Genomic DNA, 144,179 nt, shown 5'->3' on the forward strand with positions numbered 1-144,179 from the left:
CTCAGGGCCTGCTGTTCCGGCGTCGGCCACTAGGAGGCGCCGGACGTCACTGCCAGACTCAGGGCCTGCAGTTCCGGTCTCGGCCACTCGGGGGCGCCGGACCGTCACGTCGCCGTCGGACTCAGGGACGGCTGTTCCTGCCTCAGCCACTGGGAGGCGCCGTGGTTTGCTCCAGGGTGAGGGTGGTGGCAGAGAGGGGGCTCCTGCGCAGGCATCTGGTGGGCGCAGGCTCCGCCCCTCTGTCAGTCATGTAGGGCTTAATTGCATGTCCATCTGGCCTGGTCTGGGGGCGGTCCTGGTTACATCATCGGGCCGGGAACCTGTGAGGGAGGACCTGATCCCTCAAATACCTGGGGACTGGTCTTGTAAGCCGCCAGATATATTCTTGGTTCCCCTGCTTGTTACTGTGTGAATTGCTATAGTGTATACTCTGACCTCAGCCTGGATTCTTGACCATTCTATTGCCTGCCGTTTTTGTACCTCTGCCTCTCTTCCGACTTTTTGACGCTGATCTTTGCTTGGATTCCTGACTCTCCTTCTGCCTGCTGATTCTGTACCTCGCTGTCCTCCTTTTACTGACCCTGGCCTGGACTTTTGACTCTCCTTCTGTCTGCTGATTTCGTGCCTCTGCTGCGCCCTGGTCTCAGACTCCTGCATCCTGACCTTGATTACGAGTTTTAGTTTTGACCCCTTGGTGGCCGTCCTGCTCTGGTCCACTGCTAATCTAGACAGCTACCTCCTGGGCCTTGCTACAATTCCAGATCCCTGTATAGGGGTTAAGGGTCTCGGGGTTACTCGGGGTGCTGTCCCCACTGCAGCCCAGATTCGCAGACGGTCGTCACATTATATCCGGCCAAAAAAGAACTGCTTTTTGTGTATATTTCCATCATATATAAAAGCAGTCTCCTGATTTTTTTTTCCGTGAGCTGATTACCTGGCCTACACCTGCTCCAGTGCACAGCCTGAAGGAACACTTCCATCTTCCTATACCATCATGCTGCAGCCTGGAGGCTTCAAGGGAAATGCTGAGCGTCAGAAATCCACATTCCTGGGACGTCGGCCTCTGGGCAGCTCTGGTCGTGCTGTCCCAGAGGCTCAGGTATTGCCCGCAAATGCGGCTAAACTTTTGTTACCCGTTTCTCTCTTATTTTCAAAGAAATCTTTGTGTGTGAAGGCCTATGTGGATTGTGGTTCCGCAGGCAACTTCATAGATTTTTTGCTTGCAAGGAAACTTGGTGTGCCTCTTTTAAGGCTTAATGCCCCTATTCAAACCACTGCGATTAATGGTACATCCATTATCCAGGGTGGAGTGGAATTTGTTACTACAGAGATTGTTATGTCAGTGGGGGCATTACACACAGAACATATGTCATTTTTTGTTATTTCCAATTTATCACATGCAGTTGTTTTAGGTATGCCATGGTTGCGCCAGCATAATCCTATTATTGACTGGCACCAAGGGGATATCGTGCGCTGGAGTCCACAGTGTCAGAATCACTGTATGTCGCTGTCAGTGAACCAAATTAAAATTAAAATACCTTTTATACCATACGCATTCAGGGACTATGAGGACGTCTTTTCCATAGTGGAGTCTGAGAAATTACCGCCTCATAGAGAGTATGACTGTCCTATAGACTTGGTCCCAAGTGCTCGTCTCCCTAAGGGGAGAATATTTAACCTCTCTGGTCCTGAGCGTGTAGCCATGAAGGACTACATAGCGGACAGCTTGCAAAAAGGTTTTATTAGACCCTCCACTTCACCTGTAGGGGCTGGGTTTTTCTTTGTAGAAAAAAAAGATGGTGGACTCAGACCTTGTATTGATTATCGTGAGCTGAACGCGATTACTGTGAAAAATCAGTATCCGCTTCCACTCATCCCTGATCTGTTTAATCAGCTACTAGGAGCCCGCTGGTTCACTAAGCTTGATCTCCGGGGGGCTTACAATCTGGTTCGCATAAGAAATGGGGATGAGTGGAAAACAGCCTTTAACACACCTCTTGGTCATTTTGAGTACCTTGTGATGCTGTTTGGGTTGAGTAACGCGCCCGCCGTGTTCCAACACTTTGTGAATGATATATTCAGGGATATTTGTGGGGTATACTGTATGTAGTGGTTTATTTGGATGACATCCTGATTTACTCCGCTGATGTTCTTACACACGTGCAACATGTCCGTTCTGTACTCCAGAGACTTAGAGAACATTCTCTATACACCAAGTTGGAGAAATGTGTTTTTATGGCTGAGGAGGTACAATTTTTGGGGTACATGATTTCTGCTAAGGGGTTTCGCATGGATCCTGCCAAGATCCGACCCATTAGAGAATGGGTACAACCTAAAACTCTAAAAGCGCTGCAGCGATTCTTGGGATTTACTAATTACTACCGTAAATTCATCAAAGGCTTCTCTGAGATCGCCAAACCGCTCACAGATCTGACCCGAAGGGGGCTGACGTGGTTAATTGGAAGCCAGAGGCACTTCAGGCATTTTCTGTTTTAAAGGAGTGTTTTTCTGCCAACCCAATATTAATTCAGCCTGATCTAGATCGCCCCTTTGTGGTAGAGGTTGATGCCTCTGAGGTTGGGGTAGGTGCAGTGCTTTCCCAAGGCACTGCCTCTCTCACTCAACTCCGTCCATGTGCCTTCTTTTCCCGAAAATTCTCCCCTACTGAGAAAAATTATGATATAGGGAATCGGGAATTGTTGGCCATAAAGTGGGCCTTCGAAGAATGGCGCCACTTTCTCGAAGGTGCTAAACACAAGGTTACCGTGATTACAGATCACAAGAACCTGATCTACTTGGAGTCAGCTAAAAGACTGAATCCTAGGCAGGCCAGGTGGGCCTTATTCTTCTCAAGGTTTAACTTTGTGATCACGTTTCGTCCAGGGATGAAAAATGTAAGGGCTGATGCCCTCTCTCGAAGTTTCTGCCCCTCACAGGCTGAGGACTCGGAACCAGTCCCAATACTGGCCAATGGGATCGTTGTGTCGGCCGTGTCTCTGGACCTTCTGGAGGAGATCCGTAGATCCTCAGAACCAGTCCCGGACACGACGCCCCCCCAGAAATTGTTCGTTCCTGTCCCGTTGCGTCTACAAGTTATGAAAGAGTCGCATGACTCTGTCCTGGCACGCCATCCTGGTGTTAATAATACCGTCAGACTAGTGACCAGGAACTTTTGGTGGCCGACGGTGGTTAAGGACTGCAAGGATTACGTACTGGCTTGCGAAACTTGTGCTCGTGCTAAGTCCCCCCATAATCGGCCTGCCGGCTGGCTCCAGTCCTTGCCTGCCCCAGAGAGTCCATGGACCCACATCTCCATGGACTTCATTACTGACCTGCCAGCCTCAGAAGGGAAGACATGTATCTGGGTGGTGGTAGACAGGTTCAGTAAGCAGTGACAACTTTTTCTTCCAAAAGGTAAGGGAGAAAACAAGGGGAACTGCTACCTTGGATCTAATCCTTATAAACGGAGGAAATGGTTGAGGAGGTAAAAGTGGCTGGGACCCTAGGAGGTAGTGACCATGCTATTTTAGAATTTTGGATAACTAGAGGCGTAAGACCTGTGAAGACTCAGACGTCAAGGTTAGATTTCAGAAAGGCAGATTTTAAGGGATTCAGAAAGAGAATTGGAGGGATCCAATGGCTGGATATCCTAAAAGACAAAAATGTCCAGGAGGGATGGGAAATCTTGAAAAATGAAATTCTCAAAGCACAGTTGTTAACAATTCCGAAAAGAGCGAAGAATAGGAAGCATTTAAGGAAACCAGGATGGATGAACACAGAACTTAAGCACATGCTAAAAAGGAAGAAAAAAATGTTTATAAAATGGAAAGAGGGAGGCATATCTAAAGAAGAATATAATGCTGTCTGCAGAACCTGCAGGGCACAAATCAGATTAGCTAAAGCTGAAAATGAATTGAGGCTTGCAAGAGATGTCAAAAACAATAATAAAGGATTTTGGGGATATGTCAAAAGTAAAAGAAAAGTCAAAGATGCTATAGGATTTTTACCGGATGAAAATGATGAAATGGTAAGACAGGATGTTGAGAAGGCTGAACTTTTAAATTCCTATATTGCATCTGTTTTCTCTCAGAAAGGAAATGTAACATCAACTGTTATTCACTGTCCTATTAAGGGAATAGAAGAATCCAGGATATCTATAAACAGAAAGATAGTGAGGAAACACTTAGCTAACCTAAATGAATTCAAGTCTCCAGGTCCAGATGAATTACACCCCAGAGTACTGAAGGAGATAGCAGAAGAAATTTTTGAACCCCTCTCCATAATCTTTGAAAATTCTTGGAGAACAGGAGAAGTGCCAGAAGACTGGAGAAGAGCAAATGTTGTTCCTATCTTCAAAAAGGGGAAGAAGGTGGACCCAGGGAACTATAGGTCGGTGAGTCTGACTTCTATAACAGGAAAGATCTTTGAACAAATTATTAAACAACATGTATGTCAATACCTGGATAAGAATGAAGTGATTAAACAGAGTCAGCATGGGTTTGTAACTAATAAGTCATGTCAGACTAACTTAATTTCCTTCTATGACGGTATCACTGAATGGGTGGATCAAGGAAATGCTGTAGATATAGTATATCTTGACTTCAGCAAAGCATTTGACAAAGTCTCTCATACAATCCTTATTGAAAAAATGACTAAGTATGGAATGGACAAGGCAAATGTTAGGTGGATTCATAACTGGCTTAGTGATCGGACCCAAAGAGTGGTCGTAAATGGCTGCACATCCAGTTGGAAGAATGTCTCAAGTGGGGTACCACAGGGCTCTGTCCTGGGCCCTGTATTGTTCAACATCTTTATCAACTATTTAGATGAAGGAATTGAGGGTAAACTGATTAAATTTGCTGATGACACAAAGCTAGGAGGGATAGCTAATACTAGAGAAGAGAGAGAGAGGATTCAAAAAGATTTAAATAAACTGGAGAAGTGGGCAGCAACTAACAGAATGGTTTTTAACAGGGAGAAATGCAAAGTACTACATCTGGGCAATAAAAATGAAAAAAGCATATATAGAATGGGAGGAATAAGGCTAAGTGACAGCACATGTGAAAAAGACTTGGGTATACTAATAGATCACAGACTGAATATGAGTCAACAGTGTGATGCAGCAGCAGAAAAGGCAAATGCAATTCTAGGATGTATTAACAGAAGCATACAGTCTAGATCACGTGAAGTCATTATTTCCCTCTACTCCTCTTTGGTCAGACCTCATCTGGAATATTGTGTCCAGTTTTGGGCACCACATTTTAAAAAAGACATCAACAAACTGGAGCAAGTTCAGAAAAGAGCGACCAGAATGGTGACCGATCTGCAAACCCTGTCTTATGAGGAAAGGTTGCAGGATTTGGGAATGTTTAGTTTGCAAAAGAGAAGACTGAGAGGAGACTTAATAGCTGTCTACAAATATCTAAAGGGCTGTCACATTGTAGAAGGATCAACTTTATTCTCATTTGCACAAGGAAAGACTAGAAGCAATGGGATGAAACTGAATGGGAGGAGACACAGATTAGATATTAGAAAAAACTTTTTGACAGTTAGAGTGATCAATGAGTGGAACAGGCTTCCACGAGAAGTGGTGAGTTCTCCTTCAATGGAAGTCTTCAAACAGAGGCTGGACAGACATCTGACTGGGATGATTTAGCGAATCCTGCTTTGAGCAGGGGGTTGGACCAGATGGCCCAGGAGGTCCCTTCCAACTCTACGATTCTATGATTCTATGATTCTATGTTCCCCTGTCTGGACTACCTAATGCAGAAACGCTGAGTAAATTGTTCGTCATTCATGTAATATGACTGCATGGCGCCCCGGTGAATATCGTGTCCGACCGAGGAACCCAGTTCGTTTCTAAATTCTGGAGGGCGTTCTGCAAACGGATTGGCGTTGAATTATCCTTCTCCTCCGCTTACCACCCTGAGACCAATGGTCAAACTGAGCGCACTTACCAGGGCCTAGAGCAGTATCTCCGCTGTTATGTTTCAGAACATCAATCTGATTGGGTGGAACATCTCCCGTTAGCCGAATTCGCCCTAAATAACCAATACCAAGAATCCATCAAAACCACCCCGTTCTTCTGTAATCTTGGTTTACACCCACGTTTTGGTTCATTTTCGGCTAAGATGTCGGACCTCCCGGGGGTAGAGAAATCCATACATCACTTAAGGACCATCTGGTCAGAGGTGAACTCAAACTTGAAAGGCTCCCAAGTCAGACAGGCTTTGGCGTCAAATAAACGGCGGTCCAAGGGGCCGCACCTGGGAGTTGGGGACAAAGTTTGGCTGTCTACCAAGAACATTAAACTTAAGGTACCGTCTGCCAAACTGGGCCCCAGATTTATTGGTCCCTATGAGATTTTGGAGGTAATTAGCCCGGTAGCCTTTCGCTTAAAGCTCCCTCAGTCCTTCAAAATACCCAACGTTTTCCACAAATCCCTCCTCAAAACGTACCGCTCCCCAATTCAACCTGTCCAGTCCCCTCCTCCTCCAGTTTTGGTCAAGGGTACCTTGGAGTACGAAGTCCAAGGTATCCTTAATTCCCGTTTAGTGAGAGGGTCCGTGCAATACTTAGTGCATTGGAAGGGCTACGGCCCAGAGGAGAGGTCCTGGGTCCCCGCTGGTGACATCCATGCCAAGGGGTTAATTAGAAGATTTCACCTCCTTCACCCTGACAAACCGGGTTTTGAGGGTCCGGAGGCCCCTCTTAGAAGGGGGGGTACTGTCACGTCGCAGCCAGACTCAGGGCCTGCTGTTCCGGCGTCGGCCACTAGGAGGCGCCGGACGTCACTGCCAGACTTAGGGCCTGCAGTTCCTGTCTCGGCCACTCGGGGGCGCTGGACTGTCACGTCGCCGTCGGACTCAGGGACGGCTGTTCCTGCCTCAGCCACTGGGAGGCGCCGTGGTTTGCTCCAGGGTGAGGGTGGTGGCAGAGAGGGGGCTCCTGCGCAGGCATCTGGTGGGCGCAGGCTCCGCCCCTCTGTCAGTCATGTAGGGCTTACTGCATGTCCATCTGGCCTGGTCCGGGGGCGGTCCTGGTTACATCATCGGGCCGGGAACCTGTGAGGGAGGACCTGATCCCTCAAATACCTGGGGACTGGTCTTGCAAGCCGCCAGATATATTCTTGGTTCCCCTGCGTGTTACTGTGTGAATTGCTATAGTGTATACTCTGACCTCAGCCTGGATTCTTGACCATTCTATTGCCTGCCGTTTTTGTACCTCCGCCTCTCTTCCGACTTTTTGACGCTGACCTTTGCTTGGATTCCTGACTCTCCTTCTGCCTGCTGATTCTGTACCTCGCTGCCCTCCTGCTTTTACTGACCCTGGCCTGGACTTTTGACTCTCCTTCTGTCTGCTGATTTCGTGCCTCTGCTGCGCCCTGGTCTCAGACTCCTGCATCCTGACCTTGATTACGAGTTTTAGTTTTGACCCCTTGGTGGCCGTCCTGCTCTGGTCCACTGCTAATCTAGACAGCTACCTCCTGGGCCTTGCTACAATTCCAGATCCCTGTATAGGGGTTAAGGGTATCAGGGTTACTCGGGGTGCTGTCCCCACTGCAGCCCAGATTCGCAGACGGCCGTCACACCCACATCAGTAGGGTCCCCATGGGTCTGTTCTACTATCTGTAACACTTTTTCAAAAGTGTTGCGGTGACCCAGAAGTTTCAACATCACTGACCTCCGCGCCTCCCCGTCCAGTGCCATGAGTGCCACCTCAGCCTCCAGATCAAGGGTCATTGGGTGCATCCGAAAGAGCCCCCGCATCCGCTCTGTCCAGCTTCATAACATAGTATTGGAGCCGGAAAATCTGGGCAGGTTGTTCAGCATTGCCCCCAATGATATGCTGGTACGGGGACCCTCATCATTTGTAGAGTTTACAACTCTACCCTGATCTGGGGCACCACTGTCTGTGCTCGGAGACTGCATCCTGCCGACTACGCCAAGTGTAGGGTTCTAGCAGGTTCTCAGGATGCAATGACGAGACACAAGACAGGGTATGACTTGTATAATAAACTTTTATGAATTGAAGCAACTAGGGCTATGCTGAACGGGCAAAACGGGGTAACAAACTATCTGTCCTCGCAGGGACTCAAATAAAATAAACAGTACTTCTTTTTGTGCAACTGAAAGTAACCCAGCTAATCTGGGTGTCAGTAGCCAGACTATGGTCAAACTATAACAATTATTTCTAAAGTCCACTTATCCTTCCATACGTCGCTCGGGATTGCAGATGCGGCCGCTTAGAGGTCGTTGATGCGGCTGCCTTGACGCCTCGATCTTCCGGGAAGGTTTGAGCTCATCGGGACCTGAAGAAACTGTACCGGTTGGACACAACAGGCCCTGAAGAAACAATGCCGATGGAATGATCTGTCATCGCAGCGGTCACTGGAGGTAGCGGCCTTGTCACAACAGGGTGGGAAGCAGCGGGAGTGTCTGTATGCGACCGTATGCGGAGAGCGGCTGCCGGTGCAAATCTCTCACGTGTCACTGGACGGTAAGTCTGTAGCTTTCCCCTCACAGACCCCTGTCGGTCTCTCCACAACACACCGTCTGCTCCCTCGGTCCTCTCTGTCTCACACGGCTTCCTGTCTGTTGTCCTGCTCTCTGTCAACTGCCACTTCAGCGTGCCCCCTGCTCCTTTTAAGCTTGCCCTGCCCCCTGTTTCCCTGACAACTTCAGTTAAGTATTTCCTTTTACTGCCTTCCCAGTATCGTTCCCTCAGGAACCCTGATGGCAATCCCCTGGGTACCTGTCCTTTCACTGTCTGGGAGTCCTCCTCCCCACAGTGCTTTCTTTCCTCTTTTTAGCATATATTTTTAATACCAATTTGCACCTCCCTCCATTTGCTACATCAATAGTGCGCCCTTTTTCTTATATATACATTGCTTTATCTTTGTTACCAGCGCGCTGATGCAGGGAGCTGGTAACCAAGGTACACATCGAGTTTCTAAGGGGAGCGCAGCACTTAGAAACCCGATGTGTACCTTGGTTACCAGCTCCCTGAATCAGTGCACTGGTACCTAAGGTACACATCGGGTTTCTAGGCGCAGCGCGCCCCCTTAGAAACCTGATGTGTACTTTAGTTACCAGCTCCTGCTTGCTGGTCGCTGGTCTCCCGCCTGTCACATGCAGCGATGCGTGCTGACCAGCGGGAGACCAGCGACCCCAAAAATGTCCAGACATTTCAACAGCGATCAGCAATAGCCGGCGGGGGGGCGGTCACTGATAGCTGTCACACACAGCGATCACTCTGGTGAGATCGCTGTTGCATCACAAAACTTGTGACTCAGCAGCGATCTCGCTAGCGAGATTGCTGTGTGTGACGGGGGCTTTAGTATTTAAAAAGGTTCCTTAGTTTGTTTTAGTAGACTCCACAATCATGAGGAAGACTGCTGACTTGACAGATGCCCAGAATGCAGCCATTGACACATTCCACAAAGAGAGTAAGCCACAAAAGGTCATTGCTAAAGAAGTTGGCTGTTCACAGAGCACTATGTCCAAGCATATTAATGGAAAGTTGAGTGGAAGGAAAAAGTGTGGTAGAAAAAGGTGCACAAGCAACCGGGATAACCGCATCCTTGAAAGGATTGTTAAGAAAAGGCCATTCAAGAATTTGGGTTAGATTCACAAGGAGTTGACTACTGCTGGAGTCATTTCTTCAAGAGCCACCACACATAGAAATATCCAGGACATGGGCTACAAGTGTCGCATTCCTTCTGTCAAGTCACTCATGATCAGTAGACAAGACCAGAAGCATCTTACCTGGGCCAAAGAGAAAAAGAACTGGAATGTTGCTCAGTGGTCCAATGTGTTTTCATATGAAAGTAAATTTTGCATTTCATTTGGAAATCAAGGTCCCAGGGTCTGGAGGGAGAGTGAAGAGGCACACAATCCAAGCTGCTTGAGGTCTAGTGTGAAGTTTCTACAATCAGTGATGATTTGGGGAGCCAAGTTGTTAGCACCGCACACGGCAAGGCGGAATTCCCTGGAGTGGACCCTCTGGGCCGTGGCACCGAGGGGCCCCGGACGAGCAACCAGGTGTGGCCGACCCCTATACAGGGACCGTTTGGCGCAAGTCCAGAGACTCAAATGCCACGGCAGCCGGAACCAAGAGGGGCGGCTCGGAATGGATCACAGAGCTGCAGACGGGAAGAAGGACTGCGTAAGGATGGCTGGAACAGACACCGGTAGCCTAGACTAGAACAGGACAGCAGGTTGAGGCCCATGTAGGCAAGGCTTGAGGCTGACAGCAGGTACGGACTCGGGTAGGCAGAGCTGGAGCAGGTACGGAGACAGGACTGGAAAAGGCTCCCACACAGGACTGGAGCAGGTACAGACACAGGACTTGGAACAGGTACGGACACAGGACTTGGAGCAGGTACGGAGACAGGACTTGGAGCAGGTACGGACACAGGACTTGGAGCAGGTACGGACACTGGTAGGCTGGACTGGAGCAGGTACGGACACAGGACTGGAGCAGGTACGGACACAGGACTTGGAGCAGGTACGGACACAAGGACTGGAGCAGGCACGGACACAGGGACTAAAGCAGGCACGGACACAAGGAGCAGAGCTGGAAGTAAACACAGAGATTAGGCAGGGAGCCTGATGCCAGGCGAGAACACAGGGTCTAAGGTGCTGCAAGAAGCAACCATGGTCAGGCGCCTCCACTAGGGGAGGGCGGCCTGATATAGCTGCCGCTGTGTCCTCATTGGTCCGGCGGTGCAATCGGGGCAGGGCACCGCCGGAGACCAGCTCAGCTGTGGAGAGCCGGCCGCGGCCTACCGCGCATGCGCGAGGCCTGCGGTGACGTCACCAGCCGCGGGCCGGAAGGAGAGAGATGCCGACGCCGGGGCTGGAGGGAGCGCGGCTGCCGGGCGAGGTAAGTATAGCCGCGCGCACTGGGACGCCGGGCTGGGAGCGTGACAGGGGGACCGGGGGCCGTGTTGGCAAGGCCGAGGGCCGTGACACAAGTCATCTGCTGGCGTAGGTTCACGGTGTTTTATCAAGACCTAAGTCAGCGCAGCCATCTACCAGGAAATCTTAGAGCACTTCATGCTTCCCTCTGCTGACAAGCTTTTTAGAGATGGAAATTTAATTCTCCAGCAGGACTTGGTACCTGTCCACACTGCCAAAAGTACCAATACCTGGTTTAAAAACAACAGTATCACTGAGCTTGATTGGCCAGCAAACTCTCCTGACCTTAACCCTTTAGAGAATCTATGTGGTATTATCAAGAGGAAGATACGAGATACCAGACCCAACAATGCAGATGAACTTAAGGCTGCTATCAAAGCAACCTGGGCTTCCATAACACCTCAGCAGTGCCATAGGGTGATCACCTCCATGCCACGCTGCATTGATGCAGTAATTGATGCAAAAGGAGCCCCGACCAAGTATTGATTGCATTTACAGAACATACATTTCAGTTTTAAAAATCATTTTTCAAGCTGGTGTTTTAAAGTATTCTTATTTACTGAGATAATGGCTTTTGGGTTTTCATTGGCTGTAAGCCATAATCATCAACATAAACAGAAATAAACACTTGACATAGATCACTCTGTTTGTAATGATGCTATATAATATGAGTTTCACTGAAATAAAAATAACTTTTTGATGATATTCTAATTTTGTCAAATTTTAAGAAATTGTCCTTGTCATTAAGGTCAAAATTGGCTCAGTCACTAAGGGGTTAAATATGTTTTTTCTCTATGATATTTCTCATAATATTTCAATTTAATTAATACAATCATTATTTTTATTTCTCCTTCTACCATGAGCATCCTTTGAGAAGTCTGTGTCAAAAGATTAGTAGAGAATAGATATGACCCCAGATGAACCCAAGGATTGATTAAACAATCAACTAGTGATTTGTGTGCAGTATCAAAGCCAAACATATCCACCATGGGACTAGGAACTGAAAACAAATAATTAAACGCAAGATGCTGAATCATGAGAAAATAAAATAAATGTCTACACTGATTAGTAATGCATAAAATATTTGGATAATAATTGAATTATTGCAGATTTATTACTAATACAATATGCTGTAAGTTTTTCTCTACAATTGTTGCTTCTTTATGCTTGGTTGCCTTAGCATTAGTGATGAGCTAGTATACTCGTTACTCAGGTTTCCCCGAGTATTTTGGCATGCTCGGAGATTTAGATTTTGTCACCTCAGCTGCATGATTTGCGGCTGCTAGACAGCCTGAATACATGAGGGGATTGCCTAGCAAACAGGCAATCACCACATGTATTCAGCATGTAGAGCAGTCGCAAATCATGTAGCTGCGTCGACACAAACTAAATTTCGAGGAACGCCAAAATACTCGGAGACCACCTGAGCATGCTTGCGCAAACCCGAGTAACGAGTATACTTGCTCAGCACTACTTATCATCTGTATAGTTGTTTTTTACAAACTTTAGTGTATTTCAGATAAGAAAAAGATATAATACACTATAGTAACAGAAAAGCGCAATAGGGTCTTATCCAGGTTAATATTGAAATAATAAAAGAAAAAAACTCACCTATTATAGGAGAGATCGGACATATATGATCAGTCTCAGCTGCTGCACGTCCAATGGTCATACAAGTAACCGCTGCTATATCAATTCTTGCGGAATTAATTTTTGGACTTTCTGTGCGCTGCTCGACAAAATACACAATTCCAATTAGGATTGAAGATTAATCATTTATTCCCAACGCGTTTCGAAGTCAACACCACTTCTTCCTCAGGGGATTACAAATATGTGCCGATGGTGTTATCTCAGGACTATATACACTCAAACTTTAAAAAAAAAATTTGGCGCCAATAGTCACATTGGCATTGGCAGCCTGCATTTAGGAATCATCTCATTTCTCTTCTCCCATTGTGACAGCATCGCTGGTTAAAGAGACTGTTGTACAAGGAATTGAGAACATGGCAGGTGCTTTTGTGTCCATGATGAAAGGTGGAAATATAGGGAAACAGATTGTCCAAATATCCAGATGACTCTTCCAGCTTAATAAAAAATAATTTTTTGTTATCATATCACATTAATTTCAAAAAAGAACATGTGACTATTGGCGCCAAAAATTTTTTTAAAGTTTGAGTGTATATAGTCCTGAGATAACGCCGTCTGCACATATTTGTCATCCACTCAGGAAGAAGTGGTGTTCACTTCGAAACGCGTTGGGAATAAATGATTAATCTTCAATCCTAATTGGAATTGTGTATTTTGTCGAGCAGCGCACTGAAAGTCCAAAAATTAATTCCGTAAGAATAGATAAGAAAAAGAAAGATACCCTATGTCTGAGTTAATTAAGAACTACAAAAAGCCATGTCTGTTGCTGAAAAAAAAATGAGACATGGGGCATGATAGATACAGTAGAAAATCAAAGGAGTTATAGGATGTTGCAGAAGTAATTTAGACATTCGTGTAACACTTAATGTACTGTTATGATGTGATTTCTTATAAAAATAAAAACTAACTAAAAATGCATTTGTTTATATTTTGATGACCGCATTCCTTTTATGGATAATGTAATAATATTGCTGTACGCACCTATTAAGAAAAGTATATGGACTAATATACCAACTATGTTGCATCCAAAACAGCAAGGCTTATCTTGGGCATTCAATCATGAATAAATTCAACCATTCTTGCTTCAGCACTGCTCAAACAGAATCTCATCCTTCCTTTATTCAGCATATATCAAATCACAAAGACTGCTGTAAGTTGAAATGCCCTTCTCGTAAAGACCCTAGGTCTCAAGACACTTTAAAGATGCATTCCCTTCCATACAACTCTTATAATCAGGAATGGTTTAGAAAATGGCATACTTTGACCTCCATTTTCATATAGTCATCCACTTTAAATTCAGTTGCATTTATTGAGACAGTATGCTCTGCTGACCCCCAGTGATCTGCTGACCTGTGTGATAGAAAAATGTAGGAAACTTTTTAAACAACTGGTATTTTGATATGGAGCCAAGAGGGATCTATTAAATTAACTGTCCCTTTCAGTGGCGTAACTAGAGGCCAATGGGCCCTACTGCAAAAATTGGACCTGGGCCCACCTCATCTTGGCCAGATGTATGGGTTCTTGTAATGTTCTATATCCTATAATCTTATAAGGACATACGAGTTGTAAGCCCTCCCCCATTATGTAGTAATGTCACCCATGTTGGGCTCCTTCCTGGTATATATTTCCCCCATCCTGGGCCCATTCTAGTATATACAGTGGGGCAAAAAAGTATTTAGTCAGTCAGCAATAGTGCAAGTTCCACCACTTAAAAAGATGAGAGGCGTCTGTAATTTACATCATAGGTAGACCTCAACTATGGGAGACAAACTGAGAAAAAAAAATCCAGAAAATCACATTGTCTGTCTGTTTTTTTCATTTTATTTGCATATTATGGTGGAAAATAAGTATTTGGTCAGAAACAAAATTTCATCTCAATACTTTGTGATATATCCTTTGTTGGCAATGACAGAGGTCAAACGTTTTCTGTAAGTCTTCACAAGGTTGCCACACACTGTTGTTGGTATGTTGGCCCATTCCTCCATGCAGATCTCCTCTAGAGCAGTGATGTTTTTGGCTTTTCGCTTGGCAACACGGACTTTCAACTCCCTCCAAAGGTTTTCTATAGGGTTGAGATCTGGAGACTGGCTAGGCCACTCCAGGACCTTGAAATGCTTCTTACGAAGCCACTCCTTCGTTGCCCTGGCGGTGTGCTTTGGATCATTGTCATGTTGAAAGACCCAGCCATGTTTCATCATCAATGCCCTTGCTGATGGAAGGAGGTTTGCACTCAAAATCTCACGATACATGGCCCCATTCATTCTTTCATGTACCCGGATCAGTCGTCCTGGCCCCTTTGCAGAGAAACAGCCCCAAAGCATGATGTTTCCACCACCATGCTTTACAGTAGGTATGGTGTTTGATGGATGCAACTCAGTATTCTTTTTCCTCCAAACACGACAAGTTGTGTTTCTACCAAACAGTTCCAGTTTGGTTTCATCAGACCATAGGACATTCTCCCAAAACTCCTCTGGATCATCCAAATGCTCTCTAGCAAACTTCAGACGGGCCCGGACATGTACAGGCTTAAGCAGTGGGACACGTCTGGCACTGCAGGATCTGAGTCCATGGTGGCATAGTGTGTTACTTATGGTAGGCCTTGTTACATTGGTCCCAGCTCTCTGCAGTTCATTCACTAGGTCCCCCCGCGTGGTTCTGGGTTTTTTGCTCACCGTTCTTGTGATCATTCTGACCCCACGGGGTGGGATTTTGCGTGGAGCACCAGATCGAGGGAGATTATCAGTGGTCTTGTATGTCTTCCATTTTCTAATTATTGCTCCCACAGTTGATTTCTTCACTCCAAGCTGGTTGGCTATTGCAGATTCAGTCTTCCCAGCCTGGTGCAGGGCTACAATTTTGTTTCTGGTGTCCTTTGACAGCTCTTTGGTCTTCACCATAGTGAAGTTTGGAGTCAGACTGTTTGAGGGTGTGCACAGGTGTCTTTTTATACTGATAACAAGTTTAAACAGGTGCCATTACTACAGGTAATGAGTGGAGGAAAGAGGAGACTCTTAAAGAAGAAGTTACAGGTCTGTGAGAGCCAGAAATCTTGATTGCTTGTTTCTGACCAAATACTTATTTTCCACCATAATATGCAAATAAAATGAAAAAAAAAACAGACAATGTGATTTTCTGGATTTTTTTTTTCTCAGTTTGTCTCCCATAGTTGAGGTCTACCTATGATGTAAATTACAGACGCCTCTCATCTTTTTAAGTGGTGGAACTTGCACTATTGCTGACTGACTAAATACTTTTTTGCCCCACTGTATGTCCCCATCCTAGCATATATGTCCTCCATCCTCGTATATGTAACTCTCATCCTGGGACCCAGCCTGGTGTATATATGCAGTGGGGAAAACAAGTATTTGAAACACTGACGATTTTGCAAGTTTTCCCACCTAAAAAGAATGGAGAAGTCTGTAATTTTTATAGTAGGCACAATTCAACTGTAAGAGACAGAATCTTAAGAAAAATCTAGAAAATCACATTGAATGATTTTTACATAATTAATTTGCATTTTATTGTATGAAATAAGTATTAAATAGAATAGAAAACAGAACTTAATATTTGGTACAGAAAACTTTGTAATTACAGAGGTCAGACATTTCCTGTAGTTCTTGACCAAGTTTGCGCACACTGCAGCAGTGATTTTGACCCACTCTTCATGCAGATGCTCTCCAGATCTGTCAGGTTTCAGGGCTGACACTGGGCATCATTGAGTTTAAGCTTACTCCAAAGATTTTCTATTGGGCTCTGGTCTGGAGACTTGCTAGGCTACTTCAGGACCTTGAAATACTTTTTACATAGCTACTCCTTTGTTGTCCTGGCTGTGTGTTTTGGGTCATTGTCATGTTGGAAGATGCAGCCATGACCCATTTTCAATGCTCTTACCGAGGAAAGGAGGTTGCTGGCCAAAATCTTGTGATACATGACCCAATCCATCCTCCCTTCAGTACATTTCAGTCATCCTGTCCCCTTTGCAGAAAAGAACCCCCAAAGAATTATATTTTCCCCACCATGCTTCACAGTTGGGATGGTGTTCTTGGGGAAATACTCATCCTCCTTGATTGAGCGTGTAGACAGGTGTCTTTTGCACAGGTAACAAGTTCAAACAGGTGCAGCTAATACAGATAATATGTAGCAGGGCTTCTTAAAGAAAAACTATCAAGTCTTTGAGAGCCAGAATTCTTGTTGGTTGGTAGGTGAAAAATAATTAAATACTTATTACAAGCAATAAAGTGCAATTTAATTATTTAAAAATCATACAATGAGATTTTCTGTTTTTTATTTTTAGATTTTTCTTCTCTCAGTTGAAGTGTACCTATGATAAAAATTACAGACCTCTTCATTATTTGTAGATGGGAAAATTTGCAAAATCGGCAGGGTATCAAATATTTATTTTCCCCACTGTATATATGACTTCCATCCTGGTGTATATGTTCCACATCATGGTATGTATATCCTCCATCCTGGTATATATGTCCCTTATCCTGGGCCCTATCGTGGTATATACAGTTGTGTGAAAAAGTGTTTGCCCATTCCTGATTTCCTATTCTTTTGCACGTTTGTCACACTTAAATGTTTCAGATCATCAAAAAATTTAAATATTAGACAACGATAACACAAGTAAACAGAAAATGCAGTTTTAAGAAATATAAATCTTCAGGACCCTGTGTGAAAAACTGATTGCCCCCTAAAACTATTATATGGTTGGGCCACCCTTAGCCACAACAACTGCAATCAAGCATTTTTAATAACTGGTAATGAGTCTTTTACAATGCTCTGGAAGAATTTTGGCCACTCATCTTTGCAGAATTATTGTAATTCAGCCACATTGGTAAGTTTCCGAGCATGAAACACCTTTTTAAGGTCAAGCCACACCATCTCAATCGGATTAAGGACAGGACATTGAGTAGGTCACTCCAAAGTCTTAATTTTGTTTTTCTTAAGCCATCCAGAGGTGGACTTGCTGATGTGTTTTTGGATCATTGTCCTGCTGCATAACCCAAATGTTCATCAGGTTGAGATTATGGACAGATAACTATACATTCTATTTCAGGACTTTTTGGTAAACAGCAGAATTCAAGGTTACATTTATCACAGCAAGTGTTTCAGGTCCTGAAGCAACAAAACAGCCCCAGACCTTCACACTACCACCACTATATTGTACTGTTGGTATGATGTTCCTTTTCTAAAATGCTGTGTTAGGTCTACTTCACAAGTATGTTTTTTGTGTTCGTATGTGGTTCCTTTTCAAAGGGCCGCAAATACTGACACAAGCACGCTCACTGAATTCAGTGGTGGTACAAACTTGATAGGTTTTCCACTCATGTGTGAAAATCCCACAGACATGACAGTTTTTTTATCAGCAGCACTGACAAAATGCTTGCTGAACACATGCACACTAATGACACACAGATGACATCCGTGTCCTCAGCGTGACAAGTTCCGGTGCCTGCGAAGAAGCGGTACAGTTTACACTGTTCCCAGGCATCAGCTGGTGAAGGCAGCTCTCATCATTGCTGCATGGTCTCGCTGAGATCAGCGTGACCAGGTGACAATGATGGGAGCTATATTTAGCAGCAGCTGTGTCCCTCCTATGCAAAATAAATGAAGAAATGTCCTGGGCTCTCGCATAATTTTCATAACCAGCAGAGGGAAAAGAACACGGCTGGGGGCTGATGTTAATAATCTGGGAAGAGAGGTAAAGGTTCCCAAGCTATTAATAACAGCTCACAGCTGTTTATTTAGCCTTTTTTGGTGACTGTACAGGGGATGCTAGAAAAAAATGGCGTAGGGTCCCCCTATAAATTCAAACCAGCAAAGGCTAAACAGACAGCTGTGGGTGGAAATTAATAGCTTGGGAAGGAGCAAGAGACATTGCACCTCTCAGGCTACCAACATCAGCCCTCAGGCACCCCAGTAATGGAGCATCCATAAGATATGCCAAATTTGGTGCTTAACCTCACTCTTCCCATTTGCCCTGTGGCGGTGGCAAGTGGGGTAATAGGGTTGGGGTTGATGTCACCTTTGTTCAGTCAGGTACGTCAAGACCAGGGGTGGTAATTTAGTGGCGTCTATAAGGTGCTACCATTGATAACCACATAGTAAGATATGTATGGATGTGCCATTTTTGGGGCGGATGAGGACTGGTGATGGTAGCCTGGGGGGTGCAATGTCTCTTGCCCCTTCCTAGGCTATTAATATTAACTGGTTTGAATTTATAGGGGGACCCTAAGCTATTTTTTTTCTAATGTCCCCTGTAAATTCACCAGGAAAGGCTAAGCAAACAGATGTCAGTTGTTATTAATTGCCTGGGAACCTTTTGGGTTATTACCCCTTTTCCCAAATTATTAACATCAGCCCTCAGCTGTGGGTTTTCCCTCTGCTGTTCATGAAAATTACATGGGAACCCACACAATTTTATTTATTTCATTTTTTATTTTACACAGGAGTTACACAGATGCTGCTGAATACATCTCTACACCACAATACATTTCAGCTGAATGTGCATTCGAGGACATACATCCAGTTGAAGTTTGCTCTGGCATCACTGGGCCCCTCACCTGCATGGGCCTGGGTGCTTTTGCGACCTTTGCATCGGCGATTGTTATGACTTTGGTCGCTTGTATACTATCTTAATGTATTTCTTTACCATCATTTTATATTTTAAACATGTAATGGCTATTTAACATATTGAATATTGAATCATTAGAATATCTAAAACATTGTGGCACACAGTATGTATTTAAAAAAAATTCGATATAGTAAAAACTGTTTTGACAAAAAAACAAGTACATTTAATTTTTGATAATAAAGACAAAACATGAGAGATGGTTTCTCATCTATACCTTACACAATATGGCTTTACAGATATTCCCAAGTAAATTTTAAAATTCTTTTTTTTTTATGAATAATTAACAGATATTACAGAAAGAAATCACATATCCAGAGCTCATATTTCCCGAATGCATATTTTTTTTACAACCAATTACTTTTATAAGCTCAGAATAAAGTATCATCCTCAAAAACAGTGTTTAATATTTACAGTTCTCCACAAAACTGTATCTGATAACATTTCTCTACCAAATTATTAACAATGAAAACTAAGGCACTGCTGCCATAAAGCCTACATATATTATCCAGTAAGCTTTTGCCTTACCTTTTTGTGTCTGAACCTTGTATTTTTATGATTCAAAATCCTTGAGGATTCACATAAATTTATATTGAAGAGTTAGCAGATAAATGAGTGGGCAAGTTGTCATTTAAGTAAAGCCTATAGTCTCTATTAACTCTAGCAAAAAAAAAAATTCAGACGCAATGTATTACTATATTTGAATTGTTTTCCTAAAGCAAAACTCCAGGCAAAACTTGAAAAATTGTTAACTGAAGTTCAGCCACATTCAGAGCAAACAATAATTAAAACATTAGGGTATACAATCTCAGAATTGGTGTAAGAAATTCTTCCTCTGTATGTTAAAATAGTAAATTATATAAAAGTAATAATTAAAATGAACCTCATATGTAAATATAGCACGAAACAAACAATATTTTACAATATTCCAAAGGGAAATAGCATCACTAAAAAAGCCTGTTAAATAGCACACAATTATTTCCCAGACTAGAAAAATAAGGGATAACAGACATACAGTATGTATAGATTCTATCACGGCCCTAAAAAAGAGTGTTTCCTGCCTTATTGTTGAGCTTGGCACCCTAGGGTGCAATATGGAGCCCTCACTCAACGTCAGCTGTCCATAAAGTGTCCTTAGGTATGTATCCTATACAATGCACAAACATTCTAAAGTAATAAATATGGTTATACTTAACCTAATCTTCAAAGAAGATTCCCTTAAAGTATGTATTGTAATACAGTATGTATCCCCCTCAGAATATTCCCTGGCACAATGATACCCAGGGTCCCGCTCCAATGCGTTTCCCCCTCCGCATAAATAAGGCTCATCAAGAAATGTGTCCTTTTGCTTGCTAAGTCACCCATGATGCAGACAAATAGATGGTCACATGTCAGTATTTTTCACAGCCAAGGCCCTTTTTACAGACCTCCTCCATTTCTACATTCAGTATGAGGCCGCAATGTTACAATTGCATAAAAGATATTAACAAACTCAGCCACCTTCCTTCTGTTCCACAGCCTCCCTACTTTTCACTCCCCTTTCAATGCTGTTACCAGCTGCCCTTCTTATAGCCTCCTTTCACTGCCTTCATGATACACCTAGCTGCCCTCATTTTCCACAGACGCCCGACTTAACCCCCACAGTGGTTTGTGGATCTGTGCTATGGACAGCGTATTGTAGGAGGGGTTCGATACATAGGAGCAGCAATGTGAATTGTGGATTTGGAGAGGGGGCAGCTATGGCGGGGGGTTGTGGAGGAGGAAGATGGCTGGAAGATGGTAGTTTACTATTGCAGAGAAACAATGTCTGAGAAGAAGCTGCTTCCTGCTTTTCTGAGCTATCTCCTTGCCTCTCTCTACACATTGATAGTCACCATCCCCTTCCCTTATGACATTTGTTCAGAGCTTCCTACTTTGATAGCTCCTTGCTGAGCCCCATGTCCTGCATGCACCTGACGCGCCACAAAGTCCGTGGGATACTTGGCACCGGGCCCGTTAACTTCAATGGGAAATGTCACAGTGGCAGTGACCCGGTCCGTGGACTCAGGCGGTCATGTAAAAGGGGAGTATTGATTAGGGATAAAGTTTATGTAGTGATTCATGACGCCAGTTGTAACGTTCGACTGTAGTATAGCTGGCACTGCAGATGATCCCAGGGGGAGTAGATGGTGATGGCAGTGCAGATGTTAAACCCTCTCCAACCAAGGCCGACCCCCAGAGATTGTGATGAAAGTAGAAGGCACGGAGTAATAAGGCAGGAGACAAGAAAAGTCACTTTACCATTTACTGTAGTTCAGGTGCAGTTCAGAGGAGATATTATAACTCTCACCAGGTTACAATCTGCTCTGGAGAATGGGAGTTATCCTTCCTCTGCCGTGACTCAGTGTAAGCTTCCTGCTATTCTAATCCCTTCAGGGACCAAGGCTTCCCAGAGTTTGGAACTTCTAGTATAGCCGCTACTCACTGTGTATTTCTCCGCTGGTAACTTGCAGCTTGGATCCTTTGTGAAGCTCACGTTCCTTCATGTACAATCCTCACTGATCCTAGTTTGCTGCTGTAATCCCAGGGAAAACACTGCGCTGTTAGTTGTATAAAATCACACAGTCTCTCAGCTTACCACCCTGCTCTGAAAGCATGGATGGCCTAGGGGCTGTTGCCCTGATACTTCTTATTAGCTTTACTCCTGGAGGGACCACATGTCATCATGGCTCCCAAGAGCATTCTTCCTCATTCTTTTTCACTGAAACATCAACTCTGCTCCTCCCCTCCCAGTTAGGTCATGTCTGCAAAGCTCTAAGCTTCAGTCAAGTAAGGGAGTGAGGCAAATTGTGTGTGTGTGTTGTGGTCTCTAGCAGAGAAAGCATAATTCCCTTTGCTCAAAAAACACATACAAAACAGTACATATTTAACCCTTTTGTGGTGGTAAAGACGCAGGATGCCACACACCCCCTACTTGTAGGACTCAGCCTGAATAACAAGCTACTGTATGTTCCATTCAAATCACAGACCCTAATTCCCAGCGCTCCGAGCTTTGAGCAGAATGTAGCAGAAAGTAATATGTGACGGTCCGTCAACAAGCAAAAATATTAACAGACAGTAAATTATGATTTTTGATCATTTCTCACAGGCTTTACAATAGTTTAATAATCAGTAAGTCCAGACAAACCCTTTCATGGAACTTAAATCATTATATGGTCTTATGATTATCTCATTTATTTCCACATAATTTTGGGGGTTGAGGAAGTTTTTCATTCAAATGTTGCTTTACTTAAATTGACAAAGACATCTCAATGAAGAAAAATGTAACTCAACACGTAAAGTTAAAAATTCAATGATTTTTATTAACAGTTCACTTTCTGCATAATGCTGTTTATTTCTGTGTAAATTTTAGACAGGCTACATCTGTACATCTTGCTTTTCCTGCTAATAAGCATCACTGAGCAGGAACAATTTTGTCAATTTAAGGTATGTAGTAAAAGCTCCTAATTGCGGAGCCTAGGAGGCAGAACAGGATGCTCCTTCTGCTATCACATCAAGAGAGAACAGTAATAGTTTGTGATGATGGTTTCGATTATGTACCTACAATTGACCATTTAGGTATACTTTAACTATTTGTTTATTTTTTTTTTCTTTCAGAGATGTTTCTTTATAAATATTGCGTTAGGGTTACTGATTTCAGAGAAATTGACATGTTCCGAATTTGAAACACACTGATCAGTTTGCGCTGAGTGAAAAAACACACAGTGGGCGTGAGATTTCCATAAAGCCCATCCACTTTGCTGGAACTGTAAGATGCTGCGCTATTGATGCAGCAAAAATAGTGTCAAAACTCACCAAAAACTCATAAGTAGGCACAAAGCCTAAGGGCTCATTCACACGATCATATTTTCAGTCCGAGTGTTGTTCGTGAAAAAAAAACAGATAGCACTCGTGCCAATATTAGATAGTCTTAGTCATAGTCTAAGACCATGACTAAGACTATCTAGTCGAAACTCTTCAGTCTTGCCTCCCCGCCGGGATTTCTATTGGAGTACCCAACATGTTTTCTTTAACACTGATCCTAGTGCTATCCGATAAAAAAAAATCACCTATCTTACTTAACACCTTCATGACTCAGCCTATTTTAACCTTAATGACCTGGCCATTTTTTGCAATTCTGAGCAGTGTCCCTTTATGAGGAAATAACTCAGGAATGCTTCAATGCATCCTAGCCATTCTGAGTTTGTTTTTTCATGACATATTGGGCTTCATGTTAGTGGTAAATTTAGGTTGATAATGTTTGCATTTATTTGTGAAAAAAATGGAAAATTTGGTGAAAATTTTGCAATTTTCAAATTTTGAGTTTTTATTCTGTTAAACCAGAGAGTTATGTGACACAAATTAGTTAATAAATAACATTTCCCACATGTCTACTTTACATCAGCACAATTTTGGAAACAAAACTTTTTTTGTTAGGAAGTTATAAGGGTTAAAAATTGACCAGCGATTTCTCGTTTTTACAACAAAATTTACAAAACCATTTTTTTAGGGACCACCTCACATTTGAAGTCACTTTGAGGGGTTTATATGGCAGAAATACCCAAAAGTGACACCATTCAAAAAACTGCACCCCTGAAGCTACTCAAAACTACATTCAAGAAGATTATTAACCCTTCAAGTGCTTCACAGTAACTAAAGCAACGTGAAAGGAAAAAATGGACATTTTAATTTTTCCAACAAAAAAATTCTTTTAGCATCAATTTTTTTCATTTTCACATGGATAACAGGATAAAATGGATCCTAAAATTTGTTGGGCAATTTCTCCTGAGTACATGATACCTCATATGTGGTCATAAACCACTGTTTGGGCGCATGGCAGGGCTCAGAAGGAAAGGAGCACCATTTGACTTTTTGAATGGAAAATATGCTGGAATATTAAGCTGTTGCCATGTCGCGTTTGGAGAGTCCCTGTGTGTCTAAACATTGGAGCTTCCCCCACAAGTGACCCCATTTTGGAAACTAGACCCTCCAGGGAACTTATCTAGATGCATAGTGAGCACTTTGAACCCCCAGGTGCTTCACAAATTGAACTGTAAAAAAAGTACTTTTTTTCACAAGAGTTTTCTAGCCTCAGTTTTTTCATTTTCACATGGGCAACAGGATAAATTGGATCCTAAAATTGTTGGGAAATTTCTCCTGAGTACACCGATACCTCATAAGTGGTCATAAACCACTGTTTGGGTGCACGGCAGGGCCCGGAAGGGAAGGAGCGCCATTGGACTTTTTGAATGGAAAATTAGCTCCAATCGTTACTGGACACCATGTCACATTTGGAGAGCCCCTGTGTGCCTAAACATTGGTGCTCCCCCACAAGTGACCCCATTTTGGAAACTTGACACCCCAAGAAACTTATCTAGATGTGCGGTGAGCACTTTGAACCCCCAAGTGCTTCACAGAAGTTTATAAAGCTGAACCGTGAAAATAAAAATCAATTTTTTCCTCAAAAAATGATTTTTTAGCCCACAATTTTTTATTTTCACAAGGGTAACAGGAGAAATTCGACCCCAAAAGTTGTTGTCCAGTTTGTCTTGAGTACGCTGGTAACCCATATGTGGGGGAACCACTGTTTGGGTACACATCGGAGCTTGGAAGGGAAGTAGTGACTTTTTGAAATGCAGACTTGATGGAATGGTCTGCAGGCATCAGGTTACGTTTGCGGAGCCCCTGATGTGCCTAAACAGTGGAAACCCCCCACAAGTGATCCCATTTGGAAACTAGACCGCCAAAGGAACTTGTTGTGAGTTCATTTTCCCCTTCATTACTGAGGCCCGAGGAACTCCCTCTTCTGGTAAAGAAAGGTAGTGAGCCTGATTATCAAACACCTGAGGCTGATGATGATGACTGGCTGAGTGGAGTTACTGACTGGATATAAGGCTGCCGACGCCCTTCTGCCCTGTGGGTGATTTCTCTGTGGGATCCTTGGAGACCAATCTGAATTCCTGCTCCTCTAAAGCTAAGTTTGCTGCTCGGCCTTTTGCTTGGGTGCTTTTACTTTGTTTTGCTTTGTTTTTCTGGATTTCTGCCATTCCCCGCTGGGGTGTGCTGAATTCCTTTAGCTCTGTCTTCTGAAAATACCTGAGTGCTGATTTAGTTTTTGAAGCCTAGCTGCTTCAGGGCCTTTTTCATATCAGCTTGTTGGCTTATGTCTTTGATAGGGTTTTGGCAGATTGCAGACAGCAGCCTTCCTGTCCTTTCCTATCTAGGTAGTTTTGGGGCCCCGTCTTTGCTCAGGCTATCTTTCTGTCTGTGTTAGTGTTTTCATATTGCTTCACCGTCATTATATGTTGGGGGCTGCCTATTGCTTTTGGGTCTGCTCTGGGGCAGTTTAGATTTCCCCTTTCTTTCTTTAGGCCTATTTAATTCTCCGGCTGTGATCGAGGGGTCTAGGGCATCGTAGGAACCCCCCACGGCTACTGCTAGTTGTGTTGATAGGTTCAGGGGTCTGCAATCTGATAGTTGCCAACTTCTCTGGTTTTCTGGACTTAGCTTGTATTTCTGTTTTTGCCTCCTACGGTGACTCATTCATAACAGGAACTTATCTAGATGTGTGGTGAGCACTTTGAACCCCCAAGTTTATAATGCAGAGCCGTGAAAATAAAAAATTAGTTTTTTTAGACCCCAATTTTTAATTTTCCCAAGGTTAAAATGAGAAATTAGACCCCCAAAGTTATTGTGCAATTTTTCCTGAGTACGCTAATACCCCATATGTGGGGGTAAACCACTGTTTCGGCACACATGGGGGCTCGGAACGGAGGGAGCACTGTTTGACTTTTTGAACACAAAATTGGCTGGAATAAATAGTGGTGCCATGTCGCGTTTGGAGACCCCGTGATGTGCCTAAACAGTGGAAAGTCCTCAATTATAACTCAACCCTAACCCCAACACACCCCTAACCACACCCTTAACCCCAACCCTAGCCCCAACGCACCCCTTGTTAGGCGTCGGGTTCCTGCCACTGCATAGCAGAAATCCAGAGCCTTGCACCCAGCGGTTTCCAATTCTTCTTCGGCCGCAGTGGAGCCTGCTCAGCAGATTCGTTGGTCCCGGCGCTCTGCCCAGGCCAACTCCGTGAGTTTGCTTGCTGCTGCCACCTCTGGCACAGCTATGACAATGCAGATTCTCCAGGGACTAAGGCCGGTTTCACATTAGCGCATTTTCAGCGCGCGCACGGCCGGGGGTAGCTCCGCCCCCGATCCGGCTCTCTGCCCGGCGTGCCCGCCCCTTGCTTGTAGCGCCGCCTACTAGCGGACAGCGGCGCCTGCGATCGGCGCACCCTATCTTTAGCATAGGGTGCGCAGATCGTGCGCAGGCCGTGCGCTAGTTGCGCTTTGACCTGCGCTGCGCACTTTTGACGGTGCGCCGTGCGCGCCAAAATCAAACTTTTCGGATTTTGGCGCGCACGGCGCACCGTCAAAAGTGCGCAGCGCAGGTCAAAGCGCAACTAGCGCACGGCCTGCGCACGATCTGCGCACCCTATGCTAAAGATAGGGTGTGCCGATCGCAGGCGCCGCTGTCCGCTAGTAGGCGGCGCTACAAGCAAGGGGCGGGCACGCCGGGCAGAGAGCCGGCTCGGGGGCGGAGCTACCCCCGGCCGTGCGCGCGCTGAAAATGCGCTAATGTGAAACCGGCCTTAGTCCTCATGTCGGGCCACTGAGCATGCCCGTGGAGTGATCTCCCATTGGAGATCGAGGGTCACGTGCTCAGGTCCTGCTCATGTTCGGATTGGCCCATCCGAGAAGCCAGGAAGGTCCCGAACGCCCGTGGCTATAAAAGGTTCGCATTGGCCGCTCGCCCATGCTCTAGTATAGACTGTATTTACAGACTATGTGGAGTGAGTGATGTATGCATGTATGAATGTCTCTGGTGAATGACTCATTAAGAAACCCCTATCCTTGGTACGCATGTGTTGTGCAGCCTAGCCTGCTAGCGCCCAGGATTAGGCGTAAGTAGGTCTGAGGTTGAGTCAGGCATCTGGCCTCACCAGGAACTCGGCACGCCTCAGTGCACATGCTCTGTAGCCAGCGTCTATAGCGGCGCTCGCGGCAGCAACGCTGCGCGTTCAGTGGGCCTAGAAGGACTCTAACCCCGTGTCCTTGGGATAGAGTTCTGTGGCCGTACACTGTGCGCTCTTTTGGCCGAGCTCTGTGAGTTAACAGGCTCTGGCATCTACTTTCAGCGGTGGTGCGGCTCTGTGCAGTAACAGAGTTCGCCCTGTTCACATTGGGTGACGTAACCCACGTGTGACTGGTGTTACGGTGTTGAGGAAGAATAAAGATGTACCTGAAAGTGGACCCTCTGGGTCACGACTCCAGAGCCCCCAGAGGCGAGTGCCCAGGTGAGGACCACCCCCTATACAGGGAGTGTTAAGGACAGACCTCCAGGGGATAGAGCCGCAACAGCCGGAACCAAAGGGACAACTGAGGCAATGGAAAGAAATCACAGACGTGGACGATAAGCAGAGCACCGGGCAAGGCAGAGACCCAGTGGGGTACAGGACCGGAGAGCCAGGGGAGCATAGGACTGGAGGCTGAAAAGGCAAAGAAGCAAAATGATGTATAAAGTGTAGGACGGCAGATATCCGAGATGGAGAGGGTAGAGCAGGAGGCAGGACAGAGGAGGGAAAGCCCTAGGGAGACTGGGAGGGCAGAGTACAGGAGAGGCAGACCGAGATCAAGCAGGCAGCGGACTAGGGAGAACCAAGGCACTAAACACAGCACAGACAGAGGACGAGAGGGGGCCTGAGGACACAGTGAGCACTGCAGCAGACAGCGTCACCACATAAGATAGTCAGGCGTCTTACCTGAGCAGGCGCCGGGCATATGTAGCGGTGGGCGCCACCATGTTGGGGGCGGAGCTAGCGCGTCACGTTCCCCAGGAGGCCACACGCTGTGTGCTCATACCCGACGCCGAAGGAGTCAGAGGCCGGGCGCGGGGATGCGCCGAGAAGCAGGAGCATGCTGGGCAGAGCATGCAGAGAGGTGAGCAGGAGCAGGGGCCGGTGCTGTGACAGTACCCCCCTCTTTACGCCCCCTCCTCCTAATGTTGGAGAGAAACCGTCTAATGATGAGAGGAGCATCAATATTCTCCTGGGGTTCCCATGATCTCTCCTCAGGAACAAAGCCCTTCCAATCAATCAAAAACAGAGTTTTTCCTTTAACAGTCTTTCTAGCCAAAATATCCCGCACCTCAAAGGTGTTATCCGAGCTACATGGTTGGGAAGTTTGAGAAGGTGCAGAATGAAAGTGGTTAAACACGGCTGGTTTAAGGAGAGACACATGGAAGGTGTTAGGAATCTTTAGTGAGGCGGGTAATCTCAACTTGTAGGCCATGTTGTTGATCCGGCTTAAGACCTCAAAGGGACCAATGTAACGTGGGCCTAACTTGTAGGAGTGGGAAGCAGGGTGTGTTGCAGTCCGCGCTGCCGAGATTCACAAATCACCTGGGATGCAAGATGTTGTAGCAGTGTACTCCTTTATTTCCTCCTACGCGTTTCGGCGCCCTTCCTGGCACCTTCCTCAGGGATCCCTGAGGAAGGTGCCAGGAAGGGCGCCGAAACGCGTAGGAGGAAATAAAGGAGTACACTGCTACAACATCTTGCATCCCAGGTGATTTGTGAATCTCGGCAGCGCGGACTGCAACACACCCTGCTTCCCACAACTTTCTGAAGGTTTTTCCACGTGCGAGTGGTTGGTGGAGGTCCTGCAGCAGCTGATTCTGTGATATGCTCTTAAGCCAGTTGTGGGTTACACAACTGGAATAGGTGAGTGGAACTGTATTATACCGCTCATGCTTCAAGTGTCACTAGTGATAGGACACTATTGCGCCTCTTGTTCCCCCCACCATTTTTGTATTAACTTGTAGGAGGGGATTTTCAACCTGATATATCGGGAAGCTAACCAAACCTTATCCCCAGAGTGATACGGGGAAATGTCTAGCCGTCTCCTATCGGCATACCGTTTCATTCTGAGGCTGGCACTTTCAAGAGCCACTTTGGTCTCCCTCCAAATCTGAGAGAAATCTACGGGCAAGGAATCTGCCGCCGGCACACCCGATGTGGGGGACACGGGAAGAGGAATGCCGGGGTGTTGACCAAAAACCACAAAAAAGGGAGATTTGGAGGAGGCTTCACTTGGATGATTGTTGTAGGCGAATTCCGCCAAGGAAGGAGAGAGACCCAGTCGTCTTGATGAGCATTGGAAAAATGCCAAAGGTAAGATATTAACGCTTGGTTGACTCGCTCGACTTGACCATTCGAATGAGGGTGATAGGCTGAGGAGAAATCCAATGTTATCTTCAGTAATCCGCAGAGAGCTCGCCAAAAACGGGAGGTAAACTGGACTCCTCGATCTGAGACAATATGTTGAGGAAAACCATGAAGGCGAAAAATGTGAAGCAAAAAGATCTTTGCCAACTCGGGAGCAGTAGGTAGACCATGCAGAGCGATGAAGTGGGCCATTTTGGAAAATCGATCCACGACCACCAATATCACAGTACATCTAGACGAAAGGGGCAAGTCAGTGACGAAATCCATGGCAATATGAGTCCATGGGTTTGCAGGTACTGGTAACGGATGCAGGAGTCCCGCAGGAGAATGCCGGGGAACTTTGTTCCGGGAGCAAGAAGGACAGGAGACAATGAAGTCTTGAACATCTTTGCGAAGCGAAGGCCACCAGTAATGGTGGGAGACAAGCGTGAGAGTCTTGTTAATTCCGGCATGTCCAGAGAATCTTGAAGAGTGACTCCAGCGTAGAACCTTTAATCTATCTCCACTCCGAACAAAGGTCTTACCAGATGGTGGGGAGACCAGGCTTACTGGAGCCACTGTAAGGATCTTGGCAGGGTCAATGAGATGGTTTGGACCCTCCCCCTTGTCAACAGACAGGAAGGACCGTGAAAGAGCATCCGCCTTGATGTTCTTCTCCCCGGGTCGGAAGTGGAGTTCAAAGTCAAATCTTTTGAAAAACAGTGACCATCTGGCCTGTCGAGGGTTGAGCCTCTGGGCGGACTGAAGATAGGCCAAATTCTTGTGATCCATAAAAATGATGAATGGATGGAGAGCACCCTTGAGAAGATGGCGCCATTCCTCAAGAGCCATCTTTATGGCCAAGAGTTCTCTATCTCCAATGGCATAGTTACGTTCGGGAGCGGAAAAAGCCTCAGAAAAGAATCCGCAGGTAAGATTGCGGCCCGAGGAGGATTTCTGCAGGAGAACTGCTCCAGCTCCCACCAAGGATGCGTCCACCTCGAGGATGAATGGCCTGCTGGCATCCGGGTGATGAAGTACAGGAGATTTAGCGATTTCTTGCTTCAGGGCCGTGAAGGCAGCCTCTGCTTCAGAGGGCCAATGATTGGGATCGGCCCCTTTGCGGACAAGAGCTGAGATGCGTTTAGACAAAGAGAAATGAGGGATAAATTGCCTATAATAATTGGCAAAACCCAAAAACCACTGAATTGCCTTGACTCTGGAGGGACGTGGCCAATTGAGAACTGCCGAGACTTTCTCAGGATCCATCTCTAGTCCCGAGTTCAAAACGATGAAACCAAGAAAAGGCAATGAAGTTTGCTCAAAGAGGCATTTCTCCAACTTGGCAAAGAGATGGTTCTCTCTGAGACATAGAAGGACTTGGGGGACGTCTCGGCGATGTGTGGCCAGATCAGGAGAGAAGACCAAGATGTCGTCTAGGTAGACTACGACACAGGAGTAGAGGAGATCTCGAAAGACATCATTAACGAGTTCTTGGAATACTGCAGGTGCGTTGCAAAGCCCAAAGGGCATAACCAAATACTTGTAGTGTCCGTCACGCGTGTTAAAGGCAGTCTTCCACTAGTCCCTGGAGCTTATGCGAACCAGGTTATAGGCCCCTCGAAGATCAAGCTTGGTGAATACACGCTCCCCCTTCAAACAATCAAAGAGTTCAGAGATGAGTGGTAGTGGATATTTATTCTTCACTGTGATACGATTCAAGCCACGATAATCGATGCACGGGCGCAGGGACCCATCTTTCTTTTTTACGAAAAGAAGCCTGCTCCTGCAGGGGACGAAGACTTCCGAATGAAGCCCCTGGCCAAGTTGTCCTGGATGTATTCAGACATGGCTTGGGTCTCTGCCAGAGGGAGAGGATAAATCCTACCATGAGGCGGAATGGTACCAGGAATGAGCTCGATGGGGCAGTCGTAGGGACGGTGCCGAGGAAGAGTCTCAGTCTCTTTCTTGTCAAAAACATCCAAAAATTCATGGTACACCGATGGCAATCCATGGGGAACAAGGGAAGGACGAGGGTCACCTATGGGACGCACCGACAGCAGACACCGAGCCCGACAAGACTCCCCCCAGCGCAAGACGTTGCCATTATGCCAATCTAAGGTGGGCTCATGGAGCCGCAGCCAAGGAACACCAAGCAGGATAGGGTGAGGAATGCCTGCTAAGACCTAAAACGTAATCTTCTCCTTGTGCAGCGCCCCTACCTGCAACTCCACCTCATGAGTAACTAGAGTAACAGTCTCTAGCAGGGGTCGACCATCTACGGAAGTGAGAACTTGCGGTTTTTGCAAGGCCCTCACGGGAACAGAAAGCTTATTAACCTCCTCTAGCCTGATAAAATTCCCGGTGGCACCCGAGTCCACATAGGCCACCAGAGAAGCCCGCTTCCCACCAACATGCAAGAGGACAGACAAAGTGAGAGGTATCATATACACCTAGGGAGGCCTCTCTTACCTGGCCTAGGCGGAGAAGTTTTCCAGACGTTCCAGACAAGTTCGGATGAGATGGGAACCGCTACCACAGTAGAAACACTGACCGTGGAGGCTCCTCTCCCTACGACGCTGGTCAGAGTGCTTCAGGCGATCCACCTGCATAGGTTCGGGTGTTGGAGGTGAAGGAAGACTCCTAGGTCGAGGACTGGGTGTCTTGCGGACAGAAGAAAATGGACGAGAGACCCTTCTGTCCCTAGCACGCTCTTGAAAGCGGAGGTCAATTCACGTAGCTAAAGAGATTAAATCCTCGAGAGCTGTTGGGGTGTCACGACCAGCGAGCTCATCCTTTATACGACTTGAGAGGCCTCGCCAGAAAGCACCCACCAAGGCCTCATTATTTCAACCTAAGTCTGAGGAAAGAGTCCTAATAGCATACTGGCCCACAGTTAAAGAACCTTGACATAGGTTAAATAAAGCCTCAGTGGTGGAAGCTAAACGGCCCGGTTCGTCAAACTCGACGAAACGTATCCAGAAAAATGGAAAGCTGAGTAACTACTGGGTCATCACGTTCCCAGAGCGGATTGACCCAAGCCAAAGCATCCCCCTCAAGATGAGAAATGATGAAGGCCACTTTTGCTCGGTCTGTGGGATACTGCTGGGGCAGCAATTCAAAATGGAGACGGCACTTATTTAAAAAACCCCAGCATAACTTGGCATCTCTGCTATATCGGGGTGGTTTGGCCAAACGCAGAGGAGGATGGGAACCCGCGGCTGGAGGAGCAGATGTGGCCGAGTGCAAAGTGAGCAACCGTCCATCCACCGAAGCCATGTAGCTGAGAATATGCGACTGGGTGTCTCGCTGCTGCGCCAATTCCTGTTGCAAACCAACCAACTGGGCGGCGTTTCCAGGGTCAGAGGACTGGAGGGAGGAAAGACATGAGTCCATAGTATTCATGAAGGACATCAAGCGCGTCTGATTCTCCCGAAGGAAAACTAACTCCTTCTGAGCGGCCGTGGCTCCAGCGGGGTCCATGGCCTGATTATGCTGTTACGGTGTTGAGGAAGAATAAAGATGTACCAGAAAGTGGATCACGACTCCAGAGCCCCCGGAGGCGAGTGCCCAGGTGAGGACCACCCCCTATACAGGGAGTGTTAGGGACAGACCTCCAGGGGATAGAGCCGCCACAGCCGGAACCAAAGGGACGACTGAGGCAATGGAAAGAAAGCACAGACGTGGACGATAAGCAGAGCACTGGGCAAGGCAGAGACCCAGTGGGGTACAGGACCGAAGAGCCAGGGGAGCACAGGACTGGAGGCTGAAAAGGCAAAGAAGCAAAATGATGTATAAAGTGTAGGACGGCAGATAACCGAGATGGAGAGGGGAGAGCAGGAGGCAGGACAGAGGAGGGAAAGCCCTAGGGAGACTGGGAGGGCAGAGTACAGGAGAGGCAGACTGAGATCAAGCAGGCAGCGGACTAGGGAGAACCAAGGCACTAAACACAGCACAGACAGAGGACGAGAGGGGGCCTGAGGACACAGTGAGCACCGCAGCAGACAGAGTCACTGCATAAGATAATCAGGCGTCTTACCTGAGCAGGCGCCGGGCATATGTAGCGGTGGGTGCCACCATGTTGGGGGTGGGGCTAGCGCGTCACGTTACCCAGGAAGCTGTGCGCTATGTGCTCATACCCAACACCGAGGGAGCCGGAGGCCAGGCACGGGGACGCGCCGAGAAGCAGGAGCGTGCTTGGCAGAGCACGCAGAGAGGTGAGCAGGAGCAGTGGCCGGTGCCGTGACAACTGGTTTCACACCGCTTAATTCTTCCACCATTACTTAGCAGCAGTGTACCACCTCTGCACGGTGGACCCCGGGCTGCGAACGCACCTACTATTATTTTATAATTTGGTGCGTTCTGCCAGCCCTAACACGCCTAACCCTAATCCCAACCCTAACCCACCTCTAACCCCAATCTTAAGCCTAATTGCAACCCTAACCCTAATTCCATCCCTAATTCCAACCCTAACCCTAATTCCATCCCTAATTCCAACCCTAACCCTAATTCCAACCCTATCCCTATTTCTAACCCTAAACCTATTTCTAACCCTAACCCTAACTCCAACCCTAACCCTAATTCTAACCCTAATGGAAAAATAAAAATATTTTCTTTATTTTATTATTTGTCCCTACATATGGGGGTGATAAAGGGGGGGCTTAATTACTTTTTTATTTTGATCACTGTGAGACTTTATCACAGTGTTCAAAATGAATGAATGAATCTGCAGCTGGCAGATTCGGCGGGCGCTCTGCCATTTTCCAAGATGGCGGTGCCCACGAAGGATCCGGGAGGGACACCGGTATGGCCAGAGGGACATAGGAGGTACCTGGGGTGAGGAGGGGGAGCGGAAGGTCGGGGGGAGCAGAGCAAAGGGGGAGGGGAGCAGATGTTAACAGCGGCAGGAGTTAGCCGGCGTCAGTTGGTGGCTGATCGCCCCTGTCAGTGGGAGAGTCGGATCTCAGTCTACAGCCATGGCCGATGCTATTGCAGCATCGGCCATGGCTGGATTGTAATATTTCACCAAATTCCATTGCTGGAACTGTAAGGCGCTGCGTTTATGATGCCGCAAAAATATGCCTCCCCAAAAACACATCGTGGGCACCCTCCCCATGGTTGTGTCAATATTCTAAAATGGCAGCCGGGCAGAAGGGACTGGCCCTGTATCTTGTAGGGTCTAATTAAGACCGGGATCACACATGCAAGAAACATGGCCGAGTCTCGCATGTTAATACACGACACTGCCGCCGGCACTCGGGAGAGGAACGTTCAGCTGCATGAATTGCTATGGAGCCGCACGCTCCGCTCCCGAGTGCTGGCGGCAGTGCCAGGTATTAACATGCGAGACTCGGCCGTGTTTCTCGCATGTGTGATCCAGGCCTAAAAGTTCTAATTTTGCCATTATGGTAAGTCAAAAATCTTGATAATTTTCCTTCTAATCATATGAGTAAATAGTATTGCATTTTTAAATGCCCTAACTGCAGATGGTAATGTCTGTAAAGTGCTATGGAACATGATGGCGCTATTTAAGTGAGTAAAATAAATAACTAAATATCAAATGTTACACTATACTGTGGATAGGACTAATAAATAGCATGTTCTTTTTAAAAAAAAAAAAAAAATCTATTATTACAGACAAAAGGTCACCCTAATGTCTGTCCCTAATTATTTTTGCAACTTTGCTTGAAAACAGGCTACAGCCGAAGGTAAACATCAATGTAAACCTGGAAATGAGTTTTAATGGTACATTTTGCAGCGATAACATAAAGGAAATTAACTGGAGAAACTCTGAACCTACATCTCACTTGGGGTAAAACAAATTTGTTGTCAGCCTTATTTTGATCACAAAAAGAAAAACTCACTTAGTGAGCGATAGTTAACCCCGCGGTCATTTCATGAATATTAATTGTCTACCAATCTGAAACTTAGCATTGCTTGTTCTGCAGCAAACCAACCATTGTTGTCCATGTTTCCATGGAAACAGTGAAGCCAAAGACAAAAAGCCAGACAGTAATGCTATTCGAACAAAGCAGACTGTATTTTAATGTCAATTAAAATGTTTCATGGCCAAGGGTCTATAGCAAAGGATAAATGTAAAAAAAAAAAACACTATTAGCTTAAATAAGAAGAGGAATACTCAGAACGAAATACAACGATCTGGAGCATTGCCAATGAGTGAGGAACGATGACTTCCATTGCTGAAGAGAGGGAGAGACAAATTAGCAGGGTTGTTCAGCACGCTCACCCTGCTAAAGCAAGATCTATTTTTACTAGCTGGAGAATAAAGCAACGAGGCATAAAATTGACCAGTCATTTATCCACAGGACATATTGCTTTTTGGTTTTCATTCATGTCTGCCAAAAATTTGCAGTGCCTTTTAAAAGTTTCTTTCAAAGGCAAACTTTTTTTTTTACACTGTTACTTTTCAAAGTCAAAAGACTAAAGGAATATACCAGCTGCTTCAAAGTCTTGGCAGAGTTCTGAAAAATGAATGCTCTAAATTAGATCTTGGAATAATAATAATTTCCACAATTGGATGTGTTAAATACAATGTTCCTGTGCTGAGAAAACCTTATAAATGTGCCTCTGCTGTGTACTGAGTAATGGCTGTGTCTGACTGTACAAGAACATGGTCTGATCATACCACATCAGCTGTGATCCCCTGCTGTAATGACTGTACACTCTTTTGCTTCCTCCCCTGCCCAGGAGATGTGGTATGATCAGACCATGTTCCTGCACGGACATTTTGTTTTACTCGATTTGTGCAGATTGCTAAAAAAAATACATGAAACCTTTTCACACATACACGAAGATTTCATAAGCCAGAGAGGAGGCTCACATGATATCAGGAGCGGTCACATAGGTTTTTCCATGATGCCTTACAGCTATCACCTCACATAGACTAGGGCTTTACAGCCTAGGAATAGGAGGTCATGGTGCACACATCATAAATACAGAAAGGGACAGGCCTAAATCAGAGAGTGGATTACTACTGCAGTACTGAGAAACATGGAAAATGGGAATAGTAGTCTCTGTGTGTGAATAATAGTACACAGATTAAAGTGAAGGACCTGCAAATTCTATGTAACTATGGACTGCAATGCAATGACTAAGAACCGCAAGGTTTGAAACGCGTCTGCCCCTACAAATTATCCCTTTCTATGCGCTGCTGACATATATGCTATAAGCTATTTTTAAAAGAATTTTCCAATAAACTATGGATTTTATGATACAAGTGGAGCTGGATATACCTTTTCCTTAATCGATTGCTATTCCTGCTACACCGCAGACTTTCTGTCTTGGACATCTAATGGGTGAGCTGACCTTTCTATTTTCTATGAATTAATTGATCTGTGATCAATGAGAGGCAGAACAGCTCTCTAATATTTTTTTGTTCTCGTTTCACTACACATAAGGAGAACAATTTAAAGCTTCACAGTAGAGATGAGCGGATCAACCCACATAGGATTAGGTTTGGGTCGAATTTCCTCAAATCCGCAGTTTCTCATGAATTTGAACAGTCATTGATAAGATTCACAGTCCACAATTTAAAAAAAAATCCAGCACCATTTCACACATGCTACCCACTCAGTGAACTGGCTAATGGCATCAGGAGTGGAAGTGCGGTCTTTAACATAATGCTTGCAGATCGGCCATTTAAAAAAAAAAAAAAAAATAGAGAAATCTCCCAAATCCTGAAATGTAAGCTCAAATATTTACCTAAAAAGTGTGAGCTTTGTTTAAAATACATTTTTGATCCTCATTTGAAATTCATTGCTACAATAGAAACCAAATACAATGAACTGGAATACAAGTTAGTGTGCTTGCAATGTGTAGGTGCAAGTTCACACTGACCACTAAACAGTAAATCACTATGAAATGCCAATATAATCATGAATAAAATACCACCAACAATACATAATTCACAAAGTCCACCCTAGGAAATGAAAATAACCAATTTTTGAAGCGGCATTCATACACAATTTTGTTGATAGTGATAAAATCCTTTGGTGGTGGATAGTTGTGAGAAACTTCATGGGATAATGACATCCCTTTTTTGATATGTACATCTCTCTTTTCATAAAAATATATTTTTTTATAATACCAATTGGTCTGGAGCCCGTTTATTTTCATTTCCTAGGGTGGACTTTGTGAATTATGACCACTAAACAGGCAAATCCCAAAACAAAAACAAGATGAGTACCGTATATATTCATTTATAAGTCGACCCAATTATAAGCCGATGCACCTAATTTTGCCACGAAAAACTGGGAAAATGTATTGACTTGAGTATAAGCCGAATATGCATTGTCCCCTAATCCCTATTCTGGTATGCATAGTTCCTCATCCCTATCATGTATGTATGGTTCCTCACCCTGTCCTGGTGTTCATGGCTCCTTATTCCCATCCTTGTCTGCATGGCTCCTCATCCCTGTCCTTGTCTATGTAGGTGTCGTAGGTTCGCGGGATGCAGTGATGAGACGGGGGTCGGAGCGAACTTAGAATGTTATGTATATATATATATATATATCTTTAAGGGCTATCTTGAGCAAATGACAAGCTAGCAACAGTTATCCTCACAGGGATCAGAACCATAATACACAGGTAACACGATCACGACTACCCGGTCGAAACCGGTAACTATGAGGCCGCGGTATGGCCGACTACGGGTCCAGGAACTACAGGTTATCAACTACAACGTGTCACTTATCCTCCTCTGACGTCCAGCAGAGTGGTGGTCGGTGTCTCTTCGGCGTCTCAGCCGCTGGGCCCAGCCGATGAGGATCTGACGCAGGCTTTTGGCATTCCTAAGCCCAGGTGGAGTTTGGGCACAACAGGCCCCTGTAGAGTTCCTCTGCGTAGTGCCTCACGGCAGAGGTGGGATGGCGACACCAGGGGCCTGGGACGTGTGGGCCACTGCGGGTGGCAGTGGACAGGCCACAGCCGTGGGCTGGAGTTGGACACTGGCGGTCGCGGGTGGAGGTGAGCAGGCCACAACTGCGGGCTGGAGACGGGCGGTGGCGGCCGCAGGTGGTGAGGGGCAGGCCGCAACCGTGGGCTGGACTTGGGCAGTGGTGGCTGTAGGTGGCAGGGGACAGGCCGCAACCATGGGCTGGAGTTGGGCTGTGGCGGCCGCAGGCGGCAGCGGGTAGGCCGCAGCCGCGGGCTGGAGTCGGGCAGTGACGGCCGCAGGAAGTGCGGTCGTGCAGTCGGTGTCCCTATGCTGAATGGCTTGGTACCGTCTCCTTCATGTCCATGGTGAGTCTCTCTCCAGTCCCTCTAGTCGTCACTCACTCCTTCTAGCTCTGGCTCTGGCTTGGGCTCTCTGGTGCCCTCCAGTCTTCCTGTTCCTTCTCTCCCGTTCTGTCAAGTGCCCTTGCTAGCGTCCTCAGCTCCTTTTATATTGGCTCTGCCCCCACTCCTCCTAGAACTCTCTCCGGTCCGTCCTCTAATTAAATCCCCCGGAAACAGTCTCCCTAGGAACCTTGGTGACAGTCCCTTGGTTCCGGCCTGGTTACATAGCAGGGACTGACCCTCCTACACTCCCCCATCCTGTATACTCGCCAGTCCTCAGGCAAGGGCTTGGAGGGGCCTGGGCCTGCTTTTTGATGTGAAAGTCTTTTCTGCCACATGAACTGGTCCTGTTCACAGCATTTGGGGGGTTTGCCAGCTGTAAACCGCTCGGAGCGCCGTGGTTCGACTGTGGTGGAGTCCTCTGGGTGGTGGAAGGTGGTGGATTGACTAGGGTTACTGGGGTATCAGTTTTTGAAGTGTCCGTTTGTACCACCGGAAGGTCTTCCTCATCGTCCTCATTCCATACTGCTGGCGGAGGTTCTGGGACCTGTCGAGGGGCCTCAGGTCGGGAACGGTCTGTGGAAGTACAGGGTCACAACATATTACGGTGTATGGTACGGGTAAGGTGGTCTCCTTCTTTTTCAGATTGTATTTCGTACACTGGTCTATCTGGGGCTTACTCGGTGCAGTACTCGATAGGGATTTTCTTCTCAGTGATGTCCCAATTTATTTTGGGGGCACAATCTCCTGCTTGGAATTCGGTGGGTTGGGACAGGGTCTTCCCCGGGTGTTCCAGGTCCTGAAGTGTTGTATGGACGATTCGGTGCAAGGTTTGCAGCGGATACCGATGATTCTGGACCCACAAGGAGACTTCCGTCCATGGTTGTTCCTCCTCCGGGTTTAACTCCACCTCAGTGATTCCTTTGCCTTCCCGGCCAAATAGTAACAAGTACGGGGTGTAGCTGGTCCACCGTAACTAGACAATGCTCATACCCCTGGTGAGTAGGGCCGATGGTTAAATAGTCTATCATTAGGAGTTCGAGGGGTGCTGCTGTTGCTATTTTCTGTACTGGAGCCTGTTGCTCAGGTGGATTAGTTAACTCACATAGGCGGCACGCACAGCAAACCTTTTCCACTGTGGCCTGCAAGCGGGGATGGTAGGCCATTTGTTATAGCCACTGAAAAGTCTTTTGTGCCCCAAAATGAGCCCCTTTTTCATGAGCCTCACGAGAAAGTTCAGTGAGCCGGGCTCCCAGTATTACTACCTACCAGGCTGTCGCTGATATTGTGCGCAGCACTGCCTTTCGGTACAATAGTCCTCCTTTGATCACCAGTTTCTCCTACTGATGTAGCATTAGCAAAGTGTCCTGAGTTAATGTCTGTCTTTGGGCATCGCCAGGAAGCCGGCCCGTGGCCACCCATTGATGCATGGGGTCAATCTCTCCATCTTCTTGTTGTTGTATCCATTTATCCCGGGATTGTTCTAAAATGCCCTTAGCGGGTCCTATATGGGATTGTTCTAGGGTGATCCCGGCTGGGGCCACAGGGAACGGGGTTTCTTCTCCTTCCAGCTCGTTGTCTCAGCTTCGCTCAGGAGTCTTACGTCGAACTCTTGAGAGGGCATCAGCATGCACATTCTCTGCTCCTCGTTTGTAGATGATTTTGTATTTGAATTTGGCCATTCGGGCCACCCACTATTGTTCAAGGGCCCCCAATTTGGCATTGTCCAGGTGGGCCAGTGGGTTGTTGTCAGTTCGTACCACCACCTCAGAGCCTGCCAGGTACTCTGCGAACCGCTCCGTCATGGCCCACACTACCGCAAGAAGCTCGAGCTTAAAGAAACTGGAACTGTTGGGATTACGTTCGGAGACGTGGAGTGATCAACTTCCGTAAGCGATCACTCTTTCCCGGCCGTCTTGGATTTGTGACAATACAGCTCCTAGCCCGTGTAGGCTCCCATCGGTGTGCAGTATGAACGACTGCGAGAAATCCGCGTAGGCCAACACTGGGGCTTCCGAGAGTGCGGTTTTGAGATCTTGGAAGGCCTCTTCCTGTGGTTCTCGCCACTGGATCCTCCAACTATTAGCACCGGCAAGGGCCCCCTTCAGCAGGTCCTGCAGTGCTCGGGCCCGGCGGACAAAGTTTTTTACGAAGCGACGGTAATATCCGGCTAACCCCAGAAAGGTTCGTACATCTTTTAGCGTCTCGGGAGTAGGCCACTCCCGTATCACAGCGACCTTCTCTATAGATGGTCTCACGCTCTCGGTGGAAACAACATGCCCCAGATATTCGATTTACGTGTGAAACAGATGGCATTTCTGGGGCATCACCTTCAACCCATACTTTTGTAGCCGAGAGAGCACCTGATCCAGACGCCGCAAGTGATCCTCAAACGTGGTGACGTAGATGATGATGTCGTCCAAGTATATTAGGGTGGCTTCGAACCATTAGTTGCTGGAAGGTTCCTGGGGCGTTGACCAGGCCGAACGGCATACGATTGAATTTGAACAGTCCCATGGGCAAGATGAAGGCAGTTTTTGTACGATCTTCCTCCGACATTGGCACCTGCCAGTATCCGCTGGCCAAGTCCAGGGTAGAGAAATATTTCGCCTTCCCCAGGGCTGACAGGGACTCCTCAATACGGGAAAGCGGATATGAGTCTTTGATGGTACAAGCATTCAGTTTCCGGTAGTCCACGCAGAACCGTAGCGTGCCGTCTTTCTTCCGCACCAACACGATGGGGGCTGCCCAGGGGCTTTGGCTTTCCCGGATAACCCCCTTTTGCAGCATTTGGCCCAGCAAAGCCTTCACTTCTTGGTTTAATTGCGGAGGAATCTGCTGATATCATTCTCTGATGGAGGCCGTTCCTTCGGTGGGGATGCCATGGGTGATAGCTGTGGTGCACCCGAAGTTGTCTTTATGGCTGGCGAATCCCTCTTGGTAATGGCCCAGAAGAGCTTCTACCTGAAGTTTTGTATGGACGATTCAGTGCAAGGTTTTCAGTGGATACCGATGATTCCGGACCCATGAGGAGACTCCTGTCCATGGTTGTTGCTTCTCTGGGTTTATCTCCACCTCAGTGATTCCTTTGCCTTCTCTGCCAAATAGTAGCAAGTACGGGGTGTACCCGGTTGTTATAAATCCAGACCAGTTCGGAGATGTATTCGGGCCAGCGGGCTTTCCAGTCGCTCTCCAGGGTGCGTAGCATTTGGATTAATGTCCGATTAAATCGCTCGCAAGCCCGATTTCCTTGAGGATGGTACGAAGTGGTCCGGGATTTATCGATACCATATAAGCGGTGCAATTCTTCCATTACTTTTCCCAGGAAGCACGAACCTTGGTCTGAATGGATCCGTTCGGGGCAGCCGTATACTTGGATAAAGTTCTTGAAAATTTCCTAGGCGGCTGATTCTGCAGTTTGATCTCGGGTAGGTGTCACCACGGCGAATTTGGTAAAATGGTCCACCGTAACTAGACAATGCTCATACCCCTGGTGAGTAGGGCCGATGGTTAAATAGTCTATCATTAAGAGTTTGAGGGGTGCTGCTGTTACTATTTTCTGTACTAGAGCCTGTTGCTCAGGTGGTTTAGTTAACTCACATAGGCGGCACGCGCAGCAAACCTCTTCCACTGTGGCCTGCAAGCAGGGATGGTAGGCTATTTTTTGTAGCCACTGAAAAGTCTTTTGTGCCCCAAAATGAGCCCCTTTTTAATGAGCCTCATGAGAAAGTTCAGTGAGCCGGGCTCCCAGTATTACTACCTACCAGGCTGTCGCTGATGTTGTGCGCATCACTGCCTTTTGGTACAATAGTCCTCCTTTGATCACCAGTTTCTACTACTGATGTAGCATTAGCAAAGTGTCCTGAGTTAATGTCTGTCTTTTGGCATCGCCGGGTAGCAGGCCCGTGGCCGCCCATTGATGCTGTGGGCCAATCTCTTCATCTTCTTGTTGTTGTGTCCATTTATCCCTGGATTGTTCTAAAATGCCCTTAGCGGGTCCTATATGGGATTGTTCTCGGGTTATAGCTGTGATCCCGGCTGGGGTGAAAGGGAACGGGGTTTCTTCTCCTTCCAGCTCATCGTCTCAGCTTCGTCCAGGAGTCTTACGTCGAATTCTGGAGAGGGCATCGGCATGGACATTCTCTGCTCCCCGTTTGTAGATGATTTTGTATTTGAATTTGGCCATTCGGGCCACCCACTATTGCTTGAGAGGCCCCAATTTGGCATTGTCGAGGTGGGCCAGTGGGTTGTTGTCAGTTCGTACCACCACCTGAGAGCCTGCCAGGTACTCAGCGAACTGCTCTGTCATGGCCCACACTACCGCAAGAAGCTAGAACTTAAAAGAACTGGAACTGTTGGGATTACGTTCGGAGTCGTGGAGTGATCAACTTCCGTAAGCGATCACTCTTTCCCGGCCGTCTTGGATTTGTGCCAATACAGCTCCTAGCCTGTGTAGGCTCCCGTCGGTGTGCAGTATGAACGGCTGCGAGAAATCCGCGTAGGCCAACACTGGGGCTTCTGAGAGTGCAGTTTTGAGATCTTAGAAGACCTCTTCCTGTGGTTCTCACCACTGGATCTTTCAACTATTGGCACCGGCAGGGGCCCCCTTCAGTAGGTCCTGCAGTGCTCGGGCCCGGCGGGCAAAGTTTTTACGAAGCGATGGTAATATCCGGCTAACCCCAGAAAGGTTCGTACATCTTTTACCGTCTGGGGAGTAAGCCACTCCCGTATCACAGCGACCTTCTCTATAGACGGTCTCACACCTTCAGTGGAAACAACATGCCCCAAATATTCGATTTGCATGTGAAACAGATGGCATTTCTGGGGCATCACCTTCAACCTATACTTTTGTAGCCGACCGAGCACCTGACCCAGATGCCGCAAGTGATCCTCAAATGTGGTGACGTAGATGATGATGTTGTCCAAGTATATTAGGGTGGCCTCGAAGTTTAGGTCACCCAGACACCACTCCATTAGTCGCTGGAAGGTTCCTGGGTTATTGGCCAGGCCGATCGGCATACGATTGAATTTGAACAGTCCCATGGGCAAGATGAAGGCAGTTTTTGCACAATTTTCCTCCGACATTGGCACCTGCCAGTATCCGCTGGCCAAGTCCAGGGTAGAGAAATATTTCGCCTTCCTTATGGCTAACAGGGACTCCTCGATACGGGGAAGCAGATATGAGTCTTTGATGGTACAAGCGTTCAGTTTCCGGTAGTCCACACAGAACCATAGCGTGCCGTCTTTCTTCCACACCAACACGATGGGGGCTGCCCAGGGACTTTAGCTTTCCTGGATAACCCCCTTTTGCAGCATTTGGCCCAGCAGAGCCTTCACTTCTTGGTATAATTGCGGCGGAATCTGCCGATATCATCCTCTGATGGGGGCCGTTCCTTCGGTGGGGATGCCGTGGGTGATAGCTGTGGTGCACCTGAAGTCATCTTCATGGCTGGCGAATGCCTCTCAGTAATGGCCCAAAAGAGCTTCTACCTGGTGTATTTGGGTCGGCTCTAGTCCGGAGAGTTCTGCTTGCATCTTCTCCAAATTACTCGCCCTTCCTGCTCAGGCGGCGACCCTGCATTCTGGATGAAGGATACAGACCTGGCCCTGGGATCCCTCACGCTCACTTCCAGCTGTATCGCCGGGACCAGGAGCACCTCTTCCAGTGGTTTCACCAGTTTTGCCATTTTGGTACGAGGTTTCAGGATGATGTCTTGATCCTCTAGATTGACACAGCATATGAGGGCTGTCCCCTTCTGCATGGTGGCTAGGGCGCGAGCCACCAGGATCCCAGGTGGGAAGCACGGTGGCTCAGTGGTTAGCACTGTAGCCTTGCAGTGCTGGGGTCCTGGGTTTGAATCCTACCAAGGACAACATCTGCAAGGAGTTTGTATGTTCTCCCCGTGTTTGCGTGGGTTTTCTCCGGTTTCCTCCCACATTCCAAAGACATACTGATAGGGAATGTAGATTGTGAGCCCCATCGGGGACAGTGATGATAATGTGTGCAAACTGTAAAGCGCTGCGGAATATGTTAGTGCTATATAAAGATTATTATTATCCCGGGGGTAAGCGCTCAGAGAAGAATGGCTCCACCTGCACCTCTACTCATTCCAGACTACTGTCTGTCCTGGCAGCAGCACGAGCTGAGGAGCCGCAGGCGCGATCACTCTCCCCAGCACCTCCCCCTCCTGGCAGTCATCTTGGACTCGCACCCCTCGCACCAGCTGCTGAAAGATCTGCCCATACGGTGTACGGGAGCTCCACTGCTTCAAAGTCTCTTGGGTGGGTTCACTGAGGAGAAGGCTGCCGAACTTATTTAGTATATTCAAGCTCAGGGTGACAGCGTGTTTCTCGTCTGGGTCACACCGAGTCAGGACCACACCTCGCTTGCTTAGATCTGCATCCAGGCTACTCCAACAACAAGGATTGGTAGGTGGTTGGCGGCCACCAGCTTTATCACGGACCCCCATTGGGGTCTAACAGCTCCGGGGAAGTGCTGCTGGTAGCAGGTTTCTGGCATGGTAGTAACTTGCAACCCTGTATCCACCAAGCACCTTTCCGCATGGCCTTCGAACTCTGCCCAAATTAGTTGACACTTCGCAACTAGATCTTCGTGACTTCCACCACCCCGCGTCGTGGGTTCTGGCTCCGAGCGGCATCCCCCCAGCTCAGGGTCCTCTGGTTTAATTGGCCGGCGGGGCAGGTTCATCCTACAAAGTGCGCACTCTCAGGCGGGGTATCCTAATCCACCACAGTCGTAACAGGCGAGTGGTTGTGGGAACCAACTTTGGCGAGGGCCGCGATGGTTCGTGCTTTCCCTGCCCGGCCCTAGCCGACTTCTTGTGGCCTTGGCCTTTTTTTTCACAATTCACCTTTAATACTTCGTAGCTCTTGCCTCATCTCTTCCACCTAGTGGGGTTCACCCAGGGTGCTTACGGATGCTTCGATACTCCGGGCCACCCCCACAGGGTCTGCCACCCCCTGCTCCTGTTCCCGAGCACGTGTCTCCCTTCCTATCTCTGAAAAGGTCAGATGCGGGTCCACTCGCACCTACTCTCGCAGAGCCTGTTTCATCATGGTGTCTCGTAGCCCAGTCCCTAAAAGGTCATCTAATGTCATGTCCATGGTCCCCACGCCGACGCCATCCTTCTTCTCAATGGGTGCAAACAATTCCTGCAAAACATTCATATATTGCGTCACTGTCTCCCCCTCTTTTTGCATGCGACTAAACAACCGGATTATCAGTTCTCCCATGGGTCTCCTCTAAGATCTGTAACACCCTGACGAAGTTGTTTCGCTGTCCCGGGGGGCCTCAACATTACGGAATCCCGGGCCTTCCCATCCATTGCCATTAGGGCCACTTCTGCTTCTAGGTCAGGGGTCACCGGATTCATCCTAAATAGCCCTCGCATCTGCCCCGTCCAGCTTCACAGCATAGTATTGCTGCCGGAGAACCTGGGTAGATTACTCAGCATAGCCCACAAGAATAGAATTGACCGGGGGGCACCGTTGCACCCCTGGTCCACAGCATCTCCACTCATGCTCGGAGACTGCATCCTGCCCACTACGCCAAATGTAGGTATCGCAGATATGCGGGATGCAGTGACGAAACGGGAGTCGGAGTGAACTTAGAATGTAACTTTTATATATATATATTTATATCTATAAGGGCTATCTTGAGTAAACGACAAGCTAACAACAGTTATCCTCACAGGGATCAGAACAATAATACACAGGTTACACGATCACGACTACCCGGTCGAAACCGGTAACTATGCGGCCGCGGTATGGCCGACTACGGGTCCACAAACTACAGGTTATCAACTACAACGTGTCACTTATCCTCCTCTGATGTCCGGCAGAGTGGTGGTCGGTATCTCTTTGGCATCTCAGCCGTTGGGCCCAGCCGATGAGGATCTGATGCAGGCTTCTGGCGTTCCTACGCACAGGTGGCGTGTGGGCACAATAGGCCCCTGTAGAGTTCCTCTGCGTTGCGCCTCCTGGCGGAGGTGGGATGGCGACAGCCAGGTCCCGGGACATGTGGGCCGCAGCCATGGGCTGGGGCTGGACAGCGGCGGCCGCAGGTGGCAGCAGACAGGTCGCAGCCACGGACTGGAGTCGGACACTGGCAGTCGCGGGTGGCGCCGAGCAGGCCGCAACTGCAGACTGGAGACGGGCGGTGGCGGTCTCGGGTGATGAAGGGCAGGCCGAAACCGTGGGCTGGATTTGGGCAGCGGCGGCTGTGGGTGGCAGAGGGCAGGCCGCAGCCACGGGTTGGAGTCGGGCTGTGGTGGCCGCGGGCGATGGCAGGCAGGTCGCGGGCGGCGGCAGGCAGGCCGCAGGCGCGGGCTGGAGTCGGGCAGTGATGGCCGCGGGAAGCGCGGTCACGCAGTCGGTGTCCCTCTGCTGGATGGCTTGGTACCGTCTCCTTCCTGTCCGTGGTGAGTCTCTCTCCCATCCCTCTAGTTGTCGCTCACTTCTTCTAGCTCTGGCTCTGGCGTCCTCCCATCTTCCTGCTCCTTCTCTCCCATTCTGTCAATTGCCCCCTGCTGGCATCCTCAGCTCCTTTTATATTGGCTCTACCCCCACTCCTTCTAGAACTCTCTCCGGTCTGTCCTCTAATTATGTCCCCCAGAAACAGTCTCCCTTGGAACCTTGGTGACAGTCCCCTTGGTTCCGGCCCTGTTAAACAGTGGGGACTCTCCCTCCTACATCTGCATGGCTCCTTATCCTCATCCTTGTCTGCATGGCTCCTCATCCCTATCCTTGTATGCATGACCCCCATGAGAAAAGCTTGTCACATCCAAGCAGAACAGGTTCTCTTCTGCATGGTTACCATGAATAAGACCTGAATGGTCGAAATGCATTGGTTGGGCCACCAGGGACCCCATATCTATCATGTACTTAAACCATTACCAGTTTTAATGTTTTTCAAACAAAAATTGTGATTTTATCTCAATAAGTTTTCACGCTGGAGATCACTTTTTTTTTTTACCTGTTTGGAAGTATAGGTTCAAAAAATCTACGTACATCAATTTCAACTATCCTCCACCAATGATAAATTCTTTGTCACTAAATTATCTATAATCAACAATATAATCCAGCCCTTTTTTAAATGCTGCCATTACTATCGCTTGTGGTCGGGCATTACACATTCTGACTTCTCTAACTGTAAAGAACCCTTTCCTATTTAGTTGTTGGAATTGTCTTCCACCAAGTGAGTGCCCACTGGTCCTTAGTATGGGCTTTGGAAAGAATGTCATGTGCCAGTTCTTTTGCATTGAACACAGTATTTATACATATAACTGAGATCTCCTCTGAAATGTCATTTTTCTAAGCTAAACAAGCCCCACTTTTTCAACCTCTCATCATATGAGAGGCCTTCCATCCCTTGTAGTAATCTAGTTGCCCACCTTTGAACTGACTCTAACTTCTAAATATCCTGTTTAAAATGTGGAGCCCAAAACTGGATCCCATATTCTAGATGTGGCCTCACAAGTAATTTATAGAGAGGTAACAATACATTGTGATATCTCTCTCTTTATACACTCTAAAATCTGGTTTGCTTTGCAGCTACTCCCTGACATTGAGTACTGCTTCTCAGCTTAGTGGTAACCAGAAAATCCAAGTCCTTCTCCGGTTAATGTATATCCAGCAACTTTATGCTTGTCATTCTGAATAGCTCTTTAACAAATAACTTTTAACCTCTTTACATAGATCTGAGCTTCAACACAGTGGATCCCAAGTTGTGTTTACACAGTAGTCACTGGCAAGAGAGTGCGCTGAGAGGTCAGAACCAGAGACACGCTGGAATCAGGACAAAATCTGGCCCAAAGAGCAAGTCGGAAAAAAATGGATCACAATCTAGTAGGGGTGGACATAATATACAGGTAAAGTCATTGACAAGCAGACCAAGGTCAAACCGCATTTGTCATGCAGATAACGGGACAATTAATATTCATGTCAAAACACTAGTAAGTAGTGGAAAAACTGCACAAGGTAGTAGTATGAGAGCACAATAACTGACACTGGAAAGAAACAGAAACCATAAATAGTGTATTAGGTCTGCTGTATGGCTGATAAACGTATAATCTGTTGATAGGCTAAATAGCTTGCCAGCGTGATGCCTAGATTGGCCCAAACAGCTGTCATTCATCTTGGCTGGTTGGTCACATGCCCCTGGTGCTGAGCATCCAGCTGTTCCTTACACTGCCTAAATGACCGGTGAAGTGGAAACTGGCAAAGAAGCAGGCAAGCTAAATTAGTTACAGTCACCATTCACATCAGTCCGTGTCCTCAATCCAACTCTGAATCTAATTTTTCTATATCAAAATCATATAGAGTAAATCTTAAAAGAAGTCAGTTTGTTTTTCACGATGTTTATAAAATGTGGCAGGAAAACAGATTTCACAAGGCAAAACCATGCGACTATGTCAAGAACATACAATACATATGTTGTTTTTTATTTGGTGATATTTCACCCCAAGATGGTAAGTGCTCTGATTCATTGTAGATGATTTATTCAATCTGTGATATTCACAATAAACAGAATTCTTCCAAACAAATAAATGTCACCTGTGACATTAGCAGAGTACACAAACAAGATAAATGTATAACATCAGCAATATCAACATGCATTGCTTGTTTAATTCTTTTTTTCACAAGGTAATACAGAGAGATAGTACAATACATTTCTTAAAAAGTTTCTAATTATGCGTTGCCACATTAAAATAAAAAATTAAAATAATTATGATTTTCAATGTTTTAAATTTGATGCTTTGACAAATGTGAGCTATATGCTATTAGTCACACACCGGAATACAAAAAGCAAAATTGCCTGGTACTGTCTGTCCATTCCAAAAAGTGTTTTAAATATGCAAGCCTTTATTTATCCCTTTATTTCTTTTATATGCAAATAGGGCACCAACATTAACAGGAATTAGTCATGATGAGCATAATTTTGCAGAAATCTTCCATTTTTGTATTTAGATGGTTTAAATTCCATAAATATATAAATAATAATTAGTTTAGCTAAGCATGCATAAATTAATATATATAGTGCTTTTAAGACCTCAAAATATCAATCATGCTCCCTGAAAAGAAACATGCAGTGATTCAGGGCTGAATAAGTTTCTAAAATGTATTTATTTTACTCGCTTATATAGCGCCATTATTTCCACAGCGCTTTACAGATGTTATTGGCACTGTCCTCTTTGGGGATCACAATATAAATTCCCTATTAAGTGTGGAAAATGAGAAAAACCAGCACCAAACAACTGAAAACATGCCTTTTCAGGGTATGTGCACACGTTGTGGATTCGTCTGCAAATTTTTCCGCACGGAATCCGCAGGTTAAAATGCCTGCATTTTACCTGCAGAAAGTTGTGGGAAGCAGGGTGTGTTGCAGTCCGCACTGCCGAGATTCACAAATCACCTGGGATGCAAGATGTTGTAGCAGTGTACTCCTTTATTTCCTCCTACGCGTTTCGGCGCCCTTCCTGGCACCTTCCTCAGGGATCCCTGAGGAAGGTGCCAGGAAGGGCGCCGAAACGCGTAGGAGGAAATAAAGGAGTACACTGCTACAACATCTTGCATCCCAGGTGATTTGTGAATCTCGGCAGCGCGGACTGCAACACACCCTGCTTCCCACAACTTTCTGAAGGTTTTTCCACGTGCGAGTGGTTGGTGGAGGTCCTGCAGCAGCTGATTCTGTGATATGCTCTCAAGCCAGTTTTGGGTTACACAACTGGAATAGGTGAGTGGAACTGGATTATACCGCTCATACTTCTAGTGTCACTAGTGATAGGGCACTATTGCGCCTCTTGTTCCCCCCACCATTTTTGTATTGATGCATTTTACCTGCGGATTTACTGCAGATTTCCTGCGGATTTCTAGCGGATTTAGTGTGGTTTTGCCTGTGTTTTTACACCTGCGGATTCCTAGAATGGAATAGGTGTAAAAACGCTGCGGAATCCGCACAAAGAATTGACATGATGCGGAAAATAAACCGCTGAGTTTCCGCACGGATTTTTCCACAGCATGTGCCCAGTGGTTTTTGTTTTCCATAGGATAACATGGTACTGTACATCGCATGGAAAACTGCTGCGGATCCGCAACACCAAATCCGCTACGGATCCCCAGACGAATCCGCAACATATGCACATACCCTCAAGCTTACTCGGTGGACCAGCAGTGTACAGCTTGAAAAATCACGGGTGCAACACCTGAAACGATCAGCATTGCACAAAGTCCAGGCCAAGGAAGAAAAAAAAAATAGGTGGCACTCTGTGATGCAGTAAAAACAATCCTTTCATTATTCAATGCAAGCAGTATATCAATGCAGGGGAGCAGGTGCAGTGGAGCACTTTTTGCATCAATCAGAAGCTTCAACAGGTCCAGCATGTGGATAGGCGGTCCCTATAAATTCCCTATCAGTATGTCTTTGGAGTGTGGGATGAGACCAGAGAAAACCCATGCAAACATGGGGAAAACATATAAACTCCTTGCCTGGATTTGAACCCAGGACCTCATCTCTACAAAGCTACAGTGCTAACCACTAAGCCACCATGCTTACCATGCTGCCCTTTAGAAGCAGGTACATGCAACCGGTTTTCTCTCCATCTGAGAAAAATGGTATGATTATGCTAATCAAACTTTGATGAGCTTTTGATCACAGTGGGATCAGTTTTTCTCAGATGTGGAAAGGAAAATAAAAGTTTTCTTCATCAGCTAAATTCAGACAGTCCATGATAATTGGACCGCACTTGGATATTATCCAAGTGCAATCAGATCTTCTCCACAAATCCATAGACTTGCATTGTCAATTTTTGGACATGTTCATAGTCACACTCATATATTAAATCCCTAAACCGATACTTTATTGTTTAAAAACCACAAATGTGGTACACACCAGACAAAATGTGACAGAGAATGAAAAACAAAAAAGTGTTCAAAAATAGCCCACACTAGGGTAACCCCTGTGAATCCCTAATTGTTCACTGAGCTGTACCCTGCCTGGCTGCGGAGGTTGGCACCCTAAGGGGGGAACGTTGTGGCGCCCCCGCTCACGATGGCTATCCCTGGGGGCCCTGACAAACCCTACAGCCACTAGTGGTCCCTTCTACCCGATATAAGGGAACCCCTAGTTCTAGACAGAGATCAAGCCTGCTCTATAGAGGACCCTGTGTCCCAAGAAAAGAGGTTAAAAACAATTTAGAACACACATGGCATGGGGTGGCATGTTAAAGTCCCACAGAAAAATAGAGACAGCTTCAAGGCAGCCCAGTGGGATAACTCAGTTCAGATCATGCCAAAATCTTATACACAAGATACGGAGAGGCATCTTTTACTCAATTTAAAAGCCATAGCTCAAAAATGATTGAGAAATGGCTAAAAAATGCCATCAATAGTCTCCCACTAATAAAGATATATGGGGAACGCAGAGCTGCAACAGCGGTACTTATCTGCGTTTTTCGCCACCTGCCATCAAATCATAAATGCCTCAACGCGTTTCGCCTTCCAGGGCTCATCAGGAGGCCCGATGCTACGATAATTCGTGTCCCATAAAGGTGCAAATAGCTTACCGATGTTCCATACTTCTCCACTCTTATAATCTGCCGCGCAGAGCCTAAGCTCCGCCCACTCAAATCCCATTGCCTCTCTCAGCACCACCCATTTGCTGCTGCCCCAATCGGTTAACAGATCTCTGATGCACCGTCTTACTGACCAATCACGTGTCCTCACACACAGGGTTCCCCATAACTCCCCTGTCATCCTGGCTTAGATTGGTTTCTGCACCTAGCCTGCATGCAGCGTCACTCCTGACTCACCGGTCACATGTCCTTAGACGGAGAGTCTCACAGCAATCACCAATCACTGCGCCCCAGGCATATTGTCATCTCTGCAATTTAACCCCATATGTGCAGTAAACGCTCCACAAACCAGGCGTATATACCCACATCGCTACATTTAACCCAAAGAGCTCATGTCTGACGATCTCATTTAATATGTTACCTACATTATATTGATAATGATAATTAGCGTTTTGCTCGATAAATACAAACATGTGAGCAGGCGTTTACAGTTACCTATCTCAATATATGTAATCAACAAATGAAACTCATACTTCGCAAAAAGATAGATATAAATCGCGTCACAACCTTTAATAATGTGAATAGGCGTCGATATGCAACTACCCCATCAGGTTCAAGGTATCTGCTCTCCCAAGATAGTCACTGTGAGGCAAATATGTACAGATACCTTACTTCTTTCTATCTTCAGACAGTCTACGCATTCTAAAGATGATCCACACCATGGATCACTTAAATATTATGCACCTGCCCCGTCAAAGTAATATAGTGAGAGCCTTATTAAGGGGCAACAAGGGTTCAGATTCAAAATGCTCCTAGATCCTATAGGGATATACGTCTGCGGCAGTAAAGAGGGACTTTCTATATATGCAATATTCCACGCCAATACATGGAGATTCCACTATAACAGGGAACCAACAGAGCAAAATCAAGGAGGCTGGTATCCTCTAGAAAAGGAACATATAATTCAATTGTGGCTCATAAGAAACAGGCATATGACAATTGCTCATTCAGCCCTCTCGGTTCGAGTGACTCCATCCTGAATATCCATTCACACTCTCTCCTAAGCATCACCTTATCCACATTTCCTCCTCTTGGATTTATATGGACTACCTCTATAGCACAGAATTTTATGTCACCGAGATCACCATTATGATACATCCACATGTGCTTTGCAAGCGGGGTTTCTCTTTTGTGTCTGATGTCTCCAAGATGTTCTCCTACTCTTCTTCTGAATTCTCTCCTGGTCTTTCCTACATAATTTTTTGGGCATGAGCATGTAGCCATATAGATGACCCCTGTGGTTTTACAGTTTGAGAAGTCACGATGAAAAAACATCCTACCAGTGCTCGCACTGCAGAAAGACTTCCCCGGTCTCATATATTTGCAAAAACTGCAGTCCCCACATTTAAAAAAACCACAGGGTCGCCTATCCAGCCAAGTACCACCAGCCAATGGTCTCCTATATTGGCTGTGGACCAACATGTCCCTAATAGATCTACCCTTTCTAAAGGTAATGTTAGGGCGCTCGCCAATTATATTCTTCAAATCTGGATCCAACCTGAGAACATCCCAATGCTTAGATAGGACCTTTCTGACCTCCTGATGGTTAACGTCAAATGTCCCAATTACTCTTATTAATTCTGTCGAATCTTCAATCTCACGTTTCTGCAGCAATTTAGCCCTATCTGCTTTTCTTGCAAAATCATATGCAGTGTCTAGAACATGTTGCGGATATCCCTTGTTCTTAAACCGACAAAACATATCCCCAGCTTGCCTTTGGAACAGGTCATTCCTGGAGCAATTCCTCCTCAACCGTAGGAATTGTCCCTTCGGAATACCTCTCTTAAGAGGGACTGGATGGTGGCTCTGCCAATGTAGCAAGCTATTCGTACTCGTAGGTTTCCGAAATATACTTGTAGAGATGCCTCCCATCCTATCGTTTTGGATTTTAATGTCCAGGAATGGTATTTCCGTTTTCTGAATTTCTGAGGTAAATCTCAAGTTAACACTATTTTGATTCAACTCTCTCACAAATTCTTCAAATTGGTCTTTATCCCCTGTCCATATCATAAAGACATCATCTATGAACCTGTACCACAAAGAAATCAAGCAGTGCCACCACTTCTCCTCTCCTCCAAAAACAATAGTCTCCTCCCACCAGCCCAGAAACAAATTTGCATACGAAGGGGCACAGGGGCACCCCATCGCGGTGCCCCTGAGCTGGTGGTAGAATTTGCCATCAAAACAGAATGCATTGTGGGTCAATATGTATTGCAAAAGGGAGGTCAAAAAACTATTGTGCCCTCTACAAGCTATTGACCTCTGACTAAGAAAATGTCTCACGCCTTTGATGCCTACATCATGTGGTATGTTACTGTAGAGTGCTTCTATGTCAATGGAGGCCAACCAAGCATTCCCTTCCAGATGAACGCCCTCCAATTTTAGCAGTAGATCTGAAGTATCCCTCAAATATGACGGCATACACACCACAAAGGGACGTAATATCTGGTCAATATACAGGCCACTATTCTGTGTCAACGAGTCCACACCTGATACAATCGGCCTCCCCTTCAGGGGATTCAGGCCCTTATGTATCTTTGGTAATGCATAAAACGTGGCCACCAGCGGGAACTTAGGAAGAATAAAGTCAAATTCTGTCTTTGAGACCACACCCTCTGCTAAGGCCCCACTGAGGATCAACTGCAGTTCCTCTCTATAAGAGGCCATGGGGTTCTCTTTTAGCACCTCATATGTTGAATTGTCCTGCAGAATAGCATAGCACATTTCACGATATTCAATGTGGTTCAGAATTACCATATTGCCCCCTTTGTCGGAGGGTTTTACCACTATTTGATCATTTTTCTTTAGAGCCTCAAGTGCTAATCGCTCACTGGCCAACAAATTATCCTTATTTTCCCACTCTGGTCCTGCTAGTTTCTTCAGGTCCCTCTCCACCAAGCTGGCAAATATATCGATATTTCCCATATCACCTACAGGCGGCATCCTTTCACTTTTATTTCTCAAGGTAGTAAAGGGGCCCTTCCCAGCAGTGGGAACTCTATCATTTTCATTCAAAAGTCCAATGAGCGCCTCATATCCTTCAATATCCTCCTCATTGAGGCCCTGTTGTTTACAAGCCTCACGGCTATTGTGTCTAAAAAACTTTTTTCACTTGAGTTTTCTACAAAACAAATTCAAATCTTTAACCCATTCAAAACAGTTGAACCTATTCACTGGCACAAAGTTTAGGCCTCTAGAGAGGACACTCAGCTCATCCGTAGTGAGGACGTGCGAGGACAGGTTCACAATCTGACCTTTTATTGGTTGAACCGAGTTCTTAATTGGTAACCCGTTCTCGCACCTTGTTCCAAAAAAGAGGTAGAGGAGACAGTAGGAGTATACGGCTGAGCAGAACCAGAACCAGATATCGAGTTGGGGCCGGAGAAGGGAGTTAACACTCGTGTACCTCCCCTGTATGGCCCTCTTCCCTTTCTCATGGATCTGCCTCTCCCACCTTGCCATCTCTGTTTCGACAGCGTATCTCTATACTGATGTATACCCCCTGGTGCCCTCTCCGTCCTTTCTGTGTCGGAGGTATCGATATCAGATGACGAAGCCTCAGACTGTCTTTCTTTCTGGTAGTTAAACACCTGATTATCATTAAAGTCCCTCAAATCTCTCTGGAACTGGAGATGCTTTCGTTCTTTTAATAGAGCCTGATATCTCTCAACAGAGGTTTGCAGTAGCCCCTCCCTTCTGTTAAAATCGGGATCCCCTTTAGACTTCAGGACTCGTTCGATCAATTTATTCAAATCCCCAGTAACCCTCTCAAGTACCTTTCTTTCTTCTGCCAACAAAATTTGCATAAATCTAAGGGATGACTCGATGGATTCCTTCATCCACACACTCATAAGCTCAGGTGAGGAGATTCTAGGGGAAGGATTGATGTTTATCCTCAGGCCTCTTGGAATTATCCGATTTTTTATATAATTTTCAAGTGTCCTGAGTTCCCACCAGGATTTCAGAAATTCTTTATAACCTCCATATACATCATTGAATAGATTCTTGAGAGCCAAAGGGCCAGTATTACTCTCAGACGACCCTGCTATGCTAAATGCCTGATTAGCATCTTCCATCCACAGATCTAAATTAATAGGACCTGCAAGGAAACCAGCCATCCCAGATTCGAATTTTAACAATCTGAAATATAATCCTTAAGGGTTCTCAAATCAAACTCATATATTAAATCCCTAAACCGATACTTTATTGTTTAAAAACCACAAATGTGGTACACACCAGACAAAATGTGACAGAGAATGAAAAACAAAAAAGTGTTCAAAAATAGCCCACACTAGGGTAACCCCTGTGAATCCCTAATTGTTCACTGAGCTGTACCCTGCCTGGCTGCGGAGGTTGGCACCCTAAGGGGGGAACGTTGTGGCGCCCCCGCTCACGATGGCTATCCCTGGGGGCCCTGACAAACCCTACAGCCACTAGTGGTCCCTTCTACCCGATATAAGGGAACCCCTAGTTCTAGACAGAGATCAAGCCTGCTCTATATGTGGGGACTGCAGTTTTTGCAAATATATGAGACCGGGGAAGTCTTTCTGCAGTGCGAGCACTGGTAGGATGTTTTTTCATCGTGACTTCTCAAACTGTAAAACCACAGGGGTCATCTATATGGCTACATGCTCATGCCCAAAAAATTATGTAGGAAAGACCAGGAGAGAATTCAGAAGAAGAGTAGGAGAACATCTTGGAGACATCAGACACAAAAGAGAAACCCCGCTTGCAAAGCACATGTGGATGTATCATAATGGTGATCTCGGTGACATAAAATTCTGTGCTATAGAGGTAGTCCATATAAATCCAAGAGGAGGAAATGTGGATAAGGTGATGCTTAGGAGAGAGTGTGAATGGATATTCAGGATGGAGTCACTCGAACCGAGAGGGCTGAATGAGCAATTGTCATATGCCTGTTTCTTATGAGCCACAATTGAATTATATGTTCCTTTTCTAGAGGATACCAGCCTCCTTGATTTTGCTCTGTTGGTTCCCTGTTATAGTGGAATCTCCATGTATTGGCGTGGAATATTGCATATATAGAAAGTCCCTCTTTACTGCCGCAGACGTATATCCCTATAGGATCTAGGAGCATTTTGAATCTGAACCCTTGTTGCCCCTTAATAAGGCTCTCACTATATTACTTTGACGGGGCAGGTGCATAATATTTAAGTGATCCATGGTGTGGATCATCTTTAGAATGCGTAGACTGTCTGAAGATAGAAAGAAGTAAGGTATCTGTACATATTTGCCTCACAGTGACTATCTTGGGAGAGCAGATACCTTGAACCTGATGGGGTAGTTGCATATCGACGCCTATTCACATTATTAAAGGTTGTGACGCGATTTATATCTATCTTTTTGCGAAGTATGAGTTTCATTTGTTGATTACATATATTGAGATAGGTAACTGTAAACGCCTGCTCACATGTTTGTATTTATCGAGCAAAACGCTAATTATCATTATCAATATAATGTAGGTAACATATTAAATGAGATCGTCAGACATGAGCTCTTTGGGTTAAATGTAGCGATGTGGGTATATACGCCTGGTTTGTGGAGCGTTTACTGCACATATGGGGTTAAATTGCAGAGATGACAATATGCCTGGGGCGCAGTGATTGGTGATTGCTGTGAGACTCTCCGTCTAAGGACATGTGACCGGTGAGTCAGGAGTGACGCTGCATGCAGGCTAGGTGCAGAAACCAATCTAAGCCAGGATGACAGGGGAGTTATGGGGAACCCTGTGTGTGAGGACACGTGATTGGTCAGTAAGACGGTGCATCAGAGATCTGTTAACCGATTGGGGCAGCAGCAAATGGGTGGTGCTGAGAGAGGCAATGGGATTTGAGTGGGCGGAGCTTAGGCTCTGCGCGGCAGATTATAAGAGTGGAGAAGTATGGAACATCGGTAAGCTATTTGCACCTTTATGGGACACGAATTATCGTAGCATCGGGCCTCCTGATGAGCCCTGGAAGGCGAAACGCGTTGAGGCATTTATGATTTGATGGCAGGTGGCGAAAAACGCAGATAAGTACCGCTGTTGCAGCTCTGCGTTCCCCATATATCTTTATTAGTGGGAGACTATTGATGGCATTTTTTAGCCATTTCTCAATCATTTTTGAGCTATGGCTTTTAAATTGAGTAAAAGATGCCTCTCCGTATCTTGTGTATAAGATTTTGGCATGATCTGAACTGAGTTATCCCACTGGGCTGCCTTGAAGCTGTCTCTATTTTTCTGTGGGACTTTAACATGCCACCCCATGCCATGTGTGTTCTAAATTGTTTTTAACCTCTTTTCTTGGGACACAGGGTCCTCTATAGAGCAGGCTTGATCTCTGTCTAGAACTAGGGGTTCCCTTATATCGGGTAGAAGGGACCACTAGTGGCTGTAGGGTTTGTCAGGGCCCCCAGGGATAGCCATCGTGAGCGGGGGCGCCACAACGTTCCCCCCTTAGGGTGCCAACCTCCGCAGCCAGGCAGGGTACAGCTCAGTGAACAATTAGGGATTCACAGGGGTTACCCTAGTGTGGGCTATTTTTGAACACTTTTTTGTTTTTCATTCTCTGTCACATTTTGTCTGGTGTGTACCACATTTGTGGTTTTTAAACAATAAAGTATCGGTTTAGGGATTTAATATATGAGTTTGATTTGAGAACCCTTAAGGATTATATTTCAGATTGTTAAAATTCGAATCTGGGATGGCTGGTTTCCTTGCAGGTCCTATTAATTTAGATCTGTGGATGGAAGATGCTAATCAGGCATTTAGCATAGCAGGGTCGTCTGAGAGTAATACTGGCCCTTTGGCTCTCAAGAATCTATTCAATGATGTATATGGAGGTTATAAAGAATTTCTGAAATCCTGGTGGGAACTCAGGACACTTGAAAATTATATAAAAAATCGGATAATTCCAAGAGGCCTGAGGATAAACATCAATCCTTCCCCTAGAATCTCCTCACCTGAGCTTATGAGTGTGTGGATGAAGGAATCCATCGAGTCATCCCTTAGATTTATGCAAATTTTGTTGGCAGAAGAAAGAAAGGTACTTGAGAGGGTTACTGGGGATTTGAATAAATTGATCGAACGAGTCCTGAAGTCTAAAGGGGATCCCGATTTTAACAGAAGGGAGGGGCTACTGCAAACCTCTGTTGAGAGATATCAGGCTCTATTAAAAGAACGAAAGCATCTCCAGTTCCAGAGAGATTTGAGGGACTTTAATGATAATCAGGTGTTTAACTACCAGAAAGAAAGACAGTCTGAGGCTTCGTCATCTGATATCGATACCTCCGACACAGAAAGGACGGAGAGGGCACCAGGGGGTATACATCAGTATAGAGATACGCTGTCGAAACAGAGATGGCAAGGTGGGAGAGGCAGATCCATGAGAAAGGGAAGAGGGCCATACAGGGGAGGTACACGAGTGTTAACTCCCTTCTCCGGCCCCAACTCGATATCTGGTTCTGGTTCTGCTCAGCCGTATACTCCTACTGTCTCCTCTACCTCTTTTTTGGAACAAGGTGCGAGAACGGGTTACCAATTAAGAACTCGGTTCAACCAATAAAAGGTCAGATTGTGAACCTGTCCTCGCACGTCCTCACTACGGATGAGCTGAGTGTCCTCTCTAGAGGCCTAAACTTTGTGCCAGTGAATAGGTTCAACTGTTTTGAATGGGTTAAAGATTTGAATTTGTTTTGTAGAAAACTCAAGTGGAAAAAGTTTTTTAGACACAATAGCCGTGAGGCTTGTAAACAACAGGGCCTCAATGAGGAGGATATTGAAGGATATGAGGCGCTCATTGGACTTTTGAATGAAAATGATAGAGTTCCCACTGCTGGGAAGGGCCCCTTTACTACCTTGAGAAATAAAAGTGAAAGGATGCCGCCTGTAGGTGATATGGGAAATATCGATATATTTGCCAGCTTGGTGGAGAGGGACCTGAAGAAACTAGCAGGACCAGAGTGGGAAAATAAGGATAATTTGTTGGCCAGTGAGCGATTAGCACTTGAGGCTCTAAAGAAAAATGATCAAATAGTGGTAAAACCCTCCGACAAAGGGGGCAATATGGTAATTCTGAACCACATTGAATATCGTGAAATGTGCTATGCTATTCTGCAGGACAATTCAACATATGAGGTGCTAAAAGAGAACCCCATGGCCTCTTATAGAGAGGAACTGCAGTTGATCCTCAGTGGGGCCTTAGCAGAGGGTGTGGTCTCAAAGACAGAATTTGACTTTATTCTTCCTAAGTTCCCGCTGGTGGCCACGTTTTATGCATTACCAAAGATACATAAGGGCCTGAATCCCCTGAAGGGGAGGCCGATTGTATCAGGTGTGGACTCGTTGACACAGAATAGTGGCCTGTATATTGACCAGATATTACGTCCCTTTGTGGTGTGTATGCCGTCATATTTGAGGGATACTTCAGATCTACTGCTAAAATTGGAGGGCGTTCATCTGGAAGGGAATGCTTGGTTGGCCTCCATTGACATAGAAGCACTCTACAGTAACATACCACATGATGTAGGCATCAAAGGCGTGAGACATTTTCTTAGTCAGAGGTCAATAGCTTGTAGAGGGCACAATAGTTTTTTGACCTCCCTTTTGCAATACATATTGACCCACAATGCATTCTGTTTTGATGGCAAATTCTACCACCAGCTCAGGGGCACCGCGATGGGGTGCCCCTGTGCCCCTTCGTATGCAAATTTGTTTCTGGGCTGGTGGGAGGAGACTATTGTTTTTGGAGGAGAGGAGAAGTGGTGGCACTGCTTGATTTCTTTGTGGTACAGGTTCATAGATGATGTCTTTATGATATGGACAGGGGATAAAGACCAATTTGAAGAATTTGTGAGAGAGTTGAATCAAAATAGTGTTAACTTGAGATTTACCTCAGAAATTCAGAAAACGGAAATACCATTCCTGGACATTAAAATCCAAAAAGATAGGATGGGAGGCATCTCTACAAGTATATTTCGGAAACCTACGAGTACGAATAGCTTGCTACATTGGCAGAGCCACCATCCAGTCCCTCTTAAGAGAGGTATTCCGAAGGGACAATTCCTACGGTTGAGGAGGAATTGCTCCAGGAATGACCTGTTCCAAAGGCAAGCTGGGGATATGTTTTGTCGGTTTAAGAACAAGGGATATCCGCAACATGTTCTAGACACTGCATATGATTTTGCAAGAAAAGCAGATAGGGCTAAATTGCTGCAGAAACGTGAGATTGAAGATTCGACAGAATTAATAAGAGTAATTGGGACATTTGACGTTAACCATCAGGAGGTCAGAAAGGTCCTATCTAAGCATTGGGATGTTCTCAGGTTGGATCCAGATTTGAAGAATATAATTGGCGAGCGCCCTAACATTACCTTTAGAAAGGGTAGATCTATTAGGGACATGTTGGTCCACAGCCAATATAGGAGACCATTGGCTGGTGGTACTTGGCTGGATAGGCGACCCTGTGGTTTTTTTAAATGTGGGGACTGCAGTTTTTGCAAATATATGAGACCGGGGAAGTCTTTCTGCAGTGCGAGCACTGGTAGGATGTTTTTTCATCGTGACTTCTCAAACTGTAAAACCACAGGGGTCATCTATATGGCTACATGCTCATGCCCAAAAAATTATGTAGGAAAGACCAGGAGAGAATTCAGAAGAAGAGTAGGAGAACATCTTGGAGACATCAGACACAAAAGAGAAACCCCGCTTGCAAAGCACATGTGGATGTATCATAATGGTGATCTCGGTGACATAAAATTCTGTGCTATAGAGGTAGTCCATATAAATCCAAGAGGAGGAAATGTGGATAAGGTGATGCTTAGGAGAGAGTGTGAATGGATATTCAGGATGGAGTCACTCGAACCGAGAGGGCTGAATGAGCAATTGTCATATGCCTGTTTCTTATGAGCCACAATTGAATTATATGTTCCTTTTCTAGAGGATACCAGCCTCCTTGATTTTGCTCTGTTGGTTCCCTGTTATAGTGGAATCTCCATGTATTGGCGTGGAATATTGCATATATAGAAAGTCCCTCTTTACTGCCGCAGACGTATATCCCTATAGGATCTAGGAGCATTTTGAATCTGAACCCTTGTTGCCCCTTAATAAGGCTCTCACTATATTACTTTGACGGGGCAGGTGCATAATATTTAAGTGATCCATGGTGTGGATCATCTTTAGAATGCGTAGACTGTCTGAAGATAGAAAGAAGTAAGGTATCTGTACATATTTGCCTCACAGTGACTATCTTGGGAGAGCAGATACCTTGAACCTGATGGGGTAGTTGCATATCGACGCCTATTCACATTATTAAAGGTTGTGACGCGATTTATAGCTATCTTTTTGCGAAGTATGAGTTTCATTTGTTGATTACATATATTGAGATAGGTAACTGTAAACGCCTGCTCACATGTTTGTATTTATCGAGCAAAACGCTAATTATCATTATCAATATAATGTAGGTAACATATTAAATGAGATCGTCAGACATGAGCTCTTTGGGTTAAATGTAGCGATGTGGGTATATACGCCTGGTTTGTGGAGCGTTTACTGCACATATGGGGTTAAATTGCAGAGATGACAATATGCCTGGGGCGCAGTGATTGGTGATTGCTGTGAGACTCTCCGTCTAAGGACATGTGACCGGTGAGTCAGGAGTGACGCTGCATGCAGGCTAGGTGCAGAAACCAATCTAAGCCAGGATGACAGGGGAGTTATGGGGAACCCTGTGTGTGAGGACACGTGATTGGTCAGTAAGACGGTGCATCAGAGATCTGTTAACCGATTGGGGCAGCAGCAAATGGGTGGTGCTGAGAGAGGCAATGGGATTTGAGTGGGCGGAGCTTAGGCTCTGCGCGGCAGATTATAAGAGTGGAGAAGTATGGAACATCGGTAAGCTATTTGCACCTTTATGGGACACGAATTATCGTAGCATCGGGCCTCCTGATGAGCCCTGGAAGGCGAAACGCGTTGAGGCATTTATGATTTGATGGCAGGTGGCGAAAAACGCAGATAAGTACCGCTGTTGCAGCTCTGCATTCCCCATATATCTTTATTAGTGGGAGACTATTGATGGCATTTTTTAGCCATTTCTCAATCATTTTTGAGCTATGGCTTTTAAATTGAGTAAAAGATGCCTCTCCATATCTTGTGTATAAGATTTTGGCATGATCTGAACTGAGTTATCCCACTGGGCTGCCTTGAAGCTGTCTCTATTTTTCTGTGGGACTTTAACATGCCACCCCATGCCATGTGTGTTCTAAATTGTTTTTAACCTCTTTTCTTGGGACACAGGGTCCTCTATAGAGCAGGCTTGATCTCTGTCTAGAACTAGGGGTTCCCTTATATCGGGTAGAAGGGACCACTAGTGGCTGTAGGGTTTGTCAGGGCCCCCAGGGATAGCCATCGTGAGCGGGGGCGCCACAACGTTCCCCCCTTAGGGTGCCAACCTCCGCAGCCAGGCAGGGTACAGCTCAGTGAACAATTAGGGATTCACAGGGGTTACCCTAGTGTGGGCTATTTTTGAACACTTTTTTGTTTTTCATTCTCTGTCACATTTTGTCTGGTGTGTACCACATTTGTGGTTTTTAAACAATAAAGTATCGGTTTAGGGATTTAATATATGAGTTTGATTTGAGAACCCTTAAGGATTATATTTCTTTCATGTTCATAGTCACATAGAATAACACGAGTACGAGTGCTATCCGTCAAAATTACTGACAGCTGTCATCCGATATAAATGTTCATGTGTACCTGCCTACCTGCCCTGATACATAGTAAAAAATAAACATAGAGCATTAAAAATGTGCGGGTCACTGGTTAAAATTGTAGCTTTTCAGCACTGTGGAATTTGGAGTAAATATCCAACCAAGGACAACATCTGCACAGAGTTTGCTGGTTGCAGCTGTTTTTACATTTCTTTGCACACTCCAAAATATAGTGATAGATTGGTTTCTTATAAAAATTGACTGAGTAGACTGTGATCACAGAGACTAATATATATAGTGAAAATATATGTACAATGATATGGAATATATTTGTGCTGTATAAATAATGGGTAACAAATAAATGTAACATTTTGTACCCTGAGTTTGCCACAATCTTTGTAAAATAGCATAATAATTTCATCATGCATTTTGTGGCTGAATACTAAGTGACAAATGCAATTGTTCTGGTAGTGGTACTAGAGGGCTTTTATAAATATGAATCAAAACAATAAGAAAACCATATGTTTAAAGCACATAAGCCTAGCAATAAATATCAGTAAATCTCTGTCCAAGTAGGTGAATTTACAATAAATTGTCACTGAAAACTAACATAAGAAAAAGGAAGCACATTAAGACAGCAGTGACGAGCCATGATCTATGCAGGTTTGAAAAGTATCAATATTTTAATAAATTTATTATAGTATTTTTACATTTTTAAATCATTTCATGCTAATATAACTTTCAAAAATTCTCCCGTATTTGCAGTTTATAAAATATTTTCAGTACCATTTTCAAGAGAATCTGTCACCTGCAATCCTCAAATTAAACCATTTATACATTGTGAGAAAGTCACCAGTAAAATACTGGAGGCGAAATATTTGTCACTCAGGATGTTAGCCTCAGTGATATGAACCTAGAAAAACTACTACAGCATACTAAGTTAAGGGCTAGATTTTTGTGAACAGCTGAAGAGAGGGAGGCTATTCACCATATCCCACTTCAGTGTGTGGTCCACAAGGTAAATGTGGAGCTGTTGGATTCATTCAATATTCGGTGTGCCTGGAGATGAGAACTCCAGAATTGTGCACATGTTAAAGAGAATTAAACCTTGTTTTTGCTCCACTGAGCCAGTGAATCCCCACAGCCTCGTAGAATGTAATGTATGCTATTTTGTTTTCACTTTATGGCAGAAGAGCTGTGTTTGTTTACCTAATTTTGAACTGGTTTATGCAGTACGCTTTTAATAAACCAGCTGAAAACTTAAATGGAATGTGTTCCTGTGACTACTTCTTTAAGCAGCAGAGTGAGTCGAGCTAACATATGTGATGTAAGAAGTGAGGGCAGTCTTCCTAGGGAACATGTGTGACAGCTACAGAAGTACTGCATGCCTTGGGTGAAGGCAGCAATAAGCAAGGGAACAATATTATACAGCATGCAGGACCTGATTAAACACCTATTGCAAGCCCAGCAGCTGCAGCAGCAACAACTACAGTTGCAGAAACAACAACTGCAATGGTAGCTCCTGGCACAACAAGAGACAAATAAGTCATTTTTGCAACAGCTCAAGCAACAGAACCGACAACAGAAGCAGCAGAATGAATTACTCACAGAGGTGGTTCATGGCACGGAGGCAACTCCTATTCCAAGGTCAGCTGATGATTTTTCTGTCCAAAAGGCGGTGAGAAGAGCCTTGCAGATAATGATCCCGTGTGACGATAGAGAGGCATTTTTAACCATTTTTGAAAGGGTCGTCAAAAGGGAAAAACTCCCACCAGAGCAGTGGGCAGAAGTCCTGGAGCTATACTTAACAGGGGAGCCACAAAAGGCATACTATGGTTTAGCCTTACATGATGCCATAGAATATGAGAAATTGAAAATTAAAATATTGGCACGCTTGGGGATGAAAATGTCTGTCATTGCACAACTGGTCCACCATATCACCGTGACAAACCTTCTCACTCTCAAATATTTGATTTGCTGTATCTGGTCCAAAAACAGTTGGAGCCAGAAACCACTACCCCTGTGCAGATAGTAAAGTGTGCTGTGATGGACTGGTTTGTGCACTCTCTTCCAAGGTCAATGCAAGCTTGTGTTGCCCTGGAAAGGCATCAGGAGGTCGAGGGTTTCTTAAGGAGTCAACACTGTTCTGAATGAGTCACCGAAGGAGGAAAAAACAAAAATACAAGCTAAGTCCAGAAAACCAGAGAGGTTGGTAGCTATCGGATTGCAGACCTCTGATCCTACCCACAACAACTAACAGTAGCCGTGGGGGGTTCCTATGATGCCCTAGACCCCTCGAACACAGCCGGAGAACTAAATAGGCCTAAAGAAAGAAAGGGAAAATCTAAACTGCCCCAGAGCAGACCCCAAAGCAATAGGCAGCCCCCAACATATAATGACAGTGAAGCAAGATGAAAACACTAACACAGCTAGAAAGATAGGTTGAGCAAACGATGGGGCCCAAGCTAACTAAAAAGAACAGGATAGAAAAGCTGCTGTCTGCAATCCGTAAAAAACCCTACCAAAAAATGTCCCAACCGACTGATAGGAAAAACAGGCCCTGAAGTCGCTAGGACTTCAAAAAGACTATATCAGAACTCAGGTAAATTCTGAAGACAGAGCAAAGAGACAAACTGATCAGAGACAAAAATGGAACTCAGCACACCCCCGACCGGGGATGGTTGAACTCCAAAAAACAAGGTAAACAAAACAAAACTAATAAGTTCAATAGCAGAGCAAAAACTTATCTTTGGGAAGCAGGAATCAGACTGGTCTCCAAGAATCTAGCAGAGAAATCACCAGCGACTCAGAAGGGTGTTGGCTGCCTTATATCCAGTCAGAATTTCCTGTTACCCAGTCATCATCTACCAGATCAGGTGTTTGGTAATCAGCCTCACTACCTTCCTTCACCAGAAGAGGGAGATCATCAGACATCGACGGTGAAGGGGAAAATGAACTCACAACACAACAAACTCCATACTTAGGGTCCCAACAAGAGATGGAGGCCCAAAAGAGGGTGGGACATTCAAGATTCAAAGGGGATGTGGAGGTAGTACCGAAGGTCCCAGCTGGTGATATGTGATGGAAATATCACGACTCAGGCTATATAGCCACCCATTGTCCCCTCACCTCTGAGCAGATGGATTGTAGCCTAGGATACCACTGTTCATACTTTGCATATCCAGCCTGTGCTGTGATTGGTTCACCCAGTGAGGAGCCACAAGCTTGTCCTGTAAAGGTGAATTGTCTGAAAGTGACAGAAATGCTTGACTAAGGACTTTTGGTGACCTTTGTGAGGGTCACACTTCCTTTGTAGCTGTTCCCTGGAAAGAAGGTTGGTGTCTGCTGCATCCACGAAGAAGTTAAAAACTGTCCAGTGGCCAGAGTGGACATTGAAATGTCTCAATGTATTGAGTTCCATGAACTTGGCGTGGTCTAGAACTTATTACACCTCATTTCCGGAGGCTAGGACTTTTGTTTGTTTTGGGACTTGTGGGGGAAGGAAACAAAGCTTGGTTATTTGGATAAGAAATGTGTTGCTCCTAAAGAAGTGTCACCACCCCAGAGTGTGACGGGTTTCCCTTCTGTGCCCTTGTGGGGGATGAGGATGTAGTGCCCCTGCAAATTTTGGGACTGCTCAAATGTAGGACCTTACATTAAAAGGGGCGTTTGATAACATTGCTGTAATAAATGAGGTAGCTCAAGAGCGGAGAGCTGACACCAAGTTTCCATACTTTGCATTAAATAAAAACTTGCTATACTGAGTTATTAAACAGGGGGAAGGTAATAGAGCAACTCTTAGTACTGGGATCCTATAAGCATAGGATGTTAGACCTGGCCCATTCTCATGTCTTGGGTGGACATGTGGAAGTAGGTAAAACCCAAGACAGGGTCCTTCAGAGGTTCTACAAGCCTGGATGTCACTGAGAGATTGTTAACTATTGTGGGTCCTGTCCCACCTGTCAGCTAACTGCTCCAGTCTGGATTGTGTATTTTTATACACTACAACTCCCCACTTCCCTGGGTGGGTGAGAGGAAAGATAGGAAATATAAGGGCTGATTATGGAGCTCAGCAAGGCATGTGTGGTCCCCGCGTCTTCACCATCAAAAGTAATCCAGGGAGCAGGAATAGCTAGGGTGCCCCTATCTGTAGGTATAGGGAAGGAGCCCCTAGCCCCGGGATACCCTGCAACAGTGTCGTGACAGCAAATGAACAAAGTAGAGGCGATCCAAAATTATCTGTAATTGATCTCAAAGAAACAGGTTAGGACATTTCTGGAAATTTAGGGATACTATAAGTGGTTTATCCCAAATTTTGCCATGATATCCACACCCCTGACAGACCTCCTTAAGAGCACAAAGACATTGATGGCCAAGTGATCTTCCAAAGCGAAGATGGTGTTCTAAGGGTCAAAACTCACCCTGTCTAAACAGCCAGTCTTAGTCACACCTGACTTCCATATGGAGTTCATTGTCCAGACAGATGCCTCAGAGGTCTTTTTAGGATCCGTGTTGTCCCAAGGAAATAAATGGTGATGAACATCTAATCCAATAGTTACGTAGGAAACTCTCATCCTGTGGAAAGAATTATGCTATTGTGGAGAAAGAATGTTTGGCCATCAAATTGGCAATTGACATTCTAAGATACTACCAGGCTAGTGTCAGACCATGCACCTCTGAGATGGCTGAGAGAAAGGAGGTAGAAGAAAGTTTCTAGGGCTCCAGGAATTCAGCTTCCACGTGGAGCATAGGCTCGGGAAACTACATGGTAACGCAGATGCCCTGTCTAGACTTCTTTGTTTAGTGACTTAAGTTGTCAAACTCCTGGCTTTAGGGAGAGGGGGGATCGATATGTGGGAAGGTCACAGGTAGAATACTGGAGGGGAGATATGTGTCACTCAGAATGTTAGCTTCAGTGATATGCACCTGAAAAAATTGCTCCAGTATACTAAGTGCTGAGAGAGTTATTTGGCCATATTAAGGGCTGGGTTTTTGTGAACAGCGAAAGAGTGGGTGGGAGGCTGTTCACCATATCTCCAACCCAGGGTGTGGTCCAGAAGGTAAATGTAGAGCCGTTGAACTCATTCATTGTTTGGTATGTCTGGGGATTGGAGCTCCAGAGCTGTTCTCAAGTTAAGAAGAACTGAACCTTGTTTTTGTTCCCCTGAGCGGGTGAATCCCCACAGCCAAACAGACTGTACTGTATGCTCTTTTGTTTTTCATTTATGCCAGAAGGGCCATATTTGTTTAACTAGTTCCTGAGTTCCTGTGACTACCTATTTAACCACTTTTTGACATCGGATGTAATATTCCGTCCATGGGACCAGGGCCTATTTGACCAGGGATGGAATATTACGTCTTTACAATTGGCCACGCATATGGCGGGTGTGCATGCGATCGCCGCCAAGTGTCAGCTGATTCTGACAGCTGATACCCAGCACTAGGTGCCAGGAGTGATCACAGACCTCTCCCGGCACTTTAGCCCCCGAAATGCTGCAATCAAACACGATTGCATCATTCCCAAAGCTGGGGGTATTTATCAGCCGCTGCCTGCGCTATAAATAAATAAATTAAAAAAACAGTGTGGGTTCCCCTGTATTTTCTATAACCAGCCATGCAAAACTCGCTATAAGACACCTATCCATTACTAATCATATTGTTACATGGTAAATAAAGACACATCCAGAATAAAGTCTTTTATTAGAAATAAAGCAAAACACAGTTTTATTTTTTTATTTAAAAATAATAAACACAGTTGTACTCACCAAACATCTATTCCATCGAAGCCCTCGTCCTCCTGTAAAAAAGAAAAAAAAAACAATATGCCTTACCTGTCTGTCGTTCTGTCCCACGCCGTAATCCATGTCTGAGGGATAATTAGTTTTCAACTTGGACTGTGCCAATATGCAACCGTTCAGGCTGAGAACCACTTGTGAATGAGCTGCTGGAAATGCGGCGTCAGTGACTTGTGGTGACCTCTGGTCACTGAAGCACCGTTCCCAGTTGGGCTGAACTTGCGGTGACTTCGATGAGATCCCCGCTATCACCGTGAGCCATGAGTGCAGTGCTAGTGGGGATCTTACCGGATCTCACAACATCTAAGCCCGCTCACTGTAACGCTTTTTCCCCATCGCTGATGCATGTCACATGGATGACATTCATGTGTGTTATGCGTATGCACATGTGCGGGACGTTTTGGGCCTGTGCTGACATTAAAAAACAGACATGTCAGCGTGTTTTGCCCCCGGAAACACACTGACATGTGCACTGACCCAATCACTTGAATAAGCAAATAGTGCTTGATTCCTCCCAAGTCTCTCTGCATGGCTAAGTAGTACTGTACATATGGGGTATTGCCACATTCAGTAGAAATTGTGGGAAAAATTTTGGTGCCATTTTTACCCACTTCTTGTGTGAAAATGTAAAATCTTTGGCTAAAACAAAATTTTGGTGGTAAAAATGGAGTTATTTTTTTCTTCATTGCCCAATAATATAAAATTCAGTGACACACCCGTGGTGTCAATATGATCATTGCACCCCTAGATGAATTCATTGAGAAGTGTAGTTCATAAAATGGGGTCACTTATGGGAGGTTCTGCTGTTCTGGCTCCTCAAGGGCTCTCCCAGTGGGTCATGGCACCTGCAAACCATAACAGTAAAATCTGTCGCTCCTTGCCTTCTGAGCTTTGGACTGTGCCTGAAAAATATTTCCCGATTACATGTATGGTATTGGCACACTCAGGAAAAAATGGACCTCAGTTTGTTGCAAAAAAATCTCCTATTAGCCCTTAGAAAAATTAAAAACTTGGGGCTAAAACAAGATTTTAGTGGTAAAACTGTAATTTATTCTTTCTTCACCGCTCAGTGGTATACAATTCAGTGAGGCACAAGTGGTGTTAACCCCTAGATGAATTCACTGGGGATTGTAGTTTGTAAAATGAGTTCACGTATAGGGGGATTCTGTTGTTCTAGCTCCTCAGGGGCTCTGTCAAACCATTCCAGCAAAATCTGAACTCCAATATGGCACCTCTTCCCTTCTGAGCTTTTCACTGTGCCTCAAAAGTAGTATTCCCCTACATTCTGTATTGGGTATTGTCATACTCAATGAAATTGCACAACAACTTTTGTGGTGCAATTTTTTTCTGTTACCCTTGGTAAAATAATAAATTGGGGTAGAAAAGATCATTTTTGTGGAAAAAATATGATTTTTTATTTTTATTGCTCTACATTATAAACTTCTGTGAAGCATTTGGGGGTTCAAAGTGCCCACCACACATCTAGGTAAGTTCCTTGGGGGGTATAGTTTCCAAAATGTTGTCCTTTGTGGGGGGTTTCCATTGTTTAAGCTCATCAGGGGCTCTCCAAAGGCGACAGGGCGTCCAATCTCAATTCCAGCCAATTTTGCATTGAACAAGTCAAACGGCGCTCCTTCCCTTCCGAGCTCTGCCATGTACCCAAACAGTGGTTTACCCCCACATATGGGGTATGAACATACTCAGAACAAATTGCACAACAAATTTTGGGTCCAGTTTCTCCTGTTACCCTTGGTAAAATAAAAAATTGGGGCAAAAAGATCATTTTTGTGAAAAAAATATGATTTTTTATTTTCACGGCTCTATGTTTTAAACTTCTGTGAAGCACTTGAGGGTTCAAAGTGCTCACCACACATCTAGATAAGTTCTTTTGGGGTCTAGTTTCCAAAATCGTGTCACTTGTGGAGTTTTCCCACTGTTTAGGCACATCAGGGGCTCTCCAAACATACTCAGTACAAATTATTTAAAACATTCCAAAAATTACTGTGGAGCACCTGAAGGATTACAGTAATAAACTTCTTGAATGTGGTCTTAAGCACCTTGAGGGGTGCAGTCTTTAGAATGATGTCACTTTTGGGTATCTGCTATCATATAGACCCCTCAAAGTGACTTCAAATGTGATGTGGTCCCAAAAAAATGGTGTTGTAAAAATGAGAAATCGTTGTTCAACTTTTAACCCTTATAACTTCCTAACAAAAAAATTGTTTAAAAAATTGTGCTGATGTAAAGTAGACATGTGAGAAATGTTACTTGTTAAGTATTTTGTGTGACATACAGTATCTCTATGATTTAAAGGAATGAAAATTCACTCAGCTGAATAGCTGACTGGAGGACCCGTCATTTGGCACAAAGAATGCCAAAGGAGCACTCCACCAGTCATCATGCGTGTGATAGGCGCAAGTTAAAGATTCAACGCCGGCGGTCCAGGTTTCGACGGGGATATGGCCTCATTACATGACGGTTTAATTGAAAGGCAGCATGCTGCTATTTTCTCAGCCCGTAAAAAACGGCCGAGAAATATACGGCTGATGGGAGCTGCCCCATAGATTAACATTGGTCCGAGTGCAATACATTGTTTTTGCGCCTCTCACTCATCCGTATTTCTCTCTAGTGTGACTCCTGCCTAAAAATCATACTCGTGGTACATTAGTTATTTCTTTTGATTTATATGTAATGAATTGTATTAGATATGCAAATGAGGAGCATTGGTATACCCTTAGCATGGCCAAATGCACCATTCCACCCCCTCGATAACTATCCTATATTTTCCCTTGTGTTTATTAACAGAATTAGGCCAGGTTTAAACAAGCATATAAAAAAGAGTTTCTTACAGAAAACTCATTATTTTTTTTCTCACTTGTCATCCTCGTGCAATACATTTTTTTATACAGCAGTTCTTAATAATTTACCAGACCATTTACCAGTACCTATGTTATAGAATTGCAATATATTATATGCTGTGGCTCCACATGGCATCCAATTTTTTTACACACCTATAGACTTGATTTGGTGAGTCATCTGAAAAAAAAAAAACTAGTGCATGCTGCAATTCAGTTAGTGAAAAGACGGTCATTAAATAACATTGGTCCGGGTACTGTCTAATATTTTCCTTGAAAATATGGTCATGTGAAAGAGCAAGAGCAAGAAGTGGATTTCTGGTTCCATTTTCTATCTTTTTGCCCTGTTTATGTAAGGAAAGTATTCAGCTTTAACTTGTTACTTTGCTGTGATATGCACACAGCATACTGAAGAGTTTTTGGGCATACAAATTTTACATGCCAATGCTTATGTGTATGGAATACTAGTCCTGCTGACTCATTGCTTTCCCCGTTTAATATAGATGCTGCATATTTTAGATTAGAAATTTGTTAATAGTCATTTTTATAAACCCATTCCACTATTATTGAGTTGTAATCTTCTATGTAAGGCATACTTTAAAGAGCTTATGTTATTTTGAATGTTTTTATTTACTGTTACATAAAGTTACATTTTGCTTCATAGATTAATACATATTAAAATGTAACTAGAAAAGTCACATGGACATGTAATTTTGGACAGCACAAATTTTCCAGATGGAAAGAAAAATTTACATTACATTTTATAATTGTCCATTTAAAAAAAAAATGGTGCTTGGAATTTTCAAGTCATTCATCGTGTTCTTTTGAATAGCAATTGAGATATGATTGACATTTAGAAAGTTAACGTTAATCTTATTTCCAGAAATTTGGTCTTTATTCTTATATTCATAAAAAAGTCTTAACACGATCATATACACTGCCATCTTGTTTGGGTTGCTACAACATCAACATGAATATTGGATCATCTGCTTTATCTCAAGATGCAAGGCATTAGAGCTAACTATGGCTATTAGTATTACCAACGTGCATGACAGAATAAAAATAATTACTGATCTGTCAAATCATATTTAATTGACCAGATAGAACTATGAAAATATCCATAAAATTAAAAATTAAAGGAGTTTTTCACTACATTTTTTTTAATTAGAACCTAGAATTAGAGATGATCGGATCATGCAAAATTAAAATTTGCCTGTTAGTTGGGATTTTCCTGGGTTATTTTTCGTGTATTTAATTTCTCTTATGTCTCCTTTCTCCCTCTATAGGGACCCCAGAGCTTAATAAAAGTAATATGTAAAAAAATAGGAAAATCCTTATAATAATCTTACTGTTCATCTATCCCGCCCCTGCCCTACTCATCAGGACACATCTGTACTCTCTGCATGGTCTGATAACCTGCAGCTCACACTGGAATCCCCAGATAAAAGAGTGAGAGGCCTAGAAGGGTTCTGCGTCAGCACATGGAAGGTCACTGTGTCATAACCTCACAACATGTGCTTGACCTTCCACATACATGTGCAAAACCCTCCCAGCCTTCATGAAAGCCAGAAGTCCTGGCTAAGCATGAGAGGCCCAGAGATTTCAGCTTGAACAGTCAGGGATCAGAAGACCTACAATGGGTTAAATAAGTATTTGATACATTGCCGATTTTGCAAGTTTTCCTACCTACAAAGAATGGAGAGGTCTGTAAATTTTATCGCAGGTACAATTCGACTGTGAGAGACAGAATCTAAAAATAAAAAACATAAAATCACATTGTATGATTTTTATATAATTAAATTGCATTTTATTGCATGAAATTAGTATTTGATCACCTACCAACCAGTAAGAATTCTGGCTCTCACAGACCTGTTGTAATGCAACAGCGGAGCAGTTGCACGCAAAGTCAACCAGGGGGTGCTGGTAAGGGAAAAAGGGTTGCACTCACCATGTAGCACCACAGTGCAGATGTGCAAGCCGCCACTAGGAGGTGGCAGAGTAATTAGACAGGCCGGGTCAGCAACAAACAGGAAGATGAAGTATCAGAAGTCACAGCAATGCACGTAGTCAGGGACAAGCCAGAAGTCAGAGCCAGACGGAGAGTCAGGGTATAAGCCAATGAGTCAGAAGCCGGTCGGTAACCTGGTATCAGAACCAGAAAAACAGGAAGCGTGGTTCAGAATTCAAACCGAGTCATACACTGTAGGAAAACCACCAAATGTACACAAAGTCAGGGATACGGAACAGGTCAGACACTAATACGGGAAGTCAGAGGCGGAAGGTTCACTAGGGTATACGGGTCAGCTGCTCTAGTCTGGAAGCATGAACTATCACTGACATCGCCTGAAGGCCGCAGCGAACTGAAATAGCAAAAACAGATCCAAACAAGGAAGAGGGGATTAACCCCCGCATGTCCAGGGAGAGGATAGCAGAAAACAAACCTCAGACTGGATCATGACAGTACCCCCCTCTCAATGGTGGGCCACAGGACCCCCAGGTTAACCTGGACAACGAGCATGAAAGGCCAGGACCAACCGATCCGCATGGATCGAATGCGCCGGTACCCACGACTGGTCCTCAGGACCATAACCCTTCCAATGGACCAGATATTGGAGTGCGCAACAGACCATGCGAGAGTCCACAATCCATTCTACCTCATAATCATTCATAATCAATCAATCCACCGAAATAGGTGACGGAGGAGATGGAGACTCCCCAGAGGAAGACCCCAACAGCTTCAAAAGAGCTTTATGGAACATGTTGGGGATCCGTAGAGACAGGGGAAGGCGCAAACGGAGCGCCACAGGATTCCCTGCCTCCACAATCTCATAAGGGCCAATGATGTTGGGCCCCAACTTCGCAGAAGGAACCTTAAGCTTAATTTTCCTGGAGGACAACCATACCTTATCCCCTACCCGGAATACTGGCCCAACATATCGCTTCTTGTCAGCAAAGAATTTATATCTTCCCTGATCCTCCCCAATATTTCTCTGAACCTCCTGCCACACCTCCCCCAAACATTGAACAGCCAGATCAGCCCCAGGACATCCTGAAAATGGCCGGGAAAATTCCGCAAAATGAGGGTGAAACCGATAATTACAGAAGAAAGGGGAGGTGCCCGTGGACTGATTAATGCGATTATCAAAAGCAAATTCAGCCACAGCCAAAGAGGAGCACCAATTGTCCTGCCGAGCTGTGGTCAGACATCGCAAGATTTGTTCCAAGGACTGATTGGTCCTCACTGTCTGACCATTAGTCTCAGGATTATATGCTGAAGAAAAGGTCAAACAGATACCCAACCTCTTACAAAAAGCCCTTCAACACTTAGATACAACTTGCACTCCCCTGTCCAAAACCACACTCACAGGCACACCATGCAGTCGTACCACATGTTCAACAAACAATTTAGCTAACGTCTCAGCATTAGGCAGACCAGTCAAAGGTACAAAGTGCGCCTGCTTACTAAATCTGTCCACCACCACCCAAATGACCGTTTTACTACTAGAAGGAGGAAGATGGGTGATAAAATCCGTGGACAGATGAGTCCATGGTCTATCCGGAATTGGCAATGACACCAGTTATGGGAGTTCTTGGCACAAGGACATGCATCACAGAACAACACAAACTTAACCACATCTGAGGCCAACGAGGACCACCAAAACAACCTAGAAACAGCTTTTAATTTCAATTCCAGGATGCCCACTTAGGGCTGAATCATGAAAATCCCAAAGTATCCTGAGATGAAATTGAATGGGCACAAAGAGCTTATTAACAGGCAATGTCAGAGGGGCCAGCGACTGGGCCTCACGAATCTCCCGCTCCAACAACGAGGACACCCCAGCCACAACCACACCGTGCTGAAGCATGGAAGAAGGAGGTTCAGGAGGTGGTATTGGGTCCACACTACAAGACAAGGCATCGCCTTGACATTTTTAGAACCGGGCCGAAAAGTAATAGAGAATTGAAACCGTGAGAAAAAAAGTGACCATCTCGCCTGTCTCGGCGTCAACCTCGATGAAAGCCAGATTCTTATGATCTGTAATCACAGTGATTCGATGGACCACCCTCTTCAAAAAATGCCTCCATTCTTCAAATGCCAGCTTAATGGCCAACAACTCTCTGTTACCTACATCATAATTCTTTTCCACAGAAGAGAATTTCTTCGAGAAGAAGGCTCAAGGTCTTAAATTGGTTAAAGTGGCAGGTCCTTGGGACAACACCACCCCCACCATAAACGGTTCAGATGCATCTGGTTGAAATAATACAGGAGTAGACATGAAACATTTCTTTAATGCTGAAAATGCCGCTGTGGCTGGAGCAGGCCAATTCTTGATATCAGACACCTTTCAAGTCAAATCAATGAGAGGCTTAACAATTTGAAATAACCCCCTTAATAATTAGCGAAAATCAAGAAACGCTGAAGACCTTTAAGATCTCTGGGTTGGAACGAGTCCACAATGGCTTGAACCTTTTTGGGGTCCATACAAAATCCTTCAGCCGACAAGATGAACCCCAGAAAGGACAACTCCTGGACCAAAAACAAACATTTCTCTGGTTTAGCAAAGATACAGTTCTCCCGTAGTCTCTGGAGAACTGCACAAAGATTACCTATGTGGGCCTGCTTCTCCACAGGTTACACCAGAATATCATCAAGATATACTACCATGAAGCGCCCAATAAGGTCTGAAAAGACATGGTTGATGAAATTTTGGAAAACAACCGGCGTATTAGTCAAACTGAAAGGCATAACCAGATTTTCGAACAGCTCCTCAGAGATGAGAAAGGCAGTTTTCCACTCATCCCCTCCCATATACGGATAAGATTGTATGCCCCCCAGAGATCCAGTTTAGAAAGCCACTTAGCCCCAGACAGTTGGTTGTATAAATCAGGGATAAGTGGGAGGGGGTACGTATTTCTCACAGTGATTTTATTCAACTCTCGGAAATCGATGTATGGGTGCAAACCCCCATCTTTTTTTTTTAACAAAAAAGAACCCCGCCACCACAGGGGACACCAAAGGGTGAATGTGCCCCTTGCAAAGACTCTCAGAGATGTATTCTTTTCTGTCACTCAGGACCGGATAAATTATACAAAAGGGCCTTGGGCAATTTAGCTTCAGGAACAAGATCAATGGTGCAATCGAATGGGCAGTGTGGTGGTAAAACCTCAGCCTCTTTTACGGAGAACACATCTGCAAAGTCCTTCAGGTACTCCGGAATACCCTCCAGACTGACGGATGACACAGACATAGTAACAAGACAACCTTTAGAACAACTAGGTCCCCACTTCACAATATCTCGGGACCCCCATTCAATAACCAGGTTATGAAGCTGCAACCAAGGAAACCCCAACACCAGGCCAGCAGGGAGATTATCCAAGACAAAGCATGAAATATGCTCCTGGTGTAGGGCCCCCACCTTGAAGATGAACTCTTCAGAGATGAAATTAACTGCACCCTTGGTGAGAGGTATAGAGTCAATGGCCATGATTTTAATGGAAGTCCCCAACCTAACTGTCCCTAACTTACAGCTGGCCACCAGTTTAGAGTTAATTAGGTTCATGGATGATCCACAGTCCACAAAGGCCGAAGTGGGAGTGAAGCAGTTCTCAACACCAAGTTCCACTTTTAATAATACTTTAAGGAATGAAGAAAACGGTACCTGTGAGTATGGACCACCTCCTAGGTAGTCACCCACACTTAGGCGTTTTCCTGTCTCCTTTGGAGTAGGAGGACAGGAGGGACAGTCCTTCTTCCAATGTCCTGGAGCACCACAGTAAAAACAAAGTTTGCCTTCCCGTCACTGTCTCTTCTCCCTTTCCTTGAAGGTGATGGCCCAAACTTCCATGGGCTCAACAGGTTGTGAGGGTTCCGATTTAACTGGAACGAAAGGAGCATCCCATTGCATGACTCCTCTCTCCCGTAACTTCCGATCCATGTGAATGGCCTGAGTCATGGCCTCTTCCAGAGAGCTGGGAGGAGCAAGGAGTTTGTATGTTCTCCACGTGTTTGCGTGGGTTTCCTTCGGGTACTCCGGTTTCCTCCCATATTCCAAAAGACATGCAGTTAGGGAATTTAGATTGTGAACCCCATCGGGGACAGTGATGATAATGTGTGCAAACTGTAAAGCGCTGTGGAATATGTCAGCACTACATAAAAATAAAGATTACTATTTATTTAAGAGGAGGATGAAGAGCTAGAGCATCCTTTAAATGATCAAACAGTCCCCTCCAGAACTGACACCTCAGTGTCTAGTTGTTCCAGGACTCCTATGGGGACCATTGCCAAAATTCTGAACAATACCATTCAGCAGAGAGCTTTCCTTGCCATAGACCCATAATAGTGTCCTCTGCCAATCTGACTCAGTCTGGTTTGTCATAGATGAGGCCCAGAGCCTCAAAGAACATATCCACAGACATTCTCTCAGGGGCGGTCGGGGGTAAGGAAAAAGCCCAAGACTGCGGACCCTCCCTCAGTAAAGATATAATTATCCCCAACCCGCTGACTCTCATCCCCTGAAGACCGGGTTCTAAGGGAAAATAACAGTTTGCAACCCTCCCTGAACATGCGGAACTTATCCTTCTCACTAGAGAAGGTGTCAGGGAGTGTCACCGAAGGTTCAAAAGAGCGCAGAGACACGTCAGTCACCTCACCAGACTTACTGACAGAGGGAGTCCTGTTATGATTGAGTCACCGTAGGAGGCAAAAACAGAAATGCTAGCTAGTCCTGAAAACCAGAGAAGTTGGCAACTATCAGATTGCAGACCCCTGAACCTAACAACACAACTAGCAGTAGCCGTGGGGGGTTCCTACGATGACCTAGACCCCTTGATCACAGCCGGAGAGATACATAGGCCTAAAGAAGGAAAGGGGAAATCTAACTGTCCCAGAGCAGACCCCAAAGCAATAGGCAGCCCCCCACATATAATGACGGTGAAGCAAGATGAAAACACTTACACAGACAGAAAGACAGGCTGAGCAAAGACGGGGCCCAAAAACTACCTAGATAGGAACGGATAGGAAGGCTGCTGTCTGCAATCTGCCAAAACCCTATCAGAGACAAAAGCCAACAAGCTGATATAAAAATGGCCCTGAAGCAACTAAGCTTCAAAAACTAAATCAGCACTCAGGTACTTTCAGAAGACAGAGCTCTAGGAACACTGCACACTCCAGCAGGGAGTGGCAGAATCCAAAAAGCAAGAAAAACAAAAACAAATCTTAGATGCAAAAAGGCAAAACAGAAAACTTAGCTTTAGGAGAGCAGGAATCAGACTGGTGTCCAAGAGTCCACAGAGAAATCACCCGCAGGGAAGAAAGGGCGTAGGCTGCCTTAAATCCAGTCAGTGACTCCACTCAGCCAATCGTCTTCATTAGTCCCAGGTGTCTGATAATCAGGCTCACTACCTTCCTTCACTAGAATAGGGAGTTCACCAGGCCTCAGTGACGGAGGGGAAAATGAACTCACAACAGTACCCCCCCCTTGAGGAGGGGTCACCGAACCCTCAACAACACTACCAGGGCGATCAGGGTGAGCCCGATGAAAGGCACGCACCAATCTTTTGGCATGAATATCAGAGGCAGAGACCCAGGAATTATCCTCCTGACCATAACCCTTCCACTTAAACAAATACTGGAGTCTCCGTCTAGCCAGACGGGAATCCAGAATTTTCTCTACCTCATATTCCAAGTTACCTTCAACCAATACAGGGTCCGGAGGTGCCACCTCAGGCACAACTGGCTCAACAAACCTCTTCAACAAGGACTTATGGAACACATTATGGATCTTAAATGTGACAGGAAGAGCCAAACGAAAAGAGACCGGATTAATAATCTCCAAAATCTTGTAAGGTCCAATAAATCTAGGCTTAAACTTAGGAGAAGCCACCTTCATAGCAATATTTTTTGATGATAACCACACCATATCACCAATCTTAAACTGGGGACCAATGGTCCTATGTCGATTGGAAAACCGCTGGGCCTTTTCCTGGGAGAGAGATAACTTATCCACCACTTGGTCCCAGATCTGGTGCATTCTCTCCACCACAGTGTCAACACCTGGGCAGGCAGAAGGCTCCACCTGCCCTGAAGAAAATCGAGGGTGAAAACCAAAGTTACAAAAAAAAGGTGACATCAAAGTGGCAGAACTAGCTCTATTATTTAAAGCAAATTCGGCCAAGGGCAAAAATGAAACCCAATCATCCTGATCAGCGGAAATAAAACATCTCAAATACGACTCCAAGGTCTGGTTTGTTCTCTCTGTCTGCCCATTGGTCTGAGGGTGAAAAGCAGAGGAGAAGGACAACTGAATTCCCAACTTGGAACAGAACGTCCTCCAAAATTTAGACACAAATTGAACTCCTCTGTCAGATACAATGTTCTCAGGAATCCCGTGCAAACGAACCACCTGTTGCAAAAACAGAGGCACCAACTCAGAGGAAGATGGCAACTTAGGGAGTGGTACAAGATGAACCATCTTAGAGAACCTATCACAAATCACCCAAATAACAGTCATTCTTTGAGAGACCGGCATATCAGAAATGAAATCCATTGAAATATGGGTCCATGGCCTCCTGGGGACCGGCAAAGGCATCAACAACCCACTAGAGCGAGAACAAGATTTAGACCGGGAGCAAGTCCCACAGGACTGCACAAAATTCCTGACATCATGAGACGAGGTGGGCCACCAAAAAGAGCGACTCACCAGATCTCTAGTACCAAAAATACCTGGATGACCAGCCAATGCAGAGCAATGAACTTCAGACATCACTCTCTTCTTCCACTGGTCAGGAACATACAACTTTCCACTGGGGCAACGCTCAGGTTTGTCCTCCTGGAACTCTTGCAGAGCAAGTCTCAAATCGGGCGAGATGGCAGAAAGAACTACCCCTTCGCCTAAGATGGTGGCAGGCTTGGTCACCACAGGAGAATCAGCAAAGAAACTCCTAGAGAGGGCGTCAGCCTTGACATTCTTAGTTCCAGGAAGGAAAGAGACCACAAAATCAAAACGTGTAAAAAACAAGGCCCACCTAGCCTGTCTAGGGTTCAAGCGTTTAGCCGACTCTAGGTAAATCAAATTTTTGTGGTCAGTGAGGACCACAACTTGATGTTTGGCTCCCTCCAACCAATGTCTCCACTCCTCAAATGCCCATTTCATGGCCAACAGTTCCTGATTCCCCACATCATAGTTACGTTCAGATGAAGAGAACTTACGGGAAAAGAAAGCACAGGGATTCATTTTAGATGTTACCGAATCCTTTTGGGACAACACCGCTCCTGCACCAATCTCAGAAGCATCCACCTCTACCTGGAACGGGAGTGAGACATCAGGTTGCCGCAGAACCGGGGCGGAGGTAAATCTACGCTTCAGCTCCTGAAAGGAAGCAACCGCCTCCGGAGACCAATTCAACACATCCGCACCCTTCCTGGTCAGGTCAGTCAATGGTTTGGCAATACTAGAAAATTTTGCTATAAATTTCCGATAAAAATTAGCAAAACCCAAAAACTTCTGGAGGGCCTTCAAAGAAGTGGGCTGAACCCAATCATAAATGACCTGTACCTTGGCCGGGACCATTTCAATAGTTGACGGAGACAAAATAAATCCCAAAAAAGAAATTCTCTGTACTCCAAAAAGGCATTTTGATCCTTTGACATACAGAGAATTCTCTCTCAAGATCCGGAACACAGTCCGAATATGTTCCACATGAGAATCCCAATCCTTGGAGAAGATCAAAATATCATCCAGATAGATAATCAAAAATTTATCGACAAAGTCTCGGCAAATATCGTTCATGAAGCACTGGAAGACAGAAGGGGCATTAGTGAGCCCAAAAGGCATCACCAGGTACTCAAAATGTCCCTCCGGAGTATTAATCGCCGTCTTCCATTCATCCCCCTGCTTAATGCGGATAAGATTATACGCCCCCCTGAGGTCAAGCTTGGTAAACCAGCAAGCACCTCTGACTCTAGAGAATAGATCCGAAATCAGGGGTAACGGATACTGATATTTAATAGTAATTTTATTGAGGGCACGATAATCAATACAAGGCCTTAAAGAACCATCCTTATTGGCCACAAAAAAAAAACGGCACCTAAGGGTGAAGAGGATGGTCTAATATGACCCTTCTCCAACGCCTCCTTAATATAGGACCGCATAGCTTCGTGCTTGCGTACAGATAAATTGAAGAGCCGACCCTTAGGAAATTTACACCCCGGGTTTAGTTCAATTGCACAGTCATAACTCCTATGAGGAGGCAAGGACGCAGACTCATTCTCACTAAATACATCATAGTAGTCTGCCAAATAGTCAGGAACCTCATGCGACTGAGGAGAGGTGGAAAAAACCGGAGCCTCACTAAAGGTACACCGGCAACCCCAACTCACCACAGACACAGACTTCCAATCCAAAACTGGATTATGAATCTGCAACCAGGGAAACCCCAGAACAACGGCATCATGCAGACCATGCAACACCAAAAATCTGCAATTTTCTTGGTGGTCTGGAGCGACCCGCATGACCAACTGGGTCCAAAACTGAGGTTTATTTTTAGCCAGAGGGGTAGCATCAATCCCCCTCAAAGGGATAGGCGTCTGCAGAGGTGTCAACGGAAATCCACAACGTTTAGCAAAATCCAAGTCCATTAGGTTTAGCGCTGCTCCCGAATCCACAAAAGCCTTGGCGGAAAATGTGGACAGGGAACAGATCAGAGTAATCGCCAAAAGAAACTTAGGCTGAACCCCACCAACAGAAAACGTGTGTGCAAAGCGTTTCTCACGTTTAGGACAAACAGAAAAAACATGTGAGGCATCTCCACAGAAAAAACACAGCTTATTACGCCTTCTGAATTCCTGACGTTGCGCCTTAGACAAAACTCTATCACATTGCATAGGTTCAGACGTCTGTTCAACCGGTGGCAACACCTCTCGTGTAATCCTGCGTTCACGTAAACGCCGATCAACCTGAATGGCTAAAGACATAGAATCGTCCAGACCAGAGGGAACAGGAAATCCCACCATAGTATCTTTTACGGCTTCTGACAAACCCTTCCGAAAGAGAGCAGCCAAGGCACTATCATTCCAGGTAGTAAGGACCGCCCACTTTCGGAACTTTTGACAGTACAACTCTGCAGGTTCTCGACCCTGGTTCAATGCTAACAGGGTCTTTTCAGCCTGATCAATAGCATTAGGTTCGTCGTACAGCAACCCCAAGGCTTGAAAAAATGCGTTCACATTAGTCAGAATAGGGTCATCTGGATTCAAAGAAAACGCCCTATCCTGGGGATCGCCGCGCAGCAAAGAGATGACAATTTTAACTTGCTGCGCGGGGCTCCCTGACGAGTTAGGCTTCAAAGCAAAAAATAATTTACAATTATTTTTGAAACTCAAAAATTTAGATCAATCCCCAAAAAATACATCAGGTGTGGGGATCTTTGGTTCAACAGCATGTGAACGAGCAAGATAGGCAGAAATTCCTCGCACTTCAGCAGCAAGCTGCTCCACACGATCAGACACTTGCTTTATCTCCATTGAAAGAAAAAGAAAAATTCCCCCTACGGCCTCAAAGATATAGAGGAAAGAATATAAACACACTTTTTTTTTTTTTTTTTTTTTAAACTCAATTCTTTCCTGCTATTGAGTACCCCAGGATCTGCGGTTTGGCGGGTGATTCTGTTATGATTGAGTCACCGTAGGAGGCAAAAACAGAAATGCTAGCTAGTCCTGAAAACCAGAGAAGTTGGCTACTATCAGATTACAGACCCCTGAACCTAACAACACAACTAGCAGTAGCTGTGGGGGGTTCCTACGATGACCTAGACCCCTCGATCACAGCCGGAGAGATACATAGGCCTAAAGAAGGAAAGGGGAAATCTAACTGCCCCAGAGCAGACCCCAAAGCAATAGGCAGCCCCCCACATATAATGACGGTGAAGCAAGATGAAAACACTTACACAGACAGAAAGACAGGCTGAGCAAAGACGGGGCCCAAAAACTACCTAGATAGGAACAGATAGGAAGGCTGCTGTCTGCAATCTGCCAAAACCCTATCAGAGACAAAAGCCAACAAGCTGATATAAAAATGGCCCTGAAGCAACTAAGCTTCAAAAACTAAATCAGCACTCAGGTACTTTCAGAAGACAGAGCTCTAGGAACACTGCACACTCCAGCAGGGAGTGGCAGAATCCAAAAAGCAAGAAAAACAAAAACAAATCTTAGATGCAAAAAGGCAAAACAGAAAACTTAGCTTTAGGAGAGCAGGAATCAGACTGGTGTCCAAGAGTCCACAGAGAAATCACCCACAGGGCAGAAAGGGCGTAGGCTGCCTTAAATCCAGTCAGTGACTCCACTCAGCCAATCGTCTTCATTAGTCCCAGGTGTCTGATAATCAGGCTCACTACCTTCCTTCACTAGAATAGGGAGTTCACCAGGCCTCAGTGACGGAGGGGAAAATGAACTCACAACAGAGTCCTCCGGGTTATCTTAACAGTCTCAGTCATCACCCTCTACACCTGCTTCTTAGAAGCAACCAAGGCCCTGTGCTCCACAGACAACTCCTGCATTGTCTAAGTAAGGTTGGCCACTTGGTACGCCAGAGTACGGAGCGGATCCATACCAGAGAAAAAAGTGAAAAATCCCCTTTAAACATAGTGGTCAGTGATAATGTAATGCAACTGCCGAGCAGTTGTGCACCACCTCCACCAGTGGGCGCTGGTATGGGAAAAAGAGTTGCACTCATCGTGTAGCACCACAGTGCAGATGTGCAGGCCGCCACTACGAGGCGGCAGAGAAATCAGACAGGCCAGGTCAGCAACAAACAGGAAGATGAAGTACCAGAGGTCACAGCAATGCACATAGTCAGGGACAATCCAGAAGTCAGAGCCAGATGGGAGCACAGCATCCAAGACGTGACATGGAAAGGGGAGTCAGGATACAAGCCAGTGAGTCATAAGCCGGTCGGTAACGTGGTAACAGAGACAGAAAAACAGGAAGCGGGGTTAAGAGTTCTAGCAGAGTCACACACTGTAGGAAAACCACCAAATGTACACAAAGTCAGGGATAGGGAACAGGTCAGACACTAACATGGGAAGTCAGAGGCAGAAGGATCACTAGGGTATATGAGTCAGCTGCTCTAGCCAGGAAGCATGAACTATCACTGAAGTCGCCTGAAGGCCGCATCCAACTGAAATAACAAAAACAGATCCAAGATGAGGCAACGAGGATTAAAACCTGCATGACCAGTCCAGGGAGACAATAGCAGAAATAAACCTCAGACTGGATCATGACACCTGTTAATGTTTCTTTAAGAAGCCTCCCTACTCTGCACTCTTTGCCTGTGTTAATTGCACCTGTTTGAACTCATTAACTGTATAAAAAACACCTGTCCACACACTCAATCAATCACACTCCAACCCCTCCAACACGGCCAAGACCAAAGAACTGTCTAAGGACACCAGGGACAAAATGATAGTCCTGCAAAAGACAGGACAATAGGCAAGCAGCTTGGTGAGGAGACAACTTTGGGCACACTTATTAGAAAATGGAAGAAACACAACATGACTGTCAATGTTCCCCTCCGGGGCTCCGTGGTAGATCTTGCCTTGTGACATAAGGACAATTCTGAGAAAGGTCAGGAATCAACCCAGAACTACAGAGGAGGACATGGTCAATGATCTGAAGAGAGATGGGACCACAATCTCAAACTATTGTTAGTAACACACTACGCAGTCATGAATTATAATCCTGCAGGGTATGCAAGGTCCCCTGCTGATGCAAGCACATGTCCAGGCTCATTTGAAGCAAGCCAATGATCCTCATTGTTTGGAGAAAGATTAAGGATGAGTGAAATCCCAAGAACACTGTTCCAACCTTGAAGCATGATGAGGGATACATCATACTTTGGGGATGCTTTTCTGCAAATGTGATTCGAAGCGTACACCAGTATACATTGTTGGGGTACTTTTAAATCTTCTGATATATTTCAGTCTCAGTAAGACAGTCCAGACTCTCCACTATTGGAAACTAGATGGATACAAGTACAGACGGAAAGTCTCGTGTTTTTGCAGAAATTTGGGAATTACTGAGCATGGGAAAACCTCCCGGTAGATTTCGCAGAGGTGATGCTGACCCTCAATTACTTTGTCTGTGGAGACAGCGAAAGCGGTTATTTGTGTAGAAAGGATTGCTGTATCACAGTAGCGTGGATCCCATCACCATTACTTGTCTCCATCAAATTGTGATCACAGGGAGAGATGTAGACATGGTCCTCACTGCCTATCATGATGTGTCTGGTCACTTTGGAGTGCAAAAGACAGAAGCCACAGGCCGTAGGTGATTCTATTGGATTGGCATGAGAGGAGACATTGAAAAATGGTGGTTGGAATGTCACACGTCTGTGACTAGGAAAACTGTGAAAGCTGATCATAAAGCACCACTGCATCCGGTTGTGAGTTGACATCCATTACAATTGGTAGCCATTGATCATCTGAAGGTAAAGGCCAGCAGGACAGGCCATAGCTACATCTTAACCATCATCGATCAGTTCACCAAATTTGTAGTGGCTGTCGCTGTGAAGGATTTAACTGCCCAGACTACACAGCGGTGGAACAGGGAGAGGTAAGCATTGCAACTTGGAAGTGCTGTGGCCATGAGCAAGCAGGGGGGGCCACTCGTGGGCGACGGTACTGGCACAGGCCCCTCATAGTATGCCGGTGTGTTTGACGGCGAGTGGGCCCCCTCACCGTCAGAGACACTGTATTGTACTATGAGGGGCCCTGTGCCAGTGCCATCGGCCAAGAGTGTGCCCACCCACCTGTTCAGAGCAATGGCACTTGCCCGGGTGCACCAGGTCATGACCCAATCCCTTGAGGGGGGCAGCCCAGTTTGGGAGGTTTAAAAAATGGCATATGTTCATATGTAGGCTGTACATTCAGCAGCTGCAAATGGAGGAATTTGACAAGTACGAGGAAGAGGAGGACAAAAGCGAGCCAAATGTCTGGCAATCTATGTGTCATCAGGGGAAGGTGGGACAAAATCCTTTGAAACCCATGCATGGTTCACTTTAATGAAGGTTAGATCATCAACATTTTGGGTCAACAGACGGGTCCTTTTTTCTGTCTGGATTGATCCAGCAGCACTGAAGACTCTTTCAGATAGCACACTAGCAGCAGGGCAAGCGAGCTCCTGTAAGGCATATTGTGCCAATTCAGGCCAGGTGTCCAGTTTACAGGCCCAATTGTCAAAGGGGAATGACCTGTGAGGGAGAACATCGATATGGGAGGAGAAGTAGTTTGTAACCATAGTTGACAACTGCTGTCTCATGTCACTTGTAATCGATGCAGTATTACCAGTCGTGTGAGCGGTACTTGAGAAATCAGTCCACAACATGGTCATGAAACCCCTGTCTCCAATGCCACTTCAGCTGTGTGCACCATGATAACCTCTTCCATTTTGCCCACTTTGGCTCGTGGGAGAACAAGCACCGCTGGTGTGTTGGGAATGCCTCAAACAAACAGTTCACCAGAGTTGCTTGTTTGTTAGCCAATATTATCTCTATGTTCTCCTGTGGCAATGTGAGGGTCCCTTTTTAGGATCCACAAGGCATAATTACACATGTGGGCCAATGTTCCAGGTGTCAATGATGCACTGGCAGTGGTTGAGTGGAGGAGCACTTTCTGGCAAATCCACATCCCTCCTGTCACGCACAAACCCTGTACCAGACCTTGCCACGCCAACATTTTCTCTTGCCCCCAGAGCAGCATCCTCCTCCCCAAAATAATCATCCCCCTCATCCTCATCCTCCTCTTCATCTTCTTCCTCCACCTCAACCAGGACAGTTCCCTGACCAGACAATGGCTGACTGTCATCAAGGCTTCCTTCCTCCTCCGCTGCAGATGCCTGATCCTTAATGTGCGTCAAACTTTGCATGAGCAGACGCATAATGTCTGCCCTCAAGCTGCCTGCCTGTGTATCCTCCCACAAATGCATTACAGCCTGCCTCTGTTCCCACAGCCTCTCAACCATGTGCAGGGTGGAGTTCCACTTTGTTGCAACGTCTAGAATTAGGCGGTGCTTGGGGAGGAGGAACAATCGCTGCAGCTTCTGCACACGACTGGAGTGTACGGGTGAGCGATGGATGTGCGAGCACAGTCTTCGCACCTTTTGGAGCAAAGCTGTTAACTCTGGATAATTATTTAGGAAGCACTACATCACCAGGTTTAAAGTGTGAGCCAGGCAAGGTATGTGTGTGAGTTTTGCAAGGGCTATAGCTGTCACAAAATTTCGGCCGTTATCACTGACTACCTTGCCTAGCTCAAGATGTAGACTGCCCAGCCCTGACTCAGTTTGTCTCTACAAGTAGTCGGCCAGTACCTCCACAGTGTGTCTGTTGTCGCCAAAAGACATCATCTTTAAAACAGCCTGCTGCCGCTTACCACTAGCTGTTCGATAGTGGGACACCTCGTGTGCAACACTGGCAGTGGTGGATGGAGTGCTCGTGCGACTGCGCTCTGTCAAAGAAATTTCGCTTCTGGAGGAGGAGGAGGAGGGTCGAACACCTACAGCCAACTGTTTCCTATACCGTGGGCTAGGCAGCATTGTTCCACCACCGCTGTCCCCTGTGGAGCCTGCATCCACCACATTAACCCAGTGCGCAGTGATGGACACATAACAGCCCTGGACATGCCTACTGGACCATGCATCTGTTGTGAGGTGCACCTTTCCACTCACTGATTGTTTGAATGCATGGACAATGCGGTCTTTCACATGCAGGTGTAGGGCAGGGATGGCTTTTCGAGAAAAGTGCCGACTGGGTAGGTCATAGCGTGGGACAGCGTAGGCCATGAGCTCTCAGAAAGCTTCACTTTCAACCAAACGGAAGGGCATCATCTCTAATGAGATCAGTTTGGCAATGTAGGCGATCAAAGCCAGTGTACCCGGATGAGAGGATGAGTACTTTCTTGCCCCACTCAGAGTGTCTGCTAGGGTGAACTGGACTTGAAAGCTGCATATGGGGGAACTAGCGATGGACCGTACCGGACTGAGAGGGGGTTGGTGATGGTGATGGTGTTGGTGGTGATGGCCTAGGTTCAGTGTTTCGTTGCAAAACCAATGTGATTCCATGACTGCTTTGGCCTTGCGACGACACCTCAACATTTATTGCTTGTGGTGTGCTTACCGATGGCGGTGGTCTTACAGTGAGGAAAGCGATGGAGCATTGCTGGCTACTTTCAGTCGGAGCAGGTGCACATGTGGTACCTGAGGTTTTGTAGTCTGTCCACGCTTGCAAGTGCATGGTGGTTAAATGTCTAAGCATGCAACTGGTATTCAAATTTCTGAGATTTTTCCCTCAGCTAAAGGTCTTTACGCACTTCTTACAGATAACCTTTGCCTCATCAGTAGGATTTTGGACAAAGAAGTGCCACACTGCACTCTTCCTACTATGGTATAAATTTTCAGGGCTTGCACGCTGTGCTAATTTGACCGTGTGGCCAAACTGTCCTGCACCTCTTTTGGTTTTTGTTTCACGTTTTTGGACAGCTACAGGTCTGTCAGATAACCGCTGCTGAGATGTCGATGCCTGCTGCGGATCCTTCTCCACATCTGAGCTATTGCCAGCTGCACCCTCTTCCCCCAATGGATGCCAATCCGGGTCAACAACTGGGTCATCCATCACCTCCTCTTCAATTTCATCTGCACCATCCTCTGTGTCACCGTGTAAGGTGGTATAGTATGCGGGAAGGGGCACCTGAGTTTCATCAAGGTCAGATTCTGGCTCAGTAGACTGTGAGGGCAATGTAGTGCTGTGGGTCAATGTAGCAGCAGAATCATCTAGCAGTGGCTGTGCATCAGTGCACTCCATGTCAGATTCATCTTGGACTGGGAAATTCAGGATTTGACTGGATAACCCAGGCATGGCATGTGAAAAGAGCTCCATGGAGGAATCAGAGGTGTGGGCTGCCGCATCCTTAACTTTTGGTGGGGGTGAAAGACATAAGGAAAGGTGTTTTTCCTGACCAGAACCCTGCACTGACGACTCCGTGCTTGCAGGTTTTGAAAGTTCAGAAGAGTAGGCAATAGAGCTGGTAGCTGTTTCGGCAATGTAAGAAAAACCTGTTCCTGATGCTCCGGCTTTAAAAGCGGTTTTCCTACTCCCAGAAAAGGGAACCTTACAGGCCTTCTTGTGCCAGATTATGATGCAGGCTCAACACCTCCTGCCTTAGCTGCTACTGTGCTTTTGACATAACCAGCATATGCACCACCACCACCATCAGTACCAGCTGTCCCCCCGCCCACATTTGTGGCCTCTTCCACCATACTTCCTCATGTTTGTGAAAACGTAACAAAAATACCAGTAGATATATGGTACTGTATGAGGAGCGTACAGCTGTATAAGGTGTAGGTAAAAATGTAAATCTCCGTACATATTTCCTTAATCACAGACGCTTTCCCAGTATGTATTTTACCGTAATCCAATCAGCAGATATATGGTACTGTATCAGAAGCGGACAGCTCTATACGGTGTATGTATGGAAAAATGAAAATCTCCGTCTATTTTTTAACAGAGTCACACCCATATAGCATGTATTTGTCCATGATACCAGCCAGTACACGGTAGTGTGTGGGGAGCGTACAGCTATATACGGTGTATGTATGGAAAATTTTAAATCTCCGTCTATTTTTTTGATGGAGTCAACAGCAGATATACGATTCTGTTAGAGAAGCGAACAGCTCTTTGCGGTGTATGGAAAAATGGAAATGTCTGTCTATATATTTACGCACTCACACACACACACGCGCTGTCTCTGTATAGATTGGACCGTAATTCAAACAGCAGATGTACGATACTGTTTGACAAGCGGACAGCTGTATATGGTGTATGTATGTAAAATTTTAAATCTCCGTCTATTTTTTGACAGAGCCAACAGCAGATATACGATACTGGTAGAGAATCGGACAGCTCTATACGGTGAATGGAATAATGGAAATGTCCGTCTATGTATTTACGCAGTAAAAAATAAACGGCAAATAATGCATATTATTATTACCTTTATGCATTATTTGCAGTTTATTTTTTATTTTTTACTTTTTAGTTTAGGATATTTTTGTTTTTTCCTTTTTGTTTTCTCTGGTTAATAGTCATGTGTTAATATGCACTTACATTGTGCATATGGGTCGCCCTCGCACACCCAGGGCAGCGGGGTACTCGGTGTCAAGGTGGAAATGTGTCACAGCAGCGGTGACCTGGTCCGTGGCCATGGGCGCCCAATATCAATGGCGGTGATGTTAATGGTGTTAAAGTTTATTAGAATAGTTCGTGACGCCAGCCGTGGTGTTTGGCAAGTAAGATGTTGAGCCAACGCTGCATGCAGATCCCCTGGGACTGATGGTGTGGCGCAGCAAAGATGGTGTAGCTCCCCACAGGTGGAGCTGTAGTCCCAGGGCAGTGTAGGTGCAATGGATGAGGAGAGGCGCAGAATGGTATGGAGGCTGGTACCCAGGTGTAGTGGTGTGGGAATAATTGGAGGACACCATGGTGTGCGGTTCCAAAGCTTTACTCACTGTCTGCAGTTCACTCAACTGCCTGCCTCTGTACCATGTTCTCCAGGTCAGGGCTCCAGCCAACCATCAGGCAGGATAGGATTCTCCCTTCCACACTCCGCCAACATGTACCTTACTGAACGACTCCTCCAATGCGCCTTTAGGTGTGAACCGCTCCAGTACTTAGTTACCCTGGAATGCCTCTCTCTAGGTGTTCCTAGTCTTTACTTGTATGACAGACAGCTGTATCCTGCTTCGGGGACTCCTCACTGCATCCCGGCTCTCTATTCAGTTGCTGTTGTGTCCCAAGTCTATGATGGGAGCAAGGCGTTAGCGGCTCACTACTCCTCCGGTGTCTGTTGCCGGACATAAAGATCCAATCAACCTCGGGGACCGGGCCCCGGCCTTTGCGCTCTATGGACTGGAAGGGTTCTCTATCTTTCTTCAACCAGCTTCCCACCGTCCTTCTATTCTCCTTCGTTCCGATCTGTTCTATCTCTCTTATGGAAGGTTAGGTTATCAATCTTATCAGTCTCTTTCTCTGGTCTTTCTCGTGCCAGCAGCCCAGATCACTGGGACCTGCTGCAGCACGTCCCTCAGACACCCATCTTCTCTCTTCTTTCTCCTCTAACCAACTCTCTCCCTACTCTCACTCTTCCCACTCTTTTATATCATCTCACTCCACCCGCCTCCCAGCACATCTCGTGTTACGAAGCAGGGTTCCACGAGGGGTGCTCTGCTAACCCACAGGCTGAAGCTGTTAGGTGGCCCCACTGAACTATTCTGTGTGTAATGCAGGTGTGGAGCGTGGTCAGGAGTTCCCACCTTACCTGGATGGTGGGGCACTACACCTTAGGAGAAGGTGCAGTACCTCTGTGGCGACTGAAGCCTCAGGGGCGCCACACATACACATTAACTTACTTTCTCAGTTCAGACTCCAGTTTTTTATTCATTTTATTGTGCATTCTGTGCAAATATGGGTGTGACCACCCTCTTTCTGAGCTGGGTAAACCATCCTGTCTAGCCTAAGCTTTTACTAGTGGTTCAGTCGCTCGATCCTTGTTCACATTCACGTCATTTGGCAAGTGAAAAGGTTTTAAATACTAGAGTGGGGACTGTCCCAAAAGGGTTGCCGTGACGTGGCGGGATGGCTTGTACATTATTTTGATCAAAATTATGTTTACTAAATACTCTTATTATTATTATTATTATTATTATTACCTTTATGCATTATTTGCAGTTTATTTTTTACTTTTTAGTTTAGGATATTTGTGTTTTTTGCTTTTTCTTTTCTCTATACAGAGTATGTATGGAAATTTTTAAATCTCCATCTATTTTTTTACAGAGTCACACACACACGCTGTCTCTGTATAGATTTGACCGTTTTGACCGTAATCAAACAGCTGATATGGCTCTATATGGTGTATGTATAGAAAATTTTAAATCTCAGTCTATTTTTTACAGAGTCACACACAGATAGCATGTATTTGTCCGTAATACCAGCTGGTACATGGTAGTGTGTGAGGAGCATACAGCTCTATACGGTGTATGTATGGAAATTTTTAAATCTCTGTCTAGTTTTTTATGGAGTCACACACACGCTGTCTCTGTATAGATTTGACCATCATCAAACAGCAGATATACGATACTGTTTGAGAAGCGGACAGCTCTATACGGTGTATGTATGGAAAATTTAAAATCTCTTTCTATTTTTTTATGGAGTCACACACAGATAGCATCTATATGTCCGTGATACCATGATACCAGCCCGTACACGGTAGTGTGTGAGGAGCGAACACCTCTACATGGTGCATGAAAAAATGAACGCTCTGTATCTGTGCAGAAAATCAGAATAAGAGTTTTTTTGCTTTGAAAAAAGCAGTCTGCACAGCAGTGTGCACACAGCAATGCAGCTATCAGGTAGCCTTATAAGGCAGCCTAATAACCACCAGCGCTGCTGCACACACAAAAATCCTCCACTGTCACTGCACACTAACTGTACAGTTGAAATCGCTATCAGAAGAAGCACAGTTTTTTTTTCTTTGTTGCCTAACGCTCTCCCTATTGAGAATCATCAGCAGCAACCTCTCCCTATGCTGCGGTCGGCGGTCAGGGCTTTTATAGCCACTGTGATGCCTCACAAAGCAAGCCAATCACACGAATGCCCTTCTCTAGGATGGTGGTGGCCGCTGCCAATGTCATTGCATTGCGCACAGTGTGCGTCCTTGATCATTGGATGAGAAAAGGCGCTGGAAGCATCATGGGAAACGCAATTTTGGTGTGCAGGTCGGCGACCTCATGGCTGACCTCACGCTATGGTCGGGTTTTGATCGGCGACTTATCAATTTGACAGACCCGTTTCGTTCTGCCCTACACCTGACTACTACCCCTAATATCCCACATAATCCTGTCACAGCCACTGGACTACTACCCCTAATATCCCACATCGTTCCGTCAGTCAGAACCACCAGACTACTAATATCCCACATCATCCCGTCAAAGCCACCGGACTACTACCCCTAACATCCCACATAATCCCATCAGCCATAGCCACCAGACAACTACCTCTAATATCCCACATCATCCCGTCACAGCCACTGGACTTCTACCCCTAATATTCCACATTATCCTGTCAGCCAGAGCCACCGGACTACTACCCCTAATATCCCACATCATCCAGTCAGCCAGCGCCACCGGACTACTACTCCTAATATCCCACATCGTCCCGTCAGCCAGAGCCACCGGACTACTAATATTCCACATCATCCCGTCAAATCCACAGGACTACTACCCCTAATATCCCACATCATCCCGTCAGCCATAGCCACCAGACAACTATCTCTAATATCCCACATCATCCCGTCACAGCCACTGGACTTCTACCCCTAATATTCCACATTATCCTGTCAGCCAGAGCCACCGGACTACTACCCCTAATATCCCACATCATCCCGTCAGCCAGAGTCACCGGACTACTCCCCCTAATATCCCATTAGCCTGGGGTCAGAACCAGAGCGCTGAGGGAATAGCCCTAACTTCCATACCAGGGATCCCTTTAATAGAAGCCTGGGGTGAGAATCAGAGCTCTGAGGGATTTACCCTAACTTCCATACTGGAGATCCCTTTAAGAGCAGCCTGGGGTCTGTACCAAAGCGCAGAGTGGATTTGCCCTCACTTCTGTACCGGGGATCCCTTTAAGAGGGGCCTGGGGTCAGAATCAGAGCACAGAGTGGATTTGCCCTGACTTCCATACCAATGATCCTTTTAATAGAATCCTGGTGTCAGATTCAGAGCGCTGAGGGATTTGCCCTAACTTCCATACAGGATATCCCTTTAAGAGAGCCTGGGGTCACAGTACCAGAGCATTTGAAGGCAGTTGCCCTGACTTCCATACCGGGGATCCCTTTAAGAGAGCCTGGTGTCAGAACCAGAATGCTGAGAGGAATTGCCCTAACTTCCATACTGGGGATCCTTTTAAGAGAGGCCTGGTGTTAGAACCAAAGCACTGGATGGAATTGCCCCGACTTCCATACCAATAATCCCTTTAATAGAAGCCTGGGGTCAGAATCAGAGCACTGAGGGATTTGCCCTGACTTCCATACCAGAGATCCCTTTAAGAGAGGCCTGGGGTCAGTACCAAAGCGCTGGATGGATTTGCCCTAACTTCCATACCAATGATCCCTTTAAAGGGAATCTGTCACCCCTTTTTTGAGATATCATATAATGATATCATTCAATTGTGTGTCACATAAGGATTCTCTTAGTACTTTTGCTTCCCCCTGACCCCTCACCTTTCATGCATAAATACCTTTTTTATATCATTTCAGATGTATGGAAATTGTAGTCGTCCGGTCCAATGGGCGGGGCCTATTCACCTGCTCCCCCCTCCCTGTCTTACTCTACGCATTTCTTCTTTCTTCTTCCTGCATTCACGTATTGTTTCAGCGCTCGCGCATTGATAAGGCCTTTGGCGCTTGCTCAGTATACTTTGCCAAACTGTGGGCAAAGCATATAATCGTTACTGCGCATGCGCCGGTATTTTTCCCTGCGTCTATGACCCGAAAGTCTTCATATGCATATGGCTGGGAGCTTATGTTCCCAGGGATGCTAGATTTCTCTCACCATGTCAGTGTCTGCTGAGGTGTTTTCTGGAGTGGGAAAACTGTTGCTCATAGCAACCAATCATAGCTCAGCATCTTTTAAGCAGCTGTGGTGAATTGAAAGATGTTTAGTGATTGGTTTTTGCTATGTGGAGTGAGTTTGGCTGATACACACATGCTGTTGCTCAAAGCAATCAATCACAGCTCATTTTTTTAACAGCTCTGGTGAAATGAAAGATGCTTCGTGATTGGTTGGTGATACACACACACACACATTCAGTTTTATATATAGAGATATATATGTGTGTGTCACTGACATCTATCTAATATAGCTCAAGTGTGTGTATGTACAGTATGTATGTATGTATGTGTGTGTGTATGTCCGAGATTGGCATCCGCACCGTCGCAGCTACAGCCATAAAATTTGGCACAGTCACACGTCTGGACCCCGAGAGTGTCCTAAGCTATGTTGTGATGTGAAATTTTAACCCTGCGCGTTCCAATTCACCAAACAATTTTGCCCCTATCTACATAACGGGGAAAAAGTGTGTGTGTGTATCAAGCCCTGCCCCTCATTATGATGTCATAATGGTTGCCATGGCAATGCTGATGTCATCATAGGTTGCAAGCCCCGCCACTCATTATGATGTCATAATGGTTGACTATGGGATGGAGGATGTGTGATGGGTATATGGGCACTGGACTATGGGATGGAGGATATGTATGATGGGGATATGGGCACGGGACTATGGGATGGAGGATGTGTGATGGATATATGGGCACTGGACAATGGGATGGAGGATATGTATGACGGGTATATGGGCACGGGACTATGCGATGGCGGATATGTAAGATGGGTATATGGGCACTGGAATATGGGATGCAGGATATGTATGATGGGTATATGGGCATGGGACTATGAGATGAAGGATGTGTGATGGGTATATGGGCACTCGACTATGGAATGGTGAATATGTATGATGGGTATATGGGCATGGGACTATGGGATGGAGGATGTGTGATGGGTATATGGGCATGGGACTATGGGATGGAGGATGTGTGATGGGTATATGGGCACTCGACTATGGGATGGAGGATATGTATGATGGATATATGGGCACGGGCCTATGGGATCGTGGATATGTATATATGATGGGTATATGGGCACGGAACCATGGGATGGAGGATATGTATGATGGGTATATGGGCATGGGACTATGGGATGGAGGATGTGTGATGGGTGTATGGGCATGGGACTATGGGATGGAGGATGTGTGATGGGTATATGGGCACTCGACTATGGGATGGAGGCTATGTATGATGGGTATATGGGCACGGGCCTATGGGATCGTGGCTATGTATGATGGGTATATGGGCACGGGACTATGGGATGGAGGATAATTATAACTTGCTATAACTAAACACAGTTAGTTACTATGCCCGGGCAGCGCCGGGCTCTTCAGCTAGTACAGTTGTGGCCAAAAGTATTGACACCCCTGCAATTTTGTCAGATAATACTCAGTTTCTTCCTGAAAATTATTGCAAACACAAATTCTTTGTTATTATTATCTTCATTTACTTTGTCTTAAATGAAAAAACGCAAAAAGAATTGTCCTAAAGCCAAATTGGATATAATTCCACACCACACATAAAGAAGAGGGTGGACAAAAGTATTGGCACTGTTCGAAAAATCATGTGATGCTTCTCTAATTTGTGTAATTATCAGCACCTGTAACTTACCTGTGGCACCTAACAGGTGTTGGCAATAACTAAATCACACTTGCAGCCAGTTGACATGGATTAAAGTTGACTCAACCTCTGTCCTGTGTCCTTGTGTGTACCACATTGAGCATGGAGAAAAGAAAGAAGACCCAAGAACTGTCTGAGGACTTGAGAAACCAAATTGTGAGGAAGCATGAGCAATCTCAAGGCTACAAGTCCATCTCCAAAGACCTGAATATTCCTGTGTCTACCGTGCGCAGTGTCACCAAGAAGTTTAAAGCCCATGGCACTGTGGCTAACCTCCCTAGATGTGGACGGAAAAGAAAAATTGACAAGAGATTTCAACGCAAGATTGTGCGGATTATACATGCAAGGAGAAAAGCGGAGCAAACGGGTGGATAGAGTAAAAGATCATCTTTATTAGTTTAATACATACAAGTAAGGTTGCAAGTGATAATAGATAAAATCATAAAGAGACAGCACCACAGGATAGAACACAGAAGACCCCCAAGGAAACAACTCAGCCACCCTGCATGAATTGGCACTAAAGTGCATAGAGTTCAACAAGTGAGTACATGCCACCTCACTCCATCCACCTAGGATTTCCTACACCGCCATATGTAAAGATTATAGTACACAAAAAGCGCTAAGTGCGCCAAATATAAAAAGCGGTATCTTACCGGGGATGGAGGCAGGAACTGAGTGGACCCGGGGCCAGGTGGGGGAGAACCCGACGCGCGTTTTGCGTGTGTATAGACACGCTTTCTCAAGGGAAGTATGTCGGGAATAGGTGAAGGACTTTCTTATGCCCCATATGACATAGTCACATGTTCACCAATGAGCAAATCAGGATGGTTTAAAGCGGCGCATGCGCGCTGGGCACTCCAAGTGCCGGCAATAAAGAGGAAAGGAGTTACACATTACCCCGGGCTAGCGGGGAGGGGAAAGTCCCCGGAAGCCCGGAGAAAGGCAGCAAGATGCCCACCCCATCGCCGAACACGAGCAGGCACAACGGGCATGCGCACAACCAGTTCCGATAAGGTTGCAGACATTGGCAATAAAGAAGTTCGTAATGATGGGCATAAACTGGATGGACATGCATGCATAGTTAAAGAAATCTAATACAAGTAACAGAATATAAGGTTATCATAATAGGCATATATCGGACATCATACAATATATACAATACAAGCATGTATAAAACGGTACAATATTTTCAAAGTGCCAGATCCCATATCAGTGTAAGGAGTACAGTGTCCATATCCATGTACATATACTGTATATAGAAAGATGAAATCGCAATAAAGATGTATAAATTATCATGCAATAGATGCAATATGAATATATATGGAAATACGATGTCCTCCAAATGCCGAATCTTGTATCCATGCGCAAAATATGATGTCCATACGGTGGTGTGTATAAACAAAAGGTGCACACCATAAACGGATCAGCCAACCAATAGATATACATCCAGATAAAGACAGGTCCAAAAGAAAACTAAAGAAAAAGGGAGAACAAAAAGACAAGAGAATAATGAATAAAAAACTTGTATGTTAAAACAGCCCCAACAACTGGAATGGGGAACAACAAAGGAGAATGAAAGGGCAAAAATATATGGGACAAGATATTTAAACAAGATATTACATAAGGGGCCTCCTACAAAAAAGAGGAAAAGGATAATGATTCATTTAGGCCCCTACATAGTGTCCAATGTAACGATCCATTTAGCTTCGACTTGGGCCAGTCTCCATTTGTAATTGCCACCTCTCACCCCTAAATGGACTTGATCAATACCTCTGATTTTAAGAGAAGTAGAATCGCCATTATGATACTGCCGGAAGTGACGAGGCAAGGTTTTAAGGAGGGAAAAGTCCGTCACCTTCTTGGATGCACAAATGTCCCGTACATGTTCATGTACCCTCCTCCAAAGTTCTCTGGACGTGAGACCGATATAGATTTTGGAGCAGCCACATGCAGCACAATAAATCACGTGTGTGCTGCTACACGAAATTCGATGACGAATATCGAACTCTCTCCGTCGGTCGGAGGAAGCAAAGGTAGTACAGCGTAGGACATTTGTGCATGCAAGACAGTGACCGCACGGTATGGAGCCAGGCGTAAGACCCCTAGAACCGAACGGATTGGTTGGCACAGGGAGATAGTGGCTCTTAACGAGGAGATCATTGAGATTTTTAGACCTCCTTGCAGTCATTGAGGGGTATTGTCCCAAAGATAAGCCCAAAGAGGGCTCAGTACCAAGGAGCGGCCAGTGTTTAATAAGGATCTGCCTCATATTTTCCCATTGGTGATTGAATGTAGAAATGAACCTAATGGGTCCTTCAGTAATTGGTCGAGAGGTCTTTTTATGAGATTCCAAAAGGCTACCGCGTGGAGTTGCTCTAGCTCTTAGATAGCCTTTTTTGATGCTTCTGTTCGAGTACCCACGGCTCGAGAAACGAGTCTTCAGGTCGGCCGATTGGGCCTCGAACTTGGCATCTGATGAACAGATCCGCCTCATCCGTAGGAACTGTCTGACTGGGACGGCCCCTATGGTGGAAGGATTGTGGGCAGAGGACGCATAAACCAATGAATTTACTGATGTTGGTTTGGGCAGAGTGTTCGATGCATGTATAAAGACTCTCCACGTCAGCAGTTACAAATAAGGTCCCCTGGTCCACAAAAATGCCATCGACCCTAGCCAGAGCGTCCGTAGTGTCGTGTATATAAGATGGCAAAGTTTCCACCAATGGTTTTAGGTAAAAATCAATAAATTGGCAGATGGGATCACATCACCCTGCAGTCCGCGGGTACAACAGTGTCAACCCGTACTATCCATCGGCATCTGAATGAAAAGGGACTGTATGGTAGAAGACCCAGGAAGACCCCACTTCTTACCCGAGACATAAAAAAGCCAGGCTGGAGTTTGCCAAAAGCCTAAAACATTTTGGAAGAATGTTCTCTGGTCAGATGAGACAAAAGTAGAGCTTTTTTGGGCAAAGGCATCAACATAGAGTTTACAGGAGAAAAAAGAGGCATTCAAAAAAAAAAACACTTTCCCTACAGTCAAACATGGCAGAGGTTCCCTGATGTTTTGGGGTGGCTTTGCTGCCTCTGGCACTGGACTGCTTGACCGTGTGCATGGCATTATGAAGTCTGAAGACTACCAACAAATTTTGCAGCATAATATAGGGCCCAGTGTGAGAAAGCTGGGTCTCCCTCAGAAGTCATGGGTCTTCCAGCAGGACAATGACCCAAAACACACTTCAAAAAGCACTAGAAAATGGTTTGATAGAAAGCACTGGAGACTTCTAAGGTGGTCAGCAATGAGTCCAGACCTGAATCCCATAGAACACTGTGGAGAGATCTAAAAATGGCAGTTTGGAGAAGGCACCCTTCTAATATCAGGGACCTGAAGCAGTTTGCCAAAGAAGAATGGTCTAAAATTCCAGCAGAGCATTGTAAGAAACTCATTGATGGTTACCGGAAGCGGTTGGTCGCAGTTATTTTGGCTAAAGGTTGTGCAACCAAGTATTAGGCTGAGGGTGCCAATACTTTTGTCTGGCCCATTTTTGGAGTTTTGTGTGAAATGATCAATGTTTTGCTTTTTGCTTCATTCTCTTTTGTGTTTTTTCATTTAAGACAAATTAAATGAAGATAATAATACCAAAGAATTTGTGATTGCAATCATTTTCAGGAAGAAACTGAGTATTATCTGACAAAATTGCAGGGGTGTCAATACTTTTGGCCACAACTGTATATATATATATAACTATATATATATATATATATATATATATATGTGTGTGTGTGTATTCTATATGTATATGTGCATTTTATCTATTCTATTCTAACCAGTCAGTGTGACTTTACTGTATGCAGCACATGATTTGCCATCTTTTCAAAGGACACCAATGTGTAAAAATCGGACAGCACTTGCATGATCCGATTGCTTTGCAATTTTTTACTTACATCCATTGACTTGCATTGGCAAGTCTCGTCCGAGATACACAGCAATTGGCAGATTGCTGCGATTTTTTTCTCAGTCCGATTTCCGCTGAGAAAAAAAATCACATATGAATAACATCGGTCAGAGTGCTATCCGAGTTTTTATCAGATTGCACTCTTCCATTTTTCTCGCAAATGAGTATGAGCCCTTAGGTTGTGTGCGTACATGACTGTGTTGATAAAGTTTTATTACAGCCAAATACCAGGAAGCTTCAAAAACAAAGCAGCTTTATTTAAAGCATGACACAACAAACAGAGACAAAAATGCAGTAAAAAATGTGAAAAATGCACTCAAAAAATACAATGAAAAAATTAATTACGTAACAGGTGCAAAACGGTGCCAAAAATCAGCAACATCAAAAACTCACGAGAAGCTCATCGTGGAAACTTAACTTAAAATATCTATATACGCAAAGTTGACAAGGAAAAATAAAAAAAGCTTAAAAAATACAACTTAAAAAGCGTTGTCAAACATATAGAGAGAGAGGAGCAAATCAATCAAAATCAATCAACAGGAATAAATTATTTTTTAAAAAACTGGAGAAACAGTTATGATGAATCTTCATGGCCTATGTTTTTATCCACTGGCAGTAAACATAGATCCTGAAATTATTGGGACAAGAAACAAACATATTTAGCATTTTCATAGCTTTTCATGTTCTACTCAAGCAGGGCAGCACCGTGTCTCAGTAGTTAGCAGTGTTGCCTCATAGCATTAGGACATCTGTATGGATTTTGTATATTCTCTCGGGAATTACGTGGGTATCCTCTTGGTTCACCAGTTTCCGTCAACACATTGAAAAAAGCACACTGATAAGCCTATGTGCTTCACATAAAGATTTTCCTGTGTGCTAGTGTGTGAAAATGTAAACTAAGTCACATAGAAATTTAAGAAGAAACTAACAAAATAGATCATAATGGTTAAAATTAGAAAAATGTTCCCTACATTACACAAAAATTATTTCTTCTTTTCATGCAAGTCCTTAGAGACTTCAAGAGCAGCTGATAGCATACACAGAAACCCCCACAGCAAGCCAATTACTCAGAGTCAACCATAAAAATCAATCCAATAAACAGCTGAAACACCACGCAAACAGCCGCCGCTCAGAAATAACAGCAGGGCACAGACAAATTATTAAGAAACCCTTTTCAGAACATGTCTCCAGGAATACAGACTTCTGTAGGAAACTGGAGAAAGAAAAATGAAATCAAGGTGTCATGGCCAAAGAAATCCTTTGAAATTCTTTCACTTTAATTAATCTTAAAGAATTTGTTAGTAAATTGCAGTTTGCCAGAAAGCGAGATGTTGCTTGAATGAAGCATACAATTACCAAATCCTCAGTGTTAAAAGAAAACACTAATGAAAGAAGCCACTGCAGAATCCCCGAGTGTTTGAATGTGTTCTAACGGCACAATGCAGAAGCGTGATGCGGCTTGTGCTCACTCTTACGGTATGGTTTCTATGGTTTCTGGCAGCTTGTGGATGTTATTTCCATGACATATTTTTCCCACAACACAAGATGTGTCAGACATATGTTAATTACCTGGAGCTACACGAGTCTTATGACAGTAAACCTTCCTCCCTGGTTGCAATGAGTAAGAAAATCATGGATTTAAAAACAAGATATAGGTTTCGAGCATTATTGTAATGGAAAGCATCTAGAACAGAGTTATACCAACTGAGGACATAGTCATGCCAAGGCCTCATTACGCTAATTACACTAGTCCACTAACAACTGGGAGTAGCTCACAATCTACGAAGCCTTTTTGGGCTGTTGTACTCGCTGCTCTTGGAGTTGTGCTACATTGCTAAACATGTGCCAAAGAAGCAACATCTTTCCAGATATAAAGACTTATTGTCTCTATGCCCCTGAAGATGCTGGTTCTATGGCAAAATGTGTTTGGGGGATTCAGAAATTTGTAACAACAGTGATATCAGACTTTGATGAATACTGTTAGGGTAGATTGCATTATCCTCAGCATGGCACCAAAACATTGTGCCCACTTTTCGAGCTGTGTGATTATTTTACCCGCTGTATAACTTCATTTTAATGTTGCTAATAAGTATGTGTATTGGGATCATCACCATCATACTGAATTGCAATTTGGTGTCAACCTGGAATAGGGTAACTATAACAATAATTTTTATTACCTACTGCCTAAAAGGGTATTTTAATGTTAAATGAGGATCTTCCACTTGCACAAAAGAATTTAGCTAAATTCCTTTAAAAAAAATCCTGTATCTCCCTTAATTTTGCCCCTCTTTCTGTGTTGCGCTATCTCTTTCTATTACAGAGATATTCACACTTGTTTGATTTGTAGTGCACTTTGTGAAATCTCTAATGACAACTGAACTGGGCGTTTCTTCACTCTCTCTTCTCTGGGAGTGCACACTTTCACCCCTCCCAGAAGCTGTCACTCACAGCTCGGCAGCCGAGCTAGCATTTAGCAGCCTCAGACTCCGCCATACTGTGATTGACAATGTCTGTGAGAGAAAGGTTTCACCCCTCCAAGAAGCTGTCACTCACAGCTCGGCAGCCGAGCTAGCATTTAGCAGTCTCAGACACCGCCAATCTGTGATTGACAATGTCTGTAAGAGAAGCGTGAAATCAGAAGAAATGACCTGTTAGTTTGTAAGCAGAGATTTCAGATTCTGCCCTTTAAACACAACAAATGTGAATATCGCTGCAATAGAATGATGGAGCGTAAAGCAAAAATGAAAGTCAGAATCAGGGAGGGACTCAAAGATTCACAAGGTATTTAACTCAATTTGATCAAGCGACAGATCCTTTTAAACTCATTTTTTTAGTGACGTTCTACAGTAAGACCCGCTTATGCAACAGCCAACTCAACCTGGTATCCAAATCTATTTCCATATCTGTGGCTGCAAAGTAAATAAAAACATTAAAAAAAACTAAATTCCTGACCTTAAGGGATGTGTAAAAAAATATCCTTAATTTAGGCTATAAATCATTCCTAAACTGTTGTTCTAACCCACAATCATCACAATACCTAATTCAGGTAAATATATATTAAAGGGCACAAAAATTGTAAAATCTCAATTCCCAAAAGGACTCTCTCAGCAGGATTTCACACCCAAAAGCATGTATATGTACAGCAGCTCTTTCAAAGACATGTCTAACAATACCTTTACATGATCAGTCCATTCCTCCATTACTGAGAAATCAGCATTTGATGGCTTCTTTGCCTCAAATCACACAGCATAGAGGCTGTCAGTCAAGCAGGAGAAGGCAGCACAAAGTGGGGAATAGAGCTGGAGTGACGGAGGCTTCAGATCTACTTGCTCACTTGCATGTAAATACAAATGACAATTTCTCAGTAACAGATGACTGGCTATGTAAAGGTATTGCTTGTCTTGTCTTTAAAAGAGCTACATATGTAAAAAGTGTGCAGATTGAAATTTTGCTGGCAGATTCACTTTAAGGCCTGTTTCACATTTCCGTTTGTTGCCATCAGTCAAAATCCGTCGTTTTGCAAAAAAACTGATCCGCCTTTTTCGGCGGATCCGTTTTTTTTCCCATTGACTTGCATTAGCGGCGGATATTGATGGATGGTTATCCGTTGGATCCGTTTTTTGACGGATCCGCCATAATTTTGGCGTCCGCTGTCTTGAGTGGACGGACACTGAAACATTTTTTGTCAGCGTCAAAACAGCAGATAGCAACGGATCCGCCGCTATCCGCCATTCGTTATAATGGTCGCCTATGGGTGGTGGATCCGTTGCCAACCGTTAATTGACGTAATCCTGCAATAGATCCGCTTTTTTACACTGAGCATGCCCGGAAGAATTTCCTTGCCACAAATTTAACCCCAAAGTCCGTTCTGGCAGCGGAAAATTCTCTCTCTCTCACCCCAGACTCGTGTTCCTTTAAATTTCAGTCACTAACTGTTAAAGCGGATCCGTCAAAAAACGGATCCGGTGGCATCCATTTATGCCACAATGGAAACGGATCCGTTTTTTCACAACCTGGCGGATTTTGACTGATGTCAAATAACTGAAATGTGAAACAGGCCTAAGACAGATCTAAAAATGTTTTTTTTTTCCTTTTAATCTATTGCTGTCATACCTGCAATTAATAGTATTTATTAAAACCAGATGAATCCTTTATGGTATGTGTTGCTTTATTAATCTAATTAAGTGAGCATAGATTAAACAGATCTTTCTGTGCTTATTTCACTGGTCGGGGATAAGGCATTTGATAGACTATAATAGGCTTATGTTTTTCAATTAGAATAGAATAGGACAACCTCACTTAATTTAATCTTTTCGGTCTGCGGAAAACACTTTTCCTACTTTAAATCCATAGTTGAATTATACATTCCAAACTTTGTGTGGCTTTGAAGTGTCTGAAAATGACTTAAAACTATCACTTATTACCAAAGAACCTCTGATGGCTTTAATCTCGTGAACTAAATTCATGACCACAGAGCCAGTAACTTGATCGGGACAAACCCTGGTGAATTGCCCTACTCTTATTAACATTGGGCTGGAATTGAAAGTTTCCACCTTGGTTGTGTAACTGAAGGGTTTCCACTTGGCAACCTCTCTAAGGAACATACTCCAATCTTCTTTAGGCTTTCTCAACAATCCTGCAGTCATGTAAAGACCTTTATTTTTTATGCGGTAAAGACTGGTCTAAAAGTGACACATCCTCCTCTCTACTGTTTAATTATATTGATCAGCAATTTATACATACCAACTTTTCAAAGACAGATATTACTTTAATATGTGACATGTACTTCAACTTCACTCTCCTCAGCTACCATATCAGGGCTTGTTCCGATGTGCATATAATGCAGATATTTGCTGTTCAAGTAAAAATCGGACAGCACAGTGACCAATGTAATTCTACAGGGCTGTTTAGACAACATTTTTTTTCACATGGACTGTCCATGTGAAAAAATTCCCAGTATGCAAAATTCTGTTTTGCATATTGTATGAGACTCGCAATTTCAAGTCTATGGGTGCTCAAAAAAAAATTGGTTCCCAAACAAAACATCTGTGTTGCTTTCGATCTTTATGGATATTTTGTCACTGTTAATCTAGAAAACTATGGTATTTGATTACTTACACTTTAATATATTGAGATATAATATTAGATGCCACACTGATGTCACAAGGAATACAGACACACTTATGGCACATGGGTGAAAATCTTCAGCGCTTTCTGGATGTGTAATGCTTCTGTTGGATGCCACAAGTTACCATTTGATTACCCATATCCACAAGTTAAGGTCACTTTGACATTATTAATACTGTGCTTACATTAAAAAAAACTTTAAATGGATTGAATACAGTCTAGGAGCCCTCAGGGTAATTGAATTTGGAACACGTTCAATTCGCTGTTAATCAACTTTCTGGCAAAATTTGTGTAAGCTGGTAAATTTCAAAAGATTTGCTCATTATCACTAAGAAATAAGTAAAAAATCAAATAGAAATATCAATTTTTTTTATCCAAGATAGTCATTTGAGATTGCAAATTGAAAAACTAAATTTAAAGCACCACTCTCGTTAAAGTTTTTATCCCCTTAATATGTTTTTACCATCATATTATACAGCAATGTGTACTTACAATTGCTCATTTTTCCCTTCTACCCAGCTAATTCTTCTTTTTTCTCTGCACTGTGTAGAAACAGGAAGTCTCTTTTCACTGCATAAATCATTCCGAACTCCTGACCCAGTTGCTCCCTGCTCCCTTCTCCCAGGGATTTTGCAGTGACTTATGACTCATACAGGAAAAATGTACCTCTTGTTTCTACATACAGCTTAGAAGGATTCAGCTAGTCAGTTTATAATCATGTGATGTCATTGACCTAATGAAAATAAGAATTCACTGGGTAAAAAAGGGCAAAATGAGCAATTGTAAGTACACAGGGCTACATAATATGGTGATTGCAATATATTAATATGATAAACATTTTTATGTAACTGCTTCTTTAAACAGCTTTTTTTTTACCTTTTTTGTCTATAACCCCTGCTAAAAGTAAAAAAGGCAAACAATATTTCTAAAAAAAGAGCTAATTGTAGCTAAGTGTGAAAAAAAATGCAGCAAAAATTGTTATAGTAGCCCAGGAAATAAAAATGTTAGGGCCATGTGTAAAAAGAGCTAAAAGGTTGTCATTCAGGACTAAAACACTGGTCGTTAAGAGATTACATTGGAGATTTTTTTTTTATATCTTGATAGGTTGTTGTAAAATAAAATAAAGTCAGAAAATCTGCCAGAATTTTAAAGCATAAGCTTCCAGTGTCCGTTCTCTTTTTCAACCATCATTCATTGTTTTAGATTTGCTGCAGAACAAAGTGTAGAATAAAAATAACTAAAGGTGTTTGATAACTTTCTGCTATTTTATAGTTGGAATGCTCAAATTAAAGCGATACTGTCACTACTGCAATGAGCTTAAAAGACAGACTTTACATTTCCCATTTTTATCCTTTCATTTTATGCTTTACTTTAATATGTCAGTTGTTAAAAATGATCAATGTTCTGAATGCTAATGTACAGTGTCTATTTTAGGACATGATCACATATCAAAGTCAAACAACAGAAATACTCTGTCAGATACCTGACTTCTGACACCTGACTTCTGACACCTGACTTCTGACTTCTCATACCTGACTTCTGATACCTGACTTCTGACTTCTCATACTTGACTTCTGATACCAGACTTCTGACTTCTCATACCTGACCTCTGATACCTGACTTCTGATACCTGACTTCTGATACCTGATACCTGACTTCTGATACCTGATACCTGGCTTCTGATACCAGATACCTGACTTCTGATACCTGATACCTGACATCTGATACCTGATACCTGACTTCTGAAACCTGACTTCTGAAACCTGACTACTGAAACCTGACTACTGAAACCTGACTACTGAAACCTGACCTCTGATACCTGACCTCTGATACCTGACCTCTGATACCTGACCTCTGATACCTGACCTCTGATACCTGACCTCTGATACCTGACTTCTGATACCTGACTTCTGATACCTGACATCTGATATCTGACTCATTCAAATATCAGAATCAGAAGGTCTTTCAGATACCTTCAATGCAGTATTTGAGTGGTTCATCTTATAAGCAAAGAAAAGAGATCCATTCACTGCTGGTTGAGCTAATGGCCGAGTGCTTGAATGCCTGGTTTATGACATAGAAAATATGAGTTCAAGCCACAGAGTTAAGTATACTAAGTTTTTCAACCCATGCTTCCTGGCACACAAACTCCAGAGTTGTTTCACTTTGATGAGTGAAGAATGTCACATATCATATGTCAAAATGGAAATCCAAATGATTTTTCTACTCACTGAAAGTTTAAAAAGCAGATTTCATTACCAAAGAAAATTTGTATTTGACATCACTTGACCTTGTAGCACAATGGTAAGGTTGCTGGCTGTTGTCTCTAGAGTGAAGTTTTTTTTCTGGGTTCAAGTCCCATGTTTGTAATATTTTCTTAAAAGTTATGCAGGTTACAAAAAAAAAACAGCAATCATGATCCACTTTCAATATCTAACATTCTTATGGGTATATGTGGGTAAGAACTCCCCCTTTTGATAGCACTATGGCACTTTATTGATTTGGAATGATTTATATAGTTTACATTCGGTTAAATTACCAATGGTGACCTCTATTTAATGTGTTATATTTAACTGATAGGTTCCTCCTTATTATTTTTTTACGGTGTGCACTGAAAGGGTTATCTAGTGGGACAGTTTTTTAGAGCGGATTGTTACGGACGTGGCGATACCAAATATGTGTACTTTTATTTATTTTTTATTATTTACATAAATAAATGTATTTATTGGAAACTTTTTTTCTTTATTTAAGGATTATTAAAAAAATATTTTTATACTTAGTAATTTTTTTTTTTTTACTTTTTTACATTGTCCCAGTATGGGACATCACTATGTAATGTCAGATCACTGACAGGCTATAAAAAACAGCCTTCAGTCATCAGCTTTCAATCTGCTGGTTACAAAAATTGCACGGGAGCTCACACCACTTTTGCTAGAAAAATAATCTTTTATTAATGAAAAATAAGTACAGTAAGTTGCACAGACACTGTACTAATTGTATATGCCACATACATCCATATATCTGCCTATTCTAGGTGTATTTACTGTATGTAATCCATCTCTTCTATCCTGGCTTTAGTGAGGTGCATCTGAAAAACATTTTGATTTTGATCTTTGACTTGTCAAGTGTCAGGTCTCAGACAAAAGCATTTTGATGTTTGATGTTTGACTAGTCAAGTATCAGGTATCAAGTATCAAACTCATTCATTGAAATCACACAGCTAGGAGTTACACCACATGTTTTCATTGACAGTCACATAAGTAAAGAGAAAAGTGTTATGTTCCACTTGATGGTATAGCACACTGGTTAAGTGAAGGCTTAAACTAGAGCACTATGAGTTCAAATCCCAGCAATGGGACTTATCTTTTTTGTTATAATTTTAAACCAAAACTATGTGTGATGCAGATGCTTCACTCTTAGGCTAGAGATTATTTTATTAGAAATCAGGAGGATAATAAGAATGTTAGATATTGAAAATGGAACATGATTGCAGCTTTATTTTGTAAACTGCAAAACTCTTAAAAAAATATTACAAACATGGGACTTGAACCCAGAAAAAGCTTCACTCTAGAGAAAACAGCCAGCAACCTTACCATTGTGCTACAAGGTCAAGTGATGCCAAATACAAATTTTCTTTGGTAATGAAATCTGCTTTCTAAACTCTCAGTGAGTGGAAACATCATTTGGATTTCCATTTTGACATATGATATGTGACTTTCTTCACTCATCAAAGTGAAACAACTCTGGAGTTTGTGTGCCAGGAAGCATGGGTTGAAAAACAAAGTATACTTAACGTTGTGGCTTGAACTCATGTTTTCTATGTCATAAGCCAGGCACCTCCAGAGTGATCACCGCAGGAGCTCGGCAAAACTAACAGCCGACCTCCTGCAGTAGGAGCCAGGGACGGTGCCTGCAAAACCCTTGGCTGATTAACTCTCCTGATGCCGCAATCAAAAGACATCGCGACATATGGAAGGATGTGGAAAAAAATGCATGGAGCCGATAATTGTCATGGCACCTGGAGGTCAAACAATGACTTTGTGGGGTGCCAGGAAAGGGGAGCCTGTTACACCCAACCACAGGAAGTCTGCCTGTGTAATCACATAGGTCTCATGCTTTGCAGTGCTGGTGCAATGCAATGCATGATGTAAAAGCAAAAATAAGCCAAAAAGTACACATATTTGGTATTGACGAGTCTGGAACAACCTGACAGATAAAACTATGGCTTTGCATCATACCGCTGGAAAAAAAGCTGCAATAAAACGCGATCACAAAGAACAATGAAAATAAAAATGGTGTCACTGAAAACCTCATCTTGTCTGGCAAAAAATATGCTGCTATATAGCTCAATCAGTGGGAACTTAAAAAAGTTATAGCTCCCAGAATAAAGAAATGCAAAAAAAAAATTTTCTACAAAATTGTTTTTATAAATCTGGTATAGCTGTAATAGTACTGACCCAAAGACAAAAGATGTATTATCACTTTTACCACACTGTGAATGGCAAAAACAATTCCTGAATTGCTGTTTTTTGTTAATTCTGCTTCCCAAAAATCAGAATAGAAAACAAACAAAAAATGTTACATGCCCAAAAATGGTACCAATAAAAACGTCAACTCGTCCCGCAAAAAACAAGCCCTCACATGACTCTTTCGGGAGAAATATAGAAAAAGTAAAACTATCAAAATATGGCTATGCAAAAATTTTATTTTGCAAGAAAAAAGCATCTTTTGGTGTGTGATAGCAGCCAAACATAAAAAACTACATAAATCTAGTAGTGCTGCAATCGCACCGACCCAAAAATTAATGTCATCTAATCACTTTTACCGTACAAAGAACAGTGTAAAAAATAAATAAAACCAATTCTTCACCTGCTGTTGCTTTGCTTGTTAATAGAATGGTTAAACTAGTCTTACCTATATGCCTCATATCTATGGTCTAGATGTTGAGAAATGTACTTTTAATCTATTATGCTAATTATTTCTTCCAGGCTCCGGGGTGAGCGGTACCTGCAAGAAATCCATGCCTCCTCTCTTTATTACAATTACTGCCCCCTTCCATGCACGTCACACTGCCCTGTGATGTGCAGTTGCGGCACCGTAATTCCGTAGCAGTAACTCACCGGCGCCTGCACAGCAGCAGGATGAAGACACTGCCATTAGAAGGGTGGATAAGGTACCCATAACCGCACGTGCATGGTGTCACGCCATCTCTGCATACTCACCCGGCCATCGCTCCCACGCCGCAGCCCCTCGCCGCCCGACAGCCACGGCGGTCACCTCTGACAGGCGCGCGGCCGATGGCGTCTTTGCATGCAACACGCATGCGCCATAGGCCGCGGCCGAGCCTCCCTTCTGCGTCTTGTGCTCCGGCTATTCCCTGACCCGGAAGCACCCCTTGACCAATGGCAGACCAGACAGGGGCATATCAGGCCCCCTCCCCCTGAGGAAGGCGCCTGATCGTTGTGTTTCCTAGCACACTGGGCCTCGCTTCATAGTGTGCTCTCTGCAGTCCTGCAGTCCCGTTCTCGTCTGCTCCCTGCAGCAGCCTCTCAGTCCTGTTATCCGAGTTCCCTCCTGTATTCCGCAGTCCTGCCTCCGGTGCTCCCTCCGTCCTACTCCAGTCCTGCCTCCGGTGTTCCTGTTCCATCCTGCTCCAGTCCTGCCTTCCTACTCCAGTCCTGCCTCCGGTGTTCCTGTTCCATCCTGCTCCAGTCCTGCCGTCCTACTCCAGTCCTGCCTCCGGTGTTCCTGTTCCATCCTGCTCCAGTCCTGCCATCCTACTCCAGTCCTGCCTCCAGTGTTCCTGTTCCATCCTGCTCCAGTCCTTCCGTCGTACTCCAGTCCTGCCTCCGGTGTTCCAGTTCCATCCTGCTCTAGTCCTTCTGTCATCCTCTAATCCTGTCTCCTGTGTTCCTGCTCCAGCCATCCCTCCACGTTCCACTCTACTGTCTTACTCCATTCCTGTCCCCTGAGTTCCAGCTCTGTCCTGTCATCTACACTTCAGTCCCTCCATGTTCCAGTCTACAGTCTTACTCCACTCCTGTCCCCTGTGTTCCAGCTCTGTTCTGTAATCTACTCTTCAGTCCCTCAATCCTACTCCAGTCGAGCCTGAGCCGCCCCTCTCGGTACCGGCTACCGTGGTACTCGAACCCCTGGGCCTGCTCCTAACGGTCCCTGTATAGGGGTCGGTTCCACCTGGCAGCTCGCCTGGGGCCCCTCAGTGCCACGGCCCAGAGGGTCCATTCCTGGAGATTCCAGCTCCAGACCAGCCACGCTAACAGTACGATCAGGCCATGGACTCCGCCGGTACTACTGCTGCTACCCAGAAAGAGTTACTCTTCCTGTGGGAGAATCAGCATTATGTCTGTCATGAAGTCTATGGACACCCGTTTGTCGGCCCTGCAGGTGGCCGATCCTGGAACTGCCCCTTTACTAGCCAGTCTTCAACAGGAGCTGGGCCAGCAACAAGATACTCAAGCCCATATTTTGTCTCACATGGCCTCTTTTGATAGCCGCTTGTCGGCTCTACACTCTGCCGCCGCAGCTCTGACTCCTCCCTCCGCTCCTACAGCTCTCCCGATGGTCCGCCTCACCAAACTGCCTCGCTTCACTGGGGATCGTAAGCTCTGCAGGGGGTTCTTAAATCAGTGTAGCCTCCACTTTGAATGGTTGCCGCATCAATATCCCTCTGACCGGGCCAAAGTAGCCTTCATTATGTCCCATCTGGAGGGAGAGGCCCTGTCCTGGTTGAATCCCTTCTGGGAACGTGACGATCCCGTTGTCAAGTCTTCCGGTTTTCTTGGATACTTTTCGCAGGGTCTTCGATGAGCAGGGTCGGTTAGCTGCTCTCACCAAATCACTCTTTAACCTACATCAGGGTTCTCTCACGGTCGGTCAGTACGCTATCCGCTTTCGCACTATCTCCTCCGAGCTTGGCTGGAATAACACGGTTTTGGTAGGGGTGTTCTGGCGTGGTCTTTCAGGCAGAATAAAAGATGAACTCGCAGGTCGAGATACCCCGACCACCTTAGAGGACCTTATCTTGCTGGCTACCCGCATTGACCTACACTTCCAGGAGCGCGCTTGGGAGTCAGCGAGAGACAGGAGATCCACCAGGCCAGCTCCCTTTTTTACCCGTTCTGCCAGTCCTCATTCGGCTGGGCCTTCTTCCTCTTCAGTCGAGCCCATGCAGATAGACCTTCTCAACTTGGCCGAGTTGCGCCAGCAAGAGAGGCGGGCACAAGGTATGTGCCTTTATTGCGGAGCTTCATCGCACTATATCCGCACCTGTCCTAAGAGACAGGGAAACTCCTCCACCTAGGTCAGGTAAGAGAGGCCTCCATAAGTGACGATGATCCCTCTCAACCTCTTACTATTTCTGTCCTTCTGGTTTCAGGGGAGAGATGTGGGTCCGAGGTGGCCTACGTGGATTCGGGCTTCGCAGGTAACTTCATTCGGCCAGAAGAGGTGGACAAATACAAAATTCCCATGGTTGCTCCATCTAACCCTCTCCAGATTGCCGCGGTGGATGGTAAACCGCTACAGATGACCGTCACCTTGGTCACTGAAGAAGTGGAGTTGCAAGTCGGTGCCTTAAATCGAGAGAAGATAGCCTTTTACATTTTGCCTAAGCTCTCCCACGCCATTCTACTCGGTCTCCCATGGTTAAGGACTCATCAGCCTGTTCTTGACTGGTCTTCAGGGGAGATACTCCGCTGGTGGCACCTGTGCCAAGCTCGCTGTCTGACTCCTGCCCGCCTAGCGGCTGCTCCCCGGTTACCCCCAGACCTTCCGGGTCTCCCTCCAGCCTACAGTTCCTATGCCGATGTCTTTGATAAGAAGGAAGTGGAGGTCCTTCCTCCACACTGGCCTTTTGACTGCCCAATTGAACTTGTTCCTGGTTCAACCCCCCCAAGGGGCAGAATCTACCCCCTGTCTCCCGCTGAGACCACAGCCATGACCGAATATGTCCAGGAGAACCTCGCCAAAGGCTTTATACGGAAATCCTCGTCGCCCGCAGGAGCCTGGTTTTTCTTCGTCAAAAAGAAGGACGGAGCTCTTTGGCCATGCATTGACTATAGGGGCATGAATGAAATTACCATCAAAAACAGGTACCCTCTTCCACTCATTCCGGAGCTGTTTGACCATCTCAGAGGAGCCCGGGTCTTCTCCAAGCTGGACATCAGAGGAGCCTATAATCTGGTCCGTATCCACTCTGGAGACGAGTGGAAGACGGCCTTCAACACTCGAGACGGCCATTACAAGTACCTGGTCATGCCCTTTGGTCTCTGCAATGCTCCTGCGGTGTTTGAAGAGTTCGTCAACGAGATCTTCCGGGACCTCTTGTACTCCTGTGTGGTCGTGTACTTGGACGACATCCTCATCTTCTCGCCGGATCTCTCGTCCAACAGAAAGAGTGTCCGCTTGGTGTTACAGCATCTTCGGGAGAACCGCCTGTATGCGAAGATTGAGAAATGTCTCTTCGAACAGACCTCCCTGCCATTTCTGGGATACGTTATCTCCGATGCTGGACTAAGGATGGACACCGAGAAGTTGTCTGCCATTCTCAAATGGGCTATACAACGATTTCTCGGATTCGCCAATTATTACCGGCAATTCATCTCTCACTTTTCTGCAATCACAAGACCTATTTCTGCTCTCACCCGTAAAGGGACTACTCCCAAGGATTGGCCTCCGGAGGCAGAAGAGGCCTTTCTGAGCCTAAAACGGGCTTTCTCCACGGCTCCGGTCCTGCATCGCCCGGAGAGCAACCGACCTTTTGTACTCGAGGTGGACGCTTCCTCGACAGGTGCCGGGGAAGTATTGTCCCAGAGATCCGCCTCCGGTCGTCTGCACCCTTGTGGCTTCTTCTCGAAGGCCTTTTCTCCATCCGAGTGTAACTACTCGATTGGCGACCGGGAACTTCTGGCCATCAAGTTGGCCTTGGAGGAGTGGCGTCACCTCCTGGAAGGAGCTGTCCATCCCTTTGTCATCTTCTCGGATCACAAGAATCTGGCCTATCTCCAGTCTGCCCAGAAACTCAACCCTCGTCAGGCCAGATGGTCCTTGTTTTTCGCCCGATTTGACTTCGAGCTCCATTTCCGTCCTGGCAACAAAAATACCAAAGCAGACGCTCTGTCCAGGGTCTTCCAGCCACACAAAACCACAGAGGAACCCTCGCATATCATTAACCCCACTAGGATCATCACAGTGGCTCAGGTGAACTGGCTTGCTCCTCCTCCTGGCAAAACGCTTGTGCCTGAGAACCTCAAGCAAAAAGTCCTCTTATGGGGGCACTCCTCCAAACTGGCCGGCCATGCTGGGACTAAGAAGACCCTGGATCTTATCGTGCGTCACTACTGGTGGCCCACGCTTCGCCAAGATGTACTTGATTTTGTGGCTTCTTGTCCATCCTGTGCAAAGAACAAAGTGCCACGAAGACCTCCGTCCAGCTTGTTGCTACCGTTGCCCATCCCTGCGGTTCCTTGGGAAAACATCGCCATGGATATCATCACCTACCTACCCTGTTCTTCTCGCTGCACAGTCATCTTGGTGGTGGTGGATGGTTTTTCCAAGATGGCCCACTTCGTCCCTCTGCCCGGTCTCCCCTCGGCTCTGGAGCTGGCCAAAGTCTTCATCCACCAAATCTTCAGTCTCCATGGACTACCTCAACGCATTGTGTCGGACCGAGGGGTTCAGTTCACCTCCAAGTTCTGGCGATCACTTTGTAAGCTCATGAACGTTTCCCTTGACTTCTCCTCGGCCTACCATCCACAGTCCAACGGGCAGGTGGAGCGTACCAACCAGACGTTGACTGGGTACTTACGTCATTTCTCCAACGCCCACCAGAACGATTGGGTTGACTTACTTCCCTGGGCAGAGTTCGCTTACTACAACCATGCTGGCGAGTCCTCGGCCAAGTCTCCGTTTTTCATCCTGGTGTTCCCTTTCCGATAACCCCTGCCTCCGAGGTACCCGCGGCCAATGCTTTGTCCTCCGAATTTTCCAGGATTTGGGCCGAGACCAACACATCTGTCAAGAAGTCTGCTGATCGGATGAAGAATTATGCTGACAAGAAGAGATTGGATCCTCCACCCTATCGTGTCGGGGACAAGGTCTGGCTCTTGTCCAAATTCATCCGGCTGAAACTGCCTTCCTACAAGTTGGGGCCACACTACATCGGTCCGTTCGAAATTCTTGGACGTATCAACGAAGTTGCCTACAAATTGAGGTTGCCTGCTTCGCTCCGGGTCCCGAACACCTTCCACATCTCTCTCCTGAAACCGGTGGTGCTGAATCGCTTCCACTCCTTGCCTGATTCCGGTCCTCAGCTGGTGGGTGCCGATGATGTCTTTGAAGTGGAGGACTTTGAAGTGAAGGCTAGAGGTAGGACATTTTTTCTTGTTGACTGGAAGGGCTTTGGTCCTGAGGAGAGATCCTGGGAACCTCGGGAGAATATCAATGCTCCTCGTATCCTCAAGAGATTTGCTAATCTCCGGGGAGGGCGGCTTAGGGGAGGGGGTACTGTCACGCTGTCTCTGCATACTCACCCAGCCATCGCTCCCACGCTGCAGCCCCTTGCCACCTGACAGCCACGGCGGTCACCTCTGACAGGCGCGTGGCCGACGGTGTCTTTGCATGCAATGTGCATGCGCCATAGGCCGTGCCTCCCTTCTGCTTCTTGTGCTCCGGCTAAGGTCTGACCTGGAAGCACCCCCTGACCAATGGCAGACCAGACAGGGGCATTTCAGGCCGCTTCCCCCTGAGGGAGGCGCCTGATCGTTGTGTTTCCTAGCACACTGAGCCTCGCTTTATTGTGTGCTCTCTGCAGTCCTGCAGTCCCGTTCTCGTCTGCTCCCTGCAGCAGCCTCTCAGACCTGTTATCCGAGTTCCCTGCTGTCTGGTGCCTCCCTCCATCCTAACTCTGGTGCTCCCTCTGGTGCTCCCTCCGTCCTACTCCAGTCCTGCCTCCAGTGTTCCTGTTCTATCCTGCTCCAGTCCTGCCATCCTACTCCAGTCCTGCTTCCGGTGTTCCTGTTCCATCCTGCTCCAGTCCTGCCGTCCTACTCCAGTCCTGCCTCCAGTGTTTCTGTTCCATCCTGCTCCAGTCCTGCCATCCTACTCCAGTCCTGCCTCCGGTGTTCCTGTTCCATCCTGCTCCATCCTGCTCCAGTCCTTCTGTCCTCCTCCAATCCTGTCTCCTGTGTTCCTGCTCCAGCCATCCCTCCACGTTCCACTCTACTGTCTTACTCCATTCCTGTCCCCTGTGTTCCAGCTCTGTCCTGTCATCTACACTTCAGTCCCTCCACGTTCCAGTCTGCAGTCTTACTCCACTCCTGTCCCCTGTGTTCCAGCTCTGTTCTGTCATCTACTCTTCAGTCCCACAGTCCTACTCCAATCCATCCTGACCCGCCCCTCTTGATACCGGCTACCGTGGTACTCGAACCCCTGGGCCTGATCCTAACGGTCCCTGTATAGGGGTTGGTTCCAGCTGGCAGCTCACCCAGGGCCCCTTGGTGCCACGGCCCAGAGGGTCCACTCCTGGAGATTCCAGCTCCAGACCAGCCACACTAACACATGGCGCATGAGCAATATAATGGCTCCACATCTGCGCATCCCAGGGCGGGGTATTGTAATGGAGAGAGGAGGCAGGAAATTCTTCCAGGCAACGCACTCTCCGGATATATTTGTTTACTATGTGACATAATCCTGTAGTCGGGCTCAGGGTCCTATAAGTCCAGTGTTTATCATCTCATATTGTAATTCCAGGGTGACAAGCATGAAAACCTCATTATAAAACCTTTTATTAAAAAAAATCCCAGCAAAGTTGAGGATAAATGTATATAATAAAGAGCCAAAAAAAAGAAAATAGAAACAGCCAGTAGATGATTATAGACAATCAGATATGGGTGCGGGCCCCTGAAGATATACTCAGTCAGGACAAGAATCCCCCCAATGGCAGAGTAGGGAAAAAGACAGAAGAAGATGTACCAGGGGGCGCCCTCCCTTCTTTACATATGTAATATTCTACCTCTCCCTTTTTTGACTCACTCTTCCTTTCCCTTCATTGAGGTCTTGTCCAAACAAGAATATTCCTTTTAGAGTTACCTGGATACATTCATGGAGCCTTACTCATATGCTGGCCTTTATACTCACCTATTAGCTCTATTTTCTTCTATTCAGTTCTTTGTCATATAAAAGTGCTTCTCACAAAATTAGAATATCATTAAAAAGTTAATTTATTTCAGTTCTTCAATACAAAAAGTGAAACTCATATATTACATAGAGTCATTGCAAACAGAGTGATCTATTTCAAATGTTTAGTTCTGTTAATGTTGATGATTATGGCTTGCAGCCAATGAAAACCCCAAAGTCTTTATCTCAGTAAATTAGAATACTTTTTAACACCAGCTTGAAAAATGATTTTAAAATCTGAAATATTGGCCTACTGAAATGTATGTTCAGTAAATGCACTCAATACTTGGTCGGGGCTCCTTTTGCATCAATGAGGCATGACATGGAGGTGATCAGCCTGTGGCACTGCTGAGGTGTTATGGAAGACCTGGTTGCTCTGATAGCAGCCTTCAGCTCCTCTGCATAGTTGGGTCTGGTGTCTCTCATCTTCCTCTTGACAATACTCCATAGATTCTCTATGGGGTTAATGTCAGGTGAGTTTGGTGGCCAATCAAGTACAGTAATACTGTTTTTTTTAAACCAGTTATTGCTACGTTTGACAGTGTGGACAGGTGCCAAGTCCTTCTAGAGAATTAAATTTCCATCTTCACAAAGTTTGTTGGCAGAGTGAAGCATGAAGTGCTTTAAAATTTCCTGGTAGATGGATGCGCTGACTTTGGTCTTGATAAAACACAGTGCACCTACATCGGCATATGAGATGACTCCCCAAACCATCGCTGATTGTGGAAACTTCACACTAGACCACACGCAGCTTGGATTGTGTGCCTCTCCACTCTTTTCCTTCAGACTCTGGGATCTTGATTTCCAAATGAAATGCAAAATTTATTTAATCTGAAAACAACACCTTGGACCAGTGAGCAACAGTCCAGTTCTTTTTCTCCTTGGCCCAGGTAAGACGCTTCTGGCGTTGTCTATTAGTCATGAGTGGCTTGACACAAGGAATGAGACATTTGTAGCCCATGTCCTGGATATGTCTGTGTGTGGTGCCTCTTGAAGCAATGACTCCAGCAGCAATCCACTCCTTGTGAATCTCCCCCAAATTTTTGAATGGCTTTTTCTTAACAATCCTTTCAAGGCTGCGGTTATCTCGGTTACTTGTACACTTTTTTCTATCTCACTTTTTCCTTCCACTTAACTTTCCATTAATTTGCTTGAATACAGCACTCTGTGAACAGCCAGCTGCTTTAGCAATGACCTTTTGTGGCTTACCCTCCTTATAGAGTGTGTCACTGACTGCCTTTTGGACATCTTTCAAGTCAGCAGTCTTCCCCATGATTGAGGAGCTTACTGGAACAGAATAAGGTACCTTTGTAAACACTTAGGAAGCCTTTGCTGGTGTTTTTTGCTAATTATTCTAATTTACTGAGATAATGACTTTTGGGTTTTTATTGACTGTAAGCCATAATCATCAACATAGGAGCCAGGGAAATAGCGGTCACTTAGGAGCACTGTGAAGGTGGCAGGGAAGTAGAAAAGGGGAACAGGTCCACCGCAGCTCCAGCCGTTAACCTTCTGAGAGGATCAAGAGTGCAGTAAAAAATAAAATAACGGTCGCAGGAGCGCTGTAAATAAGACCAGGACGAAGACATTGGTGTTGAACCACAACGTGTTTCAATGGTTAAACTGTCTTCATCAGCTGGAAATTTATTATGAGCAAATAAGAAGTTAATAGTTAATAATAGAGAGAAGCCAGCGATGCCTAAGTTTAGAACGCAATATATAAAGTGCATATACACATATTAATTTCTAACTGTACTTTAAAATGAGACATTTAGCAATAATTGTTAAATTTTTTGAGCCACCCCATCACATCAGGGCATTCTCATATGGGCAGTCCTACGCTACGTTTTTAATATTCGCAGTGCAATTACAGCCTCCTAAATAAATTAAAAGCAAGACTGCATAAAATGCAAAATGTACCTGAAGCGTCTCAGAATAACTCACATGGCGTCAGAAAGAGAAAGCGCAGATAAAGGCTGACTAGGTCCGGACATGGACTTTTCAGGTCTAACCTCCGCACTACCAGACCAGCACGGCAAACTGTTGTTAATGGTTGTGGCTGACCACCACAGTTTGCCGTGCACGCTGGGTTATGTACGCCATTCTTTCTGTGTCTTTTTTGTGATCGATCTAGGCTGCTGTGCACACACACAGCAGCCCTGCCCTGCCCTAGGCTCTATTTGATTTTTGCACCTGTATCTGGGCCAGTTTCACCCTTCATCTGTGGTTGCTGGTCTGCCGGTGCGGAGGTTAGACCTGACATGTCAATGTCCGGACCTGGTCAGCCTTTATCTGCACTTGCCCTTTCTGGCACCATGGGAGTGATTCTGAGACCCTTCTGGTACATTTTACATTTTATGCAGTCTTGCTTTTAATTTATTTAGGAGACCGTAATGGCACAGCGAATTTTAAAAACGTAGAGTAGGACTGCCCCTTATGAGAATGCCTTGACTGGCGGGGTGGCTCAAAAAATTGATCTATTATTTGCTAAATGTCTTATTTTAAAGTACAGTTAAAAATTAATATGTGTATATGCACTTTATGTATTGTGTTCTAACCTTAGGCAGCGCTGGCTTCTCTCTCTTTTTTATTTAATAGTTAATAATAGTTTTTTGCTACATAGTCTGTCAAAACATTTTTTAACTAAGCACCAAAAAATTTGGAATCTCATTAACTATTATAGATTTTATACCAGACACTGCCTCTGATCGTTATGGGAGCCTCATTAACAGGGAAAGCTTTTGGATATTTAAGTTGGGTACTCTGGTTCCTGAGGGGTTAAATCTCACCATTGAAAAGGTTAATAGGTAACTTTATATATTACTTTTATGTTTTATGTTTAATTTTAGTATTGCTTTTATTGTATCATTTTATCATGTGTTGTTTTTATCTCTTGTTATTTTACAATGTTTTATTACGTTTTTATATTTTAATAAGGTTTAGGGCTTTTATCACATTTTTAATTGTATAGTCTTGTCCTTATTGTCTCTTACCATGTGACCTGTTGATTGCTTCTTTAATTTGATTGGTTGCATTTTGCTTAACCCCTTCACCCCCAAGGGTGGTTTGCACGTTCATGACCGGGCCAATTTTTACAATTCTGACCACTGTACCTTTATGAGGTCATAACTCTGGAACGCTTCCATGGATCCCGGTGATTCTGACAATGTTTTCTCATGACATATTGTACTTCATGCTAGTGGTAAAATTTCATTCAAATAACTTGCGTTTATTTGTGAGAAAAATGGAAATTTGGCAAAAATTTTGAAAATTTCTCAATTTTCCAACTTTGAATTTTTATGCCCTTAAATCACAGAGATATGGCACCCAAAAAACTTGATAACTAACATTTCCCACATGTTTACTTTACATCAGCACAATTTTGGAACCAAAATTTTTTTTTTGTTAGGAAGTTATAAGGGTTAAAAGTTGACCAGCGATTTCTCATTTTTACAACACCATTTTATTTTTACGGACCACATCACATTTGAAGCCACTTTGAGGGGTCTATATGATAGAAAATACCCAAAAGTGACACCATTCTAAAAACTGCACCCCTTAAGGTGCTCAAAACCACATTCAAGAAGTTTATTAACCCTTTAGGTGCATCACAGGAATTTTTTTGAATATTTAAAAAAAAATGAACATCTAACTTTTTTTCACAAAAAAAGTACTTCAGGTTCAATTTTTTTTATTTTACCAAGGGTAACAGGAGGAATTGGACTGCAAAAGTTATTGTGCAATTTGTCCTGAGTACGCTGATACCTGACATGTGGGGGGGAACGACTGTTTCGGCGCATGGCAGAGCTCAGAATGGAATGAGCGCCGTTTGACTTTTTCAATGCAAAATTGTCTGGAATTCAGATCGGACGCCATGTCACGTTTGGAGAGTCCCTGATGTACCTAAACAGTGGAAACCCCCTACAAGTGACCCCATTTTGGAAACTAGACCCCCCAAGGAATTTATCTAGATATGTGGTGAGAACTTTGAACCCACAAGGGCTTTACAGAAGTTTATAACGTACAGCGGTACAATTAAAAAATCATATTTTTTACACAAAAATGATCTTTTCACCCCAATTTTTATTTTCCCAAGGGTAACAGGACCCTAAGAGTTATTGTGCAATTTGTCCTGAGTACGCTGATACCCCACATGTGGGGGTATACCACTATTTGGGCGCATGGCAGAGCTCGGAAGGGAAGCAGCGCCATTTGACGTTTTTGGCTGGAATTGAGATCGGACATCATGTCGCGATTGGAAAACCCCTGATGTACCAAAACAGTGGAAACCTCCCCACAAATGACACCATTTTGGAAACTAGACCCCCTAAGGAACTTATCTAGATGTGTGGTGAGAACTTTGAACCCCCAAGGGCTTCACAGAAGTTTATAACATAAAGCCGTACAATTAAAAAATCATATTTTTTCCACAAAAATGATCGTTTCACCCTCAATTCTTATTTTTCCAAGGGTAACAGGACCCTAAAAGCTATTGTGCAATTTGTCCTGAGTACGCTGATACCCCACATGTGGGGGTAAACCACTATTTGGGCGCATGGCAGAGCTCGGAAGGGAAGCAGCGCCATTTGACTTTTTGGCTGGAATTGAGATCGGACACCATGTCGCGATTGGAAAACCCCTGATGTACCAAAACAGTGGAAACCCCCCACAAATGACACTATTTTGGAAACTAGACCCCCTAAGGGACTTATCTAGATGTGTGGTGAGAATTTTGAACCCCCAAGGGCTTCACAGAAGTTTATAACATAAAGCCGTACAATTAAAAAATCATATTTTTTCCACAAAAATGATCTTTTCACCCTCAATTCTTATTTTTCCAAGGGTAATAGGACCCTAAAAGTTATTGTGCAATTTGTCTTGTGTACGCTGATACCCCACATGTGGGGGTAAACCACTATTTGGGCGCATGGCAGAGCTCAGAAGGGAAGCAGCGCCATTTGATGTTTTTGGCTGGAATTGAGATCGGACACCATGTCGCGATTGGAAAACCCCTGATGTACCTAAACAGTGGAAACCCCCCACAATTGACACCATTTTGTAAACTAGACCCCCCAAGGAACTTATCTAGATGTGTGGTGAGCACTTTGAACCCCCCAGTGCTTCACAGAAGGTTATAATGCCCGGGCATGAAAATAAAAAAATCGTATTTTTTCCACAAACATGATCAATTAGTCCCCAATTTGTTTATTTTCCCAAGGGTAACAGGAGAAATTGAACCCCAAAAGTTGTTGTCCAATTTGTCCTGAGTACGCTGACACCCCATATGTGGGAGAAAACTACTGTATCGACACACGTCGGGGCTCGGAAGAGAAGTAGTGACGTTTTGGAATGCAGACTTTGAAGGAATGGTCTGCGGGTGTCATGTTGCCTTTGAAGCGCCCCTAATGTACCTAAACAGTGGAAACCCCCCACAAATGACCCCATTCTGAAAACTAGACCCCCTAAGGAACTTATCTAGATGTGAGGTGAGCACTTTGAACCCCCAAGGGCTTCACAGAAGTTTATAATGCCCGGGCATGAAAATAAAAAAATCGTGTTTTTTCCACAAACATGATCAATTAATCCCCAATTTTTTTATTTTCCCAAGGGTAACAGGAGAAATTGAACCCCAAAAGTTGTTGTCCAATTTGTCCTGAGTACGCTGACGCTCCATATGTGCGAGAAAACTGCTGTATGGACACACGTCGGGGCTCGGAAGGGAAGTAGTGACGTTTTGGAATGCAGACTTTGAGGGAATGTTCTGCGGGTGTCATGTTGTATTTGGAGAGCCCCTAATGTACCTAAACAGTGGAAACCCCCCCACAAATGACCCCATTTTGAAAACTAGACCCCCTAAGGAACTTATCTAGATGTGAGGTGAGCACCTTGAACCCCCAAGGGCTTCACAGAAGTTTATAATGCCCGGGCATGAAAATAAAAAAATCGTGTTTTTTCCTCAAACATGATCAATTAATCCCCAATTTTTTTATTTTCCCAAGGGTAACAGGAGAAATTGAACCCCAAAAGTTGTTGTCCAATTTGTCCTGAGTACGCTGACGCTCCATATGTGCGAGAAAACTGCTGTATGGACACACGTCGGGGCTCGGAAGTGAAGTAGTGACGTTTTGGAATGCAGACTTTGAGGGAATGTTCTGCGGGTGTCATGTTGTATTTGGAGAGCCCCTAATGTACCTAAACAGTGGAAACCCCCCCACAAATGACCCCATTTTGAAAACTAGACCCCCTAAGGAACTTATCTAGATGTGAGGTGAGCACCTTGAACCCCCAAGGGCTTCACAGAAGTTTATAATGCCCGGGCATGAAAATAAAAAAATCGTGTTTTTTCCTCAAACATGATCAATTAATCCCCAATTTTTTTATTTTCCCAAGGGTAACAGGAGAAATTGAACCCCAAAAGTTGTTGTCCAATTTGTCCTGAGTACGCTGACGCCCCATATGTGCGAGAAAACTACTGTATGGACACACGTCGGGGCTCGGAAGGGAAGTAGTGACGTTTTGGAATGCAGACTTTGAGGGAATGTTCTGCGGGTGTCATGTTGCATTTGGAGAGCCCCTAATGTACCTAAACAGTGGAAACCCCCACAAATGACCCCATTTTGGAAACGAGACCCCCTAAGGAACTTATCTAGATGTGTGGTGAGCACTTTGAACCCCCAAGGGCTTCACTGAAGTTTATAATGCCCGTGCATGAAAATAAAAAAATCGTATTTTTTCCACAAACATGATCAATTAATCCCCAATTTTTTCATTTTCCCAAGGGTAACAGGAGAAATTGAACCCCAAAAGTTGTTGTCCAATTTGTCCTGAGTACGCTGACGCCCCATATGTGCGAGAAAACTACTGTATGGACACACGTCGGGGCTCGGAAGGGAAGTAGTGACGTTTTGGAATGCAGACTTTGATGGAATGGTCTGCGGGTGTCATGTGCGTTTGGAGAGCCCCTGATGTACCTAAACTATTGAAACTCCCCACAAGTGACCCCATTTTGGACACTAGACCCCCCATGGAACTTATCTAGATGTGTGGTGAGCACTTTGAACCCCCAAGGGCTTCACAGAATTTTATAACGCTCGGACGTGAAAATGAAAAAATCATTTTTTTCCACAAAAATGATATTTTTGCCCCCAATTTTTTATTTTCCTAAGGGTAACAGAAGAAATTGGACCCCAAAAATTGTTTTGCAATTTGTCCTGAGTAGGCTGATACCCTACATGTGGGGGTAAAACACTGTTTGGGCGCATGTCAGAGCTTGGAAGGGAAGGAGCACCATTTGACTTTTTCAACTCAGAATTGGCTGGAATTGAGATCAGACGCCATGTTGCATTTGGAGAGCCCCTGATGTGCCCAAACAGTGGAAGCCCCCAATTCTAACTCCAACCCGAACCCCAACACACCCCTAACCCTAATCTCAGCCCTAACCCTAGCCCTAACCCTAGCCCTAGCCCTAACCCTAGCCCTAGCCCTAACCCTAACCCTAACCCTAACCCTACCCTAACCCTAACCCTAACCGTAATGGAAAAATGGAAACAAATACATTTTTTTATTTTATTATTTTTCCCTAACTAAGGGGGTGATAAGGGGGGTTTGATTTACTATTTATGGCAGTTTTTATGTTTGGCGGCTGTCGCACGCTAAAAGACGCTTTTTATTGTAAAAATAGTTTTTGCATCACCACATATTGAGAGCTATAATTTTTCCGCATTTTGACCCACCGAGTCATGTGAGGTCTTTTTTTTTGCAGGACGAGTTGACGTTTTTATTGGTACCATTTTCGGGCACGTGACATTTTTTGATCGCTTTTTATTCCGATTTTTGGGACGCAGAATGAACAAAAACCAGCGTTTCATGAATTTCTTTTGGGGGGGTGCGTTTACACCGTTCCGCATGCGGTAAAATTGATAAAGCAGTTTTATTCTTCGGGTCAGTACAGTTACAGCGATACCTCATTTAGGTCGTTTTTTTATGTTTTGGCGGTTTTATGCAATGAAAACTATTTTATATAAAAAATAATTATTTTTGCATCGCTTTATTCTGCGAGCTATAACTTTTTTATTTTTTTGCTGATGATGCTGTGTGGTGGCTCGTTTTTTGCGGGACAAGATGCCGTTTTCAGCGGTACCATGGATGTTTATATGTGTCTTTTTGATCGCGCGTTATTACACTTTTTGTTTGGCGGTATGATAATAAATCATTATTTTTTGCTTCATTTTTTATTTTTATTTTTTAAGTGGTTCACTAAAGGGCTTAACTAATGGGACAGTTTTATAGGGTGGGTCGTTACGGACGCGGCGATGCCTAATATGTGTACTTTTATTGTTTTTTTTTTATTTTCAAAAAATGGATTTATTTGGGGCAATATTTTTTTTTTTTTGTAATTTATTTGGCGATTTTTTTTAAAGTATTTTAACACTTTATTTTTATTTTTTTTTTACTTTATTAAATAGTCCCAGGTGGGACATCACTGTTCTGTGACAGATCGCTGATCTGTCACATCACAGATCACTGTGACAGATCAGCGATCTGTCACAGGTAGTGCCGAAGGCTTCCTCATGCCTGCGCTTTGCAGGCACTGAGGAAGCCAGCTTCCTGCAGGCCCCCGAAGGCCCCCGTCGCCATCTTGGATTCGGGGGCCTGCAGGAAAGGAGCCCCCGGCAGCAGCGCTGCACATTGCGCTGCCGTGGGGGGCTCGCGGAAGCACGGAGGGAGCCCCCTCCCTGCCGATGCTTCCCTTTAACCCCCGGTACACCGCGATCATGTTTGATTGCGGTGTGCAAGGGGTTAATGTGTCGGGGGCAGTCCGTGACCGCCCCTGACACATTGTGCCGGGTGTCAGCTGTGATAATCAGCTGACGCCCGGCCGCGATCAGCGGCGCTCACCATGTGGGCGCCGCTGATCGCGGTAGACGTACTATCCCGTCCATGGGCATAGGGGCCCGGGTCCCATGGACGGGATAGTACGTCTGATGTCAGGAAGGGGTTAAATACCCCTTCTTGTTTGCTCTTAACAAATTTCCACCTGATGAAGACGATTTAACCGTTGAAACGCGTTGTGGTTCAACACCAATATCCTTGCCTTGGTCTTATTTTTATTTTTTACTATAATCATCAACATAATCAGAAATAAACACTTGAAATAGATCACTCTGTTTGTAATGACTCTATATAATATATGAGTTTCACTTTTTGTATTGAAGAAGTGAAATAAATTAACTTTTTGATGTTATTCTAATTTAGCGAGAAGCACTTGTATATCAGTGTTGTGCAGGATACAGCCCACAGATAGGGACAGACAGAGACCAGAATCCAAGGCTTGGTAGCTAATGCAAGGGGCCATCCGAGAAGGGTATGCCTTGACGTGGCGGAGTGGCTTAGCGTACATTTTTTTGCAAAAAAACGTAACAACGAAATACCCTTGTTTTGTTAACATCTTTTACTAGCACTTGCTGCTTACTGTTACATATATTTTACAACAGAGTATTTATGCACGTTTGTTATACTGTGTTTTGTTTCTGTGTCTTAGTTCTTGGGTGGTGTGAACGGGGTCTTATTGACCTGTTCATTTTTTGTGCATGTGTTCTGAATCCTATTTTGCATGCATACCAAATTATTCTCCAGTTAATTTTTTTTTAATTAAGTTTCGGGTTTCTGCACTTAATGTAGGCAAGGGTGTGACCTTTTCTTGAGCTGGGCATTACTTTATTATAGCTTCCCATTTGCTGTGTGTTCTCATTCAAGACCCAGTCCTGCTTGGCCTTATTCACATTGAAGTCACTTTGATACATTTTAAATGCCGCCTTCAATGATTTGCAGTGACACTTAAAAAGGTCTTGTCAAGTTATCACATTGCTTAAGTTAGTTAGACAGCATGAAAATAAGCAAGTTTGCAATTGACTTGTTATTTTTATATCTGCTCTCATTCTCCATAAATGACAGTATATACAGCAGCTTTCATAATTTACAGCTGGTTTTCATGGCGCTTGGCCACTAATGCCTAGCCCAGTGTGCTTGGTAGTTGCATTTCAGGAGAGAGGTTAACTCATAACTATCATTTTTGGAATACATCAAAAGTTTTTTTGGGAATCTACAAGGATGACTTTCCTTCATAGGATTCTAAATAGGATTGAACCTTGGTGTAAGGCAGGGCATAAAGGGAAAAATTGTTGTAATTTAGCAAACAAAATGAATTTGTAGTATATTAGTTGTCTATATCAAAACTCTCAATTTTTGTTTAAATATTATTTAGGACTTTTTAGGTCTGTTGAAGTTATCCTGCATAACCCTGTACAGGATTGGGCCCCAGTTCAGGACTGAAAGCATAAATGGCTCTCATATTATTTTGTCTTTAATTACATCCCTTGTATTCACAATGAAACAAATATCAATTAGCTTAGGAGACAAATTGATCATGCTCAATTTTGTCAGATTCATCTCCAAGCGATGGTGATATCTTGAGAAGGCATCTTTTCTGTTAGGCGTTTGGTTCCTGCAACTGCACAGCAGGAATTCAGAGCCTTGCATCCAGCAGTATCCCATTCTCAACCGACCGCTCAGGAGCCTGCACAGCAATCTTGGCGTCCCAGATGCTCTGCTCAGACCAGCTCTGTAGGACTGGTTGATGCTGCCACCTCTGGGTCAGCAATAGCAGCGCAGGCTGTCCTGCAGCAAGCCACTCCAGAGGTCAAGTCCTCTCATCGCACTACTGGGCATGCTCTCGAGTCGATCTCTCATTGGAGATCGGGAGTCACGTGCTCAGGTCCTTCTCCGGATCTGATTGGTCCATCTCAGAGATCTGGAAGGTCCCGGAAGCGCACGGCTATAAAAGGCCCGCATGGCCTCTCGGCCATGCGCTAGTATAGACTATAATTGCTATCTGTGTGAATGATGATGAATGCATGTGCCTGCGAATGAATCATTAAGATCCCCTCCCTCTGATATTACGTGTGTGGATAGGGACTTAGTCATAGAGTAAGCGCCAGTCAGTGGTGCGCTACAGGCCACAGTTCACATCTTACAGCACTAGCGTCCGACAGTGCGCCTCCTCTTGGGCATTGTCGTGTGGCGGCTGGGTCGGTCACCGCGCTGCAGTCAGCAGCACTTGTTGGCGTCCGCGGTAGCAACGCCGCACGCACGGTAGGTCTTTACGGACATTGAACCTGAGTCTTTGGCCTAGTCCTGTGACCGTATACCGTGTGTGCACACCGCTGAGACCTGTGAGGTCAACAGGCTCAGTATTTATGTTTAAGTTCTAAGCGTCTCTGTGTTGATAACAGAGTACGCCCAATGCACACCGGGTGACGTTCAACCCGTGTGCAATATACTGCCATATTGTGCGTCTGCCATTATCTAGCAGCGGTGTAACATCTACTGCACGGTGGACCCCGAGCAGCGAACGCACTTATTATTTATTTATTAGTGCGCTCTGCCGTCCCTAACACTTTCTTCAAAGATTTTAGACTTAACAGAATTTAGTTTACATTTGTAATGGCTGATTCTTCTGGTGATGCAGTATTTATAGCGGGTGATTAAACTACAACTGTCACAATCCTGCATCTAACTGTCCTCAGATGCAGAGAGTGACAGCTCAGCTGTCCTATGGATTGCAGGAGCATGCTGGGTTCACAGCATTATGAATGACAGGTCAGTGATCCAATAGTATGTAGAGACGTGCTGGGCTGTCAGTGTTGTGCATGGGATTTCCTTGCAGCCCAATTCGGCCGGGTCTGCTGGATATTGTCCAGGTGTTGCCCTTTCTGTGTGATTGCTTGGCCATTTTTGCAACCTGTGGAAATCAGTAAAATGCTACCTAAGGCCTAAAGCTTAATGCATACCAGAGAGAGTGAACCCCTACACACCCCATGGTTTCCTAGGATTATATTGAACTCCTGTTGCCCTTTTTAATGCAAACCCAACTTTTGTAATGTCCAAGTAAACTTAATATATCTTACTATGGGAAAAGAGGCGGCAACTATATAAAAAAAAAACCTGGCACAGTGGGAGGCCAGTTGGATTGTACGCCTCAATACCATGACACCTAAGGGCCTCAATGAGTCACTTAGTTTTTCTTCATTCTTATGAGATGTTCCTCTGCTCAAATTTATGTAAGCCTCCTGCAGGGAGAATCTTTATCATCCATGCTCTTTTTGGGACAGTCTCTCTGGATCCTCTCTATTGTTTGTTCTTATTTTAATTGATTTGTTTTTATAATAATTTTCTGTTATGTTGGTTATTTCAGTTTCAATAATTATTCTCAAGTCACAGTTGACTTATTCTAAATCGTATCTTTGGTGACCGGATTAGAGCTTATTTTATCCAGAATGACATCTGAATCCATCAACTGAATATACTGAATTTACATTCTCCTCTGCTATTTTTTGCAGCCATTTATTGTATATGGAGTTTCTTCATTATATTCTGTGCCTCTTATTTGTATATTTGTGATATGCACTATAGTTGTGTACATTTAAGCCTATTGATTCATTGGACTTATCTAAATTATTATTACTAAATACAAATCAATTGTATTGATGTTTCTTCCTCTAACTTATGTCATGTCCAATATTTGTTACATGTTACAGCATGTACACCCGCTCTTTGTTGGTGCGGCATCAGTTATTCTTCCCACACATGACCGTTGGATTTTGAGGTCCTGCTCCTTCCCCCGTGCATGTGCGGTGATGTTTGATGCTGGTTTCTGACACAGGACCTGGCGGTTATCATGCGCATGCGCCGACTGAGCTGTTTTCATTGGCCAACACAGAGCATGTGATCGGTCATGTGACTGGCCACCAATGTTATTTTAAGATCCTGGTGACTGTTAGTATTGCACATTCCCTTGAGAAAGCAAACATAAAAAGAAGCAAAATGCACGTTGGGGCTATTCAGTATCCTACCCGGTGTCTTTTGCCTGCTATACATACTGGTAAGTGCTGCTCTTTATGCCCAATGGGCTTTTGGTGTGACTTTTACTTGGTCAATTGTTGATGGCATTCTATGGAGCAAGCTCTCTGCCTATATATTTATTGATTGAGCTGGCCATTCACACCGTGGGTTCCTCTTTTTATTCTATCCTTGTTCAACTTATTATTGTATTTTTGAACTTTCTTGTCATATTTTACTACTTGTTGTGAATAAAATACAAATTTTTAACACCTATACACTTCTTTATTCTCCTTTTCTGACATTTGATATGGAGTTGGTGTTCTCCCTGGTGTTTTGATTCTTTTGCACTTTTTAATGCTATTTTCCTATTTATCAATATGTTACCTGGTACTGTTGCTATGTTTAAATTTATTATCTGAATTGTACAACATCTGCAATTGGAAAGGTGGGAAATTTGAAAATCATATTGACATTAATTTAAAAGTTATAGATACAAGAAACTCTTTTCCTACCAGATACCACTTAAAACACATACTTGTTTTGAATACTAAGCTTCAGCACTTTCAATGGTTTCTGATGAGTGGATTAAAAAGAACAGTAGCAGAAGCTCAAAGAAACACTGAAAGTGAGATTATATATAGCATAGAATAGATTAAATGCAATGAGTCAGGCTGACATTTTGACCCTCTTTCTATAACTATTTTCAGTCAGTAATATATTTAATGCATTTCAAGCAACCCTTACGCTACAGTATGTTTTATCTTGAAGCTGCTAGAATGTTCTTATTACTGGGTTTATGGCTGTAGATTTCCATTATTTATGTGTTACTCTATTCTCCCTTCATAACTTACAACGTTCATTTACATACTTTAAAACTAGAGTAAAGTGGATGAGTCAATGGCGTTATTGGATTTTTTATGCCAACAATAAATGTAAATTATTGTGGGTGAAATTTAGTGTGTGCTTAGATTTATTTTTTTATACCAAAGGTAAATTTAGGTAGATTCTAAGTTCCAGATTGATAATAAATTGTTTCTTCGTATTGCAATATGTAAGCCATAACTGGCTGATACATGCAAACATACTTACAGACATACAGACATATTTACGAATGCATAGTAATGAGGATCCCTGACATGGGGGGTCATGTGGGATATTTCGGACAAAATATCAACTAATCAAGTATTTCTTTCATCTTGGAAAGAGGTTGACAGGCCCTGTTACACATAACCATGTGCTATGTAAACCTCAACTGCCACCTGCTGAACTGTTCAGGATTAACTATGAATGGTTTCTCTAGATAAATGTTAAACCCAATGCAGTGGAGATACCACCTTATTACCTAAGTTACAGTTTCACCGTGCTAATGCAATGTTAATATTCCTATAAAATGTGACATGTGATTCAATGTGTTCTAGTATGCAGTGTGTTAAAGTCTCTGCTGTGACAAATTTGATGACAGAATCAGTGAAGTTCACCTGGGTAGGGTGATGCAAAGGATGAGTGAATCAATACGTTTCGAGGAGAAAATGTTCTGGGACTAGCATGCTCAGGTAGATTGCCACTGTGTAGCAGGAGTGAGATATGGGGAGTCTGGAGTTGGCATTATCATGATTAGCCAAGAACATTGAGCCTGGGTGTTTACAAAGAGCTAGATTCTCACATGCAACTTTCTAGAGTGCATTGAGACTGTCGAGCGAGGAGTCAAGAAATGGCAGGAGAGTTACCCAGCAGATCAAACGTTAGCAATTAAGAGTGCACTTGCCAGTTAGTGTTCCACCCCAGGGAATTCCAGTCTGCACTGCAGTTAGTGTAATCTGCCCTTGATGGAAGAGATTGGCCCACCAGGATGATGGAGCCACCATTACAGAGAGAGGATGAATACCCTATATAGTAACATAGTAACATAGTTATTAGGGTTGAAGGGAGACTTTAAGTCCATCTAGTTCAACCCATATCCTATCCTAACCTGCCCCAACATGTTGATCCAGAGGAAGGCAAAAAAAACCCCATGTGGCAAACAGTAAGCTTCTCATTGGGGAAAAAAATTCCTTCCCGACTCCACATACGGCAATCAGTCTAGCTCACTGGATCAACGCAATATTAAGGAAACTAGTGTATATAACCTGTAATATTATACTTTTCATGAAAGGCATCCAGTCCCTTCTTAAATTTTAGTAGGGAATCACTCATTACAACATCATATGACAGAGAGTTCCATAGTCTCACTGCTCTTACAGTAAAGAATCCGTGTCTGTGAGTATGCTTAAACCTTCTTTCCTCCAGACGTAGAGGATGCCCCCTTGTCCCCGTCACAGGTCTAAGAGTAAAAAGATCATTAGAAAAGTCTTTGTACTGTCCCCGCATATATTTATACATTGTAATAAGATCACCCCTAAGCCTTCGATTATCCAAACTAAATAACCCCAAATGTAATAACCTGTCTTGGTATTGCAGACCCCCTAGTTCCCTAATAACCTTGGTCGCTCTTCTCTGCACCGGCTCCAGTTCAGCAATGTCTTGCTTATACACCGGAGACCAGAACTGTACACAGTATTCTAAGTGTGGTCGCACTAGTGACTTATATAGAGGTAAAATTATGTTCTCTTCATGAGCATCTATGCCTCTTTTAATGCATCCCATTATTTTATTTGCCTTTGCAGGAGCTGCCTGACACTGGCCACTAAATGTGAGTTTGTCGTCCACCCATACACCCAGGTCTTTTTCAGTGACATTTTTGCCCAGTGTTTTACAATTAAGCACATAATTATACATCTTGTTTGTTCTACCCAAGTGCATGACTTTACATTTATCCCCATTAAAGCTCATTTGCCAATTATCAGCCCAAACTTCTAGTTTACATAAATCCTCCTGTAATATAAAATTATCCTCCTCTGTATTGATTACCCTGCAGAGTTTATTGTCATCTGCAAATATTGAAATTCTACTCTCTATGCCCCCTACAAGGTCATTAATAAATATGTTAAAAAGAAGCGGGCCCAAAGCTGACCCCTGTGATACCTCACTGCTAACCGTGACCCAGTCCGAGTGTGCTCCATTAATAACCACCCTTTGTTTCCTATCCCTAAGCCAGCTCTTAACCCACCTACACATATTTTCCCCTATCCCCATTGTTCTCATTTTATGTATCAACCTTTTGTGAGGCACCGTATCAAAAGCTTTTGAAAAGTCCATGTACACCACGTCCACTGCATTCCCTTGGTCCAGTCCAGAACTTACCTCTTCATAAAAGCTTATCAGATTAGTCTGACAGGAACGGTCCCTTGTAAACCCATGTTGATATTGGGTCATGAGGTTATTCTTCTCCAGATACTCCAGTATAGTATCTCTTAGAACACCCTCCAGGATTTTACCCACAGTTGAGGTTAAACTTACTGGCCTATAATTTCCAAGTTCAGTTTTTGTCCCCTTTTTGAATATTGGCACCACATTTGCTATACGCCAGTCCTGTGGTACAAACCCTGTTATTATGGAGTCTTTAAAGATTAAAAATAATGGTCTATCTATGACTGTGCTTAATTCCTGCAGTACTCGGGGGTGTATCCCATCCGGGCCCGGTGATTTGTCAATTTTAGTGATTTTTAGACGCCGCTGTACTTCCTGCTGGGTTAAGCAGGTGACATTTAGTGGAGAATTTTTATCCCTGATCATGCTATAGGTCATGGGATTTTCTTGTGTAAATACTGTTGAAAAAAGTCATTTAGCATATTGGCTTTTTCCTCATCCTCATCCACCATTTCACCCAGACTATTTTTAAGGGGACCAACACTATCAATTTTTAGTTTCTTATTATTTATGTAGTTAAAGAATATTTTTGGGATTATTTTTACTTTCTCTGGCAATGAGTCTCTCTGTCTTTGCTGTCTTGATTTGCTTTTTACAGAGTTTATTTAATCTTCTGTATTTAGTTAATGCCTCATGACTACCTACTTGCTTTAATTCTCTAAATGCTTTATTTTTATCTCTTATTGCACCCCTTACAGCTCTATTTAGCCATAGTGGTTTCCTCCTATTTCTAGCATGTTTATTCCCATACGGTATATATTGTGCACAGGTCCTATTCAGAATGCTAATAAACGTCTCCCATTTTCTTTGTGTATTTTTATGTCTCAGGCTATCGCCACAGTTAATTGCACCAAGATCATCTCTCATCCGTTGGAAATTTGCTTTCCTGAAGTTTAGTGTCCTTGTAACCCCTCTACTACACATCTTATTAAAGGATACATGAAAACTTATTAATTTGTGATCACTATTACCCAAGTGACCCCCAACCCTTACATTTGATATGCAGTCTGGCCTGTTGGTTAATATTAGGTCTAGCAGTGCCCCCCTCTTGTTGGGTCCTGAACCAGTTGTGAAAGGTAATTGTCTCTAATAGTTGTCAAAAACCTATTACCTTTGCTGGAACTGCAGGTTTCGGTTCCCCAATGTATTTCAGGGTAGTTGAAGTCCCCCATATTAATGACTTCTCCTTGAGTCGCTGCTTCATCTATTTGCTTTATGAGGATATTATCTGTTGCTTCCATTATTTTTGGAGAATTATAACAAACCCCTATCAGTAATTTATTATATTTCCCCTCTCCCCTTATCTCTACCCACAGGGACTCTACATTTTCATTAGATTCATATATATTATGTGGACAAAAACTTCTGTTTGGGCACATGGCAGGGTCAGAAATGAAAGGAGTGCTACTTGATTGAAATTTGCAATGTTATATTTCCAGAGCGCCTGTTATGCCAAAACAGCAGAAACTCGCCACAAGTGACCCTATTTTGTAAACTAGGAATTTATCTACAGGTTTAAAGAGCATTTTTAACCCACAGGTGATTCATAAAACTTTATAACTAGAGATGAGCGACTTTGCCTTTTTTCGGGTCTAGTCGGATTTCATGAAACCCGACTTTCGCAAAAGTCGGGTCGAACGAAATCGGCCGATTATCGTGAAAAGTCGAAGGCCGACTGAAACCCGAAACCCAATGCAAGTCAATGGGGAAGAAAAGTCGGCAGTGAGTGGAGGACAGGAAACACACCTACAGTGCCCATTTTAATGCCAAAAACATCAATTCTTATTACATAAGCTTGTCAACCTTAATTTACTTTATAATAATAGTTAGGCATTGAAAACTGGGGGTTATTTGGCTAAAGTTGTGGGGAGGGTAGGGCTGGCTCCAGATTTTCGTGGGCCCAGGGCCAAAGAGTGTCAATGGGCTCCTTTAACACATGCCACAATTCATGATCCTCTGATACAGCAGAGAAATAGCAGTATAGTACAATGAAAAATACTTCACTTCTTACATCACATGACTGATATCCATTTTAAATTCTCCAATAGCTCCAAAAACGGACTGTATATTACTCCATACAGTATTATGGCCACCGCATAGTGCGCTATACATAGTAATGAGGCCCATATATTTCTCCATACAGAATCATTGGTCCCATATAATGTTCAATATAGTATATGATGAGCTCCACATAATGCTACAGTATATGTTGGTCCCCATGGATGAAGCTCCACTGTCTTATGGGCCCAAATAATGCTCCATATATAATGGGCCCCATTTCTAATGCTCCAGTGTATAATGGGCCCTGTAATTGCTGCTCCAGTGTCTGATGTCCACCTTTGGAATGCTCCAGTGTATAGTGGACCCCATATATCATTCTCCAGAGTATAGTGCTCCCCAAAAGTTGTTCCCAACCTTTAAAACAATTAAATAAGTCTCCTCACTAGGGAATCCCTGTACTAGTCTGGACTCCTCGTCGTCCCCATCTTCCATCTCTCTGCACTTGGACTGTTTATGCAGAGGGCGTCCAGACGTGATGTCATCGCGCTCTCTGACCAGAATGTCACTGTCAGGAAACGCAGAAAACCTCACGGCGGTGGAGCAGGGAGAGGTAAGTATTTCAACTTTGCAAGTGCTGTGATCCTGAGCAAGCAGGGGGGGCCCACTCGTTGGCAACGTCACTGGAACAGGGCCCCTCATAGTACGGCGGTGTGTCTGACGGCGGGTGGGCCCTCCCACCGGCAGAGACACTTTTGCGTACTATGAGGGGCCCTGCGCCAGTGCCGTCGCCCATGAGTATGCCCCCCACCTGCGCAAGGAACCTGCACTTTCATCTGCACCTTCCTCTTTGTCACCTTGTAAGGTGGTATAGTATGCGGTAAGGGGAACCTGAGTTTCATCAGGGTCAGATTCTGGTTGTGTAGAGTGTGAGGGGAATGTAGTGGTCTGGGTCAATGTACCAGCAGAATAATCTAACAGTGGCTGGGCATCAGTGCACTTGTGGCGCTCCAGGAGTACGGTCGCCACAGTGGCATTACCTTCCTCCTAGGGAGTGTGATGTCATGCTTGGGAGCAATGAATGATCTCTCTAGCAGTTAAACCAACACACAATACAGTTCCCACTCCAGGCCAGCAGGGAGAGCTCTGAACCTGACTGCTGAGGAGCTGCTCTCTGTAGTCGGGAGGAGGGAAGTTAGGGCAGTCTGTGAAGGGAAGGGGAAGTGTGTGGTTGTGAGAAGGGGAGCTGGAGGATGAGCAGAGTTAAGGCTCACTCCTAGCTGGAGCGCATGGTCCGGATTCTGGTCTCAGAGTTTGCAGGGACACTGACGGTCCTGCAGCAGAAACCGGAGGAAGTAGCAGCTGTAAATAGTCTGTTCCCAACTAAGGCTCGGAGGCCCTAGCAGCGATTTGTGTGAGCCAAAAGGAAAAGGCTACGGCTGCCTGCCATACGAGAAAGTTTCAAAAGAGAGTCAACAGGGGGAACTTCAGTGAACTCAGTACTGCGAGTACCTCAGATAAGCGCTAGAACAGAGGCCACACTACCTATCTGCAGAGAGAGAATTCCTAATTTGCTTCCAGGCTGACCAACTCCTTCTCCATCTGTACTCTGGGTCCTGGACGGCACTTACCAAGTACAGGTAAAGGAACTGCACAACTGTGTCTGTCATCTTTCTCCTGCGCCTGGCGCACGGCTCTGCTACATCCTGCACTGCACACCACCTACCAGCTTTTTCATCTGCCCTGCGACTACGGCCCTTCCTGTGCAGGGCTTCTACATCTTAACTGCAAAACACCATCTGTCCCAGAGAAGCGACACTGCAGCACTGGTCAATCTGATCAGAAACAACAGGTGGCATCACGTATCATTCACCTAAACGTTATTTACCCCTTTGCATGGACGCCCAGGCCCACGGACCGGGTCACCACCACCGTGACACATCCCTCTGAGACACCGGCCCGGTACCGATTAACCCCACTGCCCTGGCTGGCCACCCACACTCCATGTCAGATTCATCTTGGACTGGGCAATTCACGATTTGACATGATAACCCTTGCATGGTATGTGAAAAGAGCTCCATGGAGTAATCTGTAGCGTGGCCTGCCACATCCTTCACTTTTGGTAGGGGTGAAGGACACAAGAAAAGGTGTTGTTCCTGACCAGGAGCCTCCACTGATGACTCAGTGCTTTTATTTTTTGAAACTTCAGAAGAGGAGGCGATAGAGCTGGAGGCTGTGTCAGCAATGTAAGCCAAAACTTGTTCCTGAAGCTCCGGCTTTAAAAGCGGTTTACCTACTCCCAGAAAATGGAGCCTTCGAGGCCTTGTGGAGCCAGACGATGACGCAGGCTCAACACCTCCTGCCTTAGGTGCTATTGTGCTTTTGCCACTACCAGCAGATGCACCACCACCCCCACCTCCATCAGTACCAGCTGGCAACCCCCGCCCACTTCCACGGCCTCTTCCACCATGCTTCCTCATTTTTGGGAAAATGTGCCCAAAATACCACCAGCTATATGGTACTGTAAATCAAGGTACAAGGTGTATATAGTATTGGGGAGAATTGGAAGCTCCCTAGAGATTTTAGGAGGCTGAACTATTATCTCAGGCCCAATATAGATTACACCTCAATTTAACAGGCTGAAATAGGCAGGTGTATGATCAGGCACAAGGTGTGTATATAGTATTGGGGAGAATTGGAAGCTCCCTAGAGATTTTAGGAGGCTGAACTATTATCTCAGGCCCAATATAGATTACACCTCAATTTAACAGGCTGAAATTGGCTGGTGTATGACAAAGTACAAGGTATATATAGTATTGTGGAGAATTTGAATCTCCCTAGAGATTTTAGGAGGCTGAACTATTATCTCAGGCCCACTATAGATTACACCTCAATTTAACAGGCTGAAATTGGCTGGTGTATGACAAAGTACAAGGTGTACATAGTATTGGGGAGAATTTGAATCTCCCTAGAGATTTTAGGAGGCTGACAATGTCGCTCTTAGTCCAAGTATGGCAGCAGGCAGCCTAATAAGCAGGACTGCTGCACACAAAAGTGTGGAAAAATGAACGCTTGGTAACTGTGCAGAAAAGAGGAAGAAAAGTATTTTTGCTTTTAAAAAAGCAGTTTGCACAGCAGTGTGCAAACAGCAATGCAGCTATCAGGGAGCCTTATAAGGCAGCCTAATAACCAACAGAGCTGATGCACAAAAAATATAGCCTCCCCGTCACTGCACACAAACTGTTGTGTTGTACAGTGCAAATCGCTAATAGCAGAAGCAGTATTTTGTTCTTCTTCCCTGCCTAACGCTCTCCCTTATTCAGAATCAGCAGCTGCAACCTCTCCCTAATGCTAATATCGGCAGAAGTAAGATGGCGGTCGGCGTGCACGCCCTTTTATAGCCCCTGTGATGCCACACAAAGCATGGCAATCACTTGCATGCCCTTCTCAAAGATGGTGGTGACCGATGCCCATGTCATCGCATTGCCCACAGTGTGCGTCCTCCATCATTGGCTGAAAAAGGGTGCTGGAAGCATCATTTGAGAAAGTCGGCGACTTATGAATTTGACCGACCCGTTTCGCTCAACTCTATTTATAACATTTAGATTTAAAGACAATAAATTATTTTTTTCCACTTTCTGTTTTATCGCCAAATTTACAATGAACCTCTAATTTGTTATGCAATTTCTCCCGAATGCAGTGATACCTCATATGTGGTCAAAAACTAATGTCTGGGCACATGCATTTGCAGAGTCCCTGAGGTGCCAGATCAGCAGAAAACCCGACGATTAGAGATAAGCGACTTTGCCTTTTTTAGGGTCGAGTCAGGTTTCATGAAACCCGACTTTCTCAAAAGTCGAGTCGAACGAAATCGGCCGACTATAGGGAAAAGTCGGGGTCTGACTGAAACATGAAACCCAATGCAAGTCAATGGGGAAGCAAAGTTGGCAGGGAGTGGAGGACAGGAAACACACCTACAGTGCCCATTTCAATGCCAACAGCATCAATTCTTATTACTTAAGCTTTTAAACCTTAATTTACTTTATAATAATAGTTATGCATTGAAAACTGGGGGTTATATGGCTAAAGTTGTGGGGGGGTAGGGCGGGCTCCAAGTTTTTGTGTGCCCTGAGCCAAAGAGTGTCAGTGCGCCCCTTTAACACATACCACAACTCATGATGCTCCAATACAGCACAGAAATATAGGTATTGTACAATGACAAATACTTCACTGCTTACATGACACGACTGATATCTATTTTAAATTCTACAATAGCTCAAAAAGCAGACAGTATATTACTCCATAGAGTATTATGGCTCCAAAAACGGACTGTATATTACTCCATACAGTATTATGGCAACGGCATGGTGCGCTATACATAGTAATGAGCCCCATATATTTCTCCATACAGAAAAATTGGTCCCATATAATGTTCCATGCAGTATATGATGAGCTCCACATAATGCTACAGTATATGATGGTCTCCATGGATGATGATCCAGTGTGTTATGGGCCCAAATAATGCTCCATATATAATGGGCCCCATTTCTAATGCTCCAGTGAATAATGGGCCCAATAGATGCTGCTCCAGTGACTGATGTCCCCCATTTGGAATGCTCCAGTATATGACGGGCCTCATGGATGATGCTCCAGTGTATGATGGGCCCAAATAATGCTTCATATATAATCTGCCCCATATAGAATGCTCCAGTATATGATGGGCCCCATGGATGATGCTCCATTGTGTTATGGGCCCAAATAATGCTCTATATATAATGTGCCCCATTTCTAATGCTCCAGTGTATAATGGGCCCCATATATGCTGCTCCAGTGTCTGATGTCTGCCATTTGGAATGCTCCTGTAGATGATGGGCCTCATGGAAGATGCTCCAGTGTGTGGTGGGCCCAAATAATGCTCCATATATAATCTGCCCCATTTAGAATGCTCCAGTATACGATGGGCCCCATGGATGATGCTCCATTGTGTTATGGGCCCAAATAATGCTCTATATATAATGTGCCCCATTTAGAATGAACCCAGGCATGGTATGTGAAAAGAGCTCCATGGAGTAATCTGAAGTGTGGGCTGCCACATCATTCACTTTTGGTGTGGGTGAAGGACCCAAGGAAAGGGGTTGCTCCTGACCAGAAGCCTGCACTGATGACTCAGTGCTTGCATTTTTTGAAACTTCAGAAGAGGAGGCGATAGAGCTGGAGTCTGTTTCAGCAATGTAAGGCAAAACCAGTTCCTGATGCTCCGTCTTTAAAAGCAGTTTACCTACTCCCAGAAATGGGAGCCTTACAGGCCTTGCGGAGCCAGACCATGACGCAGGCTCAACACCTCCTGCCTTAGCTGCTATTGTGCTTTTGGCACTACCAGCAGATGCATCACCACCACCATCAGTACCAGCTGGCCCCCCATGCCCACGTCCGTGGCCTCTTCCGCCATACTTATTAATTTTTGTGAAAATGTACCCAAAATACCAGCAGATATATGGTACTGTATCAGAAGCGTACAACTCTATACAGTCTAGGGATAATTGTAAATCTCCGTATATATTTCATGAGTCATACACAGACGCTCACAGGCTCAGTATGGATTACACAGTAATATAAAAAGTTGAAAAAGGGTACGGTATCACCAGATACAAGGTATATATAGTGACGAAACAATCACTGACCTCAGGGAGTCCAGTCAAAGGAAACACTGCCGGCAAAGGAGCTCAATCACAGTGAAATCCTAGGTGCATTGCTCCCTGGGAAATACGAATATGCAAATAAAGTCCGTGGAGCCTCATTTAAGAGTCTCAAACACGGGACTAGCTAGATCTTCCTCCAGGGAAGGACCCAGCCAAGGAGTGGCTCCTTTCGGAAACCACCATTAACACCATCGGATATATGGTACTGTATCAGAAGCATACAGCTCTATACAATCTATGGCTAAATGTAAATCTCCGTATATATTTCATGACCCATACACAGATGCGCACAGAAACTACCCAAAGAGAACCAGCAGTCAAAGAATCCATAAAATGCAATATTTTATTGAATAGTATTTAAAAATTCTGGACATACAGTGCATGGATAGGGAGGAACAGCAAATGTAAAAACACAGTGGTCATAGGGCCAGCCACACTGCAGGCACAGCACCAGGAAAGCAGCAATGTGCAAAAATTGATTGCAAAGTACTAATGATGAGTCAGGGACACATAGAAAAAAATGTAGCAAGGAGTGTTATAAAACATCACCATGTAGCAAGTGCTACTGCCCTTATATAAGCTGGAGAAGTTCCCTGACAGTTAGGAACACACATCATAACTCAACCGATGCTCAAATAGCATCACAAATAGAATAGCTGATAGCTACATTAATGTACCTGGAAGCAGTGGTGGCAGTGGGGCCAGTCCAGTCCCCGACGCATGTTTCGGTGCCAAAAGACTCCTGGTGGTCACACCCTTTTTCCACGCCCCCTGAGGAAGGAGTCTTTTGGCTCCGAAACGCGCATCGGGGACTGAACCGGCCCCACTGCA

The sequence above is a fragment of the Dendrobates tinctorius genome, unplaced genomic scaffold (genome assembly GCF_039654945.1).
Source record: "Dendrobates tinctorius isolate UK_male_01 unplaced genomic scaffold, ASM3965494v1 ptg000102l, whole genome shotgun sequence".
NCBI lineage: Eukaryota > Metazoa > Chordata > Amphibia > Anura > Dendrobatidae > Dendrobates > Dendrobates tinctorius.